Below are 118,604 nucleotides of genomic sequence, written 5' to 3' on the forward strand. Positions count from 1 at the left end.
TGATGCGTGGAAGCCTCTGGGTCTCACGCCGATGTTCAACGTTATGCCAGTACCAGTGAGCTTGCCCAATAAGCTTCATTTTGGCAAACCGTACTTTTCTATCTTCAGTCATATCGTACCACTCAAAATAATTGTCCATGGCTGCTCTCCAATCAAGGTACACGCTCGGCTCTAATTGACCAGCAAATGTGGGGGCATCTACTCGTACGGTACGAAGTAATCGCTCATCAAAATCGCGCTGGTGATCAGGATGAAGTTGGTTCCTAGGGGGATGGGGAAAAGCTACAGGCGGTGTGGTCAAACCAAACTCGGGATAAGCTGCAACTGGGGATGATGGTTCCGGAGTCCTAGGGTGTTGTACTAGAGCACGGATCTCACGTTTGAATTCGTCTTGATCAGCTCGTATTGCAGCTAATTGTTCCAGAATATCTTGTATAACTCTGGGGTCCATGGTGGATAAAGGGGTCTGAGAGTCAGTGAGGAGGTACTCTCTACCACTACGGGTGGGCATACAGGAACTACTCTAGTTAGTGATATGATATGCAATGCTACTAATGAACCCTAATTGTCCAAATGTAATGCAGGACAACCTACTGATGCAACCCACTAATGCAACCTACTATGAATTCAGAAATCAGCAACTTTTCACAAAAATAACTTAAAATTAAATGTTACTAATTTGTACTTTGGTTATTTCAGAATTAAAGTAGAAAATTAGTCACTATAAGAAGTTAGGTTGCAAACACGTTTTACAGTCATTCAAAGTCTGAAAGTAATCTGATCTATGGATGTTGATGATATCCTGACACTACGGTGTGCTAATTTAATATTTAGATTTAATTGGTAGGTAGGACGGGTGTAGTGGAAAATGTTCTAGGTTTTGCAGTTTGACAAGAAAATAAGTTTCAAAATAGGGCTGTCATGCAAGAGAACTAGAACATATTTAGATAAGCAAGCCCAAAGGAGGAAGAACCTATTACCTGTGGTGAATGCAGTGGACCAGAATCGTCTGCTCGTGGAGTCTCGAACACGAAGTTGGCGCCGGGCAGAGCTAGCTGGAGTTTTGGACCTGCATCTACAGCACAAGGCTTCCTGGGCTGTTGAAATGGGCTGAAGAACACCCTGGCTTGGGCCTGAAACAGGGCCTGCGGCCAAGGGCCTTGGGCTGACGGACAGAATCGGGCCGTAGAGACGGACTGGGCTGGTGGCCTGCTGGACAAGTGGCAACAGGGCCAGACGGGAGGGTTTGGTGGAAGGCGGGCCAAGGAAGCCCGCGATGGTGGCTTGGATGACTGCAACAGGGGGTGGGGAAAAATGGAGTTAGGGGAAGGGGCTCGGTGCCTCTCGGCGAAAGGAGAAAACGGCAGGCGGCGGTCGGCAGTGGTAAGGAGGAGGGGCGGAGCTGCGGTGGCGTGCGACGGCGATGGAGAGGCGGTGAGCAGAGGGGCAGCGGCGAAGCAAGGAGGGTAGGAGGCAGCGGTGGTGGCAATCGGGCGGTCGCGGGAGCGGCGGGGACGACGACGGCAAGGCGGTGCAGCTCGGTGGGGAGGGAGAACACGGGAATCGGGCGATGGCGGATCTCGGCGGCGGCAAGAGGCGGCACGGGCGGAGACGGAGCGAGGCCGGCGGAGACGGCGAAGGCGGAGCGAGGCCCGAACGGCACGGACACAGGGGCGGCGCGGCTCGGTTGACGGAGGAGAGGGCGTCGGCAGCAGAGACGGCACGGCAGGGGGCGGCGGCAATGGCGTCGGCGGCGGAAACCCTAGGGTTTCCGTTCGAAAGAAACAGAGGTTAGTTTTTTTTTTTTTTTTTTGGGGGGGGGGGGGGGAACACGTGCAGGTCACGTGATCCTACGGGATTTTTTTTTTTTTTTTTGAACCTTAACGGGTTCGGGTTATCGGTTTCGGGTTTCGAATGAAACCCGCTCCGATAACTGTAAAACCGGCACGTGCAGATCACGTGATTTTTTTTTTTTTTTTGTTGGAGACCCGGGTTATCGGGTTGGGTAACGGGTTTAGAACTGACCCGTTACCGTAACTCCTTCTTCAACCTCCCGATCGATTCGGGAGGGCGTTCCGGCCGCTTCGGCGGTGGTTGCGGAGCGGCCGAACGGAACGGTGACAGTGGCTCCGTTGTCGGCGGCGACAGGCGGCGGCTGGTCGTGGTGGTGGCCGGGATTTCCTTGTGCGCGGTGGTCGGCGGGTGCGTCGACAGGGCCGAGGGACAAGGTCGAGAACAGGTCGGCGACGCTCTTCCTCTTTCCGGCAGCGGGAGTCACACGTGGCCCTTCGACGCGCTCCGGTGTCCGTGGTCGACGTACGGCGTAATATTCGTGCGGCCACAGGAATCCGGGAATCCGGCGACGATCGGCCATACACCGGCTGCCGGTGGTTGCAGGTGGTGGGGCAACGGCGACGACCGAGGGATCAAGTCAAATGGACGCGAGGGGGGAATCCGGTGCAGGGACTGTGGCTCTTTCTTCTCTCTCGGCTGCAGACTTTTTTTTTTTTTTTTTTTTTGCTGTTTGCTTGTGACGCTTGATCCCGGACGGCTACGGCTTAACTTCTGGGAGACCGCAGAAGAACCACCGGTGGTCTGGCGGTGGGTGGTAGAGGTGTTCACGGTGGTGACGGCTGGTGGGAAGGGCACGCAGACAGGGTTTCCCTTTGCCTCTGGTGAGAACCGAGAGAGAGAGAAGCTAGACCCCGGGCGTTGGCAGATAATCTGGCTCGTGGCTTTGGCAGCAGGGGCAAAGCCGACGGCTCTGATACCAAGTTGATGCCGGACCAAGTTTTAAATGGAAGAAGGAGAAGAGGGGAAGAGAAGGAGGAAGAAGAAGAGAAGAAGGAGAAGGGAGGAGAAGAGAAGAAGAGGAAACGTGGGGGAAAGAAATCTTTAATTCTTCATTAAAACCCTAATCAACATAAAAGTACCCTTTAAATAGGGCCCCATAAGAACAATTAAAATAAACCCCTTACATTAAATAATTCCCCACAAATAAGCCCTAAAATGCAAATAAGCCCAGAATAAAATAAACCACAAATAAATCCTAAAACACAAATAAACCCAGAAATAACAATAAGCAAATATGCAAATAAAATGGGGACCTAGCTGATGTCCCCATCATGCAACCCTCTTGTACCACTTGGAAATGATGAAGATTAATTTCCTTGGAAATCATATTGGTCGTATTCTTCTTGTGCTTTGCTATACGGCATAACCAAAAACAGAGATCGTCCAACGAGCACAGTACATGAATAGTAGATTTGAATGGATTACACCATGCCATGCACTTGAATATTTTTTACATAATTAGACATTTTTTTCCAATACATTCCTGGTATATTTGAGTTTATTTGCTGTTGTCACCCATCAACTTTAGAAGCAGACTACAAAACTGTGTTTAAGATGTCTAAAATTTAGCAACAGGATGTTTGAGCTCCTTGCCAAGATATTGGAAACATATGGCTCCAACCTGAGAAAATAAGAGAGGACACATGATGTTTATTGTTCCAAGCCTATAGCAGGGAGCACGTTAGACGCCCCATTTCTCTCTAAGGATACCACCTCGTAAGTATGGAGATTGATACTGACTAATGGCCAAAAATATTACCCCAGAGGACTAAGAACAAAACCACAGCATGAGTTATATTTGTTAGAGATTTAATGACAAATGGATGATCCAACTCTCACATTATTACTGTTACAGCATGACGTGTTGACAACCAAGGACAAAGCCACAGCAAGAGTTATCTTTGCCTTTTCTCCCTGTTTTTCTGATTGGAGCCTTTTTGATGGTTCGGGTTAGCTCATGAACTAGTGCAGGTGCAATCAGAACTCTGAAGCAACTTCCAGTTTGGATGGTGGAATAGTTTATCCAGCGACAAGATGCCTTCGACTGGATTGGTCTGGGGGGTCGAGGGGGGAGGGGGACAACCCTCTGTTACATGATATCTAGGAGATGACGGGCGACTACAAGGCTGTGGACTGGATTGCCTCCTTTGCTGCGTAGCATTCCGGCGAAATTCTCTGGACACATCAAAAAGGATCCCCCCATTACTTTGGCATTTCTTGCTTTTGGATTCTGTGGGTTGTACTCAAGCTAGAGTAGTGTAAAGAACTATCATAACCAAAAAAAAAGAAGAAGAATTTCACGAAGCAAAGCTAAAAAAAGGATGGCATTGAGAGATGGAAAGGGTTCATGGAGTGCACCATCCCTGCAATGATCGAGATAAGTTAAATCACGTTATTAATCGACAAAATCATTCAGATTACTGGTGCCAGAAGTATTTTGGCCAGCCACAATCCCTTCCTTTCCTTTTTCGGGCTGAGCTTCTTGCATAAATTTAGATAATAAGAGCCTTTATCCCGAAGATCTCATCGAGCCGATAAGATCTTCTAGTATCCAAACACTCCCTTAAATCATTCAGGCTTCAGGTCGGGTTCTGTTGGGTCTCATCCTAAGGAAAATGGAGCTTGTCTAAGGGAAGACAATTTAACTGATACTTCAGTCAGCTACAGAGAGAATGATTGTGTGAGATGCTATGAGCAACATGATTTAAACCAGCACACAGAATAACATGTCCTGAGTGATAAATCATCGAAGTAATGAAAGATGGTGTAATGTCTAAGACATTTTATATCTGTATCATTGTCCAGAGATAATAATTTTATCAGGCCGCCAACCAAATCTATCCTCATCCAAATCTCTGGATGAATAGAGCTGTTGTCAGGTTAACCTGAAAATTTATTTTCAACTGCACATAAACAATCAACAACAAAAAGCGATAATTTTTTTTAACATTTTAACATCATTGAGCTGTAGAGTCAGAAAATAAAGAATGAGCACATTAACCTGCCCTTTGCTTCAGTTGCAGTCAGATTTTATCCAACAATAAGAGCATATTTGTACCACAAAAAAAAAAAAAAAAACCATAACAGCATATGGGTCCAAACTTAGACCAAGACGACCCATTGAACCAGACTATTTCACAAGTAGTCAACTTATTATTCTGGCTGGGCATGGGTCCGTCTGACCCTGGTGGCCTACTTAGATGCATGGAAACAGGACACTAGATCGGATAGTTGATGTAAAGAATACAGCGAAAGACTGTTTTGCCAAACTTGTCATCTGAGTAATAGTTAATTTGGCATGTCTACAAGTCTCCAGAGGTCTACAAGTTGGGCACAAGCCTTCTAACGTTAAACCAAAGTCGGAGACCAGACCTCAGTAGCATTGATCTCCAGGACACTCGGCAGTGTGACCGATGGGCATTGCCTCCTGTCTCCATCAGACACATCGTCCAGAAAGTCAGCAGACCTGAGAACATAATCAGATTTTTATCACATGATCATGATGTTAGATGCAAACAAATTAAAGTCCCTAGGACTCTAATAATAAAGTATTATACAAATGCTCAGCAATAAAAGTCAAGCCAAGCATATGCATTTGTCAAGCATCTTGCCTCATTACATGCACACTAGGTTACCATACCTTCGTGACCAACACCTAGAAATTTATAGTTTATAAAAGTGAGCCTGATTCCATATCATCAATCTCTTCTTAGCTCCATATTCCCCCCAGTGCAGTCCCAGAGGACCAATCAGGATGGTCAGACTTCTTAAATCAATTTCACGAATCAGAACCAGCCTGACCTCGAACTAATTTTCTTCACAAGGCCTTATTTTTGCTGACACAGACATCTTCGTAGGCATCCTGAATAAGCTACAAGTCCCTGTCGAATTAAGCTACAAGCTCCTGTTTCACCAAAACCCTAATGTATGTACCTCTCTCTTTCTCTCTGTGTGTGCACGCGCGCGTGCGCATGTATGTGTGATGCTTCCTTCCCACAGCATGCATGTGGTGGGTGTGTGTGTGAAATGATTCCTTCCCAGAAATGATTCTCTACCATGATTCTCCCATCAAAGACACCTAGAGAGAAAGTTGTTCCCTCCAATATGGTTCAGAGCAAGACTCAACAACATTCACTCCTCTACGCAAATGAGAAATCACTCGAAAAGTTTAAAAATATTTCGCTGATAAACATGTCAAAGCAAAGAATTATAAGACCACATACGTGAACTTGCTGGCGACAGCCAAAAGAACATTAAAGTCACTAGAATGATTATATCAAGGAGTGTTTGTGAAGATAACAGAAGGAAGACTGCTAATTCCACTTGGCTGCAGACAGATGGAAAACTTATTAGACACTAGATTGTCAGAATTAAAGCATAGAAAACTCTCAAGAGACCAGAAACTCTTATCATGAAGAGATACAAGCGCCATTTATCCTACAAATACCTTACACTTTGAAGGCAGACTGCCACCAACATCCACCAAATGGTTATTAAAAGGGCATTCTACTTGGTTATGAGATCACTAAGACAAGATAAATAGGCTTTGGTTATCCTTCAGAACTATAACTCCTAAACTATGATCTACTGCTTCACAAAAATGGATGGGAAAAAGAAAGAGGGAATAAACTTCAGTTTTACAGTTCGCTTGAACTGCTGTTCATGAAGTCATTTTTGGTCCTTCTAGTAAGTAAGAAGCCAAGACAGGAGAACATAGATCCAATCCATTTAGTTGATTTCATTTTCTTTTATTTTTTCCAGCGTGCAATCTCAAACAACATATCAGAATTGTTATTCTGAGCCACTAAGCTAAGGTCCAAATATGGTTGTGCTGTCAAGAGTGTTTTTGCAATCAAAACCTGACTTCCAGCAGCTAGAGCTTCTTAGCCAAATATGTATCTTTTAAATCACCACTCTGATAAGAAAGCCTGAGTTCACCCATAAAATTGTAATCACACTCTGTTGAACACTAAGTATTTGCTTTATTCTAGATATACGTCTTTGAGGACATTCTAATGAGCTGCAAGTTCCTCTTTAACCAAGTCTAATATGTACAGATATATATATGGATAGATATATGCAAGTATGAAGCTCAAAATTCCCAGGCCATCAAATTATTCTTTATTGTGCTTCTACCATCATAACAGTTAAGACTTCTCCAATAGCATGGCTTTAAGAAATAATTTTTAGCCTTCAATACCTCTTTAATCATCTTTACCAGGCTTACGGTTAAGCAGCATACCTGACTAAGAAAATAAGAACTTGGCCAGGCACCAAAGAAAACAGCCTATCACTATGAGTTTAGGGGGAAAAAATCTGTTAATAACTATGTTAAAATTAATAAGAGAGGCTTTCTTGGTTACTGTTGCATGTGAACTTGGACAACAGGTAAGAGAATACTTAATTCATTAGTTTGAGTGTTCAAGGAGCTGGGAGAACTTCGATACAAGTCAAAAATGAAAGGGACAAACATTTCCTCTTGGCTTGACCTCTGGGGTGGTGGTACTCTTGCAGGTCTGACTGGAACCCCTGTGTATGAAATAAAGTGCTTCAGAAAAATCATTATAGCTTGGGGTTGGGTGGATAGGTTCACTGGGCATCAGCTTAGCCTGCCATACTAGCATAGTCTAATCAAAGGTACTTATGGTACGATGTACCCCATGCAAAGCATTGGACACTCATCACTTGCAATTAAGATAACTAAAACTATACCATCAAAGGTTATCCCAACAACAAAGGGTCACATTCATGAATCCTAGCTCCCAGTGCACCAATTTATCCTTTATCAACACAAAATTTTCTATATCCATTCTCACAATCATCCATGTTTACTTCCCTCGCTTCCTGGATCTTCCACAAAAAACAAAACTCTATTTTGTAAGGGTATCCTCAGATCATCAGTTCTACAAGAGTAGGATATCATCTTAAGCAATAGATAACTTGATGTCAATAATTTATCTAGCTAATTATTTTCAAAAAAAAGAAAAGTTTAGTGAAATTTGGATGAATCATCAATTGGAATGATTGGTAAATAACAAATTGAAAAGATGACATCAATAGCTAATACAAAGCTCAATAAGAATGAATAATTAGTACAAACTAAACTGAATTTTGGGTTTAATTAGTTTCATTCATCAGAATGCTATGTTCTAACATCTAGTCCTTCCAGTACTCCATTCAGAAAACAAAATTAAAAAAAATTAAGAATGATAATGAAAATTTTAATGTATTCCTAATTATGAACACACAGAAGTATAACATGGTGTTAGCACAATATAGATTCTTTATGGTTTGTTTTATGCAAAGATTGAAATCTTGAGCTTGGCGACCCCATATCAAGCGGTACATATTTTAGTACCCTTGAGCCAGTATAGGAGGGGCTATTACACCCAAGAATCAACAAATCCAGGCCCATATTGGCCTGAACCGGGGCGGATTGGTCCCATATCACCCCAAGCCCAAATGAGCAATACACTCATGATGACCTTTTAATTGATCTTTTAGCTTGATCTCCACAATTTCATGGTGATAAAAAGTTGAGAAAGAAGATAGGAGCTATCCAAATCCATTCTTCACAGGATCCAAATAAGATCGACTCTATCCGCCACATTTTATCAATTTATTGAAAAACCCCAAGAATAAATTAGTGTTCAGACGGGGGGAAATTTGGGGGGGTTTCTATTGTTGGAGGATTTAAATGCATTCTGGAAGGGGGGAAAGAAGAACTTGATTTCTTACATTTTCCATGGACCTTTAATTGCTACTCATGCCACAATATAGATAAAACCCTAATTCTCAAAACATTCAAAGTTCTTTCGGTTCCTCAAGAATCTCAATAGTAGCATTCAGAACCAATGGTTTAAGACCCAGCCAGGTCTAGCCGACCTGACCCATGACCCATAAGCCTACACAGTCTAGTCAACCACAAGCTTGGGTTTCCTAAAAACACGAGTGACCCGCTATTGGCCCGCCCAGTTTGACCCACTATTAGCCCACCCAGTTTGACCTGCTATTAGGCCGCCCAATTTGACCTACTATTCATATGCTATTTTTTTCAATCAGTAGATGTCATGGATTCTATTTACTCAAGTTGTTAACTTGTAAATTGTACTTTGCCTCTTTCTCCCAAAAAAAAAAAATGAAAAACTTATAAGGTGCTTTTGTTAGGTGCTAATATGTATATCTTTCGTATTAATTTGTTGTAGAATAAGTTGTAGGAATTGAAAAACTCTCATTTTTATGATATAAATATTGTGTATAATGAAGAATTATTATACTATATTTTTCATTTTTTTCATTTTTAAATTTTTAAATTTTTTGAATTTTTAAGTATTTATACTATTTTTAGTATTTATTTGATAATTTTTTTTAATGATCTAACGAGTTAATATAGGGCAGGCTTTGGCATGACGTAAGGTTGCTTAATTGTTACCCAAGTGTCATAGCTTGAAACAAAAAAGTAGCCTCTCTACATGTAGTGGTAAGGCTATGTACATCTAACCCTCCCTAGATCTTGCAATAGCTGAAGCCTCATGCACTAGGACATCCTTTATTTAATGATTTCATGTGTTAATGAGTCAACCCATGGTTGACCTGGAGCCAACCCGCTCACTCGTGATCCAAACACCAAAACGGGTTGTTGTCTAGGCCGGGCCTTAGAACATTGTTTAGAACAATAAAAATTGTAAATGGTAAACTCATAAAATCATCACATGAATGTTCAACTAAACTATGCGAATATGAATATTGAATAGGGAGTTGGATAAAGCAATTAACAGAAAGGCGCACAACACCTCCTACACAACAGACTAGAAGCAAGAGAATGAAATGACCAAATGGAACTAAGAAGATGGGCATCACCAGCAAATGGCATAATAAAATCTTTTACGCACTTATGTTCCCAAGTACTCCATTATATCATCATCTCGCAGCAGCTCATCAATGTCAAGAATTGGACTGTTGATCCCAATATAATCTGACGGCAGCCCGTCAAAAGAATTGCCAATAAATTTATCATGCTCACTGTAGAAAGGTTCGTCTACAAAGGTAGGCATGGCTCCAGCAGCTTCATTTGAATTTCTATTTGGTGCCAGTGTATGCCCATAGACATTATTATTAATAGGAACTCCGGTACCCTCAGGTCTTACTTGATTATCAGTATCAGAAACAGGGAGCTGCTGTTTGTCCTGAGATAGCCCATATTCCATTGGTGAGAAAAAATGAAAATTGGTTCCTGACCCCAAAATTGTCCCAGATTGTAACTCAGTATGCCCTACACCTGCATACAGTAAGGGCTGGCCATCAACATACATACTTTGGGCTGTGACATTAGCAGAAGGGATGGCTGCCAAGTTGTTAATTCCAGGTTCAGAGAGAAGGTACTGGTTTCTAGGATCTTCATGATGTTTTGAAGCTGCATTTGTGCAATCCTCTTGGTTGATATTTGGCATATGATGATGACTAATAGGTAAGTCTGCAAAATTAACATCTGGGATAGCATTTCTTGATTCCTCTGATTGGTGTTCATTCTGAATCACTGTTGATTGCTGATCAACAATGGCTGAACTTACTCGAGGTCTTTTTCTCTGTGGCTGTTCACTTGCTTGTTCCTTTCCTTGAACAAGTTGGTTGCCATCTTCGACCAGGCAGTTTTCTCGTATGATTGAAGTGGTATTCTCTCCACAAGTTTGAGCATTTATCGGCAGATTTCTCTCATCATCTTTAGATGATACAGAGCCAGGAGCATCTTCAAAATCATCAACATCATATTCATTACCACCGCCATTTGTATCCTCCCTTCTCTCCCCACAACCACTATGCTGAGTTACATCAGATATCCCATTGTCACTGCTGAGCTGATGAACAATCATTTCCTCTCTATTTAACACTCCTAACCAAATAGAGCTCTCTTTGGCACTCATCTTATCCTGCAAGCACTTTGATTTCCGGACATGGTTCTTGATTTTGTCAATATTTGGAGACATGTGTTTAATCACACCAGTCAGTACTCCAACCTTCCACACCTTCTTCAGATCATGTGGTTTCTTATAGGGGGGAACTCGACCCTTTGGTAATCCCAAATCTACCCACCAGTCTTCATTTCCTGAAGGCCACCAAGGAGGTGGAACACCCTTCTCCAACGGGTACTTACGCTGTGGTGGGTCGCAATGTTGCATCAATGACGACAGAAGTGATCCCAAAGTAGCATCTTGAAGATCCATAAGGCTGTGCTGAAGTTTGCTTCCATTATTCTGTGCATTCTTGGCTGCAAAATTCTCTGCCTCATACTTTGCGATAGCTGCAGGTCCGTTCTTATCAAACTTCACCTTCTCCTTCCACCAAGCTCTTATGTTATCCGAAGCACCACTCACAGGCTTTCCCTTCTCGGGAATTATGCCATAGACAAATCCACGAGCATTACACACCTCCATCAACTTCAACATATATTTAAGTATCCCATCTTGCGCTCTTGACATCTTTTTCCTGCGAGCCTGGTCAGAGACCTGCTTGGGCTTGGCCTTTTCGGAAGCAGCCTGTTGGGCAGCAAGCTTCTGCCGCTCCTTGATTCTCTTGAGCTTAACTCTGTCCTTCCACATCCGTCTTGCCAATTCATCTGGCTCAATTTCTTCGTCACTAACATCATTCTCTATGAGGTTTTCACATCTGACACCATCGACTTCAAAATCTGAACCATCATTCAACTCCTGCGCAAGCATTGCAAGGTGATCCATCCTATAAGATTTTTGATGCCTGATCGATTTTCCCGTGTTCCAGTCCGAAAATCTTGTCCTCAGTGACCATCTATGACATTTTGCATATCCTACCAGTATTCACAGCATACAAGGAAAATTAAATTAGCTCACACACACCGATCTGCTCCAATACATATATTACCCATAGCTAGCTAAAGCAAGTTCTCATAATTACTCGAGAACTTAATCAACCTGCTTGCTGCCAAAAGAACAAGCACGTGCTGTACAATTCCATACAAACAAAACACAAGAGAAGACAGATAAAAAAAAAAAAAACCTACAAGAGAATTTTAAAACCGCCAATCTGATTCACCACCAATTTCAACTAACCCACTGTCCCAACCTCAACTTAGAAGGCCAAAATCAACATGAAACTAAAGGGAACAAAAGGAGCCAAATTATGAATAAAACAACAAACTCAATTTCAGGATTTTCCTGTTCCTTTTACATCCAAATATCTTCTAACAACTCTTACATAATTCCCTACCGGAAACGATAAAAAAAATTAATGTAAAACCCACAAAACGAACAGAATCAACAATCAGAACGACATAAAGCGGAGAAAACGTAAGCAATATTTCATCAAAAACCCCACTTTTGACCTCCATCGTAGTCGAAGCCAATCAAATCCCATTTCATCTCACCCGATAATAAAAATCAACTTGGATTCTAATGATTCGACGATCGAATTCGAATGGATAAGCACTTCGAAATGTTTTCTCTTGATCACTATCGAATCAGAAAATCCACGGAAAAAAAAATGTATAAAAATCTTAGTTTTATCATCAAAGAAAAGGATTGAATCTGTACCATATTGGAGCTCGAATCGACCACCCCAGAATCTAAAGGAGATGGAAACCCCGCCCGGTCTGTTAAAAGGTTCGAGTTTTTCCCTTCTTTGTCTTTGGTTTTGGGGGCGTGCGGATGAGGGCACGGAAAGGTCGAGGAAAGGGAAGAGAGAAAGCCAGCGGGGACACGCTAAAAGCCGTCATAGTAAGTAAAATGTCCAAAATGCCACTACATTTCTTTTTTTTTTTTGGGGGGGGGGGGGGTTCGGGTTGTATCTTTCGCGCGATCGCCCGTCGGATCGCACTCTGCACAGATCTGAAAGCACTCCGAACAAATCCATTCATCTCTTGCGCAAATCGCGAAGCAACCATTGCGCGATCCAACGGTAGATTCGCGCGAAGGAAGGGAAATCCTTCTTTGGCGCGAAACATATCCCTTTATTGATGGACGTCTGCCTTTTTCTCTTGCGTCGTGTCGCGCTGGTTAACCATTGCATTTATCCCATCATCGCATCATTAACCGTGTTTCGTCGCGCATGCACGTGATATTTTTAAGTGACGGCGGTCCATCCAAATTCAATGGATCGCTGCCCGTCAAATCCTCAACGCGCGTGATGCGCGTCAAAAAAGCTAGTCCCCCCGTGAGAGGTCCAGGTCAACCATGCATCACACCATACGCATTTACACATATTGATATATATCATCATGGTATGCGAGTGAATATCCTCAATACTACTAAAGATTTCAGATGTATGATAAATTTAAGAATATAAGACTTAGGCACTAATATAATATGCTTGTGAACGTATTTATGTAACACTCCAATGATCTTGTCATGCATAAATCAAGCAAAACCCAATTTGTCGAGTGTGTCTTCCTCTTGGACTCCTAAGGTTTAGCAATTGGTTTCCTTGAGAAGTCAGAAGTCTAGATAGAGTTTATCCTCTTGGACTCCTTAGAGTCCAATAATATTAGAATCCTTTTTTTTCATGCAATGAGAAATTTAACTAGGATTAAAAAGGAATTAAAAGTTGGCTAAATTGTTTTTTCCCCTCCATTTAGGATCTACTTTGTTTGTGTAATTTTTTATCTATTCGTACCTTTCTTCATTTCTTTTACGCGTATCGAATCATTTATTCATACTGGTATATCCCTCGGCATATATTACACGCATTTAAACTATTTTAGTTGTTATTCTCTCAAATTATCCTCGATTGATACTACTTCTATCTTTATGATTGGCAGAATTATCAGTATTTAAAACATATTAATATTTTAAAAATATTTATGAAATATATGGTGTACTCGTGCAATAGAGCTTGTCCCCAATGAATGAGTTGGTATAGACTCAAATCCAAATTATTGGTATCCAATCCAAGTTGCTTCACCGATTAAACTAGTTGATTGTGACATTATAAGTATTTAGTATGCTAGAAACTTTATACAATTTTTTATCTTTTCTTTTTTGGAAACTCTTTTTAGCATGGATTCGCACGAAGGAAAGTGAATCCTTCTTGCACATAAAAGATACAATCTCAACCCACAACTTTCATCCATGTGACTCTAGGTCTTCCCCTGCATCCTCTTTCTATATCCTTTAGCATGAACTATTATAATCCTTTTTCACTAAGATCTCCTTCTAACTTTGTTTTGGATTTTGACCATCCATCACTTTATCTTAATTTATGCAACTCATGCATATTCTGCAATATCTTCGTTTTTTTGCTCTATCCTTCTTTTTTACGACAAATTCATCTCAAAATTCTAAAATTTGTTATACATCAACTCATTTCTTGGATCTGTTTTATTACTCAACAATGCATACATTATCATATAACATTGCATGTTTTATTGGCGTTCCATAATTTTTTAAAAGATTATCATGCATTAATCCCATGCCTTCCAAAAGCATCTATCAATTTTATTCAACTAGCTCTAATTTTATTACATTTTTTTTTTTTACTTTTTCCATTACTTTGAATAACAAATCTTACTATTAAAATTTGACTCCATCTTGGTTTCAACTCTAATTTTTTATGTTTTAACTTATGTTTCATAAAAAGTCCTAACTCCACTTTTTTATATTTTTTTTGGGTTTATTTTTTAAAAAGATCTAATACAAGCCGAATACACTTTCCCAAGATGGCCCCACCATGCTCCTGTTAAGCACATTTAGAAATAGAGAAGAAAGAAAAATTCTAACTTATTCAACTCTCGATATTTCCTTCTATTTCTCTTTCACTCCATCTCTTGAAATTCATCTCATGTACTAAAATGCTAGTCATAGATAAGGAAAATAATTGCCTTGTCCTCATCTCCTGTTTATCGATCTTAATTGATACCTCATTTTTACTTCTATTTTCACTAAATAATATATTTTATATATCTCCCTTTTTATTGCTGATTTTTAAACCTCTATTCTCTAAAGCTTTCTATCATGAATTCAATTCAATATTTAATCTTATTTTGTTTTTGTCAATCAATACAATATCATCTAAAAATAAAATATACATAGTACATATTTCTGAATATTAGTAGTAAAGACTTTTGTAACAATGTAAAAGAACACAAGCTATGTGTAGATACTTGATATAAACAATAGCTAAGTTTATCCTTGACACATAGCTAGTCAGCCATTAACTTATGATATAGTAAATAAATAATCAAATAAATACGGTGTTAAATGCAATTATTATAAAAAAAGAGAATAATAAAGTACGTCTATTTAGACTCGTATTAGGAAAAAAATAAAAATAAAAGGGAAAAATCTTTAATCTCTTTTTAACACCAATAATAGTTAAGTTCTTTAGTACCAAATTTTAAAAACAGATTAGGGTACCATCTTCTTAATTAAACGAATTGATTTTTATGGTCTAGTACTATAACTGTTTTTTTATTTTTTTGCAGCCCAAATTTTACAATAATGCACCTTTTACAAATTGGTAAAACAATAATATCATTATGAAGATTAAAAATTATCTGCTTTTGCTTTGATTTTTTTTGCACTTTTGTCTTTACTTTCCTTCCTCTTTTATATTTAGCAAGATTTCAAAAGGTTTTCAAATATATTATCAGTGGAAGTTTTTTTCTCATTTCATTACCTACTTTTAGGTTCTCATAATTTTAAGGACATCTAGGTCTAATCATATCAGTGGAGATTCTAAACCCAGTGACCCGACCTGACCCCTTTGGTTGCCAGGACACCGACCCGCGGTTCGACCGTGAGTCAACCAATCTGCCATTTTCGTCCTTAGAGCACAAAAGGAAGGGGCCTTTTTTGATGAAATTCCCTCCAGCGTTCGGCGGCGATCACCAAACGACGACGGCTTGGCGAGGACCACCTAAGATGATGAGGGGCTTCAAGCCTCCAACAAAGAAATAGGGGTTGAAATCCTTGGATAAGAAGGGATTCTTCTGACATCCTCTAGATGTTCGCAAAGAGGAAAGGGAGACAAATGCTGCTGTCTAGGGTTAGGGTTTCATTCGCAAGGAGTCACACACATGCATACAAAGAAAGAGGGAGAGGGAGAGAGAGGGAGAGGAGGCTGCTAACTCCAGAGGGTGGAGCAGATCTAGAAGACCGTCCATGGAGGAGATTGGGGACACCGAAACAAAAAAAAGGGAAGCAGCAACACCGAATTGTGGATGAACCGCTGAATCCGAACGGTTTGTATGGTTCGAACGCTCAAACTATCTAGTTCAACAATTTTAAACAAGACAGGTTTTTGCGAATTCCAGATCTTAATTCAAACCACCTGGTTTTTGTTATCGGATAACGAGTCGTACGAATGAACCCATCTACAGGCCTGATACATTATAAAAGCTTTTTTGAGATTCACATTTTTATTATACTTGCGCCCAATAATTTATAGGATCTAATCTATACTTACATTTCATTAAATTAATTAATAAATTTAATTTTCTCATGTGAAAAGTCAAAATTGTCCTTATGTGATGAGTAAATTACAAAAAAAAAACTGAGATTGGAGATAAAATATATTTACATCTAATAGTTTGAAAAACTTATGCCTATCCTTTCGAGATTTTCTTTTATCCAACATTTTAATCCATAACTTAATAGAATGTTAGCCAAGTCGTTAACTTAAATGGGACTTAAATAGCACATCAGAAAAAAATATAGAAAATGACCAAAGTAGCCTTAAGTAATATAACTTCCAACTAAGAAGGAGAATAACCGTGAGGCGCCACGGGTCTGAAGCTTGATCTTGATGAATCATCAGAAAAGTATTATGTGCTAAGGAAAAACAATCTAGGTCTCTCGGGCAAGTGGATGCCTCTAAAACTTTCTACTACAAAAAACTAGTATCAAGAGTTTTGTTGCTTAAGGAAGCCTATTCATGGTCCAAGCGAGGTCATGGGACCGCAATTAATGCACTCTCTAAAATGAAGATTTCTCATGCATATAATAATTCGGATCCTTTTGATGATAGGCTGCTAGAGCTATTATAATTCTATATGTAGACGTAGGAATTCTCATCCACAACAGTAATTGTAACAACTCAGGATCTCATCCAAAATAGCTAGCCGGAAGTTATTATTTGAGTTCCTTGATCCTGTATAAGTACCCAGGATCTATCCAGCGAATAATCGATGTGGGACTAAACACACGCCCGCACGGATCCTCACATACTCCCTCCGTTCAAGCCCTGACATCCTCGTCAGGCTAAGGGTTCAAATCTATTCAAATCTAATCACAAACACCATGATTGGCCCATGGTCAGCCCCAATAGATCCGTGCTGCAGTGTCCCCTATTCCACATAGGTTATGAGCTGGGTCCGCTCTGATACCATTTGTAACAACTCAGGATCTCACCCAAAATGGCTAGCCGGAAGTTATTATTTGGGTTCCTTGATCCTGTATAAGTACCCAGGATTTACCCAGCGAATAACCGATGTGGGACTAAACGCACGCCCGCACGGATCCTCACAGTAATGTTAAGAAATTATATAACAACCAAGGATCTCACTCAAAATGGCTAGTTAAAAGGTATTTTTTTGGGTTATTTAGTCATGTATAAGTACTGAAAATCTTCTCGATAAATAACCAATGTAAGACTAAACACACGCCCGCACGAGTCCTCACTTTCCTCATTTGAGCTTTGACGTACTCGTCAGGCTAAGGATTCAAATGCATTTAAATCTAATCACAAGCACCACAATCGACTCATGGTTAGCCTCCATGAACCCATGTCGCAGTGTCCCCTAGTATACATAGGCTATGGGCCGAGTCCGCTCTGATATTATTTATAACAACCAAGGACCTCATCCAAAATGGCTAGCCAAAAGATATTTTTTGGGTTCCTCAGTCCTATATAAATATCTAAAATCTTTTCGGCGAATAACTGATATGGGATTAAACACACGCCTGCATGGGTCCTCACAAATTATGTCTACGATATTGGACAAATATAATTTAGAATCAACAAATAATACACCGGTATCCTTGATCTTTATGACATGGTAGCGGGCAAGCAAGAACAAACCTGATCAGAAAAGAAGCTCGTCGCCGAATGTTGGTAGAAAATTAAAGATGCTTGTTGCCAGATGCTCGTCGGTCGCTCTTTGGGAAGAGACACTCATGGTGGGGTGGTGAAGTGTGAAAGAAACTCTAACGACTCAATCTCGAAGAAAAAAAGATTCTTAAAGATGGAAGACTTCAAAAAAATCAGAGAGTCAGAAAAGTAAAAGAGAAGCCTTATTTTTTTATAAAAGTAATTTTGACTTTTCACAATAGATAAATAGTTTCATTTACACTGTCAATTTAACTGGTGTAATTATAAGTTCTACAAAATATTGGATATAAGTGTGATAAATGTAAACTTCAGGGAAAAAAAATTGTAAGATTATTTTAAATTTTTTTCTGATATGGCACTTGGGTTCCAATGAAAATTAACGGTTTGACTAATATTTTATTAAATTTTAAATTAAAATATTAGGTAAGAAGAAACTTCAAAAAAGCAAGTGTAAATTTTTTAATGTATATATAATTTACTTCTCATTTCAGAGGAAATTTTATAATTTACTCAAATATTTAATATGGGGAGGGCCCCAGGATTTCCGCCTATCTCTTATTTATGGATCATGTACGGTTTCATTTCTTGCTACAATCTTTTCAAAAGTTTGGTTGCGAAGTGATATTAAAAAAGCTTCGCGGATATTACGGAAATGGACAAAAAGTGATCAACAACTACGGCTGGAAGTGGGCCGGGCCAGGCCGCCGAAATTTTTTTCCGGGCTTCGGGCCGTGCCGGGGCCCGAACAATTTTAAAGGAACGAGGCCTGTGCCCGGCCCGAGCCCGTTTGGGCCAGCCCGATGACGAGCCCGTTTGGGCCAGCCCGATGACGAGCCCGAGCCCATTTGGGCCAGCCCGATGACGAGCCCGGCCCGATCCCAAGCCTGGCCCAGTTTACAGGATTATATATTAATACATGTGTTTTGCAGAAGTTAAAAATGGAAAAAATTGTCAGTATATAGGGTAGATCTCTATTTTGCTTGTCTTACATGGATTATTGGTTACCTCCTATTCTTATGAGTTATGAACTATCTTTTACTGCTCGGTAAGCAATTGCTGCAATTCACATGCTAATTTTATCAGTTCCATATATTATTTATGCTTGTCTTACGTAGTTACATGCTTTCTCCATTCGAATTACAGGTTGGCGTCATGTTTCAAAAGCTGGTATCTGATGATCATACTCTAAAAGTGACAGATATTTTGATAAAAGAAGAAGGAAAGGGATTACTTCCAAATAGAGAGAGCATTAGAGACTATTCTTATATAGCAGAAAAATGATTATTGTGCTTTGGTTCAAGAAAGTGTAGACATTGTACATTTCAGCACAAGCATAAATAATGTGTGGAGGCGTGTATACACATGCTTCGACAAATGTGTAATAGTATTGTAGTAAGGAGCCCATACCTTTGTACGCTCAAATGACAGATCACCTGCACGGCTGCACAGAGGTGTATGTCCAAATACAAGTACATGAAAACATACAAGCAAAAATGTCGACAAGCAAACAACTTACTCAACTTAAATCAAATATGAGATGGACCAAATAGGCAACCAGACAGATCATTAACAAAATAGCATCTGATGGTTTGAAGATAACTTGCAAAAAAATTCATTCCATGCAACCAACTGCAACGATACAACTAAAACCAAACAAAAGGATTCCATCAAAAACAGGAGGATAAAAAAAATCATCGGCCTGAAGTCGTTGTTCCCTGCACAATAATATATTCATCATATCCATGTAATAGAGAAACCCCCTGAAGTCAGCTTCAGGCCTGCAGTTCAAAAACATACAACTCTCATAAAATTTTGCAACAAATAACCATGATCCACATGAAAATACTCCATCAACAAACATACTTGATACTTGATACTTTAGGTATGAACTAGATCTGATGAGGAGGGTATCGTCATTCAGTTCTCCCAAATTGCCCACTCCAGGAGTTCAGGGTGTCGTCATCTACATTCAACGTTACAGAACTCGAGCAATTTGCAACTGTTAACACACAAATCAATCATAAATGTTTAAATTATAAGTACAATAAGCAAATAAAAAATATTAGATAAATTTAAAAGATTTATATACCTTCATCATATTGTTCGCGAAGCCAATCTTGGGTACACACTAAGGCTTCTACGGTAGAAGGGCTCAAAGAGCTTCGATACTGATCCACAATTCTACCACCAGTGCTGAATGCTGACTCAGATGAAACAGTGGAGACTGGAATAGCTAGAACATCTCGAGCCATTCTTGATAGTATAGGATAGACTGCTGCATTGCTCTTCCACCAAGCCAAGATGTCAAACTCCTTATTCTCCAAATCAGGAAGCACATCATCATCCAAATAACTATCCAACTCGGATCTCTTAGGGCGTTTTGAAGAACTCTGACTTCTAAATTGAGCAAAATCCATACCAAATTTTTTTTTGGAAGAAACTGAACTTATATCACCTTGTCCACCAAAATTAGATGTTCGCTCACTTGAACTCATAGAGGGATGCATTCTTGTTGCATCTACATACTCATTATACAATTTAAAAAGACAAGCACGAATATCATCAATCTTTTTCTTGCACTCCTCCAACTCAAATGCCTTTTGATAACAAAACTCTACAAATATCAACTTTGATCTGGGATCCAAAATAGAAGTAATTACCAACAAATTATTGCACTGAGACCAATATTTGTTAAACTTCTTTAGCATCTCATTTGTTAATTGCTTCACTATTTCATCAGTATCGATACTTTCATCCATCAACAAAGCCCTAATTCCCCAAACTTCTTTTAGGTATAAATTGGATATGGGATACTTACAACCAGAAAATACTTTAGTGGCATCAAGAAAGGCTTCTAAAAATTTAAGAATTATAGAAGCCTTTTTCCATTCATCATTGGTGGGGCATACACATGAATGCTCAGTTGCATATCTAATAAGAGCATCTTTATAACCAAGTGCATCATGCAACATTTCATAAGTAGAATTCCATCTTGTAGGAACATCCAAAGTGAGTCCTTTTCTAGCAGGAAGTCTCATATGCTGTAGAATTTCATTAAATGCTTGCATTCGAGATGGGGATGCAGAGACATATCTAACAATTTCTCTTATACATTCAATAGCTTCATGAATGATTTTCATTCCATCCTGAACCATAATATTTAATATATGTGCACAACATCTAATATGACTGTACTCCCCACTAAACAACATTGAATAACAAAAGTGATCTCGGAGCCTTCTCATTACAGCATCATTTGTGCTGCAATTATCCAAAGTAATAGCACATATTTTACAATCCAATTTCCATTCAACAAGATATTTTTTTACAGCATCTTCAATTGCGAAGCTGGTGTGAGGGTATGGAAGTTTCTTGAAACTAATATTCTTCTTATGTAGAGTAAAATCAGAATCAATATGATGTGCTGTGAAAGAAATGTAATCAATTTTCTGATTTGATGTCCAAATATCAGTAGTGAAACTAACCCGAGAACTTAGGTTCTTGAATACATCATGCAATTTTTTCCTCTCTTCTTGATACAAAGCCATACAATCATGTTTTACAGTCTTACGACCCATAATTTTGAATAATGGCTGAAGAGATTTCATAAAATCCAAAAAACAGTGTGCTCAACAATACGAAATGGAAGCTCAGCACATATGATAAATTTTGCAAGAATTTTTCTACTCTCTTCTTGATTGAATTTGAAACACTTTATCGGATCTTTTGAACTTGGTAGTAAGAGCAACTGATTAGTCGGATTCTTTTGATACTTCTTGCAAACATTTTCAAGATGGCGTTTTAGATGACTCGTTCCTCCTTTAGTGCTTCCACTTAAAACTTTTTTATAATATTTGCACTTAGCTATTGATCCTTCAGAATTTTTTTCCTCGATAAAGTGATTCCATACCCATGATCTTTTTTTAGAAGAATTGTCACAAACATTTTCAGCAGTATCTTCATTTCTATCATCCTCATTCCTTAAATCTTCAACAGTCTCATTTTCACCCACTTTAGAATGAGACATTAGTAAAAATAATCTGCCTAAATAACAAAATAAATATCACAAATTTAACCTATAGCATCAGATATGTACGAAAATTTAAAACTCTTGTTATTGACAAAGTTAAATGTTAGACATTCTATTTTTCATTCTTTTGAAACTGTGGATCCAAAATGTCAGCCAAAACGTTGGCCAATTTTTAACATGATTATGGATGTTTTCTTTCAGTTTCTGCTCATTTTGATTATATTTGGTTTCATTTAAAATAGAAAGAAATTAGATCAGAATTAAGAATATGACCTTCAACTATCTGAGAATTGAGAATTACATGAGTAGGTGATTCAGCCAAAGATGTACTTAAAGATGCACTCCAGAATTTGATGGTGATGTGCCAGCACGTAAGAACTACATTTGACAAGGCATCCCCCATGAGGTCTCACTCTGTTTTAGATACTCTGCCCTCTGTCACTTTGTCTGTTCACCGGTGAAGTATATGATTTAAGATATTTTTAACCAGGAAAGAAACCCCTTAGACATGCAAAATAAACCTTCCTATCAGTCATTTTATTCTATAGCAGAACATTAGTAGAAGAAAAGGCATAACCAAATATCCTGTAACTCATTCAGCTTTTGCACATTGGCCAACTCAAGAGACTGATAATGATCAGATGATTAATTGAGTATGAGGCGTTGGCGGGAGAGAAGAGCGCAAGCCCTAAACCGGAGCAGGAGGTGGGAGGTTGGGCATCGGTGACGGTGAGGGGCGAGAAATCCGCTAATCATCCCAGGAAAACAGCAAAATCAGAAGTAGGGACCCTAACCTGAGAGCCGACGACGACGAGCGGAGAAACCCTAGCACTCGACGAGCCGCCGCCGCCGAGCCTCTCCCGCTCTCGTCTCGCCTCTGCACTCGACGAGCCGACGACGACGAGCCGACGACGCCTCCACCAGACCCTAGACGACGACGACGGTCGACGAGCTCTGGCCCTCTGCAAATCGCGATTCGGCAAGCCCTAAACCGGAGGAGGAGGTGGGAGGTTGGGCATCGGTGACGGTGAGGGGCGAGAAATCTGCTAATCATCCCAGGAAAACAGCAAAATCAAAAGTAGGGACCCTAACCTGAGAGCCGACGACGACGAGCGGAGAAACCCTATCACTCGACGAGCCGCCGCCGACGAGCCTCCCCCGCTCTCGTCTCGCCTCTGCACTCGACAAGCCGACGACGCCTCCACCGGACCCTAGACGACGACGAGCCTCCACCGGACCCTAGACGACGACGACGGACCTGGTCGACGAGCTCTGGCCCTCTGCAAGCCCTAAACCGGTTACCCAAGCAGCCAGCCAGCCAAGCTTTAGTCTTTATTACCCAAATGGAATTCGGGCCGTGATGTTGGGCTTGGTTCGGGCTGGCATTGGGCTCGGGCTTGGTCCGGGCCCGGGCCGGACCAATGGGAAACCTGAGCCCGGCCCGAAATAAAATTGGGCTTAAGTTTGCAGCCCAAGCCCGGCCCGACATTCATTGGGTCTAGCCCATAGCCCGGCCCGCAGGCGGCCCGACCCGATGGGCTTCGGGCCGGCCCGAGCCCACTTCCAGCCCGATCAACAACTCATTCGAGTGATTCATATCCAGTCCAATATTTCAAAATTTTAGTTGATTTTTTATACTATTAGATATTGTTGGAGGAAAAAATAGATTACCTAAAATACATGGATACATCGCCGGCACGTGACGACGAGTGCAATGGCAGCAACCCTCAAGACGCCCGACCTCAGGGGGACCGACCTGAAGGCGCCCGACCTCAAGGGGCCCGACCTGAAGGCGCCCGACCTCGAGGCGCCCGACCTCAGAACTCACGGCCTTGATCTCGGCCAAGCCGAACCCGATCGACCTCAAGTCCGAAGAAGACCCGGTCAAAGGACGAAGCAGACTTCTCCACTCCACCGGAAATCAAGCCCCTCTCTTCCTCATCTGGGATCCAATCTCGCGATCTCCGTCTGAGCAACTGTCAACAATTAAATGCGCACGATCTACATGGACCTCCAGCCAGCCCGAAATCTCAAGCCATCCACGGCAACTTATTGACTCACTCAATCACATCCAGTCATCCATGGTAACTCATTAATTCACACGATCACGTCCAATCATGACGGTAACTCATTAATTCGCACAATCACATCACAGGTGACCCTAGCACCCCTCCTATAAAAGGAAGACTCCCTCTTCTCAGAGGAGAGGACTTCTGACTTTTGACTTTTACATACAATCTCTCTCTTTCTCTACAAAGCCCCCTTTGACTTAAGCATTGGAGGGTTGGCGCCGGAAACCTCGGCCACCGGCTTTTTGCAGGTTTGCCGGAGGACGCAGCCCGCCGACACACCACCTGTCGAAGCTCCTCCTCTTCAGCCAGTGGTCGCCTCCAGATCCAGTTTCAGCAACATATATATATAATTTATTTTTAATCCTAGAGAGATTTTATAATTTACTCAAATATTTATAGTGGGAGAGCCCTAGGTTTTCTACTTGTCTCCTGTACATGAATCATGCACAGTTTCGTGCCTTGCTATAATCTTCGTAAAAGTTAAGTTGCGAAGTGATATTAAGAAAACTTTCCGGATATTATGGAAACGGACAAAAAGTAATGAACAACTCGTACGAGTGATTCATATCCGGTACAACATAAGGTAGCCACCCCCATTAATGTAGGCTTTGTTTTCCTACCACCTGTCACTTAATTATAGAGGAACCTAATCCAAGTTCATATAATATGTGCAGCAAACATCAAATCAACTGCTGTTTTGGAGCATGCAAATAATGCTCCAGCGTGACGTGGTTTTAAATTTATCACTCGACAAGTGTAGACTGTAGACAGGTCTATGCACCCTTGGAGCATCCATTCGAAGTTCCGTATTAAACGATTTCAATTAACTTGAAATTATTTTACTATTCACTGTAATAATCTAGACAAACAAAAGATAAAAATGGCTGTGTTGGAGGCTTCCGACATCCTCCAATAGAAAAATAGGGGCTGGAACCCTTGGATAAGGCGGGATTCTTCTGACATCCTCCAGATGTTCGCAAAGAGGAAAAGGGCACAGATGTTGCTGTGGATTGGAAGGATTACGGTCTAGGGTTACGGTTTCATTCGCAAGGGGCCACACACATGCATACACACAGACAGACAGACAGACAGAGAGAGAGAGAGAGAGAGAGAGAGAGAGAGAGAGAGAGAGAGAGAGAGAGAGAGAGAGAGAGAGAGAGAGGAGGCTGCCAACTCTAGAGGGTGGAGCAGATCTAAAAGACCGCCCATGGAGGAGCTTGGAGACACCTCAAAAAAGAAAAAAAAAAAGAAAGAAAGAGGAAGCAGCAGCGAAGGCCCAAATTAGGCACAAAGGATGCTCAAACCGTCCAATTCAACAATTTTAAACCAGACAAGTTTTTGCTAATTTCATGTCTTAATTTGCCCCGCCTGATTTTTGTTATCGGGGGTCATACGGGTCAACTCGTCTAGAGGACCAATATCAAGATATTTAGAATAAATTACAACATTTACACCCAATATCAAAATATTTACATTTATTATACCTACATCTTGTAGTTTGTAAAATCTACGCCTACATCATATCAAATTAATTAATAAAATCGTTTACCTCGTGTGAAAAGTCAAAATTGCCCTTAAGTAATGAGTAAATTACCAAAAAAAAACTTTGAGATTAGGAATAAAATATATTTACATCCAATAATTCGAAAAACCTTCGCTTATTTCCTCGAGGTTTATTTTTATCCAACATTTTAACCAATAATTTAACAGAATATTCGCCAAATCGTTAACTTAAATAGGACTTAAATAACATATCAAAAAAAAAAAAAATGACCAAACTAGCCTTGAGTGATATAATACTATCCAAGGAGAAGAACAGCCACGAGGCCCCACAGGTCTGAAGCTTGATTTTGATAAATAATAGAAAAGAGCTATATGCTAATAAAGAATAATCTAGATCTCTCGAGCAAATGCATGCCTCCAAAACTTTCTACTGTAGAGAATTAGTATCAAGAGTTTTGTTACTTAAGCGAGCTTATTCATGGTCCAAGCCACGCCATAGAACCATAATTAATGAACTCTCCAAAATGAAGAGTTCTCATATATGTACTAATTTGGATTCTTTTGATGATAGGCTGTTAGAACTATCATAATTTTATATACAGACATAGAAATTCTTATCCGCAACAACAATGTTAATAAATTATATGTGCAGTACTGGACAAGTAGAACTCAGAATTAGCAAATAATACATCGGTATTCCTAATCTCTATGACATGGTAGGCAGAAAAGCGAGAACAAATTTGATCAGAAAGAAAGTTCGTTGCGGAATATTGGTAGAAAATTAAAGATACTCATTGTCGAATACCAGTTGAGAGTGAACCTTGTCGTCGGTCGCTCTTTAAGAAGGGGCCATACGCCCGTGTGGCTCCTCGCGGAGTATAGCTCACATCCAAACATCTGATTGGGGAACGGGGCAATGCCCATGAAGCTCCGTAGAAAGGGAAGGCCTGCTAGGCCGTATGCCCATGGGTGCAGGATTCTTCGAAAAAGCGCGGGCTGACTCGGAGACCTAGGACCTTGGCTTAGCAACGAATGAAGGGAAGCTCGGAGAGCTTTCTCCGCCAGCGGCTTATGTAGTGGTCGGCCAACTAAAGCTCGCTAAGCTTCGCTTCCCTCCCTTATGAAACTTCATGAAGTAGTCGACATTCTATGCTCATCGTGGGGTGGTGAAGTGAGAAAAAAACTCTAGCCACTCAATTTTGAAGAAAAGAAGACTCTTAAAGACGGAAAACTTCGAAGAGATCAGAGAGTTAAAAAAGTAAAAGAGAAGTCTTATTTTTTTATAGAAGTAATTTTAAATTTGTACAATAGATAAATAGTTTTATCAACGCTGTCAATTTAACTGGTGTAATTATAGGTTCTACAAAATAATGGATGTAAGTATAATAAATGTAAATCTTAGGAGTATTTTTGTAAGATTATTTTGGTCATTTCAAAAAATTTTCGGACGTGGCACTTGGGTCCCAACAAAAATTAATGGATTGACTAACGTTTTATTAAGTTATAGATTAAAGTATTAAATAAAAATAAATTTCAGAAAGGCAAGCATAAATTTTTTATAATATTGAGTGAATATACAATTTTCTTTTAATATTTGAAAAAACTTTGTAATTTTTTCAAATACTTATCATGGAGAGTTCTAGAAAAGGTTTCCTGCTTGTCTCTTATATATATATGAATCATGTACGGTTTCATTGAAGTGATATTAAGAAAGCTTTCCAGATATTATGGAAATGGACAAAAAGTGATGAACAACTCATTCGAGTGATTCATATCCAGTCCAATATTTCAGAACTTTAAGCATAAATTTTTTATACTATTAATTATATATATAATTTATTTTTAATCCCAGTGAGATTTTATAATTTACTCAAATATTTATCGTGGGAGAGCCTAGGTTTTCTACTTGTCTCTTATATGTGAGTGATGCACAGTTTCATGCCTTGCTATAATCTTCTTAAAAGTTAAGTTGCGAAGTGATACTAAGAAAACTTACTGTATATTATGGAAACGGACAAAAAGTGAGGAACAACTCATTCGAGTGATTCATATCCAGTCCAGCATTTCAGAACTTTAACGTACCCAACCCAATTAATGTAGACTTTGTTTTCGTTACCACCTGTCACTTAATCATAAAGGAAGTCAAGGAACCTAATCCAAGTTCATAGAATATTTGCTGCAAACGTCAAATCAACTGTTGTTTGGAGCATGCAAATAATGCTCCAGTGTGACGTGGTTTTAAATTTATGACTCGACAAGTGTAGGCTGTAGACAGCTCTATGCACTCTTGGAGCGTCCATTCGAAGTTCCATATTAAACGATTTCAATTAACTTGAAATTATTTTACCATTCACTGTAATGATCTAGACAAATAAAAGATAAAAATAGCGCTGTTGGAGGCTTCCGACATCCTCCAACAGAGAAAATAGGGGCCGGAACCCTTGGATAAGACGGGATTCTTCTGACATCCTCCAGATGTTCGCAAAGAGGAAAGGAAGACAGATGTTGCTGTAGATCATGGAAGGATTATGGTCTAGGGCTAGGGTTTCATTCGCAAGGGGCCACGCACACATGCGGAGGGAGGGAGGGAGGGAGAGAGAGAGCGAGAGAGGGAGAGAGAGAGAGAGGAGGAGGAGGAGGCTGCCAACTTCAGAGGGTGGAGCATATCTAAAAGATGGTATATGGAGGAGATTGGAGACACCACAAAAAAAAAAGAGAAAAAAAGAAAGAGGAAGCAGCAGCGAAGGCCCAAATTGTGGACAAAGGATGTTCAAATCGTCCAATTCAACAATTTTAAACAAGACAAGTTTTTGCGAATTCCATATCTTAATTTGCCCCACCCAATTTTTGTTATCGTGTAGTGGGTCATATGGGTCAACTCGTCTAGAGGACCAATATCAAGATATGTAGAGTAAATTACAACACTTACACCCAATATCAAAATATTTACATTTATTATACCTACATTTAGTAGTTTGTAAAATCTACGCTTACATCGCATTCAATTAATTAATAATTTGTTTACATTATGTGAAAAGTCAAAATTGCTCTTGAGTAAATTATAAAAAAAACCTTTGGGATTAGGAATAAAATATATTTACATCCAATAGTTCGAAAAACCTACACTTATTTTCTCGAGGTTTATTTTTATCTAACATTTTAACTAATAACTTGACAGAGTATTCGCCAAATCTTTAACTTAAGTAGGACTTAAATAGCATATCAAAAAAATTTAAAAAATGACCAAACTAGCCTTAAGTGATATAACATCCATCAAAGGAGGAGAACCACTGTGAGGCTCCACATGTCTGAAGCTTGATTTTGATAAATCATCAAAAAAGAACTATATGTTAATGAAAAACAATCTAAATCTCTCGGGCAAGTGCATGCCTCTAAAACTTTCTACTGTAGAGAGTTAGTATCAAGAGTTCTGCTACTTAAGCTAGCTTGTTTACGGTCCAAGCTACGCTATAGAACTGCAATTAATGCACTCTCCAAAATAAAGAGATCTCATGCATGTACTAATTTGGATCCTTTCAATGATAGGCTGCTAGAGCTATCGTAATTTTATATATAGACATAGGGATACTCATTCACAACGACAATGTTAAAAAATCATGTCTACGGTACTTGACAAAAACTTAGAATCAGCAAATAATACACTGGTATCCCTGATCTCTGTGACATAGTAGGCGGAGAAGCGAGAACAAACCTGATAAAAAAGGTAGCTCGTTGCGGAATATTGGTAGAAAATTAAATATGTTCCTTGTCGGATGCTAGTTGGGAATGAACCTTGGCGTCGGTCGCTCTTTGGGAAAGGATGCTCATGGTGGGGTGGTGAAGTGAGAAATAAACTCTAGTCACTCAATCTCGAAGAAAAGAAGACTTTTAAAGATAGAAAACTTCGAAGAAATCAGAGAGACAGAAAAGTAAAAGAGGAGCTTTATTTTTTTTAAAGGAGTAATTTTAAATTTTTACAATAGATATATAGTTTCATTAACGCTGTCAATTTAATTGGTGTAATTGTAGGTTCTACAAATATATTAGGTGTAAGTATAATAAATGTAAACCTTAGGAGTATTTTTGTAAGATTATTTTGGTAATTTTAAAAAAATTTCGGATATGGCATTTGGGTTCCAACAAAATCAATAGCTTGACTAACATTTTATTGAGTTATGGATTAAAGTATTAAATAAAAATAAATTTTAGAATGACTAGCATAGATTTTTTATAAGATTAAGTGAATATGTAATTTACTTCTAATTTTAGAGAAATTTTTGTAGTTCACTCAAATATTTATCATGGAGAGTTCTAGGAAAGGTTTCGGACTTGTCTTTTACATATGAATCATGTACAGTTTCATTACTTGCTATAATCTTCTTAAAAGTTAAGCTACGAAGTGATGTCAAGAAAGCTTTCCGGATAGAGGTGGGCAACGGGCCGTGCCGGGCCGGCCCGGCCCAGGCCCCCCGGGCCCAAAGACTAAACGGGCCGTGCCTGGCACGGCCCGTCCAGCACGGAAGGCCAGCCCGGCCCGGCCCCAGGCCCCTCTATTGGTGGGCCGGGCCGGGCACGGCACGCCACGGGCCGTGCCAGGCACGGCCCGTAACGGGCGCAAACGGGCCGTGCCAGGCACGGCCCGCAACGTCTCCAAACGGGCCGTGCCTGGCACGGCCCGTAACGGCTCCAGACGGGCCGTGCCAGGCACGGCCCGTCTGGAGAGGGGGGAGGAAAATAGCCGTTTCCAACGGCTATTTTCGTGAAAATGACCATTTTACCCCTTCCAACAGTCCAATAACGGCTGAATTGAGGGGTATTTTGGGAAAAAAAATTTTGGGCTTCTATAAATAGCCCATTCCTCCCTCATTCTCACCACACCAAACCTCTCATTCTCTCCTTCTCTACTGCTATTATTTCTCTCTTCTAAAGTGCTCTTCTAGCAATTTAATTTTTAGTTTGTTCAAGTGCTACACAAGAGGAGGTTCCTGTTGAGAAGAGAAGGTCGCTTCTGTTGAGAGCACAAGAGGAAGCTCGGAATCTCGGCTCTGCCTCTGCCCTCCGACCCTCTACTCAATTCCTCCTTGCGGTTAGTTTTTATTTTTTGAATTAATCATAGATATGTCATCTTTTGAGGAAAGTCAGTTTGGCATTCCTGTTTCTGAGGGAGAAGAAACTAATCCCCAACCCCCTGTTCCTAGTTCCTCTAGAACTGGTGAACCGAGTGAAGGTCAAACCTCTTCTCGTAAGAGGACTAGTACTGTATGGAATGAATTTGATAGAGTTATGGTTGAGGGAGTCTGGAAAGCTAAATGTAAAAAATGTGCCAAACTTTATAGTTGTAGTAGTAGTGGGGGAACAGGGCATTTAAAAAGACATCAAGAGAGTCATAGGATGCATGATTCTCATGCTCAAACTCAAAGTACCCTTAATATATAAGGGGGATTACTTGTAGGTAATTTTGCATATAATCATGAAAATCAAAGAAAAGCACTTGTAAAATGGATAGTTAAGGATGAATTACCTTTTAGTTTATGTGAATCTTTTAATTTTGAAGAATATGTTCAATTAAACCTACAACCTGCTTACAAAAGAACTAGTAGGCGTACATTTAGAAGAGTAGCTATGACCAATTTTTTAGCAATGAAACAAAATTTAATTGAAACACTTTCTACTTTAAATGTAAAAATTTCATTAACTTCTGATATTTGGTCAGCATCTGTAGGTAGTAATTGTTTTATTGCCATTACTGCTCATTATATTGATAATGATTGGCAATTAAATAAACGTATTCTTGCTTTTCGTGCTTTTGATTTTCCACATTCTGGGCAACAAATTTCAAATATAATTTATCAAACTGCATGTTCATATAATATTAATGATAAAATTATGTCTATTACTTTTGATAATGCATCTAATAATAATTCTGCTGTTGTATTATTAAAAGACTCATTGCATCCCATATTAGATGGAAATTTACTGCATATTAGATGTGCATGTCATATCTTAAATCTTTCTGTTCAAGCTGGCATGGGCATGATTCAAGATGTGATTTCAAAAATTAGAAATGCAGTTTCTTTTATTCATGCTTCTAGATCAAGACTTCAAGAATTTAAGGAATTATGCATAAATCATGGTAAACGTTTTAAAAAAATTTAAATTTGATGTAATTACTCGTTGGAACTCCACATATAGCATGATATATGATGCATACCCATATAAAAATTTATTAAGTGCATATATTAATGATCGTGGATTAGGATTTACATTGACTGAAACTGATTGGAATAAAAGAAAAATTTTGGAAGATTTTTTGCTTAGTTTTTATAATGCTACCAATGTTCTTTCTGGTATTTATTACCCTACTTCATGTTCATTTTTACAACAAGCATATATAATTAGTCAAAAATTTGCAGAACATAGATATGATGATGTTTTAATGCCTATTATTGACCTCATGGAATCTAAATGGAATGAGTATTGGGACAGGATATGTCCTATGCATAACTTAGCTGCTTTATTTGATCCTAGAGTTAAATTAAATGGCGTGCTAATTTTACTTGATGCATACTCTGAAAATATGAATCAAGATGCTGAATCTGCTAAAGACGAGGTAAAAAAACTTCTTTATGATATTTATGCTATATATGATGAAAAAATTCGTGGATCTAGAACACAAATACAAACCTCTATTTCTCCTTCTAGTAGTTCTCGTTCGTCATCTATTTTTTCATTCATTGCACAGAGAAGACACACACATGCTTCAAGTTCCTCTTCATCTTCTTCATCTTTAAGTAGTGAACTAGAATTTTATTTACGAAATGATCTTCATTCTGCATATGATGAAAATCAAATAGAGAATCTAGATGTATTATCTTGGTGGAAGAGTGTTAGAAATCAATATCCTGTTATGTCTGCAATTGCACGCGATATTTTAGCTGTGCCGATGTCCACGGTAGCATCGGAATCCGCTTTTAGTGCAGGTCGGCGTGTTCTTGACGAAAAGAGAAGTAGGATGACGGGCGAAACGGTGGAGATGCTTCTCTGCTTCAAGGATTGGCTGGATGCTGAGGCAAGACTTCAAGATAAAGGTGGACATAATACAACATCCTCTGATGATGATGATACAAACACTACTGAAGACTGAAGACTGAAGACTGAAGAGTGAATACTGATTCACTGAATCACTGATGATTAGTAAGATTTCTTAATTTTTTATAATTGTACATTTTTATTGTATTCTGGAGGTCAGACCAAGGTCCAAACCTCGGCCCTTTCTTAGTTTCTTATTGTATTCTAGAGGTCAGACCAAGATCCAAACCTCCCTTCATGTACCATTTTGATTTAAATTAATAAACTGGTAGGGGTCTATGCCAAACCCCCCACCATTAAGGTGGCTTTATATTCATAAATCATAAATTCTTAGTGTTCAATATTTATTAATTTATTAAAAAAATTTATGAAGCATTAATTTTTATCGGGCCGAGCCGGGCCCAGGCCCGGACCGTGCCAGGCCCGCGTGCCAGCCCGGCCCAGGCCCTTATGGGCCGTGCCGTGCTGGCCCGCGGGCCGTGCCGTGCTGGCCCGCGGGCCGTGCCGTGCTTGGCCCGTGGGCCTAGACCGGGCCGTGCCGGCCCAGGCCCGAAGCGGGCCGTGCCAGGCACGGCCCGCTGGCCAGGACCCTCTAGCCCAGCACGGCCCGGCACTGTAGCTGGCGGGCCGTGCCGGCACGGCCCGCTTCGTGCCGTGCCGTGCCGGGCCGTGGGCGGCCCGGCCCAGTGCCCATCTCTATTTCCGGATATCAAGGAAATGGACACCACGGCCCGGCCCAGTGCCCATCTCTATTTCCGGATATCAAGGAAATGGACAAAAAGTGATGAACAACTCATTCGAGTGAGGCATATCAAGTCCAATATTTCAGAACTTTAAGCATAAATTTTTAATACTATTAATTATATATATAATTTATTTTTAATCTCAGAAAGATTTTACAATTTTCTCAAATATTTATCGTGGGAGAGCCTAGGTTTTCAACTAGTCTCTTATATATGAATGACGCACAGTTTCATGTCTTGCTATGGTCTTCTTAGAAGTTAAGTTGCGAAGTGATACTAAGAAAACTTACTGTATATTATGGAAACGGACAAAAAGTGACGAACAACTCATTCGAGTAATTCATATCCAGTCGAACAATTCAGAACTTTAACGTACCCAACCCAATTAATGTAGACTTTGTTTTTGTACCACCTGTCACCTCATCATAAAAGAACTTAATCCAAGTTTCATATAATATATGCTGCAAACGTCAAATCAACTGTTGTTGGAGCATGCAAAATAATGCTCCAGTGTGACGTGGTTTTCAATTTATCACTCGACAAGTGCACACTGTAGACAGGTCTAATGCACTCTTGCAGCATCCATTCGAAGTTCCATATTAAACGATTCCAATTAACTTGAAATTATTTCCCTTTTCACTGTAATAGCTCTTCCGTTACAAAACTATATTTTTCATTGCTGTTTTTGTTATTTAAAGATAATACTTGTTTTGATAAGGCCATATTTTATTTTGATACAAAATTTTATATCTATTATAATATCACATAAATGATTCTAGTGCAAAGTTGTTATATGCAAGATAATACTCGTAAAATATCTGCTTATAAAAATACAGCCTTATCATCAAAGTCGACGGGACGGTTTAACTAAATTGTTATTTATTTATTGAAAGTATGCACGAATCATCTCATGACAATAGAATGACAAGTTCTTACCAACATTACAACAACTACAACCTCATTGGTTGCTGACGGATATTAATTTGAACCCCAAAAAAGCAAACACACACCTAATCAAGACCCAGGGAACATCAATGGGTTCATTCCAGCTTACATGAAAAAAAAAGAGAGAAAAAGATGCAATGATTCGAGAGCTTATCCTCTGGCAGTCACAAGGTTCACCCAGGAATGTTGAGACAAGGAACCGCTCATATTAAATTGTCTTGACCGATCCAGCTCAAGTCTTTAACTTATCGATACACAGATATAAATGTCTCCATGATAAGAGTCCGGATTCTCAAAGGTGCTCCCACCGTGGCAAGATCTCGTCCCTCCGTTATCTCTGGTTCGGAACACCCAGAGTCTCCTCCACGGCTCCGTCCTCCGTGTCCCGCCCCTCCTCTCTCTCAAATGATAAGGAGGACCCAGTTCACAAAGGCTCTCGTGGACCTCATGGATCCACCTCAAAAGCCGGCGGAAAGTCTCCGGCTATTTAAAAAACGTTACTCCCTCTTTCGCTCTTCTTCCTCCTCCTCCTCCTCTCTTTCTCTCTCTCTATCTATAAAATCACACGCATAGACTCACATGCCTATTTATTGAAGGCCCGACAGCTCTGGCAGGCCCAGGCCGACGGGGGATCTTCGGGGGATTTGGATGCGTATCTTTGGCCTGATTCCAAGTGGTTGTTTGGTTTGGATGCGCGGTAGTTTGAATGAGTGTTAACTGGTGTTCGAGCTCTGCCTCCTCTTGTTTCGGGAACTGGTGGGCGTCTTGATCGGGGGTGCCGCCGAGTTTTGGTTGGGTTCTTGCGAGGATGTTTTCGTTGACGTGGAGCCAGAGGGGTTTGGATCTTGTATCTTGTGGGTGCCCTTCGAGTGGAGGCGGCGGCGGGAGGACGCGACGGAGGTCGGTTTCGCGGCGCAGCGCTGGTGCTCGCTGCCGGGTCTCATCGACACAGAATGGTAATTTGTCTCCTTTTCTTGGTATTTGATAGCGGGTTTTGGGGTCTTATTTGGATGAGGTGACCGTGTGTCTTGGGCTTGCAGTGGATGTTCATAGCTTGGGGCCGCCTGTTGGTGTCAACCCTTTGGTATCTGGTGCCGGACCCATTCAGATTTCTGCTTTGCTGGAAGCGGTTTCCAACGACCTGCAGCAGCTAAACAAGAATCTGAAATCAGTAAGTGCTCTTTCTCAATCGTCCTTTATTAGGAATTCTGAAATCTCTTGATTTATGTTGCCAGTGTTGCGGTTATCTATCTTTGCTTACTTGTGGATAGGATATGGGGTGCACTATGAATGCAGATTGGGGGGAAAGTTTCTAACTCAAGTTGGATTCTTGAAACCCTGAGAAATGGCTTCAAGAAAATCCTTAATAAGCATTGAAGCTCTAATCATATTCGGTTTTCAATAACCAAATTAGCGAGCAAGGCTGTTCTAGACAAATCTGGAACTCTACCATGCAAACGGAGAACGGTGCTAACGCCAAAGATGAATCGTTAATAATAAGTGGGTGAAGCAACCAAATGTTCTGTGCTATCATGAACAAATTCCGGTTAACTGAAACTGGAGGCGAGTACACATAGCTGAAAGCATGAGACTCTGCTTAACCCCAGAATATCAGGTGAAAGTACATCAAAGAAAGGATGTTCAGTTTACAGACAAATATCTATTCCTGTTGGTAAGCCAAAGGAAAAAAACAGGTAAACATTTTGGGTGATCAGAACATCAAGGCAACGGGCTAAAGAAATGCTATGAGCAAACTCGAGACAAAAAAATAAATAGTTTAATATTTGTTGGGTACAATCATGTAAAGGCATTGTATAAATAGTATAATTTTTCCTTGAAGGTTGAGTCGGTCTCCTAGTTAAACCAATTGAGATTGTGATGCATGAACTGAATTTACATGCCTCCTAGGGCGTAGGGGTGTTCATAACTGGTTGCCGGTCATCCTAAAATTGCTAGTTAAGGTGGGTAAATGAATGGTAGCAATAGTCAGAAAAAACAGCATCAATCTTATACTTTCCTACTTTGACATATTACTCTGTTGTTAAACCACAATTTGTCCCACAAATTCTTGAATATGAATTCACTTTAGATTTTCGAATGTTGGCCAAGTAGGTATAGCCATTACTTGACCTTGCACTTTTATTCTTCTATATTTTTTCACTTTTCTTCATGCTTGAGTAAAATTTGATATCAAGTATGTGAATCACTTTTAAATTTTAATCCACCTCTCAATTAGAGTTTTTTCCAAGTATCACATTTTCACTGTCATGAGTAAACTAGTTTATTTTCTTGTTTATGTTTTTCTTTTTTGAGAATTTTATTTTTGCTGTTTGTGTTTTCTATTTGAATATGAAGAAGCTTGCTTTGATTATTCAGTTACCTTCATGTTTTTATTGATCTCTCAAATACCCTATCTGACAAATTTTCTAATAGATTATTGGATCAGAAAATCCAGTTCTAGTATCTGCAGCGGAGCAGATATTTGGTGCTGGTGGAAAGAGGTTGAGGCCCGCTCTGGTTTTCCTGGTGTCAAGGGCCACTGCTCAAATTGCAGGTTTAAAGTATGTTTTATCATTTTTTTCCTGATAATCTATAGCAGCCCAAATAACAAAAAAAATACCATGAAGGATTTATTCATGCACTTTTCAACCAGGGAACTATCAGGCCAACATCAACGTTTAGCAGAAATCATCGAGATGATCCATACAGCAAGTTTAATACATGATGATGTGTTAGATGAAAGTGAAATGCGAAGAGGTAGATATTTTATATAGCTCAAATGTTTTCTTTTCATTTTGAAATGCTCACTCTGTTTAAAATTTTTGCAGTTGTTGACTTCATGTATGAAACAAGTGGCATTATGATAACACAAGAATAGCAACCATGGTCTGCCGAACCGGTCTGTATCGGCCGATTCGGCCTGGTACAGATCGGTCTAGTCTGGAACCGATATCCGGAGAGTGTGGATACCGGTTCCAGCTGTTTTCGGGCTGGTACCGACCAGTACGTTTATGTATCGGCTGTGTACCAGTCTCGTACTGGTGCGAACCTGTACCGATTTTTTTTTTTTTAACTACAACGCATGCTCTGTGGATTTCAAACCACAGCGCGCGCACTATGGTGTGAGAGCGCGTGGCCCAAACCCTCGGGGCAGAGCGCGCGCGCTTGCGCGCGGTTCCTCCTACGCATTTTCGGGCGCGGTTCCACCGTGCGCGGCACGATTCCACGGCATGTGGACGCGATTCCCCGTGCGGGCGGGGGAACTGCTGCGCGGGTCATAAATGCCACAGAGTGGCATTTAGCCAGCCATGCGAACGCGAACCAAAAAAAAAAATATTCTTTTTCTGCGCGCATCCATTAACTAAAAAAAAAATTTATAAACAAAAGACCGGTTCGTACCGGATCGGTTCTGATACGAATCGGCAAGTTTAATACATGATGATGTGTTAGATGAAAGTGAAATGCGAAGAGGTAGATATTTTATATAGCTCAAATGTTTTCTTTTCATTTTGAAATGCTCACTCTGTTTAAAATTTTTGCAATTGTTGACTTCCTGTATGAAACAAGTGGCATTATGATAACACAAGAATAGCAACCATGGTCTGCCGAACCGGTCTGTATCGGCCGATTTGGCCCGGTACAGACCGGTCTAGTCTGGAACCGATATCCGGACAACGTGGATACCGATTTCAGCTGTTTTCGGGCTGGTACCGACCGGTATGTATACGTATCGGCTATGTACCGGTCTCGTACCGGTGCGAACCAGTACCGATTTTTTTTTTTTAACTACAGAGCGCGCTCTGTGGATTTCACACCACAGCGCGCGCGCTATGGTGTGAGAGCGCGTGGCCCAAACCTTCGGGGCAGAGCGCGCGCGCCTGTGCACGATTCCTCCTACGCATTTTCGGGCGCGGTTCCACCGTGCGCGGCACGATTCCACGGCGTGTGGACGCAATTCCCGTGCGGGCAGGGAAACTGCTGCGTGGGTCATAAATGCCACAGAGTGGCATTTAGCCAGCCATGCGAACACGAACCAAAAAAAAAATTTCTTTTTCTGCGCGCATCCATTAACTAAAAAAAAAATTTATAAACAAAAGACCGGTTCGTACCGGATCGGTTTTGATACGAACCGGCCTCGAACCGGTCCGATAGGCGACCGGTATGCTTACCGATACCGGTTCAGTGATAGCAGCACATTTTCTTCAAAATTATAGCAAGATAATATAGAAAAATCAAACAGATTTCTTTATTGTTAAACATGAGATTATATAAAGAATTGGTACCGATCTTGGTTATGAGACCTTAATCGCTTGAAAAATGATTCCTACCATCAAGATTCTTGTATCATGTACTTGTGGCGATCAATGTTCCACATTTGGCACAAGTGTGTATTCTAGAACTTCTATTATTGGTTAATTGAGACATTTTGACTTGTTTGAATGTAATGTGTGATATATTTTGAATTATTATACTTAATGTTTGATTTCATAAGCACTTGATATGCTATGAAGTCCCTCAGATATTTGTTGTTTTTGATTCTTTAGTATGCTATTGTTTAGACCATTTTGTCACGCAGAGGAAGGACAGAATGGAGTGGTCTAAGTTTTGCTTTTGTTGTTGGCGGGGTTACAGTGTCCGCCAATTTATACTGAAAAATTTTGCTTTTTCTCCTGCACAACGAAGGAGATGAGAGATAAACATTTTTGCTAGATGTGCCATTCAAATATCTAAAAGCACCAGTTAAGGATTGTAAATTGCAAAGGCAGAGTGGTGCCTCTCATTGACGAGGTGGAAAGAAAATCACCAGGGTGAAGGGAAAGTCTTTCATCTCTTAAAGGAATAGTGGTTCAACTGATTGCAATAATTAGTTGGAGGGTTTAGGTGCCAAGATTTAATTTCCCAAAGAAGAAGCCCTACTTGTTCTATTTTACTTTCATAATGATAACCTGAAACCCAATTTTTTAATCAATGTCACTTAGAAAATCACCTATACCATCTCACATTTGCTTCATTCATGTCATTTTGGACTTGTTGAAAATTCTCGCATTTTTTTGCGTATCTTATATGATGAAGTATTAATAGATCAGTGGGTGGAAAGCTGCAAGTAGAAGACTCAACTCAACTAAGTCTTAATCCCAAATTAGTTGGGGTAGGCTACACGAATCCTTTCCCTCCATTCCGCTCTGTTTAGAGAAAGCTATGAGTAGAAGGGTGGTGTAAAAAATATGAGTCCATTAAGAGAAGGGTTGATCGTGATGATAGCTAACAGATAGGCCAATGGGTACCTAGGAAACTAATTTAAAGCGTGAATTTTTGAGGCTGATTTCAATATGTTGAGCAATAGGTCAAAGATAGATACAGTCATACAAGGTTGGTAGTCATGGGCAAAGGATTTCTTAGAGCCCAATTAAGGTAGAAATAGCTACATTGAGTTCAGTAAGGATATAGGTTCTGAATAGGTTTACTAATGCTTTTGCGGGGCCAATTTAGGTCAGGGAGTTGGTGAGTATTCCTAGACTATTTCAGTTTAGGGTGTTGGGCTATCTGTGAATTGGTTGGGGTCCTAGGTGGAACTTTTAGTCTGAAAGTAACAACTTCCATTCTAAGAAAGCCTTATTTACCCATAAAAGAAACTAAGGACTCTTGGTGTTGTCTACACTAATAATGACCAATTTATTCTTCCAGCATGTGAAAGACAAATATGTTAAATTTGTTATATAATAAATTGTTCATCATATTTCTATTATCAAGTCGAATTCAGGTATGGTCCTAATTTAAGAAAATATCAAGGTTTTTTGGGGAATGCTAAGGGTTCATGTATTTCTTGTTCAGATGTCTTTATTAAACTGTTGTTGAGACTCAGTTAGAATTGAATTGAATAAAATTTTCCTCCTCTTAGAAACTTCTATCAGTGCAACTTCAATTATTTTTCTGGTGATGCAGCTTTGTAGATACCCTGTTCATGAACAAGGTGGGATGTTAATTTTTTAATCAGTAGCAAGTACCCATATTTATTTTTTCAAATATAAAATCATATTACACGAAGCATAAATTCACAGTAAGCTCAACTTTCTTTGGTTGGATAACTGCACGTATTAGCTTAAGGATGCTCTTGTACAAATTCTTTGCATGTTTGTCTGATTGCCAGTTTGCTCAACGTGCATATTTCTTCATGTTCACATAACGATATCACCTTGCACTTGTTTTGGCTTATCCTCCCTGTTTTCCATGGGCATATTCATGCCGCAAGCTCAGTACCTGCCTCATGCTTTTTGGTGGAAGGTCCACTAGGCAATGAGCTGCACAATGGAGGTGTAGTTCTTCCTAGATACCCTCACCCACCAAAACAGTGATGAAGGCAGAATTCGATCCTAGGTCCCTTGGTCCAACTGCCATGGATTTTACCAGCTTGATAAGCTGGCGCCTTTTACCTGCCTCATGATTTACTAACCACTCCCCGGATTAAGAGCAAATACAAAGTTCAGCCTGCTGAGCTAAATCTTGTTGTTGTATGCTGATCTGACATGAACTTTTGTCTTAGCTTGTGCTGCATCAGTATAGAGTTCTGCACATAATTTACACTGTGCAAACGTGTCTTCTTGTATTTATTTCAATAATAAGAACATGCCTTTTGCATAGTCTTGATCTTACATATGGGCATGTGTCTTTGTATGTAGTATTTATTGCCATGTGCTAGAGTCTTCTTATTTGCTGATCCTATCCATGTTTATGATAGATCCTAGCAATAAGGCTTTTTACCATCTACCCTCCTACCAAATTCATATCAGTGTGTGAGTAGGTCTATTACCTTTTGGTGTCGAAACAACAGTATCACATAAGTTATGTGAATCATTTAAAAATGCAATTGCAAAATCTGTACAGATGGATATCTCTAGCTAGTTGTATTTTTTGTTCTTATTAAAACAAATAGTTTCTTTTAGTTCATCTGGTGGCACATTTGATTAGTTGAGGGAATGAAATTCACAAAAAGTCAAAAGCGACAAATTCTTCATTGGTTGTGCGTGAGGCTTATGCATATGCAGTTGACGAATGAGAGGACTATCGAGTTATTTCTAGTTTTGCAGGAAGGTTCTGTTAAAATACCTATCACATGGTGAACTAGGCAACCCGCTGGTCTGCTTGTGTGGGTGTTGGTGTTTGTATACTTGCTTTATCCATGAGCTACTGCTTTATATTTTGACAACTAGATTGGACTTTATGCACTGCAAACTTCACTGCCAAAAGAGCTAGAAGAATGTTTTAGAAATAGTTTATTGAACTGTTCAGTTTCTTAGAGATCACCAAGTTATGTTAAGAAAATTCATTGCTTGAGCTAATAGACCAATTTGTTTAATCATCTCCAGGGAAGGAAACAATTCATCAGCTATATGGGACACGAGTAGCAGTACTGGCAGGAGACTTCATGTTTGCACAATCTTCTTGGTACCTCGCAAATCTTGAAAACATCGAAGTTATAAAACTTATAAGCCAAGTACGTTAGGCAGAAAAACCTTGACTCTTCTTCCCAAATCCTAATTATATGGTTCATTTCTCACGTAACAGTAGTGTCACAGGTTATCAAGGATTTTGCTAGTGGTGAAATAAAGCAAGCTTCAAGCCTTTTCAACTGTGATCTTACGCTGGAAGAGTATTTGCTTAAGAGCTACTACAAGACTGCATCTTTGATTGCAGCAAGCACAAAGTCTGCTGCTATATTTAGTGGCGTCAGCAGTAGCTTGTGCGAGCAGATGTATGAATATGGAAAGAACCTGGGCCTATCATTCCAGGTTGTTGATGACATTCTTGACTTCACTCAATCGGCTGAGCAACTTGGCAAACCAGCTGGTAGCGACCTGGCGAAGGGAAACTTGACTGCCCCTGTAATTTTTGCATTAGAGATGGAGCCTAGATTACGAGATATGATTGACTCTGAGTTCAGTGAAGATGGTTCATTAGACACTGCAATACACTTAGTTAATGAGTGCGGAGGAATCAAGAGAGCTCAAGATCTAGCAAAAGAAATAGCTGACTCGGCAATCCAAAATCTTCAGTGCCTCCCTCAGTGTGAGTTCAGATCTTCACTTGAGGGGATGGTGAAATATAATCTTGAAAGGATTGACTAGAAAAGGTTCTATTGTTGATTGGAGTAAAGCCACTCATTTGACTCCAGTGGGAAAGAAAGAGGGTGCAATGATGAAGCAACACATTGGATCTATGCTGCCTAGAATTGATTTAATCATTGATTTAATTGCATAGGCATGTTGCTATGTGTAAGGTGTTTGATCATTGGTTGAACAACTACTGTGACATTCTATCCTGAATATTTAGTGGGGCAGAATATAATAGTTTCTCTTATACGAATAAAATTTAAAGTTCGTTCATATCTTTTTAGTTTGCTTTCCAGTGTTTTTGTTATATAAGTGATTGGAGTGTTTCAAGGTTGAAGCTGTTACGTCATGGAAGAACAACTCCATTAGTAAATATACTCATCTTGATTAGTATCTGTTTGGTTAATGCATAGGTATTTTACGATAAAAACTAAGAATTATCGCACTCAATTAAATGCCAGCAAGTCTGCCGATGTGAATTGTTAACGTTTTAGCCTTCCCATTTCGTATATCCCTAGAAAACTTCTCTCAATGCCAAATTCCTGTCACATTTTGCTTGAATTTACTTGCAGATCTGAAGCATACGGCTACCTTGGGCATGAGACAATTACCTAAAAATTATTACATTCCGAGGTTCTGCTCCTTCGAGGTAATTAAGAAAGTAAACAGAATTCTTTTATTAAAAAAAATAAATTGTTTTTAGACAATATTTTGATTATCTACGTACAATTTGAGAGGCGTTTCCATCCATTTCATGATTGATATTAACATAATTAAGCTGCTGCAGTTTCTATAAACAAATTTATATGGATATTCTATTAGGGAAGTAAATCTTAAAATCATTTGCTTTGTTTCTCATAGATTTGCCACTGATTCTGGAGCTTCTGTAGTGGATTTTGCATTAGTCTAGTGTACCATAGGCTCCTCATTTTAATGAAAAGTGGGGAAACATAAACATAAAAAAATTTGAAAAGTTTTCATTCAATCGTTTGAGATTCTATAATAAAGTGCTTTTTTTTTTTTTGCGGAAACATATGATTCATACCGTTTGAGTATATAAATACATCTAATAGTCCAAATATCATGTTCGATGGATCTAAGAGTGCCTACCAGTGGAAGGTGGCATTAGAGATATCGACTAGAAGAACAGCAGAGCTCAGTGGGTTGGTTGGTTATGCCACGGAAGAAGTCGAACGTGGGCGGTCGTACTGGCGAAAGATACTGTCCGAATTCATCCAAATCCCAATGTTCAAATAACAAAGGAGTTTGAACCTGCGTCTCTTACAATCATTTATTTTGTGTTTAAAAAAAGGCTTTGTTTTTTAAAAAAAGAATACTTTTGAAGGAAGACGAATTCGGCTTTGGCTTTGCGAAGGGTCGGAGCGCCCGACCAAATTGCAACAATGGGACATGCAAAGTTGAAATAGAGCTCGGGACGTGTGCCTCCGGAGAGGAATTATTGGGGTTGTACCCAAAAAATAATAAAGAGAAATTATTGGGGCATCCTACAAGTCCTACAAGTTTTAAATGCATGAATCTGTCGGCTGTGTGTCCCAAGATAACTTCCATTCGACTCCCAAAATGTAGAACGCAATGACAGGTTCCAAAGCACAGGCGAGTTGGGAGGATGCTTGCCGCAGGATGACGGCTTACATCAGGATTTATAGTAGTTGGGGACAGAGCTGTGGGTTACCTGAGAGGGTTTATCTTATGCCAGACAGGTGCTTAGCGTTGAGCGGATGCACCTTGAGAAGGACTTTGCGGTGGTGATCAACTAGATCCGAAGGACGGACAGGTATGATGATGGTCACCTCCTTATCCGGAAGACTCGTAGGATGGCTCAGTTGATGAGTAGCTTTCAGGCAGATCACATGTTTAGGAAGGCGAACAGGACCGCAGACTGGGTCGCCTCTTTTGTGGCCCGGCATTTCGGAGATTTTTTGTGGATATCTGCATCAGATGCTCCTGTTGCTTTGTTGTCTTTTCTTTCCCATGATTTGGTTGGTTGTACTCATGTTAGACTTATATAAATGAGTAGCCGTTTTTTACTTTAAAAAAAAAGAAAAAAAAAGCAAGGACGAGTTGCGTAAAGAGAGAAGGCTTTCCAATAAATTTTATTTGTTGACCTTGAGTGCACTTCAAATATCAGCATGAAATAATAAAAATAAAGTACACATCTTCCTTTATTGACATGGCATGGGAAATCTTACCGTGACGCTTAAGTCTATAGTTTGGAATCATTTTATCAAAAAGCAAATCACAGTATTATATGCTTACTGTCCAGTATACGGCTGCAAAAATTTATTAAAATAATTTTATAGATTTGAACTGAAAATTCTATAAAAATTGAGCTTGTTAGTTCACCTAGTTGTTTTTTAAAAAAAATCTGAGCTCAACAAGTAGGTAATGATGTAGCAAAAGAGTAGATAAAAGATAGGAAGAGCAAATCCAGCGACGTAGAGATCCATATATAAACAAAGTATCTATTTATGGCCAAAAAATATTAATTGACTTAATTTATAAATTCTACAAAATTTTGGATCTAATTCTATAAAAATAGCCAAATAGGCTTTAAGCATGAACTAGCTGCAAATTTTCTGAGAGCATGCAAACATAATTTTTCTTTATGTACATAAGGATCATTATCCACGGCATATTATCTTGGCCTCAAAAAGAAATTGACAAAACACCTACCTCCTGCGACCTGTCAACCAAACACCCCACCAATGCGAGACGAAGAGGACATTAAACTTTTAGCCCCCCTAACGAGCTCTCTTCTTTATCATAATAGCTTAATCCATCTCTCCAATGAATATTTGATAAGACTTTTTAATATACGAAGCCTGGTGCAGGTAACAACGCATGTCAAAAGAACATGGCATCATGGCATCCCACCCCCTGTGTGGGAGGCCCACGTCACCAAGAGCTCCATCACCACATAATAACCACTATTTGCTTTTTAAAAACACGGGACAGAAATTATTAGATGGGCCCGGTTCACTCGACCAATAGAACGAAGTCCGTTGGAATTAGGTATATCACGCTAAATTTTTTTTTTTCGATTAGCCTATTTTCATGATGCTTGTGATTAGATTTGGATGAAACGTCAGAACTTAAATTAAAAAAATAGGCGTTTAGTCTTACACCGATTATTTGCCGAAAAAATATTGTTACTTATATAAAACTAAGAAACGTCGGAAAATACATCCCAACTAGTCTTGTTAGATGAGGTCTTGGATGTTGCAAATTCTCATCAATTGTTTAAATATAAAGAAGATAACATGACGAGTGACTATTAGATTGAGCCGTTGGATCTCGTCTATCTAATAATTTCTCGTCATCAAGACAATCTCTGACTCCAACCATTCCTCCAAAAGTTATTATTATTATTATTATTGGTGGAAAATTGAGGAAGCCATGTGCTTTCCCCAGCTACATTACCTTTCCTCCTAACGTTGGTTGATGGATTCAGGCAGGAGTGGGCCTTGGGGCAAGGGAGCGACGAGGGACGAAGAAAGGAACAAATGATTTTTGTAAAGAACTATGAAGGGCTAGTGGAATTCACCGACCGTAGAGGGACAGGGGGGTCCGGCGGCAGCACCGGTCCCGGCCACATGGAGCCCCAGATGGCCTACAGGATCGTCAGAGAATCGCCAAAACGCGCGCGCGCGCGCGGGGCCCTCAGCGGGCCGACGCGCGGCGCGCTGGGGCCCGGGCCGTGGGGAAAGAGGGGGAGCACATGGGATGCTAAAACGGAGCTTGGTGTGCTGGTTCGATAAGGTGAATCTAGTCATCCACGCAACCCTCGCACACCCGGATTTTCTGAGGATCTGACACTATTTTAAGTCAAATCTTTCCCATCAGAGGATCACGTTGGATGTGGATCAAATGGATGGCTATCACGTCTTAATTGGATATGATGGCTGTTTTGAGCTAGTTTTAGTTGGACTCATTAAAAATTTGAGACATATGAGAGTGAATGCATTATATATGGGATGAATCATCGTGTCTGGATTGGGTTGGGGTCCAAGTAAAGCCGGGTTAATACAAATTAAACAGGTCAGATTTTGATCAAGTGCCTCTTCTGATGGTTTGTTGGCATCAGCAATAGCCTAATTGGCAATTAAGGTTTGATAACACCCATAGTCTCAAAGTAAGAATCCTTTCTAAAATCACTGTATTTTTTTTTATACTAAATTTGATGGCTCATACACATCTAGTATGGATGCACCTAAAAAAAAGTCTAAAAACAACAAATCTCAAAATGTTCTAAGTAGCTCCTTTTCTCCAACACACATGCTAAAATCATTGTTTATTGTTATAATAGAAAAGCAATCTTTATTTCTCCATAAAAAAACTCTTCATTTGATTTTTTTTTTCAGCTATAATTTGGTAAAGATACATATGAAGGCTTTAGCAAATATATATATATATATATATATATATATATATATATATATATATATATATATATATATATATATATATGAAGGTCTAAATTTTAAAAATATTGCTTCAACATTCCTTCAACAAAAAATAAATATTGCTTCAACTAACAACCTATATGTTTGTTACATCATAGGATAATGACTACATTACCTCCTATTTAAATAATTTCTCAGATGAAGTGCGGAAGAGAGTAATATGGTATTGTGTTCAAGAGGAGGGAGTTTTTTTATTTTTTTTGATAGAACGGATGCTTCATACAACACGTATACAGATGCACCCAATAAAGTTGGAAAACAAAATATTACGGAGTTTTTGAGGCAGCTTTCCATCCTCCGCCCACACGATGTTATTGGCGTGGTTAGCCAGTAGGTGGTCATCCAGTCCGCAGCTTTATTGGCTTCTCTGAACACATGCTTCATCTGGATAATTTCTTCATTTTCCATCACCATCCAGATATCACTAAGCAATGGATGGTCACCGGCAGCGACTCTCGAAACTTCTGGATCTAGCTGATGACCGTAGCCGAGTCATCCTCCAAGATGATTGAGCAAGCTGACAACAGGAGAGGTATTTTTTTTAAAAAAATAGGGAGGAAAAAAAAAAAGAAGAAGAAGAAGGAGGAGGAGGGGGGGAAGAAAAGAAAAGAAAAGAAAAGAAAAGAAAAGAAAGAAAAAAAAAAAAAAAAAAAAAAGAAGGAGGAGAAGAACAGGAGGAGGGGGAGGTAGATGGATACGGGCCTGCAAGGTTGGGAGATGGGGGCGGTACGATCTACATCCTTTCGCGTACTGCACCGACAGGAGTCCGACGGCCCGACCAGGTAACTTTCGCCTCGTTTTATGTTCTCTTTTGTAGCCCGAGTGCGAGCATGTGGGGGATGTCATGGCAGGCACATGGAGGGATGAACAAAAGTGGGGCAGGAGATGGTACATGGTGGTCTTGGGATGTGATGCCATCAGTCCCTGCATTCCTCCTTTACAGGAATCATAAAATCACTAGTACTAGTAATTTGTACATAACTATGTGCACTCTCTCTCTCTCTCTCTTGTTCTAAGATAGTTAAGCAATCAACCTTTTGTTTTTAAGATTATTGTCCTTAGTGGTTGGATTTTAATTTCTCTAATTACTGCTGAGGTAGATAGATTCATGGTTCTATAATAACAAAAGGTCTATAGTTAGACTAGATTAGCATACCTTCTACATATAAAAACCAAAACAACCAAACAACAATATTGGGATGCCCTTGCGGTGGGATTTAACCAAGCAATGGTATGGAGGGAGCAACCACAATTCGATCTTCAATCATTCGGAAATTAAAATCCTAGGATGGTGAAGTGTAGAACCAAGCGTGCCCCGTAAACCATATCGTCCTGTGGTACGTATTAGCATCCTAGTATAGTCGCATCAAGATGCAAACAGTTTCTTGATGATTAAAAACGCTCGGCCAATGACTCGCATTATTTCATGAGATGTGTAGAGCTTCAATTGCCGGTCTCAGATAAACTTGATCTCGATAAGATTTTTGGGATTTAGACCTGGCAATTAAGTAGGTCGGTCATTTACATCCAATACCTCATGTTCAAATGGGCAGAATTTTATCTCACATAACCATTTCTTGTCCTTTTCGACTTTAATGCCTAATTAGTTTTATACCTAGATATTAATTGATTAGCATTGCCAGCTACTAAAGGAAAAGAATATGCTTCCATGTGCATAATTGCAACCCTAAAAGTTTTTATCCTTCAATATAAAATCTATGCCCAACAACTAACATGGATTATTCTGAAATATCGATCAAGAGATCTTAACAAAAAAAAGAAAAAGCGAGATGCATGATTGCAGTGTACTTGCTTTTCACATGTTCATTATAATTTGTATCCATTGGCCACATCTTGTTGTTGTGCAACTAAGTTAGAAAGAAATTAAGGTTTAGAAGCTTTGAAGAAGGATTAGATTATCCAAAGATCTTGTCTTTAAAATTAATAACAATAAAATTATTTAAAACAGAAAAAAATAGCAAACAATCAATCAATCAACTTAGCAAGCCAATGCTCCTGCAGGCCCAAACAACTAGAGCAATCCGCTGCAAAACGCAGTGCCAGAGGTGATTCACGAAAACCAAGAACAATTTTGTGATTGCGAAGCCAAGCTCCCAGTGGGCCCCTCTTCCTAGCTGGCAAATTTATATTTCTTCCTATAATTTCCAACAGTAAATGTATCCACCGCACCTCCTCCATTCCTTCTTATATATCCTCCCACTTTGCTCTCTCTACAGATCTCTCCTCCCAATCAAACACCACACACAGCAGCCATGGAGAAGCAAGACAGCAACAGAAGCCTCTCCTTCATCGACACACCTACCGCCGCCAATGCCGGTTTCCTCGAGAGGGGAAGGCGGATCAAGATGGCAGCCGAGATGGGACTTGTTGAGTCCTCCCGCGGCCGCCACTGGAGTCGCGCCCTCCGCAGCCGCCTCCTCCGAAGGAAAGGAAACGGTGCATGCGGCTGCAAGGAAGAAGGCTTGGCTCCTTGTAAGGTGGCTGAAGACTTGGTTGGAGAAGACGGAGACGATGAGGTGATAGAGATAGAGAGGAGGGTGAGAGCTCTTCAGAAGCTAGTCCCGGGCGGCGAGGACTTGGCCATGGACCAGCTCTTCGAGGAGACGGCAGACTACATCGAGGCGCTCCAGGGGCAGGTGAATGTGATGAGAGCGCTTGCCGGCTTGCTTGATGGGTTGGAGAAGGAGAAGAGGTTGATGGGAGGGTGAGGGTGGTTCTTCTTGGGTTCTTTCTTTCCCTTGCAGTCTTTGTTAGTAATTAACCTCCTCCTAATGATAATTTAAGAGAGGAAACTATTAGCAAGTAATTCTTCTTCTTCTTCTTCTTTTCATTTTCTTTTTTATATATTGTTTTGATTTGGTACTCCAAATTCTCACCTTGTTATGAAATTAATTGAAAAATGATATGGGTGGAAATTAGTTCGAATATGCCATGGAGAAAGGTGAGAAGATGAAAAGTGGGGTGTGGGATTCTTTGAAGAAGAGAAGGGTGGTTTGTAGGCTAGAAGTAGTAACAGGAAGAAGAAGAATTGTTATGTTTCTTAGGCTTTATCACTTGAATGGATTTTTTTTTTTATAACGGTAAAGAGAGAAAATAGTGAAATTAGTATTGATCAGTTCCTTTATTATATTTTGAAGAATGAAGAGTGCCTTCGGATGTCATGAAAAACTTAGAAAATTAATATTCTTTTCCATGAAAAGGAAAATGCCTGATATTAAAAGTTAAAAAATTGAATGTTTGGCCAGAATGATAAAATTCCCAGAATTATGAATTGGAGATTCTTTGCTTCGAGAAGAGTTTTCAAAATCCATTATCTTCCATTGTATTTGTAGCTATTTTTCTTCTTTTAACAATAAAAACTGCAAAAATAATATCTCAAAATTTAAGGTTCCAAAGTTTTGAATGTAGACATAACTGAAGAATTGTGATTTTGAAACAAAAAATGGTTCATCTAACACAACCCCACTCATTTTTATTTTGGTGCAAACTGAAACATAATCCGAAGTGTCATTTTGCCCCTCCCAAGTTTCACCTATATCATAGCCATTTTATAACTATGGTGAGGCTTGGGAGGGAAGTACTCAAGCATGTGTTATACAACTGAAATATAAGGAGCATGGTTGTGACTTGTGAGATCTAGACAGGGGTCTGGGATGCTTTTATAAAAATGGATTAGGTGATGCAGGAATAATTGATGAGAACCAGAATGTAGCCGTTTTATGTCATGGTCCAAAAGTTCTTTATCCTATTTTAAGTTTCCTAATACATATAGCAGTGATTGGTAGATTCTAGGGGTGTTGATACCGCAGACTTGGTTTTTGATGGGATGCAGACTTGGATTTGAATCCTACCCTTACTCAATTTTTTTGGTAGGCTTTTTTTCATACAGAACATTTTAATTTCTTCCTCTTCTTCCATGAAAAAAATTCTTAATTAGATCAAGCAAGGAGCACATCTCAACAGCCATCTGTAAGCAAAAACCGATATTAATGCATCACAAAGAATGGTGAAAGCTTCAATAATACAAAGCCTTTGCCACTCATCCGCTCCTCATAAACTTGAAGGTAAAGATAAAAGGTAGGGAAGCCATCATGCAGCACAAATCTTCTGTTTTTGTTTATGTGGAATCCATTTATGTCTCAAAAAAATATGATTCTTCCAATCAAAAGAAATGACTGCAATTCATTTTAGCAATTTAGTATAGAAGAATTTCTGGTATATATGTTTTTAGCTCTATCCATGGGTGCAAACAACACCACAAATATTTAAGGCACAAGTTTGATAAACATCAGCAAGTTAAAAGCATTGAAAAGCATTTAATTCTTTCAAAAGAGAACTACTATGTGCAATAAAAAGGAGGAGGCTGTAATTTTCAAGGCCAAAATACTAATTTTAACCCCAGCAGTCCCCACAAAAAAAAAAAAAAAAAAAAAAAAAAAAAAAAAAAGATGTGCTCATTTAACAACTCGCTGAAGTACATAAAACAATTTTTCCTTTTAAAATGATAAATTATAAGCTGAAAAATCATGAAATCGAGGTAACATTTGAAATCTCTCCTGCCAAAATTTTAAGAGAAAGAATTTAGAAAATTACAATTTCGAAAGGACATGACTCGATGCACTTGGAGATTAAAAAATTAATGTTCTCGCAAACCTATTTTCTTAGGAAGCATAATTTAGAGGCTCACTGCATGCCATTCGTTGCACGCCCTGAGCTAAATACATGATGCATGATTCCGAAAATGCGTTACAAATATTTAAAACTACACCTCTTTCTCACAAGCATGCATTATAGGTTAGACACATGATTACGGAGTTCCTAAGCCTTAGTTTCTATGGATAAGCTTTTTTTTTAATGGTTGTCTAAGAAAAGCCAAACACAACTTGTTTTATATAAATCATCTACAATACAAATCCTACTTCCCTATGCTTCAACTTTCCTTTTCGCTCGACCATTTTCTCCCTAATCACACTTTTTTAATCAATATAATATTTTAATCACTCTTATTCTTCCAAATAAAAACTAGAATCACTCTCAAACAATAAAACACAAGGCCAACTTTTACTGTACAGCTTCTTCTATGATCTTTTCTATTTGCACCATTTGGGAGAGTGCCTGCCATTTTTGATATCTTAACCCTGGCAGGGACAAAAGAAGCCAGAAGTTTAGACAACCAAGGTCCTCAGTACCCAGGCCATAAAAAGTGGTACCAAACGTCCATCTCAGCTTTTACTGCTGTTATAACACTGAGCCTAGCTACATTAGTTTAATTAGGCTTCCTTTTTCGATAACATCTACAATTACATGCAGCTAGTAATTAATACTTCACAGTTGTCTTCCTCTGTAGAAATCCTTATCTTCCAGCTAACTGCAACTAGAAACAGGTGTTGGGGAAAACTCCACCTACAGTTCCTGGAACACAAGTAGCTGCACAGAACTCTGGAACCTTTAAAAATTGCATTGTTAACTGCTGCTATCTTAAAACCTTGCAGTGCCCAACTCATCCACCAATCTTAACAAGAATGCAGATCATTTATCTTTTAACAAAGTTTTACTTCAGAAGGCACAGAGATTCAACTCGCCTTTTTTTTTGTTCAACAAGAGTATAGAGTAGGAAAGAAAAGGATGGAATTGCTTAAGGTGACGCCATGATATGTCAACCTCATCAATGAGCAATGCCCTCACCATCCCATTTGGAAAAAAATAGTGATGCAAGAAAACATTTAGACCCATGAACTAAAAGTATGGTCAAAAGATGAAACTGACCAGCAAAAAGATTTTTTAGAGTTCAAACATCTTTTGGATGGAATTTAAAAGTTCAAACATCAAGGTTACCTTTATACACGAGTCGTCATTGTTATGAGGCAGATCAAAATGGACATTTTAGTGGACATGGAGACATATCTTCCTTTGAAGGAATTTCAGCGACCAGAAAGAAAGGGATTGGTCCACACGTCATAAATCTAGGGTGGTGATAGTAGATTTTGGTGCGTCCAACGAAGCATCCATCTTAATACCACGATACGAATAGAGATTATCGGGAATCTTTATGTGGAAACGGTGGATTACACATCAATATCACGAGTGTGGGCGACAGCAAATATATTCCTAACTCAAGTCCCGAAGTCCGTGGCTTGTTCTCACTAATTATGGCTAAGTTGATCAAAAGAGTTCAAAGGCTAGTTTAATTCAGGGTGCAAACGATTTCTATTGAAATTTTTCCTGCAATTCGATGAATGCAAGGGAGACGCTTTTCAAATCAGTGGGTTGGATACAACTCTTGGCATCAAATTTTCCTAACCCTATCCAAGATTGGAACAAGTGGGTCGCACACAAACAGTCGTTGGGGAAAAATATCATTGTCGGGTATCAAACAATTAGCTGAACCAGTCCAATCCGACATGTCTTGCTTCCACCATTAAATTCACTTGTCAAAATAAAATTTGTTATCAACGCATGATGTCTGCACTGCCTCTTGCACCTATGTCGTCCATATATATATATATATATATATATATATATATATATATATATATATATATATATATATATATATATATATATATATGTATGTAGTCAACAACTATGACAAGGCATGGGCAGACTGACTATTGACGAAAGAAATAAGAAAAGCTAAATAACAATAATTCAAGCTGAGAAAGAGAGAGAGAGAGAGAGAGAGGAGTGCATGCCGTAGCAAGATGTCACTGGTGAGGGCATTCTGCATTTTCTTTGAGGACTGTTTGATTCGCGGAGAGGAGAGGAGAGAATGTATGATCAATGAAAAAATTGAAAAATGCTTCATTGGAGTTTTCATAGGAGAGAGATAAAAAATGGCTTTCTTATGGAAATTCGATTCACATGTTTTATGAAAAGAAAAACTTATGTGGACATACAAAAGTCCAATTACCATTGGCTTGGTATTGTGGTAATTTTTTTTTCTAAAAGTGTCTTCAAGCTTTTAGATAGAATGGTAAAATCTTTTTCTATAATTTTTTTAGTAAAGTAAATGTTCAACCAAACATAAACTATTATAGAATATGCCATTTTTTAATAGTCAACCAAACAGGCAAAAATCACTTTGCTGGGCATTATATATCCAGGTATAGCTTCTATTCTAATGAGGAAAAATTCTTTCCGAGAATGAAGCATAGTTTGACAAAGAAGATGATCCAACCTTAGGGCCCTAAAACCTATCGCACCAAATATATGAAGAAACCATGGCCATGCCTTATTTGCTTCGCTTGTTAGTTGCTCCATGTCAGGTCCAAATAAGCATGTATTGGTTTGAATACCAGGATTGAGAATTGGAGAATAGGGGTAACATCCGGTTTGTTTGAACACTTATTCTCAGCTTATCTTAGAATTGCTCTCCTGCAGTCTTTACTGTTTCTTACTTTGTTCGTACTTCTTTGATAATATTTTTAATACTCTTTCGGTTATTTCAAACGTGTGGGCAACTCAATCATGGCAAAAAAATGCCTGGCCAGGCTCATGCACCACACGGGCCATTCAAATAGTTCCATCACCTAGAGGTTTGGATAATTTGATTGAAACTGGAAAGCTAGGCCGAGCCTGCCTTCGAGAACATCTACAGCATGAAGCCCATGAGCGATTTTACGGGCCCAACCAAGCCCATTTAGAGCATTTCACTGGTCATATCGGTGGACTTAGATGGTATCGTCCTTTGTCAAGAGGAGAAGACCCTATCTCTTACAGGGATGTGTCAAGAAGCCCATAACTGAAGGAGCAAAGAGAGAGAAATTTGTGTTATAATTTCAAATATGAAAATACATCAAGAAGATCTTGGATTATCATGTTAATCACAATCAACACGGAGTATAAAACTATAAAGACATACCTGTATCCATGGCTTAAATCTGAAGGATCACCCTAACAACGTTCCTTAAGAGTGCCTCAGGATGGTTAGAGGCACAAATTATGTTGTAGGTATGAACCCTAGAGTCTCTCATTTCTTTTATAGGTCTCCCACCATCAAGAAGACTAAAGGACTCTTTTAATAGGTTTTTTACCAGCAAGAAAACCAAAAAACTCTTACCAGCAAGAAAACCAAAGACTCTTTTAATAGGTTTTCTCCCCATAAATACAATTAGACTAGTAATAACCCATAATCATTTAATTGGGTATTATAGGGTGTGTGGAACACTTTAATAGAATATTAATTTAATAATATTCTTACATTCTCCCACTTGGCCCATACACCCATAAAACAAAATAAAACATTCTTTGTAATTTGAAAATGCTTCAAAACTTTTTCTTTAATTTTGTCAACGACTATTATGGGTTATGACATTAAAATCATATACGTGCATGCTTTTCATTAGAAAATCTTTCCAGTCCAATATACTTCATATGAGTTCTATTATATCAATGTCAAATTGGCTACCAATGCGAGTCATGGCGGTCGTTTGTTATTCAATCAACAAAATTCCTTCCTTGTACCACAACACTAGCAACTTCATTCAACATGATCTTTTATAGGGGTTTAAGGCTACTATCATAATGCCTTAGGTTCATATTCATGTTTATTTTATTCATGTCTATTTTAGACATTTTTCTTATCATCTTTCATCCACACAATTCAATGTACATATAAGGGAAAAACAAAAAAACAGAAACAATTATACTTGGATATCCATGTATGTCTTGAAGAAAACATCCAATACATTAATGAGCTCACTGACATGTTCAAAACATGGATAAATACATAAGACCCATACTGTCAACATGTTATTTAAATTTTTTTCCTGTTAATCCTTTCGTCAAAGGGTCGGCAACCATAAGTGAAGTCTCGATGTGTTTTATGGACACTATTTATTTCTGTACTTCCTTCTTGATATTAAGGTATTTGAGCTCCATATGCTTCGCACCATTAGAATGCTTGTCATTCTTGGAGAAAAAGAATGCTGAGGAATTATCACAATAAATTCTCAGCGGCTTGGCTATATAGTCGACAACTCCAAGTCCTGAGAAAAAGTTCCTCCGCCATAAACCATGCATTGTGGCTTCAAAGCATGCCACAAACTCAGCCTCCATTGTAGATGAAGCAGTAATGGTTTGCTTCATACTCCTCCAGAAAATAGCTCCACCTGCTAGAAAAAATACATAACCAGAAGTGGATTTCCTGCTATCTGAGCAACCAGCAAAATCAGAGTCTAAGTATCTGATCACCTCTAGATTATCAGTTCTTCTAAAGGTGAGCAAATAATCCTTAGTTCCTTGCAAATAGCGCAGTACCCTCTTCACAGCTTTCCAATGGGACATTCCTAGATTACTTTGGTAATGCCCAAGCATGCCAACCGCAAACTGATATCTGGCCTCGTACAAGTTTGCGCATATATCAAACGTCCTACAACGGATGCATACAGAATCTTTTCCATCTCCTTCCGCTCCCAATCAGTCTTGGGACATTGTGAGATGCTAAACTTATCACCTTTCGTTATCAGGGTATCTAAAGATGAATAATCTTTCATGCCAAATCTCTCAAGAATTCTTTCTATATAACTTTTCTGAGACAATTCCAACAATCTTCGTTTTCGGTCTCGAAAAATTTCGATTCCAATCATGAAAGATGGCTCACCCATGTCTTTCATTTCAAAATTCTTTGAGAGAAAACTCTTAGTCTCATACAGTAAACCCATATCACTACTACCCAATAATATGTCATCAACATACAGGACTAGAAAAATAAACTTGCTCCCACTAACTTTTAGATATATACATCGATCAACGACGTTTTCCTTAAATCCAAAGTTAATAATAATATTATGAAACTTTAGATACCATTGTCGAGAAGCTTGTTTAAGTCCATAGATTGACTTATTGAGCTTACAGACCAAGTGACCTTTACCCTCTTCAGATAAACCTTCTGGCTACTCCATGTAGACCTCTTCATCTAAACTTCCATTCAAACAGGCCATTTTCACATCCATTTGGTGTAACTCCAAATCGAAATGAGCCACCAATACCATAATGATTCTGAACGAGTCCTTTTTAGATACTGGAGAAAAGGTCTCTTTATAATCATTGTCCTATTTCTGAGTAAAATCTTTGGCCACAAGTCTGGCTTTATATTGTTGCACATTATCTTTAGAGTCATGTTTTCTTTTGAAAACCCATTTACATCGGACTCTTTTGCATCCTTCAGGCGTTTCAACAAGATCCTAGACTTTGTTTTGGGCCATGGATTTTAACTCTTCCTTCATGGCATCAATCCATTTATCAGAATTATTTCTTCCTTTAATTTGTGAAAACGTAACTGGATCATTACTTGTTCCAATGTCAAATTCATATTCCTGGACATACATTACATAATCAGATAAAATAGTAGGTCTCCGTTTCCTCTGAGATCTGCATAACATCATCTATTCTGGTATCTCCATAGCTTGTTCATCAGTGGCATTCTCATTATGAGATGGATTATTATTTACTTGTTCCACGGTATCATTAGAATGATCATTAGGCAGAACAATAATGCTTTTTGAAAAAGTGGGTATTGGAACATCAATCCACACTTCCTCAATGATTACATCTCTCAATTCTTTACTCCTACTGACTTCACTAAGCTCAAGAAATTTTGCATTTCCAGTTTCTACTATTCTCAGACTATGGTTGGGTCAATAAAATCTATACCCTTTGGATCCCTCTGGGTAACCAATAAAGTGTCTGCTTACAGTTTTAGGATCCAATTTTTTTTCATGTGGACTGTAAAGCCTTACTTCAGTTGGACAACTCCAGACATGTATATGTCTCAAACTTGGTACCCTTCCAATCCATAACTCAAAAAGAAGTTTTTGGAACTGACTTACTAGGGACACGGTTTAAGATATACACAGCAGTCTTAAGAGCTTCACTCCATAATGACTTAGGCCCTATTTGGGGAAGCTTTTGGAGAGCCAGAAAGCACTTTCTGGCCCTCCAAAAGTACTTTTAGATGAAAAACTGTGTTTGGTAAATTTTTCAAAAAGCTGTTTCAGCTTTTGCAGGAAGCTGAAAACAGCTTTTGGGAGGAAGCTCCAATTGGAGCTTTTTGGAGGAAGCTGTTTCAGCTTTTTCGGAAAGCTGTATTTTTGACAAAAATGCCCATATTAAAATATAATAATTACATAGCTTGTCTCTTTATAAACCTAAAAATTTGCTGGAGCCAAGAACCCTAGCCGTCAGACTCCCTTCCGTAAGAAAAGGTATTTTTCTTTTCAATTTTTGTATGCATCTCTTGAACCATATTTTAGAAAAAAAAAATTTTAATCCTTCTCCGTACCTTCCAAAATCAATCTATTGTTTTTTTTAATCATCAACCTCGCGGCCCACGCTGAGGTCCTCCTCGAGCGTGGACCACGAAGAAGAGCCCCTGGACCGCGAGAAATATTAATATGTTATTTTAAATAATTAAATATTATGTTATATTATAAAAAAATAATTTATACTAATAATTATAATATTTTATACCTTTATTATTGTATTATACTATAAATATTATATTATATTACATTACATTATAATACATTAATATGTTATTTTAAATAATTTAATATTATGTTATATTATGAGAAATTAATTTATATTAATAATTATAATATTTTATACTTTTATTATTGTATTATACTATAAATATAATATATATTACATTATATCATAATACATTAATATGTTATGTTAAATAATTTAATATTATGTTATATTACCAAATATTAATTTACTCTAATAATTATATTACTATTATGCTATATTAACATAATATTAATTTATATTACAATAATATTATACTATATCATATATTTATATATTAATTTATGTTATGTTTTATTATGTTCTGTTGTATAATACTATGCAATGTCCTTTATGGTAATTTTGTCATACAAAAGTGCTTTCTCAGTTTGTTTACCAAACACAAAACAAAGTACCACAGCACTTTGCGAATGTAGTTACCAAACAGTAAACAGCTTTTTATAACAACTCTACTTCAGACAGCTCTACTTTCAACAGCTCTACTTCCAACAGCTCTACTGCCAACAGCTCCCCCAAACAGGATCTTAGGTAAGGTAGAATTGCTTATCATACTCCTAACCATATCCAGTAATGTCCAATTACGTCTCTCAGCAATACCATTCTGCTGAGGAGTACCAGGCATAGTGTATTGTGCCACAATGCCGCGTTGTTCAAGAAGTTTGGCGAATGGGATAGGGTTACGACTTGATTCATCATATATACCATAGTACTCACCACCTCGATCCGATCTGATGATTTTCACCTTTCTATCTAACTATCTTTCAACCTCAGTGAGAAATATTTCAAAGACCGTAGCGGCTTGAGATTTCTCATGTAGCAAATAAATATATCCATATCGTGAAAAATCATCTATGAAAGTGATAAAGTACTTTTCTCCACCAAAACATTCTATGGATAAAGGTCCATATATATCTGTATGAATTATTTCAAGAAGCTCTTTACTCCTTGTGGCACTTTTCTTTGTATGTTTGGTTTGTTTTCCTTTAATACAATCCACATACATACCGACATCAGTAAAATTCAAAATCGAAAGAATCCCTTCTTTTACTAATCTCCGTAACCTTTCTTTGGAGATATGCCCCAACCTTTTATGCCACAAGTCATAAGACTTTTTATTAATCATGTTCCTTTTCATTCCAATGCAAACTTCATGGTGTTGGATGTAAATATTTTTAACAAAGGTATTATCAAGGCAAAGTTGATAAAGACCATTAGAAAGAAAACTAGAACCAATAAGAATAACATTTTTAAACAAACCAAAACAACTATTCTGAAAGATAAAAGAATAGCCATCAATGCCAAGTCTTGACAAGGAAATCAAATTACGCCTTACATAAGGCACAAAAACAGTATCATGAAGGTCTAAACAATGATTGGTACTTAAAATTAAACGAAAGGTTCCAATAGCCAAAATTTCGGCCTTATTCTCATTTCCCATCAAGATGAAACATTCAATTGGATTTGGTGTACAGCTTGCAAGGAATCCCTACATTGTTAAGGAAACATGAACATTAGCACCCGAATCTAACCACCAAGTATTTATAGGAACGTTTACAAGATTTGATTCAAAACATACATAAGCATAAAGTTTATTCTTCTTTTCGAACCAAGCCTTACGTTTTGGACACTTAGCTTTCATGTGTCCAGGCTTCCTACAGAAATGATATTTTGCATCCTTTTCTTGAACCTGATTGCCTTTAGCAGGTCCCTTCTCTTGGTGGTGCTTGTTTCTTTTCTTTCCCATAATGGTGCTTTTTCTTTCCACCTTCTTGAGTTACAAAATTAGAAGAAAAAGTCCCTTGTTGTTTTAGTACTATCTCCTCTTGAACCACCATACTAGCCAACTCATTCACATTCCGTTTATCCTTGATAGATTTGTAGTGCATATGGAATGGACCATACTGAGGTGGCAATGAGTTCAGGATGAATTGAACAATAAAGGACTCCTCTACTTTCATTCCTAAAGTTTCAAATTTGGTAGCTATATTTGTCATCCCAAGGATATGCTCTTGCATTCCCTTAGCCCCATTATATTTCATGGTGGCAAGTCTAGCTATTAAGATTCCCGCTAAAGACTTATCTGCTGAGCGAAATCTCTCCTCAATACTTGTCAAAAAGGTTTTGGCATCCTCTGTACTAAGAAGCGAGTGTTTGATGTTTCCAGCTATGATTATTCTCAAAAATATGAGGCTCAACCTATTTGATCTCTCCCAGGCTTTGAAATAGTCTTTCTCATCTTTGCTACTGTTTTCAATAAGAGCAGCCGGTTTTGGGGTCAAAAGGAAAAAATTTAGATCAAAAACTCCTAGAGTGAATCTGACTCTCTCCACCCATTCTGAAAAGTTACTCCCATTCAGCATAGGGATAGATGATGGTTGTGAATGTAAAGAGACCGGTACACTTACTGCAAAGAATTTCAATTTAATCACATTAATGCTTTGAATTAGACACTCATAAATATAATAATCAGAATTTAAATCATAATGGATGAACTAGTGTATCATTAAAATCTAACTTTTGGGAGGATCTTAACATACAAGTGTTCCCTCCGGCATTTAAATTCTATGGATGAACAAGTAGTATCATCAAAATTCCTCCTTTGGGTAGGAAATTTTTACATACAAATTGTTCCTTCCAACATCAAAATTAGTAGATGAACTAATCGTATCATTAAGATCCAACCTTTGGGAGGATCCTAACATATATGTGTTCCCTCCAATATTATCCATTCATAATTATGATGTCAAATATTTGCCATCTAAAATCACGTAAGATTTTGTACCTTTGGGCAAATAAATTCTCATTTGATTTTAGTACAAATAGATTACCTCAAACAATTCATATCCAATCAATAAATAAAATTCATCAAGTAATAATGAAATTTTACATATAATGGGCTAAGATTTCTATATACAAATACATGCCCAAGCATAATAGAATTTAATTAATAGTTAAGAATTTAACACATAATGGGCACAAGGTAATCTAGAGGTAATAAGAATAATTTCCACTTTTTTTGAGGGGGGGATATATATCAGATAAAGTCAGATGCACCATTGTTTAAATTACATAAACATATATTATCATCTATCTAACAAGTTAGATATCCTTATCATTGCTGATTAAACAAGAAACAAATAACTTTGAGGGTCTATAAACCAAGATCTAATTTCTTCATGTTTTGGGAGAAACACCACTACGTTCATGAACCAAGACATCACCTTCTTGAAAGATGGTATATTGCAATCAACAATATACTTCATTCTTATGAATAGATGCCTGTAGTGTTTTTCACATGAACAATATGTTTCAAGAATATAGACAGACCCATCTTTTACACAACAGAAAAGAAAAACATAACATAAAAACTAACAACTTGGTTATTAGTAGACCTACATAAGAAGCTAATAACAGCAAGCTCATAAATCAGCATTTCCAGCTAACTGTATTAATAATAACAGGCACAACAACCATAGCAACTTCAAAAAAATGAGGAATGCTCCTTGACATGAACCGAAGGACAGAAAATATTTTGAAAACTAAATAGAGGTATGGACAAACAAAATGCAGAGAAGTTTATTTTACCACTAATAACTTCTATAGGAATGCTTAGTATGAATGTACAACTGTGAAAAACTTGTCCACAATTTTTAGAACTGATATGCAATACAACAACTATATCCACAAAGGAAATATTGATGAGTCAATTTGACAAACACGTGGAAGGCATGCATATTTATATAGTTCTAGGACAAATTTTTGATAATAGGTTCTAAAACTAAGTAGACAGAAATGAAGTACATAAATCCATCATAATCTCCAAACCTTATTTGATGGCAGATTCTTAATATTAATGGAAAAAACATAATAATCCACAACAATGGCTCTGATACCAAATGTTATAATTTCAAATATGAAAATACATCAAGAAGATCTTGGATGATCATGTTAATCACAATCAACGCGGAATATAAAACTATAAAGACATACATGTATCCATGGCTAAAATCTGCCCTTGCTTTTAGATAGAATGATCACCCTAACAATGTTCTTCAAGAGTGTCTCGCGATGGTTAGAGGCACAAATTATGTTGTAGATATGAGCCCTAGAGTCTCTCATTTTTTTTATAGGTCTTCCGTCATCAAGAAGAACAAAGGACTCTTTTAATAGGTTTTCTACCAGCAAGAAAACCAAAAGACTCTTACCAGCAAGAAAACCAAAAAACTCTTTTAATAGGTTTTCTACCCATAAATTCAATTAGACTAGTAATAACCCATAATCATTTAATTGGGTAATATAGGGTGTGTGGGACACTTTAATAAAATATTAATTTAATAATATTCTTACAATTTGGACTCGAGGGGCTTTTCTTTTTTTATTTTTTATTTTTGGTACATCGGCTACTCACACAAATCTCGTGTGAGTATTGCCATGGAGTCAAGAGAAATGATGCAACCCAGAGATGGGGGAACGGATACAAGGTGGGTCCAGAAATATGCGCAGCCTGGAAGGCGCTATACTCCCTCAGTAGCCTTCTAATGTCCTCTAAAAGTAGGTGGTCTGTCTCCCCCAACCTTTTTTATATAATCCACTCAATCACCTCCAGTGAGTCTCCCTCAAGGATGATGCTATCGGCTTGTAGTGGTGCTTTCCCTTTCTCTTGAAGGTCCTTTCTCCCCCTCTATGCATCCCCTATGCCATGGAGGATTTGAGAGGAATTGGTGCGAGGTGTTGGAGAGAAACCCTCCTGTTCTCTTGGGGTGGGGAGCCTCTTCTAGCAAGAAGACCATGGTGAAGGAAGCCCAAGAAGCTCCAAAGCATTGGGAGGAGAGGAAAAGAAGGCAAGATGAAGGAGATGGCATCGGATCCCTAAAGCTCCATCTACAAGTCCCTGGCCGTGGTTCTTGGACGAGTCCATTCCAACATCTTCTATGCTGTAATCCACCTTTGCATGGTGAAGACACTCTTACGTGATCCATGGGTTGCCATCTTTCGATATGTTTCTGGAGAGGAGTTCTCTTAATATTATGATCTTTGGTTTGGTCAAGAAGAAAAACCAAGTCTTGTAATCCCATTATTTCGAGATTAATCTCGACCCAATTTTGTTGTTTTAACTTGAACCCATTAATGTTGTGCTGCCGCATCAACCGGTATCAAATCTACCTGTCATATAAACATGATTGAGAAATTTGTTCAAGTTCCTTGGCTGGCAACTGGGCTAAAAGAGAGCATTCACTATATAGCCTAATGGGCCTCCTATTGAAGGTGCCTTATTATATAAAGTATAAATCTGAAGTGATAAGAAGTGAAAAATTAAGAAGGTAGGAATAAGGCTTTCTTTTCCCCTTCTGACCTGCAAGAAACAATCAAGCAACCTGAAATGTTACTAATGTGGCCTTCCCTTGCTTCCTTTTAATCTATTGGTGATGGATCTCAACAAAATGAGCCCTCGGCGGTGTAGCGACCGCCGAGGGCCAGGTCACTTTCTGGCCCTTTCATATGATCTAATACATTAGGCCCATCATAATCTAAAATGGGCTTTGTGAAGAGAGGTGGGAGAGTGTACTAAATCCTACACAGACTATGCACTGGGTAGATTTTGGATATTTATACAAGAACTCAATTAATATTTTCTGACTAGCCTTTTTGGATAAGGTCATGAATTGTTATAAATAGTATCAGAGCGGATCTGGTCCATGACCCATATAGACTGGGAAACGTTGCAGCACGGGCTCAATTAGATTGACTGTAGGTCGATTGGGATGTGCGATTAGATTTGTGGTACTTGAGAATGAATTTGAATGGATTTGGATTCTTAGGTATGCGATAATACTAAGACTTACACCCAGGAGGGAGGGGGTGTTGCTGCTAGAATCTAAGTTCGGGTCGATCTCCACTCGAGGTACACTAAGGTCGGTTTGTAATACCCGGAACCAAAAAAAAAAAAAATGGTTTGATGGGCCGGCCCGAAGAAGCCGGGCCCATCTATCAAATACGATCGTGCCCTAGGCACGATCGTGGAAGGGGAAACGCAGAGAGAGGGGTGAAGGGGGTGGGGCGGCGGCGTGAGGGGAGGTCGGTCGTCGGGGGAGGCGACTCGCCGGAGGGGATCGAGCGCCGGAGAGGGAGATCCAGCCGGCCGCCGAGGGGGGGAAAGCCTTCCTCTTTCCTTCGGTGAAGACCCTCCATTTCTCCGCCGATTCCTCGCCGGAAAGGCCGCCGGAGCACCCATCGGACCGAGGTAAGCGTGGATCCTTTCTTTGCGCTTCATTTCCTAGACTTAGGGCGGTGATGGTGGGGATTTGACCGACGAGACCGTCGGAGAAGGATCCGAAACAGGGTACCCCTGTTTCGGCTTTTCTCCTTCGGATTTCATCGTCGCCGGCCGCCGGTTGGCCGGGATCCATGGCATTGGGGGTTGATCGAGTTTGTGGGAGGATTTGGGAGGGATTGCAGGTTGCTTGGAGATGGGGGATGGCGGATCCGAGGCCTTCTTCCTCGTGATCCCGTCCTCTCCTCCTCTTTCCCCTCGTTGGTTAGCCGCCGGCCGGCGACGACGGCGGTTGGCTACCGGCGGTGACGACGGCAGGGGGGAGGCCACTGGGGTTGCCGCCGGGTGGGAGGTCGATCCACTGTCAGTGGATCTTCGGTTGGTGATGAAGGAAAGGGGGGGGGACCCTTTCGGTTGTTTGGGAAAGAAGAAGAAGAGGGACCTCCTCTTCTCTCTTTCTTTTGGCCGGCCACCATCGCCGGCGACTGCAGCAGAGACGGCCAGCGATAGTTCGGCCTGTGGTGTTGTCGGGTTGGGGAAGGAGAGGGCACAACCACCATGGTTGTTGCCCTTGGATCAAAAAGGATTTGAGGGAGGGAGATGTATTCCCAACCATGAAGAGAGAGGAATCATCCCTTTATGTTGGTCTCTTCATCGGGACCGGCCATCGTCGCCGGCATGGCTGCGGCCACGGCTGGCGACGACATAGGCCGATGGTGCAAGGTGGGAGTCAGGCCACCCCGACTACCCTAGATCTGGAGGGATTGAGATGTTTGGGGATCTGGTGATGGACCCCATAGTAGATGTGAATTATGGTTTAGAATATTTAAATATTAAATAATTTAGTTTGTGATTTATAATTGATGTTGTAGGGGAAGAGTCAGCGGTGCCAGGAGGTTTTGATCAGGGGACTCAGCACCCCAGCTCGTAGGTTGTGATCTAAATCTGTATTTGAGTCTGTCTACAATTTCGGTAAGAATCCTTGTACGCCAATCCTACATGATATACATATTTTTGCACTATATATGTTTGATATGCTATGATCCAGACAAAGCAAAATAGTTTTATATTTAATTATATTTTGATCGTGTTGGCTTGTGGTTGGTAGTGTGATGGATGCTTGTATGTGTATAACTTATACCTGCATAATTGAATTTATGGATGTGGTGGTATGGACTAACCATGTTATAGCGATTGCCCTGTCACGGGCCGGAAACGTGACCATGGTTAGTCTAGGCCGGAAATAAAGTGGAAAAGGGAATGGATGTGTGTTTGTGAATTGATTAAATGAACAGGGACTTTGGGCTTATCTCGTTATTATTGATTGCCCCATCACAGGCTGGAAATATGATATTATCGATTGCCCCGTCACAGGCTGGAAATGTGATACCATCGATTGCCCCGTCACAGGCTGGAAATGTGATACCATAGATTGCCCCGTCACAGGCTGGAAATGTGATACTATCGATTGCCCCGTCACAGGCTGGAAATGTGATACTATCGATTGCCCCATCACAAGCTGGAAATGTGATACTATCGATTGCCCCGTCACGGGCCGGAAACGTGACCGGGATGTAGCCCAAAGTCGGAAAGATAATTGATCCGGATCAAGTTAATATAGAATGGAAAGAAAAAGCATTGAAAACATTAATGAAGATTTATGAGCTATCGTATGCTATATCATTCTTGCGTGGTTGGACTTTCATTGATATTTGACGTACATACTTATATTGATTATTTGAGTCTTTTGATAGCCGGTTTATGATTTCATGAAATGTGCATCGATTTGTCGTGGCTTTCAAATTCATATTATTATTGTGTTGGTATGGATGTGTAGGGATTCTTACTGGGCTGTAAAGCTCACCCCCTTTTCTTCTTTTTCTTTACCAGAGTTGCAGGATGCATAGTTTTGGATGGGATGGGCGCAGAGTGCGAGCACCAGAGTCATTAGTTAGTTAGTTGTTTATCCTTCTTTAATGTTGATGAACATTTGAAGAGCTCGTAAATGAACTAATTTGTTTATTTGGACATGTCAGATTTGTCTATTTGAATTTCTAAATTAGTTGTGGATTTATTGGAATTTTTGTTAATCATTGGCCTTGCATGATCTTTAGGGCACTGCTCTAGGGCTCATGCGGCCGGTCGCGTACCGGACCCGGGTGGTGGGTTCGGGGCGTGACAGAGTGGTATCAGAGCCAGGTTGAGGTATCCTAGGGTTTAAGTTCAGGTGAGTATTAGTGGAGAATTATGATAGAAAAACTATCAGAGTCTTGGTTTATGATCACATGAGATTGTAACAGAAATGATATTGTAATCTAAGATTTAAGACCACTAGGAACTGTGACCTTAGTGGCATTAAAGTTTGAGGTTTAAGATTATTGAAAAATGTGACCAGTTGGAATCTGAGCATATGTTTAAGATCACTAGGGATTGTGACAGAAATATATCATAGCTTAAGGTTATGATCACTTGGAATATGACAATTAAATTCAGTGCTTAAGATGTAAGATCACTAGGTATTGTGATAAAATGTATGCATCGGATTTGGTTTTCGATGAGTGTAGAAGGAAAGTATAAATTGTCTTTGATCATGATAAGAGAGGTTTGACCTAAGATAAGTATAGGAAGGTCAACAATGGCATATCGGTTATACCATGTGCAGATGTTATTTAAATGACCTGTAAGTTCAAACTTAATATGGGTTTTGATGCGATCGTACTTTTGGTTTTGCTGCTAATTATTAGAGTAGGATTTGTACGTAGATCTTCCATAGTATTGGAGTGAGTTAAGAAGATTTCATAATATTGAAAGGAATGTTCTTCGAAGTTGAATATGTATGTGGATTATATCTGGTATTGGCATGTTGAATATTGTAATTAGACCTATTTCCTATTGATGTATTTGATTATTTTGAGGCTATAGAGTATGCAAATTGGTGGAGTATTCTAATTATTTGAATTTGTATATCTGGATTGGGCTCCTGAATTTTTCTTATAATTGTTGGAAACTATTGGATGTGTTAACTTGAACTCAAGTCAAGGTTTATGACCTAACTAGAAATCTTTGTCATTGTAAAATACAAAATTGAGTAGAAATTTCGATTTTGAGATGCTTATGTGAGTTATCATGGGTAGCATTGATCATAGACATTAAGGATTTTGGTAAAGAAGGATTTGGTGGTTGATAGAGTTAATTCCTACTCATAGTGATATTGGCTCAACAGTTCTAACCCATTGAGTTTGAGGTAAATTCTGTTGGAAGGAAAATCAATGTAGATTTTCTAATTAAATTGCAAAGAGAATACAAGAATTACCCCCTTTAAATTAAACCTAGATATTTTGGATTCTAAAAAGGTTGTGGAGATCACATAGTGACCTTAAACTTGACTAAAGGATCGGGGGTTAGTTATGGTATGTACACTCTATATAAATTGAGGACAAAAAGATCTAGAGGTTTTGCTCTAATTCTACTTGGAAATTTGAAATTTGGAGTTTCTTAGTCTCAATGCAAAGTGATACTTTAGTCAGAAATTATTTTGTGGCTTTAGAGAATTAAATGAATTAAATCAGAGAGTGCGCAGCGGAAGTGTAGTGGTTTGAGTTATTTTGAAGCCGATTAAAATAATAATAATAATACCTTGATCTGAAAGGTATTATTATGGAAGACTTGAGTTAGTCTTCTAGTAGAGGGGAATGTCGTTGATTCTTTGCCTACTGAAAGTAGTTGTGGGCTCTCCTATTTTTGATAATTCTAAGAAGAATTTTGGGGCATCTCAAATTTAGCGTTGACGGATTGATAGCTTTGTGATTAAGCTTGGGCCTGGAATGATTTAACATAGTTCTTCGAATCCTAGCTCTGACATTGTTAATATGCCTATTTGAACAGGTTTGCGGTTTTCCTAGGATAAAGGTTGATTATTTAATCACAGGCAAAGTTAAGAAAAGAAAAATGATTATAGAATATTAAGAGCATTTGATACTAAAGATTTCTCCTATTTCTGTCAAGCCAATTATGATCTCTGTGTAGAATCAAGAGAAATTAATTTCTTGGGATATAATTATGGCATTTTAATCTAAGGTTGGAAGTTTGGAATTCTTTTGAAGGAGATCAAAAGAACTTACTATGTGTGGTAAATAAAAAGGATCAAGTTTTGAGATGCTGTGATTTTTGTATGTCAAAATCTTGTGAGTAGTTACTCGAGAGGGAGACTATTTAAGATCTCAGGGATGATATGACGGATGCATATTTTTAAAGTTTGAGGCTTCAAGTAAGTTAATTTCGAGGACGAAATTTTTTTTTAAGGGGGAGAGTATGTAATACCCGGAACCAAAAAAAAAAAAAATGGTTTGATGGGCCGGCCCGAAGAAGCCGGGCCCATCTATCAAATACGATCGTGCCCTAGGCACGATCGTGGAAGGGGAAACGCAGAGAGAGGGGTGAAGGGGGTGGGGCGGCGGCGTGAGGGGAGGTCGGTCGTCGGGGGAGGCGACTCGCCGGAGGGGATCGAGCGCCGGAGAGGGAGATCCAGTCGGCCGCCGAGGGGGGGAAAGCCTTCCTCTTTCCTTCGGTGAAGACCCTCCATTTCTCCGCCGATTCCTCGCCGGAAAGGCCGCCGGAGCACCCATCGGACCGAGGTAAGCGTGGATCCTTTCTTTGCGCTTCATTTCCTAGACTTAGGGCGGTGATGGTGGGGATTTGACCGACGAGACCGTCGGAGAAGGATCCGAAACAGGGTACCCCTGTTTCGGCTTTTCTCCTTCGGATTTCGTCGTCGCCGGCCGCCGGTTGGCCGGGATCCATGGCATTGGGGGTTGATCGAGTTTGTGGGAGGATTTGGGAGGGATTGCAGGTTGCTTGGAGATGGGGGATGGCGGATCCGAGGCCTTCTTCCTCGTGATCCCGTCCTCTCCTCCTCTTTCCCCTCGTTGGTTAGCCGCCGGCCGGCGACGACGGCGGTTGGCCACCGGCGGTGACGACGGCAGGGGGGAGGCCACTGGGGTTGCCGCCGGGTGGGAGGTCGATCCACTGTCAGTGGATCTTCGGTTGGTGATGAAGGAAGGGGGGGGGACCCTTTCGGTTGTTTGGGAAAGAAGAAGAAGAGGGACCTCCTCTTCTCTCTTTCTTTTGGCCGGCCACCATCGCCGGCGACTGCAGCAGAGACGGCCAGCGATAGTTCGGCCTGTGGTGTTGTCGGGTTGGGGAAGGAGAGGACACAACCACCATGGTTGTTGCCCTTGGATCAAAAAGGATTTGAGGGAGGGAGATGTATTCCCAACCATGAAGAGAGAGGAATCATCCCTTTATGTTGGTCTCTTCATCGGGACCGGCCATCGTCGCCGGCATGGCTGTGGCCACGGCTGGCGACGACATAGGCCGATGGTGCAAGGTGGGAGTCGGGCCACCCCGACTACCCTAGATCTGGAGGGATTGAGATGTTTGGGGATCTGGTGATGGACCCCATAGTAGATGTGAATTATGGTTTAGAATATTTAAATATTAAATAATTTAGTTTGTGATTTATAATTGATGTTGTAGGGGAAGAGTCAGCGGTGCCAGGAGGTTTTGATCAGGGGACTCAGCACCCCAGCTCGTAGGTTGTGATCCAGATCTGTATTTGAGTCTGTCTACAATTTCGGTAAGAATCCTTGTACGCCAATCCTACATGATATACATATTTTTGCACTATATATGTTTGATATGCTATGATCCAGACAAAGCAAAATAGTTTTATATTTAATTATATTTTGATCGTGTTGGCTTGTGGTTGGTAGTGTGATGGATGCTTGTATGTGTATAACTTATACCTGCATAATTGAATTTATGGATGTGGTGGTATGGACTAACCATATTATAGCGATTGCCCTGTCACGGGCCGGAAACGTGACCATGGTTAGTCTAGGCCGGAAATAAAGTGGAAAAGGGAATGGATGTGTGTTTGTGAATTGATTAAATGAACAGGGACTTTGGGCTTATCTCGTTATTATTGATTGCCCCATCACAGGCTGGAAATGTGATATTATCAATTGCCCCGTCACAGGCTGGAAATGTGATACCATCGATTGCCCCGTCACAGGCTGGAAATGTGATACCATCGATTGCCCCGTCACAGGCTGGAAATGTGATACTATCGATTGCCCCGTCACAGGCTGGAAATGTGATACTATCGATTGCCCCGTCACAGGCTGGAAATGTGATACTATCGATTGCCCCATCACAGGCTGGAAATGTGATACTATCGATTGCCCCGTCACGGGCCGGAAACGTGACCGGGATGTAGCCCAAAGTCGGAAAGATAATTGATCCGGATCAAGTTAATATAGAATGGAAAGAAAAAGCATTGAAAACATTAATGAAGATTTATGAGCTATCGTATGCTATATCATTCTTGCGTGGTTGGACTTTCATTGATATTTGACGTACATACTTATATTGATTATTTGAGTCTTTTGATAGCCGGTTTATGATTTCATGAAATGTGCATCGATTTGTCGTGGCTTTCAAATTCATATTATTATTGTGTTGGTATGGATGTGTAGGGATTCTTACTGGGCTGTAAAGCTCACCCCCTTTTCTTCTTTTTCTTTACCAGAGTTGCAGGATGCATAGTTTTGGATGGGATGGGCGCAGAGTGCGAGCACCAGAGTCATTAGTTAGTTAGTTGTTTATCCTTCTTTAATGTTGATGAACATTTGAAGAGCTCGTAAATGAACTAATTTGTTTATTTGGACATGTCGGATTTGTCTATTTGAATTTCTAAATTAGTTGTGGATTTATTGGAATTTTTGTTAATCATAGGCCTTGCATGATCTTTAGAGCACTGCTCTAGGGCTCATGCGGCCGGTCGCGTACCGGACCCGGGTGCTGGGTTCGGGGCGTGACACGGTTAGAACCGAGGTAAAAGGCAAATCGGTCAAGAGGATGCTGAAGATTCTGTTGCAAGACCTGCAAATAAGTTTACTTACCAGAATATTTTCGGCAGGGGATCCTTCGATGCTTAGGTCAGCGGAAATCTAGAGTAATATTGGGAGAAAGAGAGAGAACTAGAGTGAGAGAGTGCTCGGGAGAGAAAGTGGAAGCTCTAGAATACCTACTTAAGGGTCCTCAGGTCACCTCTAAATATAGGATGGGGTGAATATCCGTTACATTATCCGTCGAAAGGCACAATAATTGTATGGTAACAATATATCTGCAATGTTAATTATATTGATTGTGTATTTATGGTTGAGCTAGATCAACTGTTGTCGAGACCCTAAGTGCAGCTCCTTTAATGATTTCTAGTGTTATTTCTAGATTGGACCGACCAGAATGTCACATCAGTCAATACAGAGGTCATTCACCTCGGTCAAAGCCGATGTTAAGAAGCTCGGAACAATTTAAGGTCAGGATGACCAATATTTTCTCCATCATGAGGTATGTGAGAATCTATGCAAGTATATTTGTAGTCTACATCAGCTATGCACTAAGTAGATTCTAAGTATTTATATAGAGCCAAAGAATCTTAATAATACTCTCTAGCTTTTTTTTAATATTTATTTATTTATTTTTTAATGAGGCGATGGGTTGTTAGAGGCTCAGCATCATAAAAGTGACCCCTGGCCTGTTGACAAAAGCTGATGAGGACCTCCAGGTTCATTTAAAGTGGGAAAACGATCGGTGCCGCGGATGGATGGGTTGATATCCGGTTCATGGCAGGCAGTATTATAGGGCATAAGAAATGGCGTCCACGGTGGTCTCCTTTGGAGCTGGCTTGGTAGTTGGCTGCCAATAATTCTCCTCCTATTATCATGAAAACTTAAATGATCATGAGATGATACGTAGACGTCTTTGGCAACCGAGACTCTCATCCCTTAACTCGGCTTTCAAGTAGGCCCATGATGTCTTTCCTTCACACAATCCATTTAGCCCTAGAAACTAGGATGGGTGAACCAATTTGGGCACTTTGATGGAAGCCAAGTTGGCTTGCAGTGGAGCTGCCTTCGTCATCCGCTGGTTTTTGTTGTTTCTGTACAATGTGGAAAATGAGAAATATACATACAGCAAAAATTTGGAAAAAGGTCGAATGATGACCTTGTTCCTCCGTTGTATGGCATCCATGTAGCCGTGAAAGGTGTCAATTGGATCCATTGAAACACAAATAAAGTTCCTTCCAATTGGCATTGAAGTATACACCAGGATCCCTGTGTTTCTTGCGAGAATGCTACTATGCTAGTGCTGTTCATGGGTTCATTGGAGTATAAAGCACAACGTTGAACGCATTTTTTGAGAATACAATAAACTCTCTTTTTTTTGGCTAGGATGGACGAATAGCACGTATCTAGTATGAATATATTTATAAGAGTCAGAAAATAAAATATCCAAGAACCAGGGTGGCAGAGTTGCGCCGATCATTTGCAACATCTCATCAGAATGACCGGCAATAAAAGATGCAATCTAGTCCGCAGTTCTATTCATCTCGTGGTAAATATGACTCATCCTAAAGGTGGTGCACTCCCTGCGGTGAGTGTCTATGCGCCTCCGCAATCTGACCATGGATCTAGCCAATAATTGTGGTCGTCCTCCAAGTGAATAAAGTCTGCCCGCAAGCATAATCTCACATAACTGATACCTAGCTGCCCTGAGCTCTACTCCAAAGATAGAGATAGAGGTACCATATACTTTTAAAGTCCGGTGCACTACAAACAATACTAAAGGGAAAACATTTGTCTAGCCCCCAGCATTGTTGACCTCTTCCTTCAAAGAAATTAAGTCTACATTCAAAGGACCGCGTTGTTAGTGAGCATTGATGTGGGGTTCCCACCTAAAAATCGTGGTTTCACTTGTATTTAGAGCGACTTCTTAACTTGTAATGGTAGTTGTTATTCTCTTGGTGTCATTTGAACAAGTATTATGTTGTCTGGGTCTGTGAGAATGAGTAGCAAGAAATTTATTGTTATTAAACATGGCTTGCTTTCTATTTAATAGCCAAAGTAATGGGCTAATTCAATCTATAGGATTAAGACAGAGTCAAACAATATTTTTTCCGTAAACAACAGTCAGAAACATATATATCTTCTCAGGATTCAATCCCAAAACTTGTCCCTTGTACAACCAAGGAGTAAGGTGTCAACACTTGGGCCAAAGTTCCATTGGCAAGAATCAAAAAAAGTAGTTTAATGATAATTTAGTGATCAAGACAATACTAATGGTAACTTTGTGAATGTGTTGGTAATGCTAACCAATGATGCCATAATAGGGTTCTGGACTTCCTGCATGACTATGTTATTTTTCCGATCATAACATATAAAAACTTGTGATGTTTTATGTCTCAAACCTTTTCCTGCATGATAGGATCACAGCATCCATAAAATCCATGGTAAGGTAGAAGATTTTGCTCCTTTCTATTCCTCCCCTGATCAATGAAAAAGGCAGAGCCTGTTGTAGAAAATTAAACAATATTGAGAATAAATAAATATGAGATTTCACTTGATGGTAGTTTTTTTTTGCTTTTTTATATCAATATAATGCTGGTTTTTTATAAGAATTCTTCCAATAGCTAAATCTCTTCTGGTCTTTCTTAATTAAGGTGAGGATGGCACGTGCTTTCCTAAATCCATTTCACCGGGTGTTCACTCAAACTCCTTAATCATTGAACCCGGATCGGAAAGTGACTCCCCTAAGGCCTAAGGCTTACTCATAGTATCCCTAAAAATTTTCTTCTGCGCCATCTATCAATAGACATCGCAATGCTTAACCGTTTTCAATATATTGTAGATCGAGCTAGATTATTTGTTTAATAAAATAGTCGGATTCGGATCTATATTATTGATTTATTTAATAAATAAATTAGGTTTGGATCGATCAATGTCTGATCCATTATGTATTCGGCCATCTCCATTATATTTAATTTAGTTAAGGTCTCTTTGTGACTTGCCACTAGCCATACATGGTAGGGTGAGCTGGCTGTTCAAGCTGACGCAGCGACTGTAAGTTTTAGTGGTTAAGAAATCCACCGTAGGCCCCATGGAGCCTACCGCTGTTAGGTCAAGCATAACTTTTTGGGAAACAGGCAACCAGCTTCACTAATCACCCATGGGAGAGGGTGGAAGATGACCATGCCTCACCTAAACTTGCATTCTAAAATCCTCTAAGATGTCATTTAACTAAGATTACAGTATCTGCAACCACAGAAGATGCACTAATTAATCCAACTGTGAGAAAGAGATCGATTGAATTGATTAGTTCATTCTAATAGTTTAGAATAGAGAGAACAACATTTCGTAGCAACATACTTGGCCGCGAGTTCGATCATCGTAGAGATTTGGATTAAATTAATATTGGGTTGGTGACAAATAGATGCCACATGATAAGAGGAGGTATAGATTATTACTGGATAATCTCCTTATCTAAAGTATTAGCATGGTGGATTTACAATAGAAGGGAGGAGGTCCCCCAATCTAGAAGTAGAATCATAGGGTCTCGATTAAGAAAGGAAGCATAGGGACATGCATGCAGTCATGCGTCATCATGGTCATCAGCATCGAGTTTTTGACTCCCTTTGATTGGTGAAGGACTCATATCATGGACCCACTGTGTTGTTATAATTCTTCCATCAAATGAAGTGCTCATGTGTTTCTTATGCGAGCAAAGTCCAATTCAAAAATAACATCCACTGTGGCTGAATCAGGTGAGCCAATATGAACTTAAAATATAACTCGCCGGTACTATAAAAAAATTACACAAAGTTGGTGAATTAAGTCGTGTAGATGAGGATGTTACAACGGCCACATGCGAGGCCAAAGGATCCACTTGAATAGAGCAGTTGGATGGTTTTATGGTCTGTTAATGCTAATACCGGCTCGGATGCCAGAAAAAATTCATGTCCCAGTTGTCTCTATCTCTTAGGAGCCCTCAACCCTTAGGTTTTTTAAGGCGAAACTTTGACGGTAGTGTGTCCGATGGTGGAGGCAGAGAAGGAGTGAGCTTTGTGATAGAGGTTATGACTCCAGACTAATTATGCCCGGAGAACGATGCATCTTCGGCACGACTATCATTGAAGCAGAGTTGAGAGATATCTGGGAAGGTCACACTTATGCGAGGCTCGTTTTGGGTGTGAATTGTATCTATTTTGAAGGAGATTCTGCCATGGTGATCGAATGGATTCAAGACTAGTACAGAAATAACGACAGACAACTGCTGTTATGGGACATGCACAAGTTTTCGAGAGGACATGGCTCCTTCCGGATCACTCATGTCTATCAGAAGGCAAACATGATTGCTGGGTAGATTGCCTCATTTTCTGCCCAATATTCGGATAAGGTCTTTGGAAAGAATCACGAAACTGTTTCTTTTCTTTTTGCCAATTTCTTTTTTCTGACTTTATTGACCGTACTCATGCAAAATGAATCGTTGTTGTATCAAAAATAAAAAAAAAAAAAATCCTTTGGAACTTCTTGTTATGAACGTCCTATCCAAAGGATGAAATCATCAACCCATATGCTTCACCATGTAATTTACTCGACACCCACCACGAGTTGACAATGATGAAACGCGCTTATTGGATGTTACAGCAAACCGTTACGCTTAGGCTTCGAAAAAATTGATAATCCATTCCATCCTTTGTTCATACAAATAGTGATTTTTTTTTAAAAAAAATATTGAGCCAACCCGAATCTAGCTTTTTCTCATATCGACAACAAACGCTTGCCAACTTGACATATTTCAATTCTTAGATTTCATTATCTCAAACTTTCCATTGCTTTTCATCTTAATTGGGGTCTCGATTTGCCTTATTATATATCATCGTTGACATAAGCAGCATCTCATATCCTAAAATTTAATAGTTATCTAAATTGATTTTTCTGTTTTTTCTATATCTTTTCAGTCTCTCCATAACAAAAATAGCATAAAGTCCATCTTGGTTAGAAACTTATATTTTGTCATATCAAATATATCTAAAAGATATATCAATAGCAGAACAACATATGCTCAAGCATAAATATTAATCTTTCAAACTGCTTGAAAAAGTACTAGCCACTCAATGCCTGATTAAAAAAAAGAGGGATGATCATGGGCATCTAAAGGACTTCTAAAGCATCAATACAATTTTTCTTACCAAAAAGATAATATTTTCAGATGACTTTGATCATTCTAATTAGCTATGTAGATACAGTTTGAATAACTAATCGCATCAACCAGCCATACTATTTGATCACAAGCTATACCCACACACATAAATGAATCATATTTCTTAGACAGTTAATTATTTTTTTCTTCGACTAAAAATCTTATTCCACAAAGGCAATGCATGCCAGGCATTGGAATATACATGAAGTCTATGACTATATTTTCAATGTGTCGTGGGACAATCATGCCTGATGATGCACTTGCAAGAAACCAATATGATATTCACCTAGTGTGCATAATTTCTCTCATAAGCTTGCTGAATAAAATTCTCATTATTGGAATATTTTATTGCAAACCAACCTAAACTCCATTAAGACATAGTAACCTTAATTAAATATATGATGTACTAATATTTGCTCATAGGCTTTAGGGTATTTGTTTTGCCTACATGAAAAAGTTCATGGAGGCGATATTTTTTTTTTTGGCAATTTGGTCATCTCAAATCAACCAATTTTATATTTGGCAGCAAATCTTCTGAACTATACCAAGATATTTTTTTTAAAAAAAAAAACTTTCTTGGGGATGGTACTTGTTACAATCAGGACCTCCCTCAAAATGGCTAGCCGGAATGTATTATTTAAGTTTCTTGATCTTGTATAAGTATCCAAGATTCATCCCGTATGGATCTTCACATATTTTTTCGTTTAAGTCCTAATATTTTCGTTAGGCTAATAGTTCAAATTTATTCAAATCTAGTCACAAATACCATGATCGGCTTGTGGTCAGTCCTAATAGATTCATGGTGCTACAGTATCTTCTATTTTACATAAGTTATGGATCGGACCTGCTTTGATATTATTTATCATAACTTAAAACCTCATCTAAAATAGCTAATTAAAAAATATTATTTAAATTTTTTAATTTTATATAAATATTTAAATAATCGATATGGAACGAAGCATACCTGCCTACTCGGCCGAACGGAGATTGAGACACCAAAGCGTGTTTTGCGTGTTTTGGTCTGTGAGCATGGCAGCGACAAGTCTTGGCCGCTCGCACCCGAGAGCCCTGACGTGACGTCGATGCGATATGTCACGTGGTTTTCTAAATTAAAGAAAAAAAATCCAAATTAATGGGCATGCGACCACCGAAGTTCTCACACGTTGCACCTCCAAAACAGAGCTGATGGCAACCGCAGGCCAAGCAGCACCGACACCGCGGGAGTCACGTGTCAGAAAGAAAGAATATATAAAAGAGGAATCTAGCATTTGATTGGATACTATAAAAAAAGAAAAAGTACGGAAACATCCTTCAAACTTGGACTGGAAATGCTTGATTCTAAATTTTTTAAAAACTTTAATTAGACACTGTAACTTAATTTTTTTGTTGAAATATAGCTAATTATTTATTTAAAATTTGATATTATTAATAAAATAATAAAAAAGATAAAAATATTTTTGCTCTGGAGAGACTAAATCGTAGTTCCCATGTAAAAAAAGATTCATTTTCATTTCACAAAACCATCGTTGGATTACTTACCGCATATATTTTAAAGCTTTCTGCACTCCATCATATTTCTATCGGCACACATCTCAAAGCGAGCAATGGATCGAGCAAGTCATCTCCTCCTTTGATGAGATGGAGGCGTCAATAATGATGAGATTCATGCTGCTAGCGAGATCCGCTAGTGAGTACGATGACAAAATCCGCACCTACTCATATCCTCTATTTTTTTCCTATTTTTTCCTCCACTTGAGGGCATTGTTCCTTTGTTCTGAGACCAACTCAGTCCAGCGAGGCTAAGGGTCGGGGTTGAGGGCATCATGTTAGCAAGGCCAAAACAATCGTGTCCCAAGAGCATAGCGCCTTTGTTTCGAGGACGATTTCTATTCTAAAAGTATCGCTCCTTTGTTCTGACGGTGCTTCAGCTTAGCAAAAGGTACCGTGCAAGCGAGGCCAAGGGATGGAGGCTAGGGACATCAATGCCTCAGTCCGCTAAGTTCGATCCACCTGCCGCTTTCCGAGCAACGAGTGATCGTCTGTACCCACATTGATCACCACCTCCTCTAATGGTCATTCAAACTTGCCGATAAGTACCATCACCCACCATACAGATCTCAAAGGGCTTCATCCTAGTCATTCATTCGTCCACACAAATTTTAAAGTGTTCCATCTTTTATCATTCATCCACCTGCATATCTCAAAGCAATCAATGGGTGATCCCACCTTAATTTTTTTCCTTTTGTCTTTCTTTTAATTTTTTTTTCTAATTTTTTATGATTATCTTCCTCTCTTCTTCAATTACCTTCCGCTAAGCTAGTAGGAAGAGCATCTCTGGAATATTACGAAGATTTTGTTATCACATGGTTATCATGGGATAACAATTTGTAATGGAGATAGGCGATTGTGCCATATTACAACAAAATTTAAGCTGTGGGATCTAATTAAATTTTTTAGAACTTTAGGACCAAAGTATTTTTTGCCCAAATTCATAGCAGCATCTCCATAATTTTCTCTAATATAAAATAGAAAAAAATGGTAACGCTCGTGTGACAACAACTGCTGCACGCTTTATGCCATGCAAGTCCTTGGCACGCTTTTGAATTTTAGATAGTTACTGTAGATCAAGGTTTAAATATGTAACACCTTCAAAACAAACAGAAAATGGTTTCAATAACTTGGTCCCAAAAGTTCCAATCTGCCTTGCCCATTAAACCACCCGGTTATTTATCAGAAACTTTGCAGTTCAGCGAGACTTGGAATATGTGTGAAGGACTATTTCGACAGTGCACTCCATAAAGTTCCTTGCGGAATCCATTTTGAGTTATTGTTTGGTTGCTGTAGCTTTTGGGCATCCATCCGTCGCACCAAATGGCCGTCCTTCACGCCATCATTCCTGGACCAAGAAGAGAAGAGACAGCGATCTCAAACAGCACTCACGTACCTGCATGTAAAGGGATGGAGAAGGCAAAAAGATCCTCCCTTGTTAATTACCGCGTTTGGCACATCGAGACTAATCCGAGTCTTCCTTTCAGTTGCCTTTTTTGTTTTCCTTGCTTCCTCCCTCCTTTCTGATTCTTTTTGACTTCTAATGTAGAAATTCACCTCCATGTATCATTGACTAAGATACAATCTCCAATTCAGATCAGAAACTAAACGATGGTCAATGGCAGGCGAGGCTTCCGGGTCAAAACAAACGGCTGCTTGGCCGTTGGCCTGTCCACGAAAAGAAAGTAGGAAACTACGTAACCCTAGCATACGGTGAGGAGGCGAGGATTGGGGAATGATGTAAGATGCAGGAAGGACTAAAAGGCTAAAAAAATAAAAGTGGATCAGACCGTCTAATTTTATTTTTTATTCAAATCTATCTAAAATATTATGTATGCTTGTCAGCTATCAATACTAGCATTCAGTGAGATGGCGAGGACTAGGGAATGACTGTCCTTAAGGGTTTGTTTGGTTCGCGTGAAGCATTTTTTTCCTAGGAATATGATTTCTAGCAAGAAAATTCCTAAGAAAAGAATGCCTGGGAATGTACTTTTGGCATGTTTGGTTTAACATGGAAAAGTAACAGATTTTTAGAGTACTTATGTTTGGTTGACCATTCACTTTTCTGGAAAAGTTATATGTAATTCCCATTATACCCTTAATAAAAGTTAGATCTTTAATGCCTCTTTAATGCTAAAGGGTTTTTTGGAAAAAAATAAAGATGGAGTGATTCTCGCCTCATGGGAAAAACTTTTCCATGAAATGTGGAAATCATATTCTCATGGAAATACAACTTTTCCATCTCCCTCCTTTGAAAACTCCAACCAAACAAGAGGTATTTTATTACTTTTCTGTTGACCACACTTTCTCCCCTTCTTTTCCTGCGAACCAAACGAGCTCTAAAGGTAAAAATGGATCCAATTTTATTTTCGTATTTAAATCTAACTAAATATGGATAAAAATTTAAATATTCAACTAATATTTGTATCCATATTTATATCTGTAAAAAATATAGATATCGATAAAAATATCTAATCCATATATAAAAATTTAATTTTATTTATAATTTTATTTAACTTTATATAAAACTTATTAATTTTTAAGAGAAATATATAACCATATTAACATATTATTAATTTGATTTACTATCTACTTAGTAATATTTTTAATTCTATGGTCAAAAAATTGATTATCTAATTTATATTTATATTTACGTCTATATTTTTTATCTATATCTATTTAAAATAAATATAAATATAAAATTTTATATTTAATAAATAACTATAAATATAAATATATTGGTGTCCCATCCTATTTCAGCCCATCCCCTTCTCAGCTCTTAGCCATAGGCTTCGCTGTCCCCTATTCTCTGACCTCCAAAAGGACAGCCAGGCGTCACCCCAGGTAATGGACAGCTAGGTCCCAGTGCTACGTTCGTTGGAGTCTTGGTGTATGCACACCTGTGGTTGGTGTACTGCATGGCCGTACATATGCTTGGAACGAGAAAGGGTAGAAATGGCTGCGAGCTTATAGCTAATTTGAGATGAGGCTGCTAAGACATGCCTCAATGCCGGCAACGGTTTAAGATAACCATCGTCATAGCATTAATTATAATAGCGACCATCCAAAATAGCTAGGCGAAAGGTATTATTTTCAGTTTCATAATTCTATATAAATATTCAAAATCTACCCAATAAATAACCAATGTGGGACTAAACACACGTTAGCATGGTCCTCACATACTCTTCCCGTTTAATCTCCGACGTTTTCGTTAGGTTAAGAATTCAAATCCATTCAAGTTTAATCACAAAACAACACGATCGGCCTGTGGTCAGCTTTATTGAATCCGTACTGCAGTGTTTTCTAGTCTATATAGGTTATGGGTCGGGTCCGCTCTGATATCATTTGAGTTATTTGAGTTTCTTGATTCTATATAAGTATTTAAGATTTACTCAACGAATAATTGATATGGAACTAAATATATGCCCGCACGGTCCTCACAACAGCACTTGTTTTTTTCAATGCATTGATTAATAACGGTAACTACTGAAAGGTTCTCAAAAGATTAAAGGTTCTCTTGTTTGGAGATCATCACTATTGAAACCTCTTCTCTAGATGGTTTGAGGATGAGAAATGTATCATTAAAGTATATGACCGACCCATGTTAAAAATTAAAATACATATAGAATCCACGAGGTATCGAGCGTAAGCTGTATTAGTTTATCTCTGGAGATACGCTATCCATGAGCAGGAAGTCTTTACTAGTATAGGGTCATATGCAATATAATAACTTTTTAGAATGTTTTATTTAAATAATTTATTTATTTTTTCCCCTCATTGTGTATAAGTTACTCAAATTGCATATCTTATTTTGAGAACCCTCAACAAACAACGATCGCGAGATCTTCATCGCTTAATTCAGCTCTTAAGTATGCTGTCATGTAAGAAATTCTTTGCACAAGAAAATTAGCACCCTTAAATTTTTGTTGCCTGCAAGGCTATTATCTTTGCAATCATAGTCTATTCTTTGATCGATTTAGATTATTGGGTCTACGAAGCATGAAAAAAATCATTCACAATGCATTTTTTTTGAACTTATGGATGGAGAAACACCATACCTAATATTATAGAACAGGAGATACCCAACTATTGGGGGATATTTTCAAGAACTTTCAAAGGGGAGAGGATGGGGGGTAGGTTAGGACCATGGCAACTAAACGTTACCATTTCTTACCGTGCAATGATTGGTCTGCCTTTTAAATCAAAGGGAAGGTTTTCAAACGGATGCAAGGTCGTTTTCTTTTGAAGAAGAGAGATTGATTGAGAACTAACATACTAAATTACTTCATGCTGTTGTGAAAATAAATCAATGTCAGATCATCACATCCAAAACTTGCAAAGTGACCTCCCGGCCAAGTTCTTGAGCCCATACCGAAATACACGTTTCAAATATTTTTACCAAGTTTGTGGTTTTGAGCAAGAAGTGGATGCATTCCATACATGTGTCATGGACAAGCTACTTATTTTTTCTCTTTATTTTTCTTTTCTAGAAAGCTAATTTCTATACGAACATAAATATTATAATTTTTATTTATCCAGTCTTTTTTTTATTAGAGAATGAAAATTTGGTTGAGATAGAATCTAATCTAATCTAATCTAATCCTCTTCTTTTTGCACAACAGGCTTTACTGAATCAGTCAGCATTCTCCTCATTCCATTTTTTCTCAAAAAGAATGTACTTTTTTATGCAATTGAAATCAATCATCTTGAGTCTCACTTATGAATAAATTTTTTTCAGACCCATTGGTAAAATCATTATTCATTCAAGCACACTATCCCTAAATTGCACCTTTATGTTTTTTTTTTTTTTTTAATTCACAGCATCTCTTTTAGAGTAGACATTTATGTTGCATAATTTACAAATTCCAAATTGCTAAATTATGTAGAAGCGTGCCACCATTTTTTCCTTCTTTTAATACAAATAGATGTATGAAGTCTCCACTTACATTAAATGAAATATAAGTTATCTATGACACAACTTATAAACCGACTACACATTAGATATGAGCAGAGAGTCTTAGAAGAAAAGCATGATTTCAGTTGAGATATCAATTGCAAACCTGCAACGGTTGGCTCTAGAAAAACCAAACTTGAAACCTAAAAAAAATAAAAAAATAATTAGTTGAGATATCAATTCCTCTAGCCAGAACTTAACCCCCCCTTCCTCTTTTTTAAACTCTCACCCCATTAATTCATCCGTGTCTCCCCCAACGGCTAAAAGAAGATTCCACGTTTCCTCCTCCCACGGTCAGCCAGCGCCAGCCGCGAGGACGGGAGCTACCAAGTCCAGGACGCACGCAAAGGCAAAGCTAGCAGCCACCCGCCGAATCCGACCCGATCCGCTACAACGCACACCCACCCCCCGCGTCCTAAAAAGCCCCCAGTACCCCGCTTTATTTACCGGATACTGCCACCGCCGTATACTACGCCGCCCGCTTGCCGGTGAGGGGCATTCTCGTCCCCGAGAATGTGAAAACGCCCTAGATTCATGGTTACAAGAACGACAGCAATAAGAAGATCCCCCACCGCTCTCCTCCTCTCCCCATTCTCTTCTTCTTCTCTCCAAGAATCGGAGCGAACCTTCCGGCTAGGGTTAGGGTCTGGACTCCTTCCCCGCGTCTTCCTTCCGTCCGTTTTCGTTTTCTAACTCGACCTCGGCCTCGGTTGATTTCTAGTGTGGTTCTTGGATCGGAATTGTATGGGACTGGGCGCGGCGGCGGTGGAGATGAAGGAGGCGGGGTGGAGGAGGGGCTTCTTGATCGCTTTATGATCGGGGTGGCCGGAGGCGTTGTCGCTCGCGTTGTCGTCTCGAGGGCGGGGATTTGCATGAGGGATCGGATCGATCGGCTTCCGTGTTTATGTTATCCGGAGAATTGGAGGAAGCCGGGGTGGGACTGCGGGTTGGTGATCCGGAGCAGGGGTAGGTGGGGCAAATGTGGCTGATTTCTTCGTAAATATTTTGTTTTCTAGTGAGTTTTGAGTCCGATTTGAGTAGCTATTTTTAAAGAAGAAAGGAAGGTAGCGGAAAGAGGGAAAAAAGAAGAGGGAAAGGCTGGATCTTGGATCGTTCGATTTGGAGATTTGTTAAGAAATGCAGCAAGATCAGAGAAAGAAGGTCGGTCTTTTTTCTTGATCTGTTCTTAGGCTATTGGTTTTGCTTCTCTGTTCAATTTGGGTGTGAGATCTGGTTTCTTAGGGCCAGTTTTTCGTAGAAAAACGGGATTTGTTTTTTTTTTTTTTTGTTACATCATCCGGGTGTTTGCTATTCACGCTCGTTCTCTTTGATAAATCGCCTTTCTTCTTTTCCTTTTTCTTTTTGCAGTCATCTTCTTCTAGTGTTTCTTTTACGGCTTCTTTCCGTCTGATTCAAGATTTCTGTTGCTTCTTGGAATCATTCCAATGGGGTCTAATTACCGCATCTTCTTTTTGTTTGGACGTTTGGATTCAATGTTGGAGATTCCATGGTTCGATGTATTTTATTTTTCCTTTGTTTTTCCTTGTTATCTTTTATACGGTAGGTGACTTGTTTAGAAGAAATATGATCACCCCCTGTTTCAAAGCTTAGCACAATAGGTTCCTCTTCTAGGACAAGATTGTTTTCTAAGAATCAGGTTCTACACCCACTTTCAGCATATCTGTGATATTTTTCTTCCTCGCTTTTCTTTTTTCTTGGATGAAGCGACTGTTAGTGTAAAAGGTCGGTTTCCTTTTGAGTTGTTCTTGAACATCTCATGACGAAGCAACTCCCGTCAATTATCCGCTAGTTTCGGCTGAATTTTGCAGAAGTTATCGGTTTGTTCAACTGCCGGTTCTGTGTGGTTTCTGGGGTTGGGGCAAGGCATTTGTTGAGCGTAAGCGAGGAATTTTGGGAATTTCATTTGTTGTTGCCGTTGTTTCTATTCTTGTTTCCGTTTTCAGAACTGGTGAGAATGTGAAATTGAGTTGAATTTTCATTAGACATAGTTGAACCTGTTCTGGTGCTTTGTGAACAGAACAAAGATAAGACATTAAAGATTGAGAGGCTCGGCATGCGTAAGTCACGTCTGAGTTGGCTCTTGGTGATAATTTCTATGCTTAAATTCGCAAAAAATTCATTTTTTGAAAATTCAATAAAGTTGAGAGTCAACGCCTGTGACCGGTGTAGCGTCATGTATGACAAGCGACACCTGTCACAAGGACATGTGGGTCACTGAATATGTGACACCAAGAATCTTTTAAATATATTAGCAACCTGCTCTAACAATTTTACTTTGATAAAGCAAAAAAAGGTATTTTTTTCTAAGCTCCTTGCATTTACTGAAATATATATTTCTGAAACCATCTTGTATTTTGCATATACATATATGTATGCATGCATCCATGCATGTATCTATGTATGCATGTGTATGTATTTACATAATAGCCTGCTTGCTTTCCCCTTTTACTTTTGATGCCTTTATAAAATTCTAAGCATTTAATTGATTTAAATGAAATTATCTTGAACTCTCCAAGAGCTATAGGGGGAGTAGTAGGTAGGACTCGAGAATGCGGTAATTCACTGTAGTTGTTTTTTAATCATTTTCAATTAATGATTAGTAAATTCTTCATGTTAACAATAATTTATGCAGTAATTTCTGTGGCTTATACAATTTTTAGAGGCTGGGCTTTGATGCAACAATAAGGTTGCTCTATTGTGATCTAGATATGATGGGCTCGAAACACGGAAACGTCCTCCCCCTAGGCAAGGGTAAAACTGCATAAATTTGACTCTCCTCAAACCCAAAGGGGCAAGAGCTCCTCGTGCATTGGGATACTCTTTTTTTGTGATTCATACAACTTTTGAGAGAGATGCATATTATGTTGAGATGGCCTGTTTTAGTAAAATCTGCTGTTAAAATTCCACTTCATTCCAGTTTTCTTTTGATGCCATAAAGCATATTTTTCCTCTGCTATATCCAGCGTTGATAATAGTTGTTGCTGTATTTCTGTAAATCTCATCAGTTATTGCAATTGAATGATTTTTCAGACTTCATCAGAGATGGACTTTTTCAGTGAATATGGTGATGCCAATAGATACAAAATTCAGGAGGTCGTTGGTAAAGGAAGCTATGGAGTTGTGTGTTCGGCAATTGACACACATACTGGAGAAAAAGTGGCAATCAAGAAGATACATGATATCTTTGAGCACATATCTGATGCTGCACGGATTCTCCGTGAGATTAAACTTCTCAGGCTTCTAAGGCATCCTGACATTGTAGAGATCAAGCACATCTTGCTGCCTCCATCAAGAAGGGATTTCAAAGATATTTATGTTGTTTTTGAGCTCATGGAGTCAGATCTTCATCAAGTCATCAAGGCTAATGACGACCTGACAAAAGAACATTATCAGTTTTTTCTTTATCAGCTGCTCCGTGCTTTGAAATATATCCATACAGGCATGCACCTGAATCTTTTCATTCAGTTTTCACTGCATGTTTTCTGATTCTCCTTTTTGGTATTTTATATGCACAAAATCATAGTAATTTAAGGTTCCATTAGTTTTATTTAAACTTAATGGTGTTAACTTGCATTTGCTCCATTTACCAAAAAGTCCTTTTTTATGAATTATGAGAAATGTACTTATGCTTTTAATTCATCACTGAGTGTGCAATATATATATGTATGATGCATTGGCAATGTTCTGCATTATTTGCTTGCTGGAATGTACTTGTAGTTTGTTATTGGTAGTGGTAGCATGTTTAGAATTGGTAGCGGCAGCATGTTTAGCACTATTCTAATTCAGACCCATCTGCGTGCAGCTAATGTTTATCATCGTGATTTAAAGCCAAAGAACATTTTAGCAAATGCTAATTGCAAACTCAAAATTTGTGATTTTGGATTAGCAAGAGTTGCATTCAGTGATACCCCCACAACAATATTTTGGACGGTATGTCAAGAACATGGGACTGATTTTCTTATGTCAGTGTCTTTTTATCTGTTTGCTAGTATCTAGCTCATTCAGTTCCTCAATTGCCAGTTTAGTTCATTCAATCTGGCATCTGGCACCAATCTAGTACTTATTTTCACCTTCTGAAGCATCACTATGTTATGCAGGATTATGTTGCAACCAGATGGTACAGAGCTCCTGAGCTATGTGGGTCATTCTTTTCTAAGGTAATGCTTTGTACTGTTCCATAATAGTCATTTAGAGTATGATTTTGGGTTTCTTTAAACAGTAATATTTTTGTTCTATTGTGGTGAAAAAAAACGTCATGTTGAATGTGCAGAACCAAAAAGACTATGTATTAGTATTTTTATTTGTAATGTCATATCATGCATCCATCAGTGCTTTGAAAGTGTGAACACACTTAGTTTGGCTTTTTGCATAGGTTTGTTATGTTTTTTAATGAATCCTATCTGAGGATTTGCTGACTGACTTTCTTACAAAATAGTGCCTGTTCCATGGTCTCAAGTATGTGCTGTTTCTTTTCCATTTGCTTCTTTAATCTTTCTCTTTATAATTTTTATTTTTTTTAGATTGATTTTTTTAATAGACTTTGCCATTTGGGTGTTAATGTTCATGCTGTTTCTTCCTTATGACTTGCTACACTAAGTTTCTTTTGCCAATGACATTATTTCCAATGTCCAGTAACTGAACTGGGAGAACATCTGTTCTCAGCATGCTCTAGGAACTTTACTGATAAAAATGTCTCTGTTAAATAAGCTTATAGTTCAACTATAATGTCAATGTGTGGTTAAATTTCTGTTAGTAGATTCTCAAAAGCATCAGGAATCCTATTCAACATCCAAAGCAATATCTATTCTGCTAGAATGTTTTTTCCTCAAGCTTCTCACTCATCATTTATTCCTGTGATGCATGGACTTTCTTCAGCTCTTTCATTTTCCAGACAAACATTTCTAAAGATGACTCTGCCCTTGTTTTATTGTTCTTCTTACACGGAATGACTTTTAAGAAGCTCCTGCCACAAAACAATGCTTGCCAAAGAAGCTTTAATATTATTTTGGAGGCACACAAATGTCAAGACTTTCAAAGAATTTATCTAATAAATGTCATGCTCCTTTTTCTTTGTTTACATTATCAGCCTTGTCATTACTAGTAGTACAATGTCCAAGCAAAAATTCTGTAGTTGCAAAAAAAACACCTTTGACCTGTATGGGCAGCACTCTCGCTCCTTCCCTGTGAAGGATAGTCAGAGAGTCCATATTGCTATTTATTTGGTAATGAAAATTGATGGCCAAGGGATTGACATGGCTGAGGAAGCCACTTCAAGGTATATACCATATTATGTTTTCTAAAAGGAATATCGTCACCTGGACATGTATCAACTGTTGTTCTCTTTGTTTGTCAACTTCATTATGCATTGTGGAGTCTTTTATGGACTCCTGGGAAGCTGGGAGAACCATCAAAACATCCTTAAATGTACTGATAAGTTTACTTTAGTAGTCACCTGCGGGTGGATTTCTTCATAAACTTTCAAAGCCTAAAATAATTTTTAGTAATTAAAAAGTGCTTGTTCAGGAAGGATTCTGAACTCTTCTGCAAACTGAATATCATATCTTACAGGTACTGTGTGTCGAGTTTGATATTCAGTTTGGTGTTATCTTTTTGTTCATGTTTTGGAATGTGGAGTTGCCCTTCGTGATGATGCTGAGTGATTATTTCTGAAATTGCAGTACACTCCTGCTATTGATATTTGGAGCATAGGTTGCATTTTTGCTGAGGTCCTAACAGGGAAGCCTCTATTTCCTGGTAAGAATGTGGTTCATCAGTTGGATTTGATGACTGATCTTCTTGGAACACCTTCCTTGGATACGATATCTCGGGTATGACATTATTCGTTCCATGAATAGCCTAGAAAAACAGTGCAGAAGGTCCCCCTCGTATGATGTTTGGGTCTTTTTATTTTCAGGTCCGAAATGAGAAGGCAAGAAGATACTTGAGCACTATGAGGAAAAAACAGCCCGTACCATTTTCACAGAAGTTTCCAAATGCAGATCCTTTAGCACTTAAACTTTTGGAAAGGCTTTTAGCTTTTGATCCCAAGGACCGGCCAACTGCTGAAGAGGTATGCATATTTAATCAGATGCATCTCTTTATTCTTCTATTCTTGTTTTTTTTTTTTGCTTTATGTTTCTTAAACAGTTTTAATTTTACATCAATTATTTATTATGAGGGTAGTGTCCTGATGGCTTGTAATCTGCGCAAAAGTTGTGATTTTCCGTATTTGACATTTTATCAGGCATTGTCTGATCCATACTTCAAAGGCCTGGCTAAAGTAGAGAGAGAACCATCTTGCCAACCAATCACAAAGATGGAGTTTGAGTTTGAGCGTCGAAGAGTGACCAAAGAAGACATTAGGGAACTTATCTTCCGTGAGATATTGGAATATCATCCGCAATTGCTCAAGGACTATGTTAGTGGAACAGAGAGGACAACCTTCCTCTATCCTAGGTTTTACTTTTGCCAATCCTTTCTTTTCCTCCCTCGCTTTCATCCTATATTCTGGTTTTCACTGTATGTATTTTACATTTGCAACTGTGGTAATATTATCTGTCTGCTTCTGTTATGCAGTGCCGTCGATCAATTCAGGAAGCAATTTGCTCACCTTGAGGAAAATGGTGGTAAAAGCGGGCCAGTGATTCCAATAGATAGAAAGCATGCATCTCTCCCTAGGTAATCTTCTGTGCACCCTCATGCATGCGACATTTAGCTATCTTGAAGATGATGGCATCTCATGCTTTTCGTTGTGTACTCGTGTTTAGCAGATAAGCTTTATGTAGGATATCATCTTGCGTATGAGGCTCATAGCAGTTGCATATGCATAATCTATTTTGATTTTGGTCTCAAAGGTCAGGCATCCTGTGGTAATGACAGCAAACCGGTGCTTGGTATCTTTTAATTAGCCATGCTTGATAATGAGGGGGTTCTAGGGATACATTATACCAATGATGGTATGCATGGGAACTTGCATATTGTGTTGAATGCTGTAACTTACACATACGTAATCTTGTTTTGGCAGCAAGTCATTGGTGAATTGCTGTGATTATATCAGTTGCTGATTGTGTAGTACTTTCTACATAAGTGGTGTTGGTAACTGCATTCTCTACCCTGATGATTGTTCAAGAGTGCTGCCTGCAATTAGATTTTCTTGCTTGCTGATCTGAGGCATGTCAAGAGGCTTAATTATGAGCATGGCTTATGCATAAGAAAATGAGAAGAATATCTTGAATCAGGAGCCAGGAGCATATTTTTATTCTAAGACTAGGGCTTAATATATAGTTGTTTATCCCTAACCCAAGTCATACTGTGAGGAGAGTGCTTTATAGGAATTATAGGAACTATATCTCTACTTATTCAATAGGAAAAGCCCTGCGTCCAGCATGTGTGCTAGCCTGACAGGCTTTCCGATGCCCTTGGGTATGCAGCACATGCCGGACATTTGAAATAAATTTAATATTATGTGTGTGTGTGTATATATATATATTATGCATATATGTATGTATATGCATATCGGAATATATGTATGTATATGCATATCGGAACTACCAATGCTGGTGCTGTTTGGTTGCGGAATATGCCTCGGAAGGGATATCCCTTGCACTGTTGAAGAGATGATAGGCCTCTTTTGGTGTCTGGTTGAGGAATGAGCGCAGGGAATAGGTGGAGGGAATAATTTGGATTTTATCACAAACATCAAGCTGCCCTCTCACTTTTCTGAGTGTTTAGAGAGTGGATAAGGTAAAATGGTAATTGACGAGATTAGGGACGAGCCTATTCCGCAGTGTAAATCTATTTCTCCATTTTAGTGGAATAAACTTATGCCATTTTGGGAATATCCCACCACCAGTGTATAAGCTCCTATTCTAAGGCGTTTGGCAAGAATTTGGGGGAGTGTCCCCCACCTATTCTGCAACCAAACACCCCTTTATAATTTTTTGATTTACTGTGAGTTGGAAATCTCACCGCAAATGGTTGGTGTATATATGATAACATGTTATTTGAAGCATTATTCTTTTGATTGTAATATACGCACACCCTTTTTCCTTCAATTGATTTTTGTGCGAATATTTGATCATCCTTTACTTGTGTCTTTTAGGTCTACAGTGGTTCATTCTACTCCAATTCCTCCCAAGGAACAAGCCAATATGGATTTATATAGAAACAGGCAGACCTCAGATGAGGGATGTAAGAATCCTCGAGACACAGAAAGGTGGTCGGGAAATATGTCAAAGACTTCACAGGCACCTCAAAGGATTCCAACTTGTGTGTGCTTCAGTACTAAATTAACCATATCAAGAAACAGATATGATTCTAGTGCTGCACTATGAACCCTTTTATTTTTTCCCCTTTTTCCAGGTAGGCCAGGAAAGGTTGTTGGGCCGGTAATGCCTTACGAGAATGGAAGTCTTAAGGATGCCTATGACCCAAGAAGGCTGATAAGGAATCCTGTGCTTCCGCCGCATCCTGCCATTCCTCCAGCTTACTGTTTCCATAGGACCACAGACAAGTTTGAGAACTCCGACACAGGCACAGCAGAGGTGGAGAGGGAGGAATATATACAGCAGCACAAACCACCTCAACAGTTCATTCCCGGCAAGATGGCGCCAGACATAGCTCTTGATATGAGGGCTTCACCCTTCTTTCTTTCAGGGGGGACCAGGGCTGATCCAGCTGACAGAATCACGATGGAGGCAAACTTGCTGCAGGCAAAATCCCCCTTCAATGGGATTGCTGCTGCTGCTGCTGCTCACAGGAAGGTTGGTGCTGTTCAATTCGGCATGTCAAGGATGTATTAGGCACACATCAACAATATGCCATGATCATTGTACCATATCTGTTTCCACGTATAGTAAACTTCAAGTCAAAAAGAGGAAGGTAAAGAAAAGGCTCAGGAGAAGATAAGAAATTTAACAGGAAGGGTAGGTGAAACGCAGACGAAGCAGCTGTTGTCAGGGGAAGTGGGCATTCTCTGTTGTTCTGTAATGTTGGGAATGCTTTTTCGCCTCGTGCAAGTGTGATTCCTGTGAAACTATCAACTTACAGGAGAAAAGGGGGTTTTCATTAATTTTATTATGATCTACCTACTGTCTGCACACTTGTTGGGACGGCCCTCAGGAAGTTTCCAATGTGAGGAAGTGTTGCAATGTGAGCCGGTGGATCCGCCTCCATGGGCAAAAATGCCTTGCAAAAGGAGAAATTTAATGGTTACTTTTTTTAAGAGTACGCTAAGTTTTGCTGTAGTAGAACTGCCAATGGAGTACCTTTCTGTTCGATCGTACATTTCCAACTATTTCAAAATTTTAGAGCTTTTCTGATCTGGTTCTCTGGACCTGGAATATGCTTTTGTGGGAAAGGACAATGACTATAGCTTAATTGATGATGCTGCTCTGTTGCACATGGAAGAAAGATCCTGAAGCAGTGGTTCTCAACAGAAAATTGGGTAGCCTTTGACTGCACTAGCCATGCGATGATCAGGCCCATTGAATCCTTAGTGATACGAGGTTATGATCACATGTGGTGTCTATAGGTATTTCCTTGTACAAAGCCTCTAATAAGACCCATTATACGAGGTTACCGTCATGATATGTATGCTACTATTTAAGAGGAATAAAGAAACCAGGGAAACAGAGAACATGATTCCTTTCTAGCATTTTATGCATCTCTCAGCATCGGTCATCACCCTACCCGCGGGGGAAAATGAAACGTGAATGCAAGCTTTGATTTCCCAAATAATTTTCTCGTCTTCTTTTTCTCATCCCCATTATCATGGGCGCCGGAACCTATTAGGGATAAATTAATTCAAACAATGGCAATTAGTCTTAAGGGCTGTAGATGTCCCAATCATGAGGAGAATCTGGCATAAAATAACTTTGCAGTGCAGGAGCGCGGAGCAGACTCTATTATTGAGTAGCATGCTGAGAATCTAAGCAGCACCTATCTTGGCTTCGAAGGGTGTAACTGTTAAGAGAACTGATATCCAGAAAACGAACAAAAAAGAAAAAGGGTGTTAAGATACTGTGCTGCATCACATGGTCGTAGGATTGCATGAACCAGCAAACAAATCCACATCAGCAAAAACTTCATCGAACCAATAGTGAGGTTCATGATTGCTAATTTGCTATTATCCATCATAATTCGTAGCTGGAATGTGTTTAATTTGGCCCAGGGACTTGCTTGGATAAGCTGATGGACAAAATACAATATCATGTATCAGACAATATTTTCCTCTCCTGTGGTCAAAATATTGTCGCTCTCTTTCATGAGTAAAAAATTTACACTCTCCGGGAACTAACATCATGATGAAAGTAGCAATAGCTGTTACAGTTTGGGTCCCATTTTCAGATTTTCTTACTAGCTTTCTTGGATATAAAAATATATCAAAGCAACAAGTCAGCTACGTGAGCATAGGGCTTCGGGCTTCACTAAGCATTATCAATATGCTAAGCACCAAAGAAACAGAGAGCTCTTGACTCCTAATGAAAAGGGTTAAAGACATTTTTAATGACTCAGGATTTCCTTTACTCACCTCTCCTCGTTCTGATCCTCAAAACAACTCAAGCCAATAGCCAACAACTTGCGCAATAAACAGCTTATTGACATGCAATCATCAGCCTGCAGAAGTAACAGCTAACTGTCGCACCACAGCAACCAGGCTATAAGACCTAAAACTCTCTCCATTATGATTCAAATTAACTATTGAAGAGCCGAACCACTTTTCAACATTTTCATCTTATATAAAAACTTGTCTTTGAAAGATAATGCTAAATTATTTATACAGTCACACACATACAGCAGTTTTTTCCCCTCCATTTTTCAAATTGTCTGCTCAAAGAAAAAAGGGAGTTACTCCATCACTTGCATGATACATATATTGTCAAGAGGACAACCGTTCAAGGTGCTGTAGATTGAACAGTGAAGATGATATGAGTTGGGCTTGTCTGGATGGACCGTAGTCCACTCGTTGTCAACCTGCTCAACATGCAAATGTCGCTCTGGAACAGCACAGAACTGGAGTCTATCAAATTGTTTGCTGATGCTGTTTATAAACCTCATGGAAAAAATAAGGTCAAATTCATCATCTCCTTTGTTGCCCTCCATGAATTTGATACCGACATCTGCCCCATGGGAACTAACCAACCCCACAAACAGCGGATGCCCGATGGTAGATCCGTCATCCAAGCTGCAAACCTGTAAAAGTAGGATGTTAACAGCCAACATCATTGAGCTCTGAGAACCAGGCAGAAACTATAGAAAGTCAACTAGTTGTGTTTTTCACGTCAATATTTGCATGCGAAAGTTCTCCTTATGCCATCAAACTGTAATCACTATAATTTTCTCACTTTGATCAATTCTATAGCAAACTTAATCTACACTGCAGAAAAGGGTCTATTGAGCATAGAACCATGTGCTGAGTCTTTATGACCAGTCAAAGCAACAAAAAGCTTTATCGATCAAGTTATACAAGCTGAATCTGTCACATATTCAGGAAATAACTATGAGCAATAACAATGATGGTCTGTCTATTAAGAAGCAGAGTTTCCTTCTTGAGAATTACACTTCAAGAAATCATGATCTAGTTACCAAGAACAGAATACTTTATAGAGAGAAAAAAGGCTGGAAGAATGAGTTGACAGCAGCAGGTAATTGATGCAACATAGCACCATTTTCCAATTTCTGCAGCTGCTGCTCCTCTGAATCAAACTTTTCTTGCCATAATGCTCAGTTTCTATTATTATCGATAATACTGTCCGTATCCTAGATGTAAAAATACAGTAAAAATACAAGGCAGGTGATTCAGCCATACCTTCCAGTATGGCTACCTTGTTATAGCTTCACCCCAGTGACTAGCCCTACCTTCAGCATCCCCCTCCCTGCAGTTGAGATAATGACTTCAAGCATGGCTAGGTTCCATAGTGTGAAGGGCGGAGTGTACAAGGCCCGGGAACGAATTCACCGTTGTATGGCTGACCAGTGATTAATAGTGATTCTAGCTTAATGCAGGCAAGTTGCAGCCTGGAACCCAAACCGAGGATGGGTTTTTGGAGTTAGCTCACTCTGGCAAGATTGTGACCCTTTATCTAGGGCTGTTAATGAGCCGAGCTGCTCGGGCTCGGCTCGGGCTTGGCTCGGTAAAAGCCCGGCTCGGGCTTGGCTCGTTAGTCAAACGAGCCCGAGCCCGAGCCCAATATGAGGCTCGTTTACACCCGAGCCCGAGCCCGAGCTCGAGCCCGAGCAGCTCACGAGCCCAAACGAGCTCTAGTCTCCCACTGTAAAATTTTATTTCAGCACTATAATTCATAAAAATCTGACCATATAGAGAAAAATAGCCTATTATCAAGCCCGAGCCCGAGCTCGAGCTCGTTCTGGAGCTTGTAATTGAAACGAGCTTTACGAGCTCAAGCCCGAGCCTTTGCTTTGCCAAGCGAGCTCGAGCTCAATATAGAGCTCGTTACCGAGCCCGAGCTCGAGCCCGAGCCCGAGCCCGAGCTTCTGTGAAACGAGCCGAGCCGAGCTCTCCCAAGCTCGGGCTTGGCTCGGCTCGTTAACAGCCCTACCTTTATCCCAGCCATTGTAGCACGTCGCCCAGGGCATAAGGAGCATGAAGACTTAGCTGGTAATCTATATCTATAATTACAAAGTCACGCGTCCTGAAATTCATAAATCATTACTACTACTTGCTTAGGTATAACAACAAATTTATCTCAACATGACTTAATTGAGATAAATGGGGAAAGAGAAAAAGAGTGTGTGTTTGTGTTTCAAAAGGTCCTAAGCTCATGATCTATTAACATAAGTTGATGTTGACCAACTTTGTATGAAATCTGGGATTGAAGGGTATAAATTGGTTTCAAGTTACATAAATGATTTTCTCAAAATGTGTAAAACAGTGAATCTTCATGAAACAATTTATTTCATAATCATTTTTTTTTCATTGTATCAATTTGATTGTTTAAAAATTCTCTCTTATACTGGAATACATGTTTTGAGATTTCTTTGAAGATCCTCTTCACTCTGGCAGCAGCAATCAAGCAAGTTGACTTGTGCCTATACAATATGCATCAACGACTGAAAATTGGACTAGAATTTCAGAGCTAAAGCAGTAATGCTCTCAAAGTAAATCTACAACCTGGTAAGAACAATTTGCTGACTTTACTAATAAGGTTTCAGATGTAATCTTTCTCTCGATTTTTCAAAGATAAATCTGACTGGCAGTTCTGGAATTCGAGTTCAATTGTCACATTACAGGACATGTATATGATAAAATGTTCAAGATGACAATATCACAACAGTGCCAGTCGGCAGCTGTTGCTAGTTGATACCATAATCTGAAATGATAACGTGCATCCACTTCTGAAGTTTTTTTTTTTTTTTTTAAATTCAGATGTATCTATATGTTTGTCGTAGAAATGAGATAATGCAATAATGTAGAAAAATGAGGGAGTTCCAACGCCTGTCTTTTCACATAACCACACAAATATCAATTGAGTTTACTAGCAAGTTACCAGAAGCTGTCCTTCAGGGAATGACATATTAGCGAGCATGATTAGAATCCTTTTGTTCTCAGATCTAATATAATATCTTAAAAGGTGGATGAATCCTTGTTGAATCCATTCATTAGGGCTGCAAACAAACCAAGCTGTTAATCAACATCTTGGGGCTGGTTCAATAGAAGGCTACTTCAAGCTTGTGAACATTTCGGTTTTGTGAATATAGATAGAAGCTGGCACAGCATAATGAGAATCCCAGATCATTTGACAAACAAGCTGAGCTTGACATCCCTTGCGAAGCTCAACACAAGCTTGAAGATGCATTTCACATGATGAGTCAAGCCTGACCACCTTACTACTCACCTTGACTTGGATTATATGCAGAACCATTCATATCTTTCGATCAATCTTCAGGATTTTAAAGGATGCAATTTCCAAACTCGAGACTATACATCAGAAATTTTTGTTTCGTCTTATGTGGAAAGCAAAATGAGAAGCAAAACTATGCGGGGGAGGACCTAAAATAAAATAAATCTAATTAATTCCTCTCGGAATAACCATGGTGTCTGAATGTTGATAACATATAATATTGGAGAAGGTACACCAATAGAGGCTTCTTATTGAACTTCTCTTTTACCACATTTATAAGACTCTGATTTGGTTGAATAAAGATGATCTGGAAATCATTTACAATGTATAATTTGTGTTCTACTAACTAGGCTGGGAGGAAGATTTCCACTTCTATCAAACTCAATAGTGGTTTGACAACGGATAGGCCCTGTTTGAGAAAGATAAGAATATCCAAAAGTTACTTTTCCTTATTCGTTTTTTTAAGGTTTGTTTGCAGGTTATCAACTTGCACGGAATACATTTTGATAATACTAGTTTTCCTACTTGTGAACTTCTCCTGTTTTAAATATAGTGTGGCAAGGATCTTGAGTTGATAAGTAAATGAGTGGAGAATATTGATGAACTTATCAAACTAGGTTTGGGCAAGAAGCCCAGAAATTTGAAGGATGGTTGATGATACAACCCAGCTAGGAGGTAGGACATCATGTGTTGCTGGTAATATATTCGTCCACATTAGTTGATCTGTTTTCTGCAGTCAATTCCAAATCTAATATGTGACACCTCAATTTTCCTTATCGTCTCTCTCTCTCTCTCACACACACACACACACACACACACACTTCTACTAGTATTGTACATTTATTAAAAACAACATTTTACTGTGCTTGTTGATGAAAAAGTGAAAAAAGGCTCACAACTAACAATAATATTAAAAAACAGATCAGACTAGATTTTCTAACCTGGAGATACTCAATGCCCATTTCATTAAGATCATCAACAACTTTGTGTGAGGTAAGTAAACTGAAAAGTCCTCCAGATCCTGTTGGTGCTTGGAGTATCTCCCACGGAGACTTTAATAAGATTTTGTTTCTTTTCTGATCTGTGGAGGTGCTAATAATTGGTAGCTTCCTTTCTTCTAAGAACCAAACCTGTAAATGGGTACCGAGCAGTACATGAGAATTGAATACAATCCTAAATTATGATATGTCAGAAGTACAACTGTAGACAAGAATGATCCAAAGAGAATGTTACAAAGGACTCACATGCAATACTTCATTTAAATGGAATCACTTGTATCCTCTAAACGATATAAAGCTTACTATTTTTGTGATAAAACTGATTCAGGGCTTTGCCAATGAACTATGCCAGGAAAATGGGGCCTATAACATTAACTGGGAAAAGGGAAAATATGCAAACCATCTACTACGAGGATGGTGGAATATATTGCATGGAAGGAGAAAATAACAACCAACAAAATTGCTTTTTTGTTATAAAGTCTGTTTGGACTAATCATGACCATTCAATCGACTTGAAATGAAGTGACTAATCCACATGGCAGATCCAAATCAGAAAATCTGGATTAAAAAGCAAAGTTAAGACACAGATAAGAGAGCAATCCATCAAGTGAAATTACTATATGAAACTTTCCTTCTACAATTCAACCAACTCTAGCAGTTATAAACTTCTTATGGACCATTAATAATGCATAGACACATCTGGATATACACCATACTATAGCTAAAAACTCGGTCTCATATAAAGTGTAAAAGATCTTACTTACTAAATTGAAACTAAGCAATGTTACTTTACCGGCTTGTGCATCTTCCATGCCATTGCTTGCTAAGTCAGTACAGAATATGCATCGCACAAGGCTAGGTTAGCATAAGGACAAAATGCCATATTTTATTCCTTCATTTTGACAACAGAATACCTCATTCATTGAGCAATTTGTTGGATCACAATTGGCATTTCACTTTACCACCTATCATACATTATGAGGCTGTTCGGATGCTTTGCATCCACTGTTTGCCAATACCTTACCGTCCGCCAGGTAGTGAGAAGGAATGAAGGCAGGGAGAGAACCATTGATGAATGGCACACCAGCATTCTTCAATCCTCAGATTTCATTAATGATAAAATCCTCCTAAGAGGCGATTTATCTTATCTCTAAAATGTAGATATTAGATAAGCCCTACCTTTCCAAATCAAGCAGCCTCCTCTTTTCCCATCTCCACGGGCAACCTTGCCTCTCTCCCATCCCTCCCATTTTCAGTCGGATGTTAACTTATTCGTGGATGCTGAATAAAAAGCATCCAAACAGGCCTTAATTTCCGGTATATTATCATCTTCAACCCTCTAATTGCTCCTAGTTAGTTCTTCCATCTACTAAAAGTCGGAGAAAACTAAGCTTGTCATTTACCTAGCTATAAACCGTTTTTTATGATACAGTATGTAATAAGAAGGATATCAATGCTATGGTTGTACTCTAGATGTCTGCTATTCTGGTATCATGCTCTTACTTCTCCTCCATAAATGCTTCTATATTTTGCATGTGTTTTTCTCAGTCTCTTATTGACAATTTCTGAATTAAGAAAAGCTGGTTATTACCTACAATGAAATGAAGAAAAGCAATGCTGTGCAGACAGTCAAGATAAGTAAAATCTTAGTGATAAGAAAGCAAACACTAAATATGAAAGAGCAAACAAACTCCAGTATGATACTTTGCATAAAGCCATAAAACATCCACTGCAATGATTGATAATAATCCACCAAGGAACATGATGTCTTACCTTTCGACTAATTATACCAAAGTACCCATTATCTGATAAGCAATCTTTATACAATTGTATCTCATGATCTGGACAAACTATAACTAAAGGAATTGAGATAACCTGTTCTTCCACCTGTGTCGAAATGTAACTTTTCCAGTCAGAGAAAATTGCATCATCCATACACACATATAATATACATACATACATACATACATATATTAGGGATAACATCGTGGTTTGGATTTTAAATGTGAATGCAAGTCATAAAGTTAACAAAGATAAACAGATGCAAAGAATTTTATTAATAAAACGAACTCTAAGATAATGCAGAATGGTAAACATCCTTCCAGAGTAACTAACGACATATGATTCTCATAAGGAACAGTAGCAGAAGGAATTTTTCAACATAAAGAGAATCGGCACACCCAGTGAATTATTCTTTGATTGTCGAGAAAAGCTTTCATGAATCTAGCTGGTTCACAAATGCACATAATTTTAAGCACATGCTTGCCTTGATTTGAAAGTTAAAATTCTTGAAAATCAAATAGCTGGATCTTCCCCTAGTTTCATTTAGAAATGTATAGACCTTCAAATGACACAGGCATTTAAGTGAACAACTGCTTCAGATGGTTAAGCAGCCACTTTTGGCAGGGCTGATAGTAGATCAGTAAATTCGGAGTTGACTCTGAAGTCGTGAGGTTCGTTCAATAGGAAGCAGTTCTACTACATAATATTACTTTTCTTCTTTGCTGTCCTTATCTTCTTGACATATGTTTAGATGGTCTTTTATTCACAGTGAGTTTTTGTATTTAGGTTATGGGAAAGTTAGTGCATGCCCAATCTCCAAATCTATTCTTATTTAATTATCTTTTGGAACTTGGTGGTTGTATCCATTTTCTTGAAAAAGATTAAACACTTGCTTTTGGAAAGATGGAATTAGATGATGATAAATCTTGAAGAAAAATGACAAGTGCTATTGAAATAGTAATCTCAACAAAGCATCACAAGATAAATCTCTCCTTTTTAAGGCAGTTAAATTAGGTGATGACACCGCGTCTATATAGTCCTTGCTTTATTTTGCATTGTTCTCCTGAGTTGTGTAACTTATAACATTGTTCTTTCATATAATCCAATGCAAGCTGAATGCTCATGAATGCATGTACAAGTAGGTGAAATACACATATTTATCCAGAATGCTAATTGTACATTTATTAATATGCTCGAAAAGAAAAAAACAATGCAGGAGCATATTGTAATAAGCTAGAGATTGAAATAATAGAGCCAGGCATACTTTGGAAGAAGGAAAAACGACATGAAGATAAATGCAAATTTTCACCTAAAGAAAACTACAAGATCTGAATACATCAATGAATTTTTCAAGGGATTGGTTGCACCAACCAGCTTGAGGAAATTATAGTGAATGTACATATAGTGCTCACCTTCAAAACTCTTTTGCAATCAAGAAGTAATTCTTGAAACAGGTTGACCATAGGTTCTTGTCTTCCAACACAAACATCATCTGTCTCAAAACCCCTTTCAAGAGTGTCCTTGTTATTTACAACAAGAATGATAGCAGCTTTAGATTCCATAAGGAGTTTTAAACCCCGTTCGTGCAATTCATAATTCAAGTCATTCCTTCCTTTACTTTCATTTCTCATGAGGTATTTGTGAGATAATCTCATTGTGTTCTTCAGCAATACAGCCGAATTAGCATCAATAAATTCTGATAAGTTGTGTCTGGTCCATTATTTCAAAAAAGCAAGTTAGACCTCTAATTGTTTATGGATATCAGATTCAGGAAATAGAGAATTTCACATAAAATAAACATGCCCATACATTACAGATGCAATAGCAGTTTTTTTATTTTCATGATTCTTGATCTCTGAGCAGAATTGAAACTTTTGACATTAAGCGAATCCCAAATAAGTCTAATTACACATCTATAACAGCCAATATTGCATAAGGCCATAAACAATGATCTAATACATGTCAGGTGTTTGGAGACACAGGAAATGGAATTTGTCTGAAGCAGTGATTCCAAATTTGGATTTTCCTACAAGTTTTACCAGGCAGACAGGGAGAACAAAAAAATGTACTTGACACATTCACGATATATATTAATTGTTTGTTGGCCCACTCCAAGAGAGACAAACATGCCAATTCATGCAGAAAGAAAAAGCCTCTGGTCTTTGCAGCAAGCTGGAGATTGGATTGGTTTACACAAGAGACATGACACAAGAGGCAACATATGAAAAGCAAAAAAAATAAAAATAAAAAAATAACTTGCACTTGGTTTTTTAGAAAATATAAATTTACATTCTACAAATATCCAAAAAATCAAACCTAATATAAGACCTTCAATTCCATGGCTACTTATAGCAAGATGAAGAACGCTGTCAAAGCAGATATCAACTTGTGTGAATTTACTAATGATGCACAGATATGAAAGAAAGAAGCAAACCATGACCTGCAATTGAATGGTAGGACAACAAATAAAGGGCAAAGAAAAGCAAAAAGAAGCCAGTGAAAATGGAGAATGGGAAAGGTATTCAAGAGCTCAACTTTCACAATGAAATGATATATTGCAAGCATTTGGTTTCTACTAGGAGAGCAGGCATGCCTTTGTAGCATCTTATTGAGTGCAGCAGTTAAATTATCATGAAAGAGTATCAAGTGAGCTTCTACACAATTTAACATAAAAAATCCAACAGAAAAATAACATCTGAATTCATAATATGCAGGATGTGTAGAAGCTTAGACTGAAAGAGACATCTATCTACCTGTCATGAGGTATGCTGGAACTCTCCATAGCATGTTGAAGCAACTTGAAATCAATTTCTGCAATCTGCTTTGCAAGCCAACTCTTTTGGGCCTTATCTCCGAATCTTAATCCTTCCAGGAGATGTTTCTGGTCCATTTCACACAACTTCTTTTTACCTGCAATCAGACGTCGCTGTAACTTCTTTTTTTCTTTCCATTCCTGCAATAGTTCACCATAATGATTATACACCAAATGCTTAAATTATGCATGTCATCAATAGAATCACATATTCACATTCACATCATTAGATGAAAAACAAAGAAGGGGTTGGGGGGGGGGGGGGGGGGGGGGGAGGGAGAGTGCACTAAATACTAACCATTTTCCTTTGCACAAGCATCAAGATGAATACAATATTGATTAACATAAGCACATAAGAGTGAGCCTTGGTGCAATGGTAAGATTGTTTCATTGTGAGTTGGAGGTCACAGATTTGAAACTTGGAAATAGTCTGCGGTGCGCACATCTAACCCTCCTTAGACCTTGCAATGGTGGAAGCCTCATGCATAGGGCTGCCATTATTAACATGAGCATGTGCGCTCATGCAAACAAAATGCAAACAAAGCAAGGATGCTACCACTCGACCTTGAGACAATCTAGCATTCTAGTACCATAATAGGGCACTTTTTTGAATTTTCATTCAATTTTTTACTCTTAAATGAAATTTTAATAAAAATTTCTACATCCTTCCCCTCCCCCCCCCCCCCCCCCCCCCCCCCCACCACCCTCCCTCTATTTAGATTGAGGCACACCCATTAAAGAACATAGGAGAGAAGAGAGCATGACACTCCTTATCGCTCTCATTTTTTTTCGAAAAAAGTAACTCATTTAGATCACACTTTGTACCAATTGAACTGGCCTTTTTCCTGACCAGATTCAAGCGGGAGGCGTGGGATGTCCCGACTAATGAAGAAACTAGTGTCCCACACTCATCTAGCATGTCGTTCTCGATTTGGAACAGCTAGGTATCAGTACAGCAAGTACCTGAACCCCTATATGCACGAGATGTGCATACCAAGTTTTAAGCGACTATAAATGAAAGTAACTTGTAATAAAGAAAAGAAGAAACGACCAAAAAACACGAGAAAACCAGTAATTTGGCCACTTAAAACCGTCAAGAGTCCCAACATCGATTTAAAGATCAAAACACCTGATAAAGATGAGAGTTATATAATGATTCAAGCTGGTAAAATTATCACACATCTAAAATGCAAGAAAAGAAGTTGAGCATACAAACAACCGCAATCTCAAAAACTGTAGAGCATATCTAAGACATTGATATATCTATGGAAAAGTTGGTGTACAAACAAAAGTCAAATATCACTAGGATATTCCTAAGTCTGCCAGAAACTATAATTGCAATCTTATAAACAAAGCACTAATGCTTAATATTCAGATAACCAAATACATCTTAAGAACAGCCACCTCAAAGATTCTTCAAAATCTTTATGATAGATTGTGCAGGGCTATCGTAAAGGCATTAGTTCAAATGATTAAGTTGGGATAGATTCATCAATGCACGCAAAATTAACATTACATTTAATAGTATGCAAATTGTTCGATTAACCAGTTATCTGTTCATTTTACTGATAAAATTTCATGACAGATAGAGATCTTGACTAGTTTGACTAGATATTGTTTATGGATGATACCTCTCTGTTTTAATAAGTTTAAGTGAAAGATAAGCTTCATGTTTTAACAACACAATAATAGAAAGATATTTTAACAGACAGCTCTTACAATAAGCTACTAAGCTAGAACCAGCAAGTGCATCTTCAGTGAAAGAATAGCTTGCAGTCAGCTTGTAGAGGAACATATTTCTAGAATGAGGTCAATCAAAGACTCTTGCATCATTAGATGATAAAGTTTTTTTCCTACAAACTCTGTCAATAAGGTGTAAATGACAGAATTTGAGAACCTTAATTTCATAACAGGAAAAAGTTGACACAAAAAACATGCAGAGTAGGCAGAACTGTTTCTAAACATGCCGATAACCTTCTTATTCCATTTGGAGACTTCATTCAGGGTTACCACTCAAAACAGATAGTCTGGCAGGGTAAAGAAGTATATCTTTGATACAGATATTTCAAATGCAATAAGGAGCAGACCTAACCAGCTGGCGTCTTTCTTTTTTGGTTCTCACATCAGAACGTAAATTCAGCTCTAGGAGTCCCTTTGGAGGAGTGATCCACATTTCTCTCTTATCCATGTCAACATCGGGAACAATTGCTTCAACAAATGGAACCCATACATGTGAACAATGATAGCTTAAATCTGGCTTTGATGACTCAGGCATGACCTCCAGAAGATCATTAGCGCCATAGTTGAATACATTAATGACAGTTCCCACTAGTCTGCCCGTTTCCTGCAAGGAAGAGAAAGTACATTTATTGTCTAATTCAATGAGAAAGGCTGGCCAGCTTAGTTTAAAGAAAAGAACCAAAATAATGTAAAAGAAAATGAAATGAGCTCTGAAATTACTGAAGATCAAGCAAAGATGACAAGTCAATATAAATTCATAGACTAAGTGCAAATATGTTTGAAATGAACTCCATCAAAATTATAAAGAACATCATTTTTTGTGGTAAAAGTGTAAACTAAGTGGATATCTTCAGAAAATTATAGAGCTCATGTCAAAAGGTTGCAAGTGCAAACAGCTGTAGTGAGGAACACTGTTCCAAAAAAAAATCGCTGTATTTCCTTCAATTTAGTGGCTTGTAACTAGTAAATACAATAACATGATAACAACTACTAGATACAAGAAGACGATGAAGAAAGATGGACCTTAAGAACAACTTTCATGCCAACAAGATCATGAGTGTAGAACTCGCCTTCCTCCAATTCTGGCCTGTCTTCTTCCCTTACAAGCAAAGTTGAACCAACTATCTGCTTAGCCTGAGGTGAGAAAGATGTAGGTAGATAGTCAGGGTTATACTGAATAATTAATAATAATAATATACTAGATATTGACATAAGAATAACTGCATCCAAGTAAATAACATGACTGATAGAAAACCAAGTCCAACAAATTCTAATGATGTACAAAAGAACAAAGACCATATTCTTCTTTCATATATAAGCCAAGTTAATGATAGTTCAACAAAATATAATGCAATCTGGAACCTTGATATAATTAAATTATATTTTTTTTTAAAAGTTTTCTACATTTTTCTAAGCTTTCTAAACCAAAGCAATATAGAAATATCACAATATGATTTGAACTCCAACTATAATGACATGTTCAACCTTCAAACTAAGTTTTGGTTCCTTACTAACTAATATATGAAAAGGTTATCTTTTCAACAAGCAGCCACACGTCTCGAAGTATTCCCAGGTTATGACCTCAGAAAATCCTAAGATTCGAGATTATCTAAAATTGCAAATTTTATCACACGTAATACTCCTCTCATGAAAAACAATCCTCACGTTTAAAGAGAAAAAATTCAATATTTTCACATATCTCAAAACCTTAACAAATAAACCAAGCCAATTGCAGAGGGCCTAGGCCCTAGCAAAACCAACATTCCATCTCCAACAATTCTAACTTAGCTTAAAGAAGAATAGCCATCTCATTGGAGCAACAGTCGCCTAGCAAAACCAACATTCCATCTCCAATAATTCTAATTAACTTAGTTTAAAGCAGAACAGCCATCTCATTGGAGCAACAGTCCTCCTAGATGAAATGGGATGATATTCCAAGAAATCAACATCATGGGCAGCTATGGAGACCCTATAATGATGGTTGACTGGCAAAATTGCATGTTCATAAATTTTTTCTACCTAACATTTGCTTCCCAAAATATAAAGTCTCATCCTGGGATATCAAATATTTGCATTCAACTTCCTATGAGGGTAGGGTTTAAGAATCAACATTCATGAAATTTCACATATTTTATTTATGTTCAGGGCTTCCATGATTGTCATGTTAAAGCTGGTATGAGCGATTGAGGCATTCAACCATCACATAGTTCAATTACAATTCTTAAACTTTCAAAGCTCAACACCATGATCAAACACTTTTTTTTTCTTTTTTTAACTTTTTTGTTGCCTTACCCTACAGAAAAGAATGCTTGTAAATAGAAATCGGACAAATTAATGAGCAATTGGGCTTACCTTGTCCATTGTATCGATCCCGCTAAAACTTATAATCCAACACTTCTGCCCGGAGTGGCTTCTACCTCCTGTGAGCTCCACTTCCGAGATCATTTCTTTCCCCAAAATACGGGTTCTCAGCCATCTTCTTCCCGGCTTCAGGAGCAAAATACAAAACAAGAAACAGAAGGAAGGAAAATATTATGACATCTAAGCAAAAAATCAAGAAAGAAAGAAGAAGCCATATTTCTCATAAAAAATATCGTCTTTTTCCACTTTTGCTTTAATACCTTAAAGAATCTAAGTTCGGGAAAATCCGTGCTTGAGACTACCCGGAGCTCCCCTCTGATCCCATGAGTGGTACTTATGTACCCGACCTCCACGAATTTCGACCCTTCCACTTCTTCTTCTTCTTCATCTTCCCTTGATCCAGTAGCCGCTGCAGGAACGACCGGTGCACCTAAAGAAGAACAAGAAGACAGTAAAGAGGAACCGACAAGAATTACAAGAGTTTGAACCCATTAGAAAGCGAAGAAACAGAAAGGACGCTACCTGAGCTGAAGACCGGGAGAGAAACGGGACGAAAGCGATGAGGGGAGGAATCGAAGGGCGTCCTCGTGGGCAAGCGGGAGGAGAAGGAGATCCAGAGAGGGGTCCGATGGAGGGGAAGAAGGGAGAGGGGAGGGGAGGGGGGAGAGAGGAGGGCGGGGCGAGGCATTGGAAGCTGGAAGGGAAGACGCGGAGGGTAGAAAGAGAGAGAGGATGGCGAGTTGGGCTCTCGGTCTCGGGTAGGGGTTTCTTGGAGGGAATGGGAGATGGGGTAAGGGCTATTTCGATGTTCTACAAGATATGAAGGGTAGAACTGTCCACACAGGTCATGTTCCGCGCGAGAAAGGAGGGTGGTTCTATATACACCCCCCCTATTGCTCAGGACACCCCCCAAAAATTAAAAAAAAATTAAATACTCTCTACACCCCCCATTTGCTAAGGACACCCCTAAAAAATTAAAAATTCCTAAATTACCCCCCACCCTCCCCACCCCCTCACCTAAATTGCTCTCTACACCCCCCAAACCCCCCCCACCCCGCTCTTCCCCTCCAAAACACCTCGCCAACGCCCAAAATCCCCCCGTTCCCCCTTCTCCCTCTCGTCGCCGGCATTCTTCCGATCTCCGACCACCTCGCCGGCTTCTCCCGGAACCACCTCGCCGGCTTCTCCCGAAATTTTTTTTTTTCACGGTACGTGCTCCGTTCGGCACTGGATCGCCGAACAAAAGGCTTCTGTTCGGCTGAACAGTACCGGACAGAAGCCTTCTGTTCGGCACTGTGCAGCCGAACAGATCTGTTCGGTTGAGGGTTGCCGAACAGAAGGCTTCTGTTCGGCACTGTTCAGCCGAACAGAAGCCTTTTGTTCGGCGATCCAGTGCCGAACGGAGCACGAACCGTGAAAAAAAAAAATTTTCGAAACAAGGTGGAACACGTACCTTTGCGGCCGATTCTTCGTCCCAAATCACTAGTTGCTTGTCCATGCTTCGAATGGGGCTTAAATCTCCTTCAAAGATCGCCTAAACGATGTAAATGGATCGAGGGGTTTAAGGGGGGTTTGAGGGGTGTTTTTTTTTTTTTCTTTTCAAAACGAAACGGAGGAGGAGGAAGGGGGGTGTATGAGAAAATTTCAAGGGCAATATGGTAATTACACTAAAGGTTAGTTTGGGTATTTTTTTTTAGTTTTTGGGGGGTGTCCTTAGCAATAGGGGGGGTGTAGATAGAACTTCCCGAGAAAGGACGATGCTAATACTCTACGCCGGTCCAAAAATCTACCGTTACTCGTGTCATTGCGCCGCTAGCATTATAGCTATGTTGCCAAAATCAATTAGCTAAGGTAAAATTTTTTTGCTTCCATATTTTTTTAAATATTAAACTCAATGGTAGCTTTGTAGAACTGGGCCTTACTTCCAACCAAATGGTTCACCGGATGCTCTCTGCTCGGACACGTGGTCTGGAAGAGCTTATCGGGTGGGGAGGGTATGAGTAAAAATGTAAAACCGGCCGGCATGCTCAATACACTGTCATTTCTGTCTGCATTGAATATTCTCCTGACAGGGTAGGGGCCCAGTGGGGACTGCTACTTGGGGGTAGGCTTGTCCCTTCCTCCCCCTTCCTCTTTTCCTAAGCAAAAAAAATAAAATAAAATAAAATAATATATGTATATAAATATTCTTCTAAAATTGATATTTTTATGTATATTTTTATAAAATACTTGTTTTGCATGTATACTTTTTTTTTCTTTTTTTCTTGCATATATGCCCATTCCATCTAATGCCGAAGAAATTAACGATTTAAAATTTAAAATGACCGAAATATTCTTAATAAGTAAATGTGCAAAAAAATATAATTGAGAAATATATATATGTAAATAATACTTTGTGAGGGTATGCACGCAAAAAATTCTAAGATAAATTATAACCTACACTGCATGCGCATGCCACCAATCATTCCTATGAGCCTTGTTCATAAGATAGATCACTATTGAAATGAGTGGTTATGATTGGTGACGTGCAATATGAAGTCTCTAAAAAAAATAATTTTAAGATATAATAGATGTGATTTATATTTTTTATTAGCACAAAATTAACTTATAAGATAAAAATAATATTAATTACTTTTTAATATTTGTTCTACGCTTAAATAAACGAAATATGTTGGTGCGGTGGGTTTATGGATGTGAATGTGTGGGAAGGACCTGGTTGGCACCTGGCGGAATTCAAATTCACGGTCTTACATGAGCAATCTACAAACATAGATGACGTTACATCGTACATGCTCCCTTACCGAAGTTTTCATGAGATAACATTTTTGCCCTTTCATTATGACCTTTCAACGTATGCTCATTGGGGCTCGTTTGATTCATGGAAAAATAAAAAAAAAAAGTAAAAAAATACCTCTACTTTGAGTGGAGTTTTCAAAAAAGAAAGGGACGAAAAAATTATACTCCCGTATAAATATGATTTCTTTGTTTCATGAAAAAGCCTTTTTCATGAGAAACATGGAAAAGTTACTTTTCCATGATCCAAAAATTAAAATATTTTTATTTTTTAAAAAAAAGCCCTTCACGAATTTTTATTTGATCCAAAGCATTAAAAACCTAATTTTTATTAAGGATATAGGAATTATATATAACTTTTTCAGAAAAATGGATGGTCAACCAAACATAAGCACTTTGAAAATCTGTCACTTTTCCATGGTTAACAAAACATGACAAAAGTACTTTCTCAGATATTCCCTTATCAGAAATCTGCTTCTCAGAAATCATGTTCTTATAAGGAAAAATGCTTTCCGCGAACCAAACGAGCCCTAGAAAATATAAAAATATCTAACTGATAGTTGTCAGCTTGTGAGATCTCAACAATTTGCAAAATATTGATATATATATCTAATACAAAATTTTAGATATTTATCCATATAATCTCATAACATGAAAATACTTTGATAAACATGGGACCGTATATCATGTTTCTTCCTCTTATCCATCTCATGAACACATCAATCAACCAAGTGTTAGCTGGGACATGATTCCAGTTTTTCTTTACTAGTTTATGGCCAAGTTACATCAAAACCTCACCTCCCTTTTGAGCTTTGTTGTAAAACCCTCGTCTTTTAGAATTAGCCTCCACTCTTCTCCCTTTTCTCTCAAATTAAAATCCTAAACGTGACAAATCATTGTGCTGTGGGATTTTGAAATGAATCATAGAATGGTGGGCGAGTGCCATGCCTTAAGATGCAAAGGATTAGGATGTTTCAGGATTGAAGGAAGAAAGGATAGAAGGCACATGATTTTTGGTAGGAAGGAGAAAAGCGGAAGCAAGCAGCTGAAGGGTTCTGAATGACTCGGACAGAGGATATGGAAGGCAACATGGAGAAGGAAAGCAAGGAGAATTAATATCAATTAGGAATGACTTGCAACCTGTTTGCTATTATATGTAACCTGTTTCCATTCAGGACTTGTTGCCGTCAACCATTTATAATGGATGGGCTTTCAAAGGAATCCATCTGATACTAGAAATGCTTTAATATAAACCTCTATCAATCATGGGCCAGTCTTCTCAAAGTTCAAATGCACAAAGTTCATGGGCTCTTACGGAAACTGAAGCGGGAAAGAGATGGATCTGGACCCAATAACGATTACTGATTATGCTTTTATAATTTCATAGAAAACATGATATACAAGATAAGTACTAGTAAAAATCATAAATATTATATTAGGTACCATCAAAACCAGAGAGAAGTCTGCCTCGGCCTTCCATCGCTCTATCAAACAACATTCCCCACTATTAAACATCACCCCACAAAAACAGATCACAATTTATCCCATGGTGATGGAGTCAACTCTCTTCTTCCTCCTCCCCTTCTTAGCCTTCCTCCTCCTCCTCCCCGCCGCTCCAACCTCTCTCTTCCCCAAAGAAGCTCTCCCCACCAAATCTGGCTACCTTCCCATCAACGCCACCACCTCCAATTCGTCCGCCGCCCTCTTCTATGCCTACTACGAAGCCCAGCATCCCCTCACCCCCATCTCCCGCACCCCACTCCTCGTCTGGCTCCAGGGCGGCCCCGGCTGCTCCTCCATGCTCGGCAACCTATTCGAGCTCGGCCCCTGGCTCGTCGCCACCGACGAGCCCACCCTCCGCTCCAATCCCGCTGCCTGGAACCGCCGCTTCGGCCTCCTCTTCATCGACAGCCCCCTCGGCACCGGCTTCAGCACTGCCGCCAACCCCGACGACATCCCCCGGGACCAGACCACCGTGGCCAGACACCTCTGGGGCGCCCTCCAGTCTTTCCTCTCTTCCAATTCCTCTTTCAAGACCCGCCCACTCTACCTCACCGGCGAGAGCTACGCCGGGAAGTACATCCCGGCCGCCGGGTACTACATCCTGCAGCAGAACTCCCAGCTGCCGAGGCCCCGCGGGATTAATTTAAAGGGTGTTGCGATTGGGAACGGGCTGACGCACCCGGTGGCGCAGGTGGCGACGCATGCGGCGAGCGCGTACTTCACCGGGCTGATCAACGAGAGGCAGAGAGGGTACCTTGAGGAGCTTCAGAGCATCGCGATGAAATTGACACTGGAGGAAAAGTGGTCCGAGGCATCGGATGCGAGAGGGCGGGTCTTGCAACGGCTGCAGAACATGACGGGGCTGGCAACTCTGTATGACCTGTCAAAGAAAAAGCCTTACGAATCCGACATGGTTGGGGTTCTACTGAACAAGGATGAGGTGAAGGAGGCACTGGGTGTCGCCAAAGGGGTGGTTTGGGAAGAATGCGGCGACACCGTGGGAAGTGTTCTGCATGAAGACGTGATGAAGAGCGTGAAGTTCATGGCGGAGGAGCTGGTGAGGAAGAGCAGGGTGCTGCTGTACCAGGGGATATATGATTTGAGAGATGGGGTGGTATCGACGGAGGCTTGGATGAGGGAGATGGAGTGGGAGGGCCTGGAGGACTTCCTGCGGGCGGAGAGGAAGGTCTGGAAGGTGAATGGGGAGCTGGCCGGGTATGTGCAGAGGTGGGGGAGCTTGAGCCATGTCGTCGTCTCCGGGGCCGGGCATCTCGTCCCTGCTGACCAGGGCCAGAGCTCTCAGGCGATGATTGAGGATTGGGTACTGGAGAAGGGGTTGTTTAGTGAACCTGGTAAGGAAGCTCCAGTTCTCAGGAGAGCTCACTGAATGAAATATTGGAGGTCTCAGGTAAGCTTATTGCAATAAGATGTCTTCTTGATATCAGGCACTGCTGTACATCATACTCCTCCTGAAGCATCATTAGCAGTTGCTGCAATTTGTAGCCAAACCAGTTAAGCAGAATTATCATCCCTTCACTGTGATGTTCATTGGCATTTGAATTAAGCTGTGTCGGTCGATGAATAGTTCTTACATCACTGATTTCCAAATTTAATGACTTTCGAGCTTACTCAAACTAGCTGTTCCAGCATCCATGTTTAACAAATAATCCCCAGAGAAATGCCAACCCTCATTATCCAGGAGCTTGCTTGCTTTCTGCAACCTGTTGGAGAATTCCATATTTGTTTGATCTCTCAGGTGGTAGCTAGCCTCTCTAAGCTGCTCCGTCTACCAATTCTTAAAACCAAGCATTTCAGTCAAAATTTGCAGTGCTCTGTGTATGGGCATAAGGCAAAGGATGGGACGACTGATATCTTCATTATACCCCAGAAACTCTGGAATCACAAGACCTGTTTCTTCACATAATCATAGAACATATCCAACAAGCTTTATCCCAATTATCCTGGCTCGGCTTCATGGATCTTTCTTCATCATTTGTGATGATAATGCGCCATCGCTGGCTGGCTTTACCATATCTTTTCTCACTTCATTTCTGAGCGGGCTTCTTCCCTCATCATTGACTCTAAAGCAGATATGGTGTTTTCACAAAGCTAGCACAAGATGCCATTTCAACAGAGACCAATTGTATCTCAATTCAGGTTTCTCTTATGAGTTCAATCTTATCCTAAATTTCAACCAATCACAAGAAGACATATCCTTGTAACGTCGGATCCAGAATTTGTATAATCCAAATTTCTTCCTTCTGAAATTTGCATGGTATAGGGCAACTATTGCGTGTAAAATTAATGTAAATAAATCTTAGGGTTCTTCCAGTGAACATTAAATTATGATGTTGCAGAGCAACTTTGACAATCCTAAAGTCAAATCTGTTTACTCTCACCAGTAATCCCCACATGAGCACGACCCACCACTAAAATGGTGGAAACGATTGGAATCTCGCAAAATTACCAACCTATTCTCAATAGCAGATATATGCTTGAAAGCATTGTGGCAGTCCTCACATACTCTGAGGTTCTTGATCACTCGAATGGGCCTCCCCGGGGGAACATTTAAAATTCCAAATGCAACAGCAAGCTTCTCACTGTGATATTTAAGCATGTGTTCTTTCTCCTCCTCTTCCACATCATGCAAAACCATCTCTGTAGCAGATACATAACCTGCTTTCTTCATCTTCACATCCAATTCCTCTAGAAAACTATATATCTTCTCCTTATCAGGGTGCACTGAGTCCCCAACTGAAAATGTATGAACCTTGTTCTTCACCTCAATCCAACTGAACCCAGGAACTTTCCTTACACCTCTTTCCTGCATCATCACCCTCATTTTATCTACATCAGTCCATTTACCTGACGATGCATATAAATTTGAAAGAAGAACATACATTCCAGCATTATCAGGCTCCATCTCAAATATCCTTTCAGCTGCCCTCTCACCTAATTTAGTGTTCCGATGAATCCTGCTTGCACCTAATAAAGCACCCCACATAGATGCATCTGGCTCGAATGGCATCTCTCTAATAAGAGCTTCAGCATCTGCCAAGCGTCCTGCTCGGCCGAGAAGATCTATCATGCAAGTATAGTGTTCTGGTTTTGCGGTTATCCCGAAATCTCGATGCAGAGAATAAAAGTAAGCAATGCCTTTATCCACCAATCCTGCATGGCTACATGCTGACAGGACTCCAACCTGAGAAAAGTGAGATGAGGAAATGAATATAACAGCATGAGATAAGAAATACCAACTTGCGTTATCTACTAGCAATCCAATGTTCGTTTTTGCATGCTTTATATGACGCAGGTCACATCTCTATCAGATTAGTATCCTCTACAGAGTTTGAGATCACTGGAGCTAAGAAGGAAATACAGTATCTTCACTATCATCTTCTAAGCCCCATATTTAGGAAGCATGCTTCATTGATGATAAAAATACTAGTCAAACTAAGGAAGCATATTTATCGGCAAGAACAGATTAAAAGACAAGTCCAAATAATACTCTGAGACACTATATCAGCAAAATGACTACAAATAGTTAAACACTAATTAAAAGCAAGTGCATTTTCATGCGCTCACTATTAGTGTCATAGTGCAAACTAAGTGCTGCCTTAGTGGTCACACCCTGCTGCCTAACACAAAGGTTCTGGGTTCGAATCTGCAATAGTGTATCCCCAAGAATTTAGACCTGGGTAATACATAGTATTGGGTTGATCTCCCACCCTTTCTCTCAAAAATATTATTATCTTATTTAGAGACTATTATCCAGATGATTCTGCGGTATGGAACTACTCAATTATTTATGGAACTACTTAGATATGATATATAATAGATGCAGTATATAGCAAAGTTTTGTCAGCACTTTATTTAGGTTCAAGGAATGGTTACCATGGTAATGTCATCTGGCTTTGTGTTTGTTGCTCTCATCATATCAAATATCTCCAATGCCTCCTTCCCGAACCCATGCCTAGCATAACCAGCAATCATGGTGTTCCACGAGACGACATCCCTCTCTGCCATCTCATTAAACGCCTTGTATGCCTCATCTATGCTCCCGCACTTACAATACATTGCGAGGAGCGCATTCCCAACAAAGCAACCCATCCCGTAACCTGCCTTCACAAGCCTCCCATGCACCTGCGTTCCACACTCCAACATTGCAATGTCAGCGCATGTGCTCAACACACAAGTGAATGACGACCGATTCATCCTCTCCCTGCTCCTACCCATCCCTACGAAGAGCCGCAACGCCTCCTCGCTGAACCCACCCTGGGAGCACCCAGCAATCATGGCAGCCCACGAGACGGAATCCCTCTGGGGCATCATATCAAACATCTCACGAGCCCGTTCGATCATCCCGGCCTGTGCATACCCCGTGATCATTGTGTTCCAGGAGTTGACATTCCTGCATGGCATTGAGTTGAAAAGCTCCTCCGCCTCATCCATCCTCCGACACTGCACATATGCCGCAATCATTGCATTCCATGAGACCGAGTTCCTCTCCGGCATCTTATCGAACATCTTCCTCGCCTCGTCCAGCATCCCATTTTGGGCGTACCCGGAAACCATCGCCGTCCAAGTGAATACGTCCTTATAAGGAGACCCATCAAAAAGCCTCTTCGCCTCAGCCATATCCCCGCTCTGGGCATACCCCGATATCATGGTATTCCACGACACCACATCCCTCTGAGGCATCCGGTCGAAGAGCTGCCGGGCCTCGGCCATCCTCTTCCTCTGGGCATAGCCAGCAATCATGGCATTCCAGGAGACAGTCTCCCAGTGGGGATTCGAGTCGAACAGCTGCCGCGCGGCTTCGAGGCGGCCATTCCCGACATAGGCAGCGAGAAGGCCGTTCCAGGAGATGGCATTCCTGTTCGGGGTGCGGTCGAACATGTCTTGTGCCAGCTCGACGAGACCGCTGCCGGCGTAGGCGGAGATCATGGTGTTCCAGGAGACAGTGTCTTTTTCGGGCATTTCATCGAACAGGCGGCGGGCGGATGCGAGGTCGCGGTTGCAAACGTGACCGTGGATCATAGTGTTCCAGGAGACGGCATCGCGACGGGGCATGGCAGCGAAAACGCGGAGGGCGACGGGGAAGCGGCCGTTGGCGATGTAGCCCGAGATCATGGTGTTCCAGGAGACGGTGGAGCGGCGGGGCATCCGGTCGAAGAGGTCGGCAGCGGCGTCGCAGCGGCCGTGGCGCATATGGTCGGTGATGGCCTTGTTCCATCGCAGGATCTCGGCGTCGGAGGTGGCCGAATTCTTTCTCCTCTTGTTCTTCTTCGTGTTATTGTTACCGAGATTATCATTATTATTAACAGCGTTAGAAGAGGATGGGACGGCAGGGTGGTGGGTTGAGGTGGTCTCGGCGACGGCGGTGTGGAAGAGTCGGCGGACGTCCTTGTAAACGTGGCGCATCGTTAATTTGTTGATCTGTGGCGCTCCTCGGTCTCAGGAACATTTTTAAGCCATTTCAAGATGGTCATTGGACATGTAACGGATCAACCGTCCTTGCGACGAATGCCGTGCAGAATGTTGGCAAAAGTCGGGCTTCGTATTTGTGTCATTATCGTTTTTAATTAATATTAGAAAGATTGGAATCATTGTTGGAAAGCCATCATGGTTCGTTGGAGAGGAGAGAGGAAGCCGGGCTCCTTGATGCAAAAGTCCATTCTTCACTTGCAGACTTTTGGGTAGCGGTTTGGTAACCCAAATAGGATCATCAAGATAATCTTAGATCACTTAAAATTATGGTATTTGGCATGCTTTGTTCTAGTGATTAACGATTTTCAAATATTAACGAATAATTTATTTAGTATTATATGAAAATCCAAGATCACTCACCATATAATACCAAAATTATTTCTTATATATTCCAAATAATTGATTTATTAATCATATAAAATATATTATAATAAAATATAATAATGATTAATCATTAATTTATTCTATAAAAATATATTTATTAGTTCTATAAATTATTAATTCTATAAGATATACTAGTTACTATCGTAGAATTAATATTTTTATTGATACTTACTAATAATTATTTTGATTAGGAAAATAAGATCAATAAAACTAAGATATTAAATACTTTTATTCTATAAATATAAAGTACAATAATATTTATACTATACTTTAAAATTACCATTGAATAATAATATAATAATAATATATTATAATATTAATATAATATTAATATAATATTAATATAATATTAATTATTGATATAATATATTAACGATATATTGATGAACCAATTATTCTCGACTTTTAGCCCAAAATCACTGTCCTAGAGTGATCTTAGATTTCGAATCTCAAGGACGAACATCCTATTATTGGGTTGAGCGATGATTTGAAGGATGGGGGTGATCTAGGATCACTACCATATAGGATCATCATAGTGCAACCAAATGTTATGATTTCATCACCTCTATCTACTTTACCCTTATCACACCTTCACTCACGTCACCTTTGATCTTGGGATGATCACGGCCAAACCAAACACCCCCTTGGTGTTTCTCTTCTGAATCTTATCCTTCATCAAGGTCATATGGATTTTGGGAGTTATCTACAAATTTCATTAGAGAGACATCAAAATGGAGAGGGCTCGGTTGCTTTAACAAATATTTTTAATGATTTGTTGAGATGAATTTTCAATCAGATGAATCTGGATCCTCTTAAGAACGAAATTGAAACGGAGACATTCAATTCTGTGATCGCAGAGTACATACGGTCGTAATTGCACAAGACACATATTGTACGGGATAGCACACCACATCGTGGTATAGAGCTACAGTAAAAAGCCGTGTTGCGTCATACACGCACAGTCCTATGTTTTTTTTTTTAAAGACCAAATGGTTTGCACATTCCTGGATATATCCAGAAAAAGTTAAAAAACGGCAAATCAAGAAGTGCTTTAGGCAACTCCTTTTTTCCAACTCACAGCCCTCTAAGTAATTGGCCACATACGAGGCCACCCAATCTGCGGTCCCATTAGCTTCTCTGTAAATAGGCTCGGCTTGAAAAGCAACATCACTATTAACCATAGTCTGAATGTTCTGAAGCAGGGGGTGGCACCCACCCACACCATCGGTGCCCCTGGATCTAGTTGATTACTACGGCCCAGTCACTTTGAGCATGACTTCTCTGACCCACAGTCTTATGTTACATATGGGTCTTTCGGAACGCAAAGCAGACTCATATTTTACTTTTTGAGGGTAATGCACAATAGTTTTATTTTGTGTACTGTTAATCAGTATTCGGCACATGCAGTACATGTGCTTTATTCAAAAGCATTAGAAGATAGAAGGAACAGGAACACTTCAGGTGACGGCTCCAAGGCCACAATCACGAAAAAACGAAAGAAAAGGAAGTTTTTCCATTAGCCATGAAGGCA

At 39.3% G+C, this 118,604-nt stretch overlaps 8 protein-coding genes and 1 long non-coding RNA gene across 12 annotated transcripts in view; 5 read left to right on the plus strand and 4 right to left on the minus strand.

Moving 5' to 3' along the window:
* LOC149768725 (uncharacterized) overlaps positions 1–1,443 on the minus strand; it is a 3,323-nt gene extending 1,880 nt beyond the window's left edge. The window contains exon 1 of the mRNA XM_089926170.1: positions 1–1,443. This exon is cut by the window's left edge and continues 1,880 nt beyond it. Coding sequence (XP_089782296.1) covers positions 1–511 — 511 coding nt within the window. The 5' untranslated portion in view covers positions 512–1,443.
* A 3,392-nt stretch (positions 1,444–4,835) lies between these two features.
* LOC103712685 (ETHYLENE INSENSITIVE 3-like 3 protein) lies at positions 4,836–12,601 on the minus strand. 3 transcript variants are annotated; one of them, XM_008799272.6, is made up of 3 exons: positions 12,417–12,601; positions 9,747–11,674; positions 4,836–5,320 (listed from the first exon to the last, which is right to left on the minus strand). In XM_008799272.6, the coding sequence occupies exon 2, from the start codon at positions 11,583–11,585 to the stop codon at positions 9,747–9,749; it is 1,839 nt and encodes a 612-aa protein (XP_008797494.4). In that variant the 5' UTR covers positions 11,586–11,674; positions 12,417–12,601; the 3' UTR covers positions 4,836–5,320. The 3 variants fall into 3 exon arrangements, with proteins under 3 accessions (XP_008797494.4, XP_008797493.4, XP_089781258.1); XM_008799271.6 differs by having other exon boundaries at positions 9,715–11,674; positions 12,417–12,592; XM_089925132.1 differs by lacking the exon at positions 4,836–5,320 and having other exon boundaries at positions 9,572–11,674; positions 12,417–12,572.
* A 21,780-nt stretch (positions 12,602–34,381) lies between these two features.
* On the plus strand, positions 34,382–42,691 carry LOC103712684 (putative solanesyl-diphosphate synthase 3, chloroplastic). The gene is made up of 6 exons (XM_008799269.6): positions 34,382–35,266; positions 35,351–35,481; positions 36,744–36,871; positions 36,964–37,067; positions 41,675–41,802; positions 41,885–42,691. Exons 1-6 carry the CDS (start codon positions 35,119–35,121, stop codon positions 42,431–42,433), a joined length of 1,188 nt encoding a protein of 395 aa, XP_008797491.1. The 5' UTR covers positions 34,382–35,118; the 3' UTR covers positions 42,434–42,691.
* A 6,247-nt stretch (positions 42,692–48,938) lies between these two features.
* Positions 48,939–49,850, plus strand: LOC103712683 (transcription factor bHLH149-like). Its single transcript, XM_089925135.1, has one exon. The coding sequence runs from the start codon at positions 49,176–49,178 to the stop codon at positions 49,629–49,631; it is 456 nt and encodes a 151-aa protein (XP_089781261.1). The 5' UTR covers positions 48,939–49,175; the 3' UTR covers positions 49,632–49,850.
* A 17,626-nt stretch (positions 49,851–67,476) lies between these two features.
* LOC120110487 (uncharacterized) lies at positions 67,477–71,496 on the plus strand. The gene is made up of 3 exons (XR_005511503.3): positions 67,477–69,357; positions 70,259–70,358; positions 71,313–71,496. It is a non-coding gene; the product is annotated as an uncharacterized LOC120110487 (long non-coding RNA).
* A 12,057-nt stretch (positions 71,497–83,553) lies between these two features.
* LOC103712682 (mitogen-activated protein kinase 10-like) lies at positions 83,554–93,003 on the plus strand. The gene is made up of 10 exons (XM_008799266.6): positions 83,554–84,488; positions 86,379–86,787; positions 87,151–87,278; positions 87,446–87,505; positions 89,027–89,176; positions 89,263–89,418; positions 89,593–89,804; positions 89,925–90,026; positions 91,450–91,616; positions 91,710–93,003. The coding sequence occupies exons 1-10, from the start codon at positions 84,465–84,467 to the stop codon at positions 92,147–92,149; spliced, it is 1,848 nt and encodes a 615-aa protein (XP_008797488.1). The 5' UTR covers positions 83,554–84,464; the 3' UTR covers positions 92,150–93,003.
* Positions 93,004–94,066: 1,063 nt separating this feature from the next.
* LOC103712681 (16S rRNA processing protein RimM family) lies at positions 94,067–107,658 on the minus strand. 2 transcript variants are annotated; one of them, XM_008799265.4, is made up of 10 exons: positions 107,426–107,658; positions 107,164–107,333; positions 106,895–107,029; positions 105,566–105,676; positions 104,895–105,146; positions 102,744–102,943; positions 101,403–101,700; positions 99,982–100,095; positions 98,152–98,340; positions 94,067–94,541 (listed from the first exon to the last, which is right to left on the minus strand). In XM_008799265.4, the coding sequence occupies exons 1-10, from the start codon at positions 107,589–107,591 to the stop codon at positions 94,197–94,199; spliced, it is 1,980 nt and encodes a 659-aa protein (XP_008797487.1). In that variant the 5' UTR covers positions 107,592–107,658; the 3' UTR covers positions 94,067–94,196. The 2 variants fall into 2 exon arrangements, with proteins under 2 accessions (XP_008797487.1, XP_088561429.1); XM_088705303.1 differs by lacking the exons at positions 106,895–107,029; positions 107,164–107,333; positions 107,426–107,658 and having other exon boundaries at positions 105,613–105,678.
* Positions 107,659–111,039: 3,381 nt separating this feature from the next.
* On the minus strand, positions 111,040–116,760 carry LOC103712720 (Tetratricopeptide repeat (TPR)-like superfamily protein). Its single transcript, XM_008799325.6, has 2 exons — positions 115,094–116,760; positions 111,040–114,401 (listed from the first exon to the last, which is right to left on the minus strand). Exons 1-2 carry the CDS (start codon positions 116,621–116,623, stop codon positions 113,595–113,597), a joined length of 2,337 nt encoding a protein of 778 aa, XP_008797547.4. The 5' UTR covers positions 116,624–116,760; the 3' UTR covers positions 111,040–113,594.
* On the plus strand, positions 111,243–112,741 carry SCPL50 (serine carboxypeptidase-like 50). The gene has a single exon (XM_008799264.6). It carries the CDS (start codon positions 111,243–111,245, stop codon positions 112,584–112,586), a length of 1,344 nt encoding a protein of 447 aa, XP_008797486.4. The 3' UTR covers positions 112,587–112,741.
* Positions 116,761–118,604: the final 1,844 nt, after the last annotated feature.

The sequence above is a fragment of the Phoenix dactylifera genome, chromosome 1 (assembly GCF_051530095.1).
Source record: "Phoenix dactylifera cultivar Ajwa chromosome 1, Ajwa_hap1_PhDact_Kaust_v1.1, whole genome shotgun sequence".
NCBI classification, from domain to species: domain Eukaryota; kingdom Viridiplantae; phylum Streptophyta; class Magnoliopsida; order Arecales; family Arecaceae; genus Phoenix; species Phoenix dactylifera.

Excerpts from the sequence above, each read along its gene's own strand:
- LOC103712685 (XM_008799272.6), bottom strand. The coding sequence starts at position 11,585 with ATGGATCACCTTGCAATGCTTGCGCAGGAGTTGAATGATGGTTCAGAT.
- LOC103712684 (XM_008799269.6), top strand. The coding sequence starts at position 35,119 with ATGTTTTCGTTGACGTGGAGCCAGAGGGGTTTGGATCTTGTATCTTGT. Across the intron at positions 36,872-36,963 it reads GCTCAAATTGCAGGTTTAAA|GGAACTATCAGGCCAACATC; the intron begins GTATGTTTTATC and ends CTTTTCAACCAG. Across the intron at positions 37,068-41,674 it reads TGAAAGTGAAATGCGAAGAG|GGAAGGAAACAATTCATCAG; the intron begins GTAGATATTTTA and ends AATCATCTCCAG.
- LOC103712683 (XM_089925135.1), top strand. The coding sequence starts at position 49,176 with ATGGAGAAGCAAGACAGCAACAGAAGCCTCTCCTTCATCGACACACCT.
- LOC103712682 (XM_008799266.6), top strand. The coding sequence starts at position 84,465 with ATGCAGCAAGATCAGAGAAAGAAG. Across the intron at positions 89,419-89,592 it reads ACCGGCCAACTGCTGAAGAG|GCATTGTCTGATCCATACTT; the intron begins GTATGCATATTT and ends ACATTTTATCAG. Across the intron at positions 90,027-91,449 it reads AAGCATGCATCTCTCCCTAG|GTCTACAGTGGTTCATTCTA; the intron begins GTAATCTTCTGT and ends TGTGTCTTTTAG.
- LOC103712681 (XM_008799265.4), bottom strand. The coding sequence starts at position 107,591 with ATGCCTCGCCCCGCCCTCCTCTCTCCCCCCTCCCCTCCCCTCTCCCTT. Across the intron at positions 100,096-101,402 it reads ATTGCAAAAGAGTTTTGAAG|GTGGAAGAACAGGTTATCTC; the intron begins GTGAGCACTATA and ends ATTTCGACACAG. Across the intron at positions 98,341-99,981 it reads TTGGTATAATTAGTCGAAAG|GTTTGGTTCTTAGAAGAAAG; the intron begins GTAAGACATCAT and ends ACCCATTTACAG.
- SCPL50 (XM_008799264.6), top strand. The coding sequence starts at position 111,243 with ATGGTGATGGAGTCAACTCTCTTCTTCCTCCTCCCCTTCTTAGCCTTC.
- LOC103712720 (XM_008799325.6), bottom strand. The coding sequence starts at position 116,623 with ATGCGCCACGTTTACAAGGACGTCCGCCGACTCTTCCACACCGCCGTC. Across the intron at positions 114,402-115,093 it reads AGCCAGATGACATTACCATG|GTTGGAGTCCTGTCAGCATG; the intron begins GTAACCATTCCT and ends CACTTTTCTCAG.